Source organism: Cyrtonyx montezumae, unplaced genomic scaffold, assembly GCF_038088225.1.
Source record: "Cyrtonyx montezumae isolate F1298 unplaced genomic scaffold, pur_monq_1.0 scaffold_2, whole genome shotgun sequence".
Lineage (NCBI taxonomy): Eukaryota > Metazoa > Chordata > Aves > Galliformes > Odontophoridae > Cyrtonyx > Cyrtonyx montezumae.
The window spans coordinates 27,783,270-27,922,413 of NW_027071936.1; the positions used below are offsets into that span (position 1 = coordinate 27,783,270).

At 39.9% G+C, this 139,144-nt stretch overlaps 1 protein-coding gene and 1 long non-coding RNA gene across 3 annotated transcripts; one reads left to right on the forward strand and one right to left on the reverse strand.

Moving 5' to 3' along the window:
• Positions 1 to 66,542: 66,542 nt before the first annotated feature.
• Positions 66,543 to 118,105, reverse strand: TECRL (trans-2,3-enoyl-CoA reductase like). Of its 2 annotated transcripts, XM_065736697.1 has the most exons (12): positions 117,797 to 118,104; positions 103,188 to 103,239; positions 88,591 to 88,635; positions 87,907 to 88,010; positions 79,309 to 79,424; positions 76,667 to 76,772; positions 74,897 to 74,969; positions 73,550 to 73,593; positions 69,536 to 69,593; positions 68,201 to 68,286; positions 67,715 to 67,760; positions 66,543 to 66,766 (listed from the first exon to the last, which is right to left on the reverse strand). In XM_065736697.1, the coding sequence occupies exons 1-12, from the start codon at positions 118,043 to 118,045 to the stop codon at positions 66,639 to 66,641; spliced, it is 1,107 nt and encodes a 368-aa protein (XP_065592769.1). In that variant the 5' UTR covers positions 118,046 to 118,104; the 3' UTR covers positions 66,543 to 66,638. The 2 variants fall into 2 exon arrangements, with proteins under 2 accessions (XP_065592769.1, XP_065592770.1); XM_065736698.1 differs by lacking the exon at positions 67,715 to 67,760 and having other exon boundaries at positions 66,661 to 66,766; positions 117,797 to 118,105.
• On the forward strand, positions 76,735 to 114,580 carry LOC136048835 (uncharacterized). Its single transcript, XR_010622230.1, has 3 exons — positions 76,735 to 76,808; positions 109,474 to 109,606; positions 114,462 to 114,580. It is a non-coding gene; the product is annotated as an uncharacterized LOC136048835 (long non-coding RNA).
• Positions 118,106 to 139,144: the final 21,039 nt, after the last annotated feature.

Sequence of the window (139,144 nt, forward strand, 5' to 3'; positions counted from 1 at the left end):
GCTGTGTTAGTCTGGGTATAACATTATTCTATTACTTTTTCATTCTTCAGAAATGGATATGTACTTATGTAACTTGATTTTACATATTTTTCCTACAATGTTTAGTACCCTTTACTCAGATGGATAAGATATTATCTAGGTAATCTAGCTCATTTATCTTCAGCAGTGCAACTTGTGCATGGAATTATTCACCAGCAGGGCCTTTAAGACTGAACTGAGTGTATTTTAGCAGGGCTGTGCATGGGTTTTCAGTTGTGTTGAAAACTGCATTTGCATGCAAGAGTATTTTTGCAGCTCATTGGCAACGAGTAATAAGCAATTGCATTGTGCATCACTCATGTAGCATATTATTTTATTATTATTATTTTCCTTTCCTTTTTTGTCCTATTAGTCTGTTCTTATCTCAACCCAAGAATATTATCTTCTTCAGATACTCTCCACCATCCCACTGTAATGTCTGCTGAATTAACCACAATGAGGTGACTGAGCTGCACAGGAGTTCAGTGGGCAAATTTGGGAGTCCTTGTTGGAGGTTCACATGAAGGGATTCCTCAATGAAAACTGACTATGCAGACTCCTCAGCTCAGCTCTTTTGTACTGGGTCCTTAGGATGCAGCATCTAATGAGGCCTGTCCTGGTTAATCCCTGATAAACATGCTTTCTCCAAAGCTCTTGTTAACAGTACGTTCATGCAAGGCAACCTGGAGGTCATTGGTAAAGACCTTCATGTCACAAGTTGGTATCAGCTCAGCTGAGTCCCTACCTGTGCTTTTTAGTGAGAATGGTGAAGTCATGTCTGTAGATCAAGTGGTAAATGGGGTATCAACAAGGCCCTGTACGCCTTTCTTCGAGTAAACGTGTGTAGACTGGGGACTTGTTTTGCTTGGCAGTTCTATATGGATGGAAGAATGAAAGGTGTATAATTTGAGCCACTTCAGGCTTTTTTATTGATTTATTTTTGCGCCACAGAAAATGGTAATGGAAGATGGAAAGCAGATTTCAGATCTTCCTGATGGTTAAAGTTGTGAGACTGTAAATGCCCACTTTTGTTATTGTTCTCATAATGGCATCCAAGAGTTTTAGAGGACCACGGAGGAATGTTGTTACTTCTTAGCATCATCTTAATCAGTGCTTTATGCCCCATAACCTTAGGAGTACTTGATGTAGATAGGATATTCCCTGCCACCCTTAAGAGAAGGAGGATGTTAGAAACAAGCTGTCTGTCAGCGTAGGAAAGCACACTTTGATGTAAATGTCTCATCAGCACAGGTCCGTCAACTTCTGTTTTGGAAAAAAAAATGGATATTTTCCTCTTTCACCTCTCTAGGCAATGGTGAATCATTAGAAGTACCTTTTGTTTGTTTACAGGGAGGCTGACCCCATGAGATCAGAGATGTCATGTGTGATAGATTCAGTGACAGATGATCCTTTGTTTGGGGCTCTACCTGAAAAATGGTTTCATTTGAGAAGTAACACCTTCAGAAATTATTTAGTGCCTTTTCTCTTTAAATTATGAATCTATTGCAGCAGGGAGAATGCTCAGCAGAATTTGTCTGTAGGAGCAGGAAGCCTTCTCATATATCAATAGCGTTAATGCAGCAAGAAACCTCCCAGAGGGTACATCTACATGGCCCAGCACTGTTCTGCAGAGAGATAACCACGCTGGCCCAGTACGAACTGCAGTAATGCAAAATCATGAGCTGATTTATCTTCCCTTCAACATATGTGTATACCTTATGTAGCTCAGATAAATACAGTACAGAAGTGATTGCAGATCAGATGATGCCTCATGAAACTGGGTTGCCAGTATGGCTTGTGTGTCGCTGTTTAGCCCTGAGTTGAGTCAGGAAGAAAAAAGATGGTATGAAATGTATGCTTTAGTGTTCTCCTCCAAGGGCTTGTACTCAAGGATCTTGCAGTGGGCAGCAGTGTGGGAAAACCTGCAGAATGGCACATAACATAACATAGATGGCTGCAAACATTTACTACTACAAGTAGTAGTACAAATCCACAGTGAAACATCAGTTACCACCATAAGTGGTGCCTGAGAGCAGCACTTTCTTGGCACTGTTGCAGTGAGTGTAGGTTACGTGATGAGATGAGGGAGTTTGAACTTCCAAACCATGGTTTCCTTCGGATGTTGTTTTATGTCCTGCAATACTCAGTTGATTCATTATGAACAGTTCAAAGAAGTTTAATATGCACCATACAGCAGCTGCAGTGCTTGGGACCACTATGTGATTATTGGATATATGCTAAGGATAACAGTGGCAAATATAGGTAAACCTTGAGTAGCTGTGTTTAGATGTACTAAAATAGCTTTATTGCAGCATGTTACCTCAGTACATGTGTTAGAGAGTGTTTTGTTTATCCATCAGGCTTGAACTGTCTTTACAAAAGAGAAACAAGCTAGTCTGTTGGCATTATCTAGAAATCAGGTAATATTAATTATCATGAAAATTGATCCTTAACTGTTCCCTTTTGTTTTTTACAGCACAGGGCAATCTTGTGTCCAAATGATTGTAGATTAATTCAGTTGTGCATGAATTGTGCTGTGCTGTTAAAACAGCGTTGCTTGGAATTTACACTCCATTGTGCATATTGAAAGCATTTAAAAATATGAAAGTCTAGATTACATCCAATGCAGCTAGTATCAGCCTCACATCAGGCACGAGTCACTGGGCAGCAAAGAAGGCAGCACAGCGCAAACATTTCCCTCCCTGTGTTAAAATTCTTGTTTGCCACATAAGTGGGAAAAATATCATCAAATGATGTTTATAGGTCTCTAGAGCTGTATGTGCTTGGAATAGCTCAGAGCTGACTCTTCAAACAAGACTTAAGCCCATTCACACAAAATGTTAAGCGTGGTTCTTATGTTAAGTAAGTTTAATGTAAAATTGAAGCAGAAATTGATCAAATTCTTCCAAATGAAAGTTGTTTGGAAATATGTGCTGAACGTCTTTTTCCTTTTGATAATCCAGCCTAGACAATTAACTTCAATAATTACTATTGATTCAATCTGTGGGATGGAGGATTTCTGCAGGGCTATTGCACAAGCTACTGTGATTCTACTCAGTTGTGCAATGCCCAGACTTTACCCAGATAAGCTACTTACCTCAAGTACACTGTGAGTTAGAATCAGATCGTTAAGGTTGGAAAGACCACTAAGGTTATCAAGTCCAACCATCAGTCCATCCCCACCATGCCCACTAACCATGCCCGAGTGCCACATCAAACCTTTTCCTGAAAGTCTCCAGGGATGCTGACTCCTTGACTTAATTTCTGGTTAATAAGATCTTAATTGCCCTTTCTTGTGACAGGGCTGTAAACGCGCTGCTTGCTAGTTTTTATTTTTGATAGCGGTTTCAGACTTCTCAACCAGTGAGCACAGCAATGAAATGGGTGTTCTGCTTCAACTCTTACTGCCATGAGTAACTTTATTCTCTCAGCTTCTGTACCTGACTACATTAAAAAAAAAAAATAATAATGATTTTGGCCTACTCTTTACATGCTTTGAGAGTGGGCTATTGTTTTTTTCCTAGTCATCTCAGTGTAATTTCTGTAATTAAAGATGATCAACCTTGGATTTTTTTATTTTTTTTTTTACCGTGAGAGAAGCTGTTACGGTAGCCTTTTTTTCTTCAAAACTTAGGATTTAGAAGAAGGGAATGATGAGCTAAGAAGCTATCCCAAAGCTCTGAGCTCATCTCTTCAAGGCATTGGCTAACTTCACATCTGCTAATATTGGGTGGTTTCATAGAATCACAGAACATCATGGGTTGGAAGAGACATTAAAGCCAACCCTATTCCAGCCCCCTGCTGTGGGCAGAGTTGCCACTCACTAGATCAGGCTGCTCAGGGCCTGATCTCTTCACCATACCCTTGTCTCACACAACTGCCTCAGGCTTGCCTTTGTGCCAACGTGCTGAAGGCAGCACTGTTTTATTAGCGTGTGGACAAGCACACACTAGCAGAATGTATGTGAAGAAAATGGTGAAGATTACTGATGCAAATTCATGAATTGTATTATCAATGCTCTATGTATGGAAATAACTATGAATTGCATTACAAGATAAAGAATGACTTTTTACCCCTCTGGTGTTTACAGAAAAGAACTATATAATCTGAAGTCTAGCTTTGATATTTCTCTCTATTGTTCTCTTTTTCAAAGCTTTCTTATAACCAATATAATTCATGGATTTGCCGTATCTTATTCAGCAAGGAGTCAACTTAAATACTAATATGCTGTGTTGGCACCAAGGGAAAGAAATTGATTTAGAAGATGACAGTGAAGGGGCTATGCTGAAATGTGTATAGCCAGGTAGTGTCATACTTCCTTGGAAAGCATTCAAATTGATTTCTCATGGAAGAGGATTCCTGTGGAGCTGCGTTAGACAGAAAAAAAATGCTTCCTTCCAGAAGTGCTGATCTGTCCTACAGACTTCTGCAAGCACGTCACGGCAGTGCCATCCTTTGCTAGGGTCAGTGTGTTTTAACGCGATGCTGCCGTATGTCAGTGCAGCCTGCTAGAGGTGGCCCATGAAGATACCCAGTGCAGCTCTTAGCCTAACTTGTGGTTTGTCTTTTTATCTTGTACGTGCACCCAGGGACAATGGGATGACTGAATCTTTGTCTTTAGGGGTGTGAAGAAGTGCCCAGGGAAGATTAAAACAACTTGCTGCTGCTACACATAACGTTTTAGTTCAAAACGTATCTGATTTAGATAACAGCGTTTAAGATGCAAGTAGACTAGATAATGCATCACTGCTCCTAAACTGATTCATACACATCCCGAGCTTCTGGCTTATACAGGAAAGGTCAAATTTCTGAAGGACGTAGGGGGAAAAAGACCACTACCACTTACCTTCCAACATCAGCTTCAATGACAAGTTGTTTTTCTAAGAGGAGGCAGTGGGTCTGCACTACAAGTGTTTGTGGAAGTCGTTTTGGATGTTTTTTGCAGGAACTTCAGTCTCAACATGCATTTAAATATATATATATATATATATATATATATATATATATATATATATATATATGTATATAATAAAGGGTTTCTGACTCATACGGTGGTCAGTTGTTCAGAGAGCCAGGGGCTTCCCCCTGAAAGCAGAACATGTTGGTAACTACCTTGTTGCCACAAAGCCTGCTGGTCTGATGAGTACAGTAGTAGAGCAGTGAGATTAGGCTCTCTTTAGAAACATGCTTTTTGAGATATACTGGTTGCAGGTTTAATGTTCCCAGGTAACAAGATTGTATGTGTTCTGTAATACAAAGAAGGAATAGTAAAACAGAACAGAAATAGAGCAGGTGAGCATGAAGGTTTCCTGATTGTTGCTCTTCCCTTCTTCCCTTGTCTGTGGAAAAAAGCATTAGAAGCTGTTGCTATATTTTCCCCAACAGCCAGAGATTAGTAAGATGCTAACTTGCAGGCTTTTAAGTCTTCCACAGTTGCTTCAGAAGGATCGTTTCTTCAAGTGGAGGAAATTCTCTGTATCAGTTCCGTGCTGCTGAATTCAGTGTTACTTCAGAGTTCATCATTTGGGAGATTCATTATCCATTTAGTGTAATGCTTTTGCTTGTGTGTGTTTATCTACAGCAAAATACACTTGAAAGTACTCCTGCACTTCCAATTAAACTGCTCAACCCAGGTGCCTGTACCCATTTGGATACATAATTCCCTTTCTCCTTCGCCCTTCATAGGGATGCTTTTTGCCGTTCAGCTTATCAAATAGTAATCCTTCCTCCTCCCCCTGAAAGCTCCCTGTTCTGATTATGTAAGCTCTAAGAACTGTGGATCTGAAGGGTGGTTGATGGTGAACCATCTAGTAGTCCCTCTAGTATCAGCATCAAGCATTTGTTTCTTAGTGAATGTTGTTGTGTCCTCTGACTTCAGAGCTTGTTTTATAGGTGACTGATGTGTGAGCATGTATGGAGCGGCTGCATTCATTCAGTCACGAAAAGGGAAATTACGCTCAATACGATCTGCTGGAAAAGTGAGCTGAGCTGTTCTGGGAAAAAGAATATGAGCACTATGACAAAAGGTTTTGGATTTTCTGTCATGCTTTTTCCTTATTTGTTTGAGGGAGTTACGTGAAAAATGTTTTAGAATGAAATAGAAATGCAACATTGGGTTAGATGGTCTTTGAAGGGGACTTTTTCTTCTCTGTTTTCTTTGTATTTCCCTGAGCTTGTTGCTCCTTATCTCATAGTTTCTCTTATCTTAATCCATAGTGATAATGATAAAAATGAGAGCACGGGTATAGAAAATGTAAAATGCAAACCCTGAAAACCTGAACTATCTTATCTGATGTATACTGGCGTAGAATATTAGTTAGAAATAGTTTGCCAAAATTACATATCCTTAAACTCTAAGAAAACATTTTTAATGAAATACTACCACTGCAAAACTAATGTTGATTCCCAGATGACTTAACTGCAAATCACTGCTGCCAACCCTGCCTATAGGCAAAGTGAATGAGGCAGAAGTGTATCTGGATGCGTTTGTGAAAAGATAACATTGCTTAGACTACAATTTGTTTTATAACAAAGCACTCTGCTTGTGAGCAAATGGGAGTAGTGTGTGAAGATAAACACTTAAGTTTTTGGTCAGGCCATTATTTGGGTGTAACACCTCTGAGAGTTTTTCCCTTAGGGGTCATTTCCCTTAGGGGCATTTTATTGATTTTAGTAGCCTTTTGTTTCTGAGAGGTTATGAGGAGGAAGATTTGTATATTTTCAAATTATTTGGCGGTTGTCATGGGGATTTTCATGTAGGTGTGATATTGACAGGTCAGGACTAAATGGCTGGAGAAGGACTGTAGTCTGTATCTGTGTGGTGCCTGTGCCATTGGGCTTTGGGCTCACCCGTGCAGCACGTAATCATTGCTCCAGAGGCTGACAGGCAGCAGTGGCTCCAAGCCCTGTAGACAATCCACTGTCAAGGATTGGATATTAATTAATTTTAATGAACCTTGGAATGTGCAGTATACATGGAAATGCTGCTTTTGAAAACAGTGTGTTGCAAAGTTAACAATAGAAGCAGATATTTCAGAAAGTGACCTCTATTTGGTAAAATACATTTTTCTGTCTTCATATTTGAAAAAAAAATACTCTTCAAAACAGACTTTTTTTTAAACTGATTTCTATTCAGCAGTTTTGCTTGCACCTTGCACTGGCCTTCCTACAGACACATTTGATCATTTGCAGATCTGATTCTACACACTCGCCAGGCAACAGGCTGTCCTGTCCCTTGGTTTTGCAGAGGCTAACGGTTTAACTGCTATAGCATAAAAAGGCTGAACCAAAATATACAAAAATATGAGGCATCACATACAGTAACTGTACTGGGCTCATGTAAATCATAAAGAAGGTTTTTTTTATCATAAAACCTTAGTTTCATGATAAACCTAAGATCATGAAACTAAGGTTTTATGAGTATCTGCCTGAAAACTAAGCGGTGACTCCTACCTTTCAGTGCAGAATACCAGCATCCCCTCAGCATCCTCTTGTAATTGTAAGGCAGCAGAGCTGAGCTCTGGGCTGTCAGTGCCACTCGGGGTGCTCAGATCTCTTTCCCATATAGCTCTGGTGCTGTGTGATCTATGGTAGTGGAGATGAATGAATTGTATATTTTATTTAACAAAGACTAAAATGAATTAGTTAGCAATGTACTGCTTGGCCCGAACACCCAGGAAGTACTAGTAGTTTTCATTATCCCTCAAGAAATCATTGACTATTTTATGTGGTACAGTAATGTATTATTCATAGATAATTTCATTGGTAACGTTTTTGCAGATTCTCAATGTAACAAGAATGTACATAAAGTCATGAAATCCTTTGGAGGAGAAAGATGAGTGATATCCCATAACAATAAGATACGTGCATATGCATACACACAGAGGACTACGGGTCTTTGAGAAATCAGGGAAATGCCTTTTAATGATGGCAGTGAGTCTTTTTCTTAAAGCATGCCTGCAACTACTCTTTATAATCCACTCGTCCATCTCAGTTTATTAGTGATAAAATGTGGAGCTGAAATGTTGTTCTATGCCTGAAGCTGAATCTTTTCAGTCTCATCATTAGCCTGTATTTATAATATGGAGATTACATGGAGAGTTATCTGGACTTCCAAGCAGAACTTGGGATGTAGGAATATGTACCACAGTAAGAGCCATCTCCACCTATGGTGTGGACTTGTGAACTGAGGCCTTGTGACAGTTATATTGAGCGTAACACATTGTGCTCTTCCTTATTCATTTTGTGCTCTTTTATGGTTGCCCTTTAAACCACAGGCAGTGTTGTTATCCAAGTGAGATGTGTTGCAGTTAAGACTTGCTGTGCAGGGTAGGGTGCTTTGGAAAGCTTCTACCACTTCATAATTTAAATCCACGTTTGTGCCTCTTTAATTGGAAAATTGTATGACACAAACATTTGTGTATGTGTGTTTGTACTGTTTAAAGGCTACTTTTTCTTTTAGTTTCTGAAGAAAACACTGTACGGCAGAATTAGATTTCAGTGCCCTCAAGCTCCGTGTTCTCATAGTGTTTGTGTGTGGTTTGCATTATGGGGACAATTTGAAAGCATTTTAGTCCCATGGCAGGGTCTTGGCATATCCAAGGAGTGCTGCCCAGGCTTGAAAGTCCGGCCAGCCCTGAAGCTTCCAGCCTGGTTCTGTGCTTCCTGTGGATTCAAAGCTGGACCTGACATCAACAGTGACAGCTGACTTTCAAATACGTGCACCTGGTGTGTTATCCTGTACCCTCTTACCAGCAACAAGTATGCACCAGTGACATCGTGGTTTACTGAGTGGTAGTTAGGGGTGATTTGCTGGAGGCTTTGTACTAAAGCATCTATGAAGCTGGGGAAATTGCCTGCTTTGTACGGTATTGAAATCTCGTATGAAGAATTCAAAGATGATGGATCTCTACAGCTCTGTGGTTCTCAGTCATAGAATTTTTCAAGTTGAAAGGGACCCTTAAAGTTCATCTAGTCCAACCCCCTGCAATGAACAGAGGCCCCTGCAGCTAGGTCAGGTTGCTTACAACCCTATCCAGACTGACCTTGAATGTTTCCAGGGGACAGGGCGTCCACCTCTGTGGGCAACCTGTTCATTTCATGGTCAAGGTGATGCAAACTAGTGAAACAGTGTCAGGGAAAACTGTTCAGACTAGGATTCCTGTTAACTCTCCTTTCAGACAGCTGCGCTGTTCCCAAAGTCCTATGGCATTAGTGTATAGTGACTTTACTCCTTAATTAAGAGCTAAGCCAAGTGAGCACAGATCACGGATTTGCTGAGATCCTTAAGAATAACCCGATCCTTGTTTTTCACAAGTGAGCTAATGGCAGGGCTGAGAATGCGGCCTCCACCTTGGCTGCTGATCTCACGGGTCCTGAGGCAGGAAGCCACCTACATTTGCCTGAACTTCACAAGCAGCAGGACATCTCCTCTCAGAAGCTTTCAGAACTGCAGACCTGGTAGCTATTGCAAGAGTAACCTCTGGGGCAGGAAGAGAGTTAAAACTAAGACTGATGCGACTTCATAGCAACTATCAGAAAATTACACAGTAGGCAGGTGTTTCTTGCCCATATTCTCATGTTTAACAGTCTGTGTGGGATAGTGTGGGAAGGCACTTCATGTTCTGTGGTAGTCGAGACATTGGGCTGGGAAAAGGAGGGGAAGATTTCCATCCCAGTAGCTCAGACACCTGACAGTCAGAAAATACTTCAGATATTATAAGCTGCAGAAATACCCTTCTCCAGCAGTTTTCTCCTGAAAGTGAGGAAAAGACAAAACTTATCAGTAGTGATTATGGGGAAAAATAGCTTACATATTTTTTACACACGTATATATTTTCTGTATTTTTTTCTGGAAGCACATCCTCATATCTTTTTTCTTTTTTTTGTTTTGTGGAGCCTGAGTACGTTAGTACTGAGAAATAACTGGCTTCAGTAGCAGGTTCTACTGCACAGCAAAAGGCTGTGGCTGCACGGCAGTGAGCCTCTAGCCCAGAAGGGGAATTGCACATCAGCTTTGGATGCTAATAAGGGCATGACCTTCTTGCCTAAGGAGAGAAAGATTGCCCAGGGGATTCTCTTCCCTGCTGGATGCTTTACATCTTGCTAGTCACTGTGTGCAGTTTCATCCCTCCTTTGCAATCAGCAGCACTTCTGTTGTTTCTCCAGAACCAGCTCCAGGAGCAGCAGGTCTGTCTGGATGTGAAGTTCTGGGTGAATGATGGGGAAAGGCTTTGCAGGCAAAGCATTTAAGAAAAATAGCAGCTACTGCAAAGGAAGTATGGAATAAGAGTGAGATGATCAGAGTGAACTTCACATGTTTGAGAGAAGGGGACGTGGGTGGAAAACCCTGTGCACTTGAATGGTGAATGCTGCATTCACATCAACTGGAGCAATGGAAGTATGTCTGGGCAGGTTTTTTCAGTCTTGTGAAATGTAATTATCGCTGTATTTAATGAGTTATGATGGCTCAGTGGCTGAACTTGGACCATAGGATGAAGTCATCTGGAGAAATACTGGTGGAATCAATGTCTTTATTTTCATTGTTGCAGTCTGAATGCTTCCTGAAAGCAAATTGATTTATAGTCTGGTATTTCTGAAGGAGAGGAAGAAATGCTTAAACAATATCAATCTCGTTTGGATTCTAGAAAATCCCTTATTTAATGGCATCATCTTAAAATTAAAGTGCAATATACAAATACAGTCTGAATAATTTTACAGCACAATGTTTAGATCAGTCCAAACCAATTCTACTTCTATGAAAATGTTCTGTTTAGTTCTACATCTTAATAAATACAGATTTTGAAATCTCGAAGCCTTTGATGAAACTAGAAGTTTGCCATTTTACCAGCAATCCTCATCAGGCACTCTGTTTCTGGCAGTGGCAAAGTTGTACAACATCACATAGACTGCAGTCTTTTGCTCCTACCCCCAAATCTTTCTCTGTTGGGGTAAAAATCCAGAAAAGAACTGCTTTTTCCAATGTAAACTGTGCAGTGGAAAGGAGCAGTAATTGCCGTCAAGTTTTCCCATGTCTACTGTAGTACTAATTCAGGCCATATATCTTGTAGTAGGTGCTAACAACAAGCATATATATAATAAGTCTGACATATTCGTGTTCTAACAACCTTAAACTCCAGGGATTCAAGCCAGCTTCATTAAAACAGTGGGAGAAAATGTTAACAAGTCATTTTAAATTGAGTTGACATATATATGCCTTTTGACTGAATCACTTACTGTTGTCCTGGTAATTTAGTTTGGGTCTTTCTGGCACACGGCATGAATGTGTGGAGGAAGCAGTACAGCATTCTTAGAAGCTGTTTGCTTTGCAGTGAATTTTACTTGCTATATATGTATGTGTGTGTACGTATGAAGGGAAAGGTATGTACCTTCGAATATGCAAAGTACTGTGGAGCAAAAGTTCAGGTTTTGGTGCTTAGGTTACTTAAATATTTCACATCTTAGTCACTAAGGCAGCTGGTAGGGTTTAAATAATTCTTCTGTCTGCACATGAATATATATGTCTATGTAGTCTAACAGCTTTTTACTGGCTAATTTTAATTATATTTGGAAGAAGTGTAAGGCATCAATAGGGCTGCACTCTTAACAGTTTGCGTATTAGTGGCTCATATTGAAGCCACGGTTAAGAAAATCTAATTCATTATACACCAGGAAAATATGCAGAAGAGAAAGTGGTCAACTTGTTTTACTCGTTCCTACAGCTCTTCTCAGTTTCAGCACACCCAGTTAATACTATGTGGTGTGCATCTAGACACGTTGTGTATTATACACATATTGTTCACTGAAACCCTGTCAGAAATTAACTTTTCCCCCCTTTGTGTTAAAGCAGAACCTCAGCTCCATCTGGTGGCTATGTGGATTAATAAGACAAAGATGCTAAGATACATGATGTCTGCAATTTGGCATTTTGTTTAGTGAAAAAAAAAAGATGTATCATGATGTCACCTCCTTCAAAATCATTATGTACATAAGAGAAGCTTACCTTTGGATTGTTGATTTTTATGGTGGGGTTTTGTTTTATTTTTGAATGAGGGGGAGGAGAGATGTATTTTCTGGACTTCATGCCATTAAGAGATTATAGTATTCTTTTTTTCTTCAATTGTAATCATATATAACAATAATTGCAATTGTAATTATATGCCAACTTATACACTATGCAAAATCTCTATCCATCCCACTCTGTTACCTTGAGAGCAATAGGTAGAGCTTTACAAGAAAGACCAAATACTGTCTGAATTTCACTGTTATCATGATTTATAACTCTCCAACTGTGATCCCCAGAATAAAACTTGGAGATCACGCTAGGAACAGAAATGCTCATTAACTCAAATACAAGTGTTTCATCCCTATTTTATCTAAAACTTAAATATGGATATATTCTTGTTTTACTGCTATTTCTCTGCTTACTTCAGGTGTAGATTTTAAGTAGGCTGTTCTGTTGTTTGAAATTGTTCCAAATGGAATAAAAGAATGAAAAGAATTCTGAAATGAATTTTTGATCAAAAATTAATGTTGGAGCTGGCAGAGTTGTTTTGGTTTGGTTGTGTTGTTACTGTTTTTTTAACCACGCTTTTAAAAACAAAAGTGAGGTTGATATCCTTACTAAAGGAATTCTTCTGTTCAGCAAATGCAGCCCTGCCTTCATGTTTTCAGCAAAATGAGTGATGCAAATGAGTAAAACAGTTGTTTGGTGAAAATTGAATTGGTCTGGAGCAGGGAGCTGTGGGCAGTGAGTTGTGCTGTCAGTATTGCATGGGCATGAAGGACTCAAAGCAAGACAGTGAGACTCAGCATGGCCACACGTAAGGTGAGCAGCAATTCTCTGCTGTTTCCTATTGTGAAATGATACAGTAACGCTATAAAACTTGGGTCCATTTCATATCAATTAAATGCATTCTACTCTGAAACTTAATTTTCTTCCAGAACAGGTTAAAATGAAACAATTAGATTACTACACACAGCATTACTCAAGCTTACATATTTGAATAACCACAAAATGACATTTTTGATGATTTTTCATGGTGTGACAGACAAATATATACATATATATATAATTTTTCACACCTGTTTATCAATAATCAGAATACATGTTGGCTCTTTTAGACTTGCAAATCCTGTGTCTTGCATGTATACATGAACTTGGTAAAGCTTTACAGATGAGATGCTGATTGGAGCAGGAAATTGGGAGATAGCCTGATGAGGGGGGAAAACAAGTCCAATTTCTTCAGCAGGTACCTGCTGAGAGAAGAAGCAAAGCCCAAGGTGGTGGCATGGAAGTGATAATCCGAGACTGGAATTCACATATTCCTTGCACCTGCTGTAGTCCTTTGGGGCTTGCTGCCTCTGCTGTACTGTAATATTCATGGCGCTGTTTGTGCTACAAGCAGTGAGCAAACCTGAGCCTACACTGATGATCAGGAATGGGGAAGACTAGGTCAAAACAGTGCAAAGTACAGCAAACTTGGCAAAATAAAGAGTCCCTGCAAAACAAGGAAATCTTGCCGGAAGTTTTAGTTGTTTTTCATATGTTCAAGCTGGCTCTGGAAAGCTGACTTTTTATGGAAGGGTTGTCTCCATGCATGCCTCGTGTCACACCTGCCCATTGTGAGATATCTGGGAATGGAACAGTTGCGTATTCACTTTTTTTTATACCTCACGTGTTCCTTTTTCTAGTGTGATGAAGGATTTTATACAGCCATGTAGAGTTTTATATGTCTTAGTGACATTTAGCCTACATACTCTTCTCTACTCGATTTCCTATTGAACAAACTGTAAGCTGTATATTTGCATACACTAATGCTTTGTCACCTCTAACTTCAGGCAGAAGACAATTTCAGGCAGAAATACCATCTTGTTTCTGTCAAAAGACTTGATACTGGAGAATACTAGAAGAAAAAAAAAGTAACATTTGGAAACTTTTAACCAATTCTTTGCACTACGTGTTTTCCTGCCTCGTGTTTTTATAATAATGCTTTAAGATCTCAATTGAGAACAGTTTTCAACAACCCTCCTTAGGATTCTGCTGATGCATAAGTCACAAGGAGTGCCCAAGATCCCTTAATGCTCTTTTGTCAGAGAGGAGATTTAATCTCTTGTGCCATAATTAAAGCAATTCATTCTCTGCCCCAATATTATCATAGAATGATTGGAGTTGGAAGCGATATTAAAGCACACCCAGTCCCCAACACTCTGTCCTGTGCTAGTTGCCACACACCAGGTCAGGCTGCCCAGGGGCCCCATCCTGACCTTGAACACCTTCAGGGACAGAGCACCCGCAGCCTCTCTGAGCAGCCTGTGCAGTGCCTCACCACCCTCATAGTGAAGAATTTTTTCATTCTATCAAATTAAAACCTAATCTCTTTTAAAGGAATTTATCCTTGTCCTGTCACTACATTCCTCACTAGTATCTGTCCCCAGGTTTTCTGTAGGCTCCTTTTAAGTACTGGAAGGCTACTATGAGGTCTTCTTGGAACTTTCTCTTCTCTAAACCAAACAACTCCAATATTAAGTTACTTATGGCTGAGGCTAACAAAAATGTGTATTCTACTGCTAAGCAATTAACTTCCAAAAAATTCACAAGGCCTTTCTTCTTGCTGGCAGTTATAAGTGATGTGCTTCAGAAAATGCGCAAAAGATAGAAGCGCATGCTACAGAACTGTTCCTCCTTTCTACTGCTTATGTCACTACTCTGGATTCTAAAGGCATGTTGACATCTGCAAGGCAGTATTTTCCTAACAAACCAGTAAGTGTGAGTCAGGGAGCAAAAGAACGCTTCAGTGCTTGGTTATTGGGTTGTTGTTTTTTTTGTTTGCTTGTTTTGTTTATTCCATCTCATGGAATTTGTGTGAACTTTCCATGGAATTTATAAAGCGAAACGCAAATCAACAAGAGAGCAGTTATGTTTGCATGCTTCTGAATGCATATTAAGGGGGTAGGGGAAGTACTGTCTAGCAAAGCCAGATACTGATCTAAGGAGCGGATGCTTTAACTGGAAGAATTCAGAAAGAAACATCACAGCTCACCGTTTTATGTCTGTATGGAGGCTGTGAAACATCAGATTATTAAGGACACGGTAAATTTGTAAAATACCTGCTTTATAGTGGAAATGGTCTTCCCTTGCTGTTCTGTACAAAGCATGGAGAAGATAATGCCTTGACAAATAGATAAAAAGTGTGCACCTGTACCATCCGTTGTAGCTGTTCTCCCTGGTAGAGGAGCCTCTTCATTCTTGGTGGCAGAGGTTATTCCACTTGCACAAATAAGAAAACAGGAATAAAGTCTCACAACTCTCCATAGCATCACATAGTCTTCTGTAGTGACTGCAGTGTTTTGTAGTGTTTCTTTATAGCATCCCATAGAGAAATACTGGCTACAGGTCATGGGGATTATAATAGCAGCGGAAGGAGTATTCATTTTCTGGTGTAGTAGCTAGCTAAAAAGCTAGACTTATCTTACTTCAACCAAAAAGGGCAAAATCAGTCATAAAGAAGAATAGATCCTCCTCAGTCAAAGTGTGTTTGTGTGTTTCTTAATTGGAAACTTCTGCTACAGCAGTCAGCAAACTTGATGTGATTTTGACATACTGCAGTTTGGTCTGTGGAGTTTTAATGATTGTACATGAGGCAATGTTGATTTTTATTGTTGTTGATTTTGCATCGTTCCTGGTTTTCTTAGTCATCTGTTATGGCATTTAACATGCAGAACAAGATGAAGTGTTCAGTCTTGTTGTAGTTGTGGCACTGTCATACCATCATAGAATTGTTTGAGTTGGAAGAGGCCCTAAAAGTTCATGTGATCCAACTCTCCTGCAATGAACAGGGGCACCTGGAGCCAAATCAGGCTTTTTGGAGCCCTGTCCAGACTGACCTTGAATGTCTCCAGGGATGAGGCATTCATCACCTTTCTGGGCAACCTCTTCCTCGCCACTCTTACAGTAAAGAACTTCTTCCTTATATCCAACCTAAATCTTTCATCTTTTAACTTGAAATCATTTTTCTTTCTCTTATCTCGTTTGGTGTTGAGTCCAGGAGCCAGGCTGCTGGCTATAGGTTAAATGTAGGCAGTAGGAGCACCTCTTTGCTACTCTTGGTGATCATTCCTTTTAAGGCTCACTTAAAGTACTTATGTTGACTTAATTGTGGAATTGTAGAGAATCTTTGGTGTGGACTCAGTGGATTTCAGATATGGAGCACCCCTGGGTATTTTAAAGGAGATTTTAGAATCATAGAATGGAATACGGAAGTAGAAATATATTGATTTATGTGCTTGTAGTGGTAAAGGGAGAAGAACAGGTAGTGTGGTAGTTGGGTATGACTTTCACACTGGCTGTCTGCAGCGCTCTCACTAGGGCTGAGCAACCTATCCATCTGAGCTGTGCACCTTTAGCAAGATTTCTTAGACAGAAATATCCAAGGACCTGATTGAAATAAGTGACCACATTACAGCAATAGTGTCTGTGCTTTATAAAGAGACTCACACAGTCACTTCATGGTCCATAGAAAAGTATGGGAGCTCTCATTGAAGACCACAAGGTAAAGTGCTGCTGAGTTCAAGGAAACGTACCCTGCTTAGAGCTAGTGAATTCGGTCACGGCTTAACTGTAATCAAATAGCATGAAAAAAATGCAAGAGGAGACAGAAAAAAAGCTAAAGTACAGCACCGTGTATCAACTGTTCAGCTGAGAATTAACTGTTGATTGTGGAGCATATGTCAAAAACCAAATTTTATTGTGTACTCTACAGTGATTTCTGTGCTCAAAATGAAATCTGAGAAGCAGGCACTTGTTTATCTGTGTATGTCACTGCTGCATGTGTGGCAAGAAAATAAAACAGTCATGAAATATCATTAGTGTTTTACTTTTGTTGATTACTGAGTTTCTTTAGCTGCAGGAAATACTGGAGAGAATTTATGGCTCCAACCTTTAGTTTAAAATTTATGTAATTGTTGAGCTTTGGGATTACAAACAGCTGTTTGCATGTCAAACAGTACCAAGCAGAAAAACTTTACTAAAAGAAAACAAACAAAAAAACACAACATCCAGTAAGTCTGCCTGCACTAGAGGACTTCTGTACAAAAGAGGAAAAACCTGCCCTAAAAGGGGATGTACGTGATTGTAAGTGAGAACAACTGTTGAAATTGCCAGGACAAGACAGACTTGTAATGAAGTTGTTGCTGGAGATTTACAGTAAACACAGTGTTTATTTTATTTAATGTATGGAATTATAGGATGTGTTTGCAAGCTGTTCCACTCAGTTCTGGGGACAATTTTTCTCCTGACTCCAACACAGTAATTCTGCTAGCTTTCATGGTAGTACAGTCTACGTTGCTCCATGCAGTATTGGTTCAGTAATATTGACACGCCTGATGAGAGCTAAGTTTCCTTTCTACAACTAAATCAGGGCACCTACATCATCCTAATCCTCTTTTCCTTGAAAATGTCTTAATGAGTTCTGTTATCATCTTTTGGAAAAGTGAAAAAATGGGACTTGGTTTTACGTTAACTTTTTTTGTTGCTGCCTCTGCTATTCATAACTTCTTGCAGTGATTGCAGTGCCATTGTCTTTGCCTCATCTATGGTGTCCTGCCCTTGCATAAATTCTATCTGTAGAGACTTGGGAGAAATTGCATCATTCAAGAGTGTGGAATCTTTTTTTTTTTTTTTCTGAAGGTTGTTTCTGATTTATTATATTTCTATTCCTACAGCATCTTTCATCTGATGATTAGCATCTTAGCATCAAAGCATTCTGTAAATCTTGATTATTTAGCTTTCTTAGTAGTCTCAGGGTATTTTTGAGAAAAAAAAATTTTGCTTAGCTTGTGGCTGAAAGGCATCTGCTTTTGCAATGATGTACAAAGGGTACTTAACAGTACAAGAAGGTGATACAACAGCTTTGGGCAGAACTAAAAAAAAACCTGGTGGTGTTTGTCTTAAAGCTGCGGCAGAGAGCTGATGTACAGGCAGAGGAGAGCTTTCTGTCCTCTTTCACCTCTTTTATTTTATCTGTAAAACTCCAAATGAAATACTGGAATGGGCTCTGAACAGAAATTGCAGGCAACTGTTGAAATAGAAAAAGAAGTGGCTGGAGTTACCATTGTTAGGTCTGGGGCCATGGCTAGCTTGTACGAAAACCAAGGGGCAATGGGACACTGCCTTCCTCATTGAAAGCAGGTGACTGATCGATATCTGTGGTCCTTGAAAATCTTCTGTGTATTCATACTGAGAACTGAGGAGTCTGATAGCTCACAAGAGGGCTGCTGAGGACCTGGTAAACCAGGCCAAACAGGCAGGGAGAAAGGCAAGGGGTCATCCTTCATCAGCAGTGAAATGTTCCCATGAAACCTTTCAATTCTGGCCATTAGCTGTTTCTAATGGAAAGAGCTCCTCAGTTTTTAGCTATAAGCCTTTAGAGATATTTGCATATGCTTTCTGTTTTACACCAAAGAACTGTCAAAAGACTATCATTGAACCCATTAGTGGCAGGAAAATTGAATGTGTACCTAGACTTTTTAAGCCTGGAGGAGCATGTGACCATGGGATTAACAAATACCTGTTTGGTTAATCACCTTGTAGGCCTGGCTTTCAGACACATTCAGAACCTGTGTCAGGAATGATTGTTTAAAGAGTTCTGCGCTCAAAATAAAGAGGTTTCTGAATGATTCAGTACTCTTTGGGAGCTATCTTTCCCTCAGATATGTATAGGGCCCTCTGGAAGAGTATGCTCTGGTGCACTACAACGTTGGTAGGCATCTCATTCAGCCTTCAATCACTACATCCCACAAGATGATGCTAAAATTGAAAGTGACATGTAGCATGGGAGAATAATGTTCATATTTGTTCGACATCCTTTACAACAGTGGTTATGTCATGTAATTTTAAGTGAATCTTGTTTGTTAGAGGCTGAGCCTCCACACCGAATACTGGAGGAATCACAAAGAATTTGTGTAATTGGCATCATGCATGAAAGTTGCTGAAGTGTTGGGAAAGGTTAGATCTTCTGCACCAGCAATAATCTTATTGCCATAGTTACAGCAGTGATTCTCCTCCTCCCTGCAAGTCAGTAAATCATATTGAGTATTTCTGAAAACCTGGAAGTCTCACCTGGCATGCAAATCACTGAACAGCTGTATTAAAAGCCAACTCTACCTGTAGTCACACCTAATTTTGTTTCATTTCAGGTTGAAGCCTTCACTGGGGGGGTAAAACAAAAACATCTTTATGCTCCTTAATGTTCAGTGCCACCACCCAAGGGACTTCTTAAGCAATTACTGTATGGAGACTTGAAACATACTGAGCACTTCAGATACCTCTGGAGTGAAGCAACCTTTTTTGAATGTACTGTGCTTACTAAAGGAAGGTGCAGGTATGATGCTTGGGCACCTGTGTTGATCAGAAACCCAGATTACTTTTGTACAGGTGACTGGAATCAGGATAACTTCTAGTTGGCTTGTCTTGATTAAGCTGAAATGGCACTTCATGAAATGAGTAGCAGTTCCAGCTGCATCTGAAATATATGCAAATTTGCTGTCAGGAAGCTGCGTTCTACCTCAATCATGTAGACGTACAGTAGTAAAGGCTCTGAGAAACTGAACAAGAGCATTTATCAAATAAGAAATATGCTTTTGAATGAAGATACTCAGCTCTTTTGCTGTCAGCAGAATAATAGTGGGTCTGTAAAGAACAAAGACCCAAGGGAATATCTTTGCTAACCCACTACAGCACTAGAACATGTATAAGTCTTCAAGCTTTCCTCATTTGTACCCCTTTTCTTTTGCATCTTTAAGTCTTCTTTTTCCCATAGTGCAGTTCTGGCCCCCCTTGTCTCAAAACAGGTGGTGAAAAGGGATCTGGCATAGCAAGATATCCAACAGATCTTATGAGGGAATCTTCCTTCCAGGGCACCCTGTCTCGATACTCTGGACTGCATGGACCTGTGTTGGTGGTTTGGATGGTTTCAGCATAATCTGCAATCCCATTGCTGTCTTTCTTCAAGGAAATTTAAAGATATCAGTGTGCATTGCATCCATCAGCCAGACTGATGGGCACGCTTGCATGAATTCACATCTTACTCTGTACCTTGATTTATCAAGTCCAAGTGTTTTCCATGCACACAAATGGACAGAGATGGAAGAGCTCTGTCGACAGGGAGAGGTTGGGACATTTGTAGGCATTTGTCCACATCTTTTTCACAATTAAATCTTGTTATCCAGTAGCATGGAAGGGACGTACTCTGTATCTTCTTGGCATGCTCTGTACTAGCTTCATTATGGAATCATAGAGTATCCGAAGCTGGAAGGAACCCACAAGGATCAGCCTGTCCTTGACCTTATAGATTAAGATTCTGAACTGTCACCTGCAGCAAATTAAACGATGGTCATAACTCTCCAAAAGTAAGTGTGTATTGAAGAGGGAGTAGAGGAAATATTCTATTTAGTCAACTGAAAAGCTATGTTATGTCTGTATCATATTTGAACCAAGTGGTTGTTTTCCCCTTGGACTTGAACTTTTTTGCTTGTTGATCAAATTGGTTAAGGTTGCATCAGGCATGACTTAAAAATTAATACATGAATAGAGTACACGTTTATATGGTATTATGCCTTTCACAAGTTGTTTGAATATTAGGTCAGTAGTTTTTAATAGTTTGCAGTAGAAGAACAAGCTATGGTCTTCAGTTTGATTCTCAAGGTGAAAGCTGCTGATTTAACTGTGAATGGAAAGTATACATCAGTAATCACACCTTTGATTTTAAGTTATAACCAATCTGTAGGAAGCAAAAACTCCATACTGAGTAAATTATAAATAGTTTATTTCAGTTGATCTTGCCTAGCAAGCTAAAATAAACATGCATCCTTAGATGTATCAGAAATTCACGTAACATGTTAATTACTCAGTATGCTGTCATTAGATTTCTAGTAGCACTCATTACTCTGGCAGCTCTCAAGGGTTTTTGCAGCAGCACTTGGCTTATAACGATAATGATACTATTTCACAAGCTTTTGAAGTCTTTTTTTTTTTTTTTTGGCTCTGCCTTGCATTGATTGTTTCATTTATGTTTTCGCTATTGCTATTGTTTATTACCAAGAGCTTATCAATTAGCTCCGTCAAGATCCCAACAAATACTACTGTTTCACTCACTAAAAATCAATAAGGAAACTCAATAACTCCTTCAAAAACCCAATGAAGAAGCAGCAAATTAAAGTGTTCACAGCAGATATGTGTGCAGTGCATCAGCTGAACAGTTTATCTCATGAAAAAGTGTTGGTTTTTTTGTTAACTGTAACTACCAACTGAACTCAGCCTGAATCTGCACATAATTTATTCTTCTCTTGCCCTTTTGTTTTTTGCTTAAAAATGCTGAAATAGAGGTGGCATTTTCAGAGAAGAAATAGTTTGATTGTTTAGAAATCATGTATTGAGATTGTTTAGGAAATGTGCATAGTTTCCATTATTGAAGGTTAAAACTATGCTAAAACCAAACTGAAATGTTGTATGGAGATTTGGGAAGGATGAATTTTATTGCAGAAAGACAATGTTCAGCTTTCCAGCTCAGATCAAAGCAGCTGTCATTTGCTTCCATCTCCTCTGTGATTTTGTAATCATCATTTTGACCTCTTGGGACATGTGTTTTGCATGTTTAAAAAGGAAAGTCCAACTGGACTACATTTTGGGGCACATGGTCTGAAGTCCATTAGTTCTGTTTATGTTGAGGCTAATGAAGCAGCCTTCATGTTGGAAAGCAACAAAATTACTTTGGAATTTGTAATGAACTTTTTAGGAAGAGTATATTGGATGATGAGCTAACTTATTCTAATGAAGAAGCAGTAGGGCCTTTTTTTTTTTTTTTTTTTTTTTTTAGCACTGATACAGCAAAATCAGTTTTCAAAAGTTAAGATCTGGCTGTTAATTCCTTTTCTTTGTACTAGCAGTTTGAGGTCAACAGCTGAGCCAAGGATTTGGTATCTTGTGATGCTGCATTGCTTTGTACTCACAGTGTGAGACATTTCCATCCCAGGTGATGTGCTAACCTGAGCAGATATGATGAAAGTACTGAGAGAATGAGAATATTATTTTGATGTTGCTGGATTGACCGATGGAGACAGGGGAGTCTCTCCCATGGAGTTGCAAATGCAACCCTAAGACAGTGGAATCTTGGTTTCCAGTAGAAGACTTTAATCTTGTGATTACCCTTCATCTGCAGAAAACTCAGAACAGTGTAACTGGGAAACAGCATTTTTCATGTTTTGAAGTGGTCCAGAGCAAGCAGACTTTCTTCCACAGTTTGAGGCTTGTCAACAATTGTATATGTAGATGTGAAAGCATATTTAAAATTTGCTTCACTTTGACCAGATTAGGAAATCCTGTGAAGGCAATTCGAGGAAGATAAAGAAGGATGAAACTGCTCTCAGAGTAATAGAAAAATAAGTGTGCTGGATGCAAGAGGAGAAATACCTATTTCCAAAATATTTTTTGAGCCTCATCCTACATCATGCTCATCTTGCTTGGGTTCCTGTGTGGTGTCAATGCAAACTAGAAGTACCCAGGATCTCAGCACCTGCCCTGAGCGTCTTCCAGGATCAGCCATGCTGTCATTGACAAGAGCAGCTTGTGCACTGACAATGAGAATAACAAAGAGGTATTAAAATGCAATGAGGGAAAATAGAATGTGTTGAAAAACATGGAAACTGAAGAAGGTATTATTTAATTATGATTTATTAGCGTGATTTCTGCTGTGTTTCTAGTGCTTGTTGGCAGTTTTGGAAAAGTGTCTCTTTCAGTGTTCTTAAACATTTGTCCATGTATTGTCAGACAGGAAGCGTGTGCATCTCTGAGAGCTGCGATCCTCTAAGGTTTGGAGAGGAGTGGATGGAGGTTATCATGAAGAGGCTTAGAAACCTTTCCAATCTGCTCACAGTATGAAATTACTAAAAAAGGATCTAAAATACTGAAGTAGGGTTTGTGAGGATGCCTGTCTCTAAGGACTCCTACAGAAAGACTAAAAATTAGTGGATTTATTCACTGAAGTAATATACTCTCGCCCATGTGATGAATGTATCTAGAACCTACATGAGGAAAACTGTTTTCGTCCTAGAAGACAACGACAGCAGGAGGTCTTAAGCCTTTCTCTCCTGGCTGTTGAGCCCTTAGAACCAACAGCCAGGATGGTGGGTCTCTCTTCATCTGCCCCATTGATAACCTAACCAGAAAAATCTTTAGCACGATGTTTATTTTCTTCATCTTTGACCTAAGCTGCTGAGATGAGTATATATTTTATCAATTTGTCAGAATGATTAAGGCAGCTCCTCCGTGTAGCATGATCTTCAGGTAACTGGAGTACTCCTTCCATTTCATACTACCTGCCATGGCATGAGATTCTTGCTGTCTTTTGCGTGTTCTCCTCTGTATTTTTCTAGTGTGATTTTTGTTTTTTTGTTTTCTTTTTTGTTTTGTTTTGTTTTTATTAGAAAATACATAGAACCAAACCAGTTTGGTTTGGAAGAATTTCTGGGGCACAATGAATATCATGAGAGATTCTTGTAGGCTTCTTGAGTTTTCTCAATCCTTTTCTGAAACTGATATGTAAAACTATCCTAGCTTTTAGTATTTCATGCTTTCTTTGCCAAAGCTTATATATATTTGTAAGCTTTGGGGTGTGTGTGTGTCTATATATCTATTTCTCAGCTCGTGCTCCCAGAGGCTCCATTGAAAACTGCTCTTTTTCTTACAGAAGATCCTAAGAGAACCAGTTTAAAAGTGTACCAGAGTGGTGGAGGTTAGCAAGGTTTTAATGAGTCGACATTGATGCCTGAAATGGTATTCTTGCTGTCTTGTATTTTTGTCTTCTTACTTGTGCTGAAATAGTAAAACAAAGGATGACCATAGGTTTTCTTTGTTGTTAGCATTCCTTGATTTGAAAAGTCTCTTTGTTTTTCTTCTTCCAAATCATCTCTTCCAACCTTTCTAGACAGAGAAATCTGGTAGATGCTCCCATCTCTATCTGTGGAGAAAGTCTAGAAGGACTTCTGATGTGGGATCCTAAACTGTAGCAAAACAGAACTGGTAATGTCAGCGTGCCTGAAGCTGTGCTGTCTTCCCTTTGGTGTGCTCTTGAGAAACCTCTTTATTCCCTACTGACTTTTGTTATGATACCACTGTGTGTTAATTCACTGCATTTCAAAGGAAAATGTGCTAATTTAAAATACATTCGCACCTGGTGTTAATACAGTAATTGCATATTCATAGATAACTTCAGAACATTTTGCTACTTGCTGAAGTAGTGAAATTGTGTGCAAAGGTCCTTCTAGTCATGAGATTGCCTTAGAACCTCAGTACTCTAATATGTGTTTGTCTTGGATATTTCTTCAGAGTTTCCATTTTCAGGCATTCTTCTGCCAGCTGAAAAGTGTGTCGCTGATGAATGAAAGGAAAGCTTGGAATTTCTTTCATGTAACAGAGGGCTCCAGAAGCCATAACTTCAGCATGAAGAGCATCTGGGTTTGTAGTGAAATCATGGGAGCTGGCAAGGCTGTTAGCAAGGACCAACTACTGTCCCTTATCTACACCCAAACACCAAATCCATGAAAATGACACTGTTGTTCCTGGAAAATTAAATAATGCCATTCTTTTATACAGGGATTTCATAGAAACATTAAGGTTGGGAAAGACCTCTAAGGTCATCTAGCCCGCCCATCAAACGTATCTTTTAGTCCAATTTCAAAGTTTTGTAGTTTAAAACCAAGCATACTCATTGTCCATACATTTCAGAAGACAGCTGGATTAAAAGCCTTTTGGATAAAGTTTTAATGATTGTTTTTTTCTCACTTAATCAGTTCAGGGACTAAATTTTTAATCACTCATTAACAAAGTTAATAGTTTTGGAAATCATTACAGTGTGATTCCATTATTTTGCTTCTTTTTGCAGTGCAATTAATGCTCCATGCATCATCGTAATGTTTTTCTTTTGGCACTTCTAGCAGAAGTTGTTTTGACTCAGAGCTCCCTCTCGGAAATCTGTTACAGAGATGGCAATTTAGAAATACTCTGCGATTTTCAGGAGTCCTTAATGGATTTAGGAACACTACACGCCTTCTGAAGGGCTGGGCACAACAGTGTGTATGGGTCCCCAGGGAAGCAGATATATATACTTAGTATGATTTTCAAAAAACTAGCACCTTGTTCTCGATACGCATTAAGGGACCGAATTTCTGTTGACACTACATATTACTCTATAAGCTGCCTGGTTTTGTTTTCCTTCCTTTTTTTCACTATTGAAGATGTTTCAGATGGTGATAGGGCTTCACATACAGTGAATCTGACCAGCAGCAATTTCGCTGGCATGACAAGAGCTTTACTGTTCCACCTAGCATTTATACAGTAATATGTATTCCCTTCTCTCTACAAGCAGCATTTTCTATTAACTAATTTTTTTATATACAGACATATCTTTTATAGGGGCCTTTTTCGCTACAGCTGTCGCCATGAAAATCATTCTGTTGCATTCAATTCAGATTGACTACTTCAAGTGGATAAAAAATACCTAAAATTATTTGCTTCAATTTATCTCTCAGTGAAATGTCTGTATAGTCCATTGCCTGCTGAGTGAAGAGTATTCATAATAAATGTTAGATAACAAGCTTCTTCGTTGCTAACTAGAGCATTACATTCACGGCCAAATGTCGTCATGAGTTGGTTTATAAGGAAATAAATGAAGTTGAGAGCTAAGGAGAAGTAATATGAGGTCTCAAAAAAGGGGCATAGAGAAATTTGAACACTTAGGGCTTGTAAAGCTTAGGGGAAGACTTCTGTGCAAACTGAAAGCATACAGAATAGTTTTATAAAGTCATTAACAGTAGTAAAGGTAGATAATTTTCCCTACTCATAATTCCTCCTGTTCTTTATAAGTGTTTTTCCTTGACCTGCATCAGCTTTTTCATATTCATCTGTGTCATGTGAAGACTGTCAGCCAGGAGATCTCTATGGATGATATTTCCATTGTCTGAAGGAGAAAGACCTTGCAATATTTGCAGTTATGTTGTTTTGCAAAGACCTAGAGCCTGTTGTAAATAATAGCAAATGGGATTACTAACAGAAATGAATTTGGAGTGCTTTTCCGGACAGGTCTACAGGGAATCAAGGTATGAAATGTGTAAATAGGAATTTGTAATATACTGTATTCACTTGCTTTTACCTATGGCTGATACAGGTCTTTCTTTGTCTGCAGGCATATTATGTTGCTTGTCAATTATACACGTGCTTCATTGTATTTAGGGTTCCCATTCATTCATAACTTCTGTTCTCTTTTCAATAGATTTTATGAGGATCTTCTTGGTATATGTGTGTAAAACTGTTTTTTGCTAATGGAAAGTGCACGTGGATGTATTAGTGCAAAAAGGAGTCAACACCTGATGCTCCTTTATCTGTGCTCTCCCTGCAAGAACAAGAGACCCCATTTAATTAAAAAAGTGACTTGACTTTGCTTACTATCTCAAGGGAGGGGTTTTTTTATTATTATTTTCTTATTTTCTTATCAGTTTGGTGGCTATAGCTAAAAAGCAGAGCCGACCCAGCACGTGCCAGGAGCTGGGTCTTCGGGTAGTTTGGTTTCAAAGGAACACGTTTATTTTTACATTGATAATGTCCCCTGGTGTTTGGGGATATATGGAGAGATCCATGGAAAAGAGAGGTAGAACTTACTGGAGAAACTGGATGCAGAAGAGAGGGGATTCATATTTTTCAGAACCAGCCCACAACCACTCATCCTGTCTGCTTCTGTGAGCGTGCTGTAGTTGCTTAATGGGTTCTTGTTGTGTTAATGTAGTTTCTGACAGAGGTTATGCTCAACCTGTGCATACAATTGTAAAATTTACTGGACACGTGCACATGTATGTTTAGGTCAATGCAGAGTGAGAGCAAGCAGTGCTGCTTAGCATTGTGCTGCCAGTTACCAGATATTTAATGCAAGGGAAAATTCAGCGTGCTTTGTCGTGAGAAATCAGTGAACTGTGCTGTACGCTATACGTTCTGTGTGAAGCCCTGAAATGCTTCAGAAATAAAAATGGTCTTTTAATATTGGCATATTCAGCATTGCAGTGTTTTTAGAAGTACTTACTGCTAATATATAGATTCTAATTGGTAATTCTCACTTTTAATTATCTTACATTTAGTTACAGCAAATGGCCCCCTTGTTCTTTAAATGTAAATAAATTAGTATGAGCATGTGTTTAATGGCCTCTTTCATATTTTCCTTCTCACCAGTATTAGAGTTTATTCTGCTTGAGCTAAGCACCTCCATATTTTGTGGCTGTTTACTTATCTGTCCTTCTTCGAAAAGTAACACACTCAAGATTAATGGATTGGCACCATTTTCGTACTTGGGCGATTAATGTGAAAGCTCTTTCTAAACCATTAGTTTGTTGTACGTGGTATTTTATCTTACTTTAGGGAAAAAATGCATAATGAGTAGATGCTAACTGTAGATTAAGCAAACTTGATTTATTTTGAAATGTAAATGTAGTAAGAGCGGGCTGCCTCCAAAGGTAATGTTCTCTTTCATAAGTGCTCGGTGCATCAAATGTCTTTATTTTAAACCCTCTTACACTGTGAGGTGTCTCTTCCCAAATAGCAGTGCATTCCATAAATGCTGATTTGTGTTTTAAAATTTAAAAAATCCCACACAGATAAAAACCCCATAATAGACAACAAAAACAACAAAAAAATAAACATTTTGAAACAAACAAAAACAACGCTACTACTTAGAATGGATCTCCTAAGCAATCGTGTTGCTCCTGCACATTGCCAGCAGCTAGGGACACTGGCTTATCGGATAATTCACATTCAAATACAAGTTCTATATACATCTCTTCTGAGCAAAGATATGTCATTTCCAACAGATCTTGTTAACAGCTGCTATGTAACAAAAGCCTAAGCATCTTAATTGCTTTCTTATTTTTTCCTGATTTAAGGCACATACGTGATTTTTATGTTTATATATAGCCCAGGTAGATTTGTATTTTGGATGCTTTCTGTTTTCCTAGGTGTGGTTTCCCCTGAAAGTAGCAACATTCCCAGCCAGTTAGTGAGAAACAAACTTTGATCCTATGTGAAACAGACCATCAAATGTCAAGATGAGCAGCTATGCACATCACACAACTGGGAAAATCTGGAGGAAGAAATGATTCTGCCTGGTCTCATAATATAGTTGCACAGTACTTGCAATATATTTTCTGAAGTTGTAGAGTAATAAAGCTGGATGCTCTGGAAATAGCATGAGCCAGGAAAGATGGTTAGCAGTGTGATATTAATGAGATTCATGGTATAGATTTCATTTTGCAGCTACAGTGCTGCTGATAGATAAGTACCAACTGTGATATCTTTAATGAAGGTTAGATCTTTTAAACCTTGTTTTTGTACTCCATATCTAGGCTTGATAGCTACAAAGTTTTCCAACAGCCCAAAGAGATGGAGATAACTCGAGTACTTGATTAGACAGGAAATTGAACATGCAAAGCTAGTTGCTTTGAGTGATGTTGATAGTAAACCAATGCTGTGATTTGGAATAGCACAATGTGTTTTGGCTTCTGCTCTTAAATATTACTTTTTCCCTTCCATTCTGCACCTAGAAAGTATTTTAAAACTTCACTCTTCGAGGTTTAAAAAGGTAGTGTGATTTTTCAGAAGTGTTTACTTGCTGGCAGCAGCCAGGGAGATGGGAGAAGTATGCCACATAAGTAAATACAGATCACAGGCGATGCTGATCATGGTTCCCCAGGGACAAGTCTCCTTTAGAAGCCTAGCTTTCCAGGAAACTTGATGGAGGTCAGCTTGTGTGTCCTAGAATCTGCAAATCAGGCTTCGTGTTGTCAGTGAGATTTCCCAATGCAAATCTGAAATGCTCACAGTTCTGTGTATTAACTTTCTGCTGTTTACACTTACAAGTTTCCTGTGGGTTTTGGCCATTCAAAGAATTTGCTGACTTCAGAAATATTTCTCTGTGTCACATGGCATCTCAAGTCTCAGTTAACCAGAAAGGTAATTCTTCAGTTGAATAGGAAGTAATTTTGCGAAATGAGAGCTAGTGAGAAAGAAGAAAACTTAATAGCAGAAGAAGATAGAAAACACCATGATTGAATTAATGGATTAATCCATTCATCAATTACTCTTCAAAGTATATATGTCAAGTTTTTCTCTTTTGATTTGTATCCGATGGATCAGAATTACTCCCAGGTATGAAGTCATCGTCTTTACATTTTTTTTTCTCGCCTTCCTTTCCTGCCTAGGACATAGAATCAATATCTATAAATTTCTTTGGTTTTATTGTCCCAGTGTAAAATCTATTTTAAAACTACCTTTAGTTAAGGCTTAAAAACTTCTTCCCACCCTGCCCCCCCAAATGACTATCAAAGGCATATTATTTATCATTCTTGCTCTGCACTTGCAGTTATAACTTCATCTGATAGAAAAGGAAGGAGAAGTCAATGAGTAGGGCGTACTATTATCTTACACCTTCGTGCAGGAGGCTCTGGATTTGTGAGTAGGAATAATCGTTGCAGGATTATTAGCCATTCAGATTTGGTGTTTTGAAAATAGCATGGTAGTTCAGATTTTGACTCTCAGGGACTCAAGTGCAGGGCAGCCTTCTCCTCTTGCTGTACCTTGATTCTCAGGCTGAGTAGGAGTGCCCCCTACTCTCCCAGCCTTCATCTTTGTTTTCCTGTCAGACTATAAACCTTGCATGACTGAGACCGTTTTTCTGTCTCTTTAGATGTTCCTTAGTACTTGGTGTACTTGCAAATGGTTTCCAATGAGTGGAGAAACTGCTGATGGATTTGACTGTACTACAGGAACTATAAAGCTGATTCTCATTTAACTTCTGGTCTTTCCAGTGTGACAGTGAAGGAGTCACAGGGCTAAAGTGTATGAAGGCAATAATTAAGGTTAACAGTGAACGGGCGTGATGTGAGCCTGTTATTTATTCCTATATTCAAGATTTCAAAGCCAAACAATTCTAGTCTGATCATCAGTGTTACTAATAGATCAGAGCTAGTACTGGAGCCTGTAGTTCGGAAAGAGATTCTGTCTCTTAGAATGGAATAAAAGATTCTTATTTAAATGCTTCAAGGAGAGAAAGGTCTGTCCAATCCCTTAATTGCAATGTGACTGTTAATTTTATTCCCTGATAAATAACACCACACAGTGCTCTCCAGTGTGCATTCAGCTCACCTTTCTGCCAAGTAATCCCACTGTGCTGTTATAGACTACGTGAAGAAAACCCCAGCAAGCAGCTGTTTCCTCCATAGGCACACGATTAGGGACTGGAGTGTAATTTATTTCAATGAACATAAGTATTTTGTTTTCACTGCCTGGTGGTTGTTGCTGTCTATCTCAGCATATCACTATGTGAGCAGAGGTAAAATGTGTTGTGTAGGTAGACTCCTTAATTGACATTGCCTCAAGGTTGGAGTTTGAGTAGCTGTTGGAAGAGGTGAGGTATCTTAGTGCTGTGAAGCCTGGAACATGACTGAGTGTGGGAGTTCGTTTGTGATGATCAGAAGGGGAAGCACTGGAGAAGTTAGGACTGGTGAGCTGCAGGTCATTCTTTGACATCAAACCCTGTAATAAAATAGATTGTAATGCTACAGCAGATTTGTCCGGGGAAAGCGCTTTAATAAATGATCGTTTACATAGAAATCTTTTCAATCACACTTTACCAGAGAAATTTCATATGGATGGAAATATTTGAAAAGTTGGGTGGTCCAAAAGATGTTTGTTGCAGGCATAGACTGTCTTGAATGTTACTGGATTTTACAGGTTCTAGATTATCCATACAGGTGGATGGATTCTGTGTGGAAAACTCTTCAGGAAAGAAGGGAAAAAAAAAAGATTAGGAAAAGCTGCAATAAGGATTGGTGTTTGTGCATAGCCTTGTCTGCAGGCAGATCTCTCAGTCTGGCTGTTCATTATTGTGGGGTGTGCTTTATGTAAAGGACACAAAGGGTGTTGTGTGAAGTCTAGTCAATAACAAAACCATTTCTTTTCAGACTGTTCTTCCTCCAAATTGCATAGATAATAACACCTGTATTCTAGTACCTAGTGGTAAGAAAGTAAAGATAGTGTCACGTGTTCCTGGCAGAGTATCATCCATATTAAGAGATCATATAATCATAGAGTCATTTGAGTTTGAAGGGACCTTTAAAGGTCATGTGGTCCAATTCCGCTGCAACAGACAGAGGCCTACAGCTGCAACAGGTTGCTCAGAGCCCCCTGCAGCTTGACCTTAACTGTCTCCAGGGGAAGGGCCTCCACCACCTCTCTGAGCAACCGGTTCCAGTGCTTCACCACTCTTACTGTAAAAATCTTCCTTATACAGTCTAAATGTCCCCTCTTCCAGTTCAGAACCATTTTTCCTGGACCTATCACAACAGACCCTGCTAAAGAGTCTGTCCCTTCCTTCTTACAGCCCCCCTTTAGATACTTGAAAGGTTGCTCTCAGGTCTCCTTGGAGCATTCTCTTCTCCAGGATGAACAGCCCCAGCTCTCTCAACCTTTCCTCGCAGGGGAGGTGTTCATCCCTGGAATCACTTTTGTGGCCCTCTTCTGGATGTGCTCTGTGTCACTGAATGGACCAGTGTTACTGAGCAGAAAAAAGTTTTCTTATTTATATTACTACTTTGTCTGTTCAACAGGTTGGTTAGTTAGCTTCTGTGTAGAAAGGAAAAGAACTGGAAAACTCAACCAAAGAAGTTGTCTTGTGATGAAGCAGCACATTTCGATGACCAATGATGGCATGGAGAACTAAAAAGTCTCGTAAGTCCATTACTCTATAACAGACAGAACTGCATCTAAGTCACACTCGTGCATAGTCAGATACCTTTCTACACTATAACTAGATATGGAAATATTTTTTGAGTGTAAATGTGGATTGGCAGGGAATATGTTACTAAGTAGACATAAGTACTGAATTCTCTACCTGGAAGAGTTGAAATGCTTGCAGATCTTGAAAATGCTGATAAATTTAGTATGAATTACCTGCATGTTTAGTGTCCACTTTCTCTTAGCTGTTCTTTAAAGTCTGGACTTATACTTCACAAAGGGCTGCATGAAATACTTTTGAAGAGAGAGAATGCGTTCTGAAGGACACAACAAGCAGTAGAAAAAGAAACAAATATTCCCATTTTTCTATAGTCTTATAAGGCTGTCTTTATTGAGATGACTGAGTTTCAAGTTTCTGAGTCACTTGTCCTTACGGTGGTTGTGCAGGACAGGAGACTTATTATCAGGCATATGGGAGGTGGGCTCCAGTAACAAAGCCATGCAAGGGCATGTGGCAGGAAGAAAGCTTGCTGGCTACAGTTTCTGTGTTTTGTGCTCCGTGACCCCAAACAGTGCTTCGTGTGTTTGTTCTACTAATGTATTTTTGCTACAGCCCATGATGGCATGAAGCAGGTAGGGGTAAGTCTGGCTGTTTTCACAGTGTGCAATTTCAGTGCCTTTGACTGAGTCACGTTCTCTGCAGTAGCAGAAACGTTACTGTTTTACAGCATACTTACCCAAATTGCAGATCATGCACCTATCGCAGGTCTCTTTTTATGTTGTCTTAAAGAGAAGGTACTTTTCTTTCAACCTGAGAAGATGGTATGCTCGTTATAGACAAAAGATTATTACAGTAGATCAATTACTCACACAAGCAAATCCATTGACTTCAAGGCTTAAATTCTTCCTGCTAATGTTGCTCATTACCTTTTGAATTGGTACAGTTTTAGCATATTTTAATCAAAGCTGCTTAAGAAATTATTTAACTCTAAAAAATCATGTATGTTTTCACGGATTTGTTTTTCTGTTAAACGTTTTCTGTAAAACAAACGATCAAAAATTATTTTCCTCCCTGTAGGAAGTCCAGAAATTCTTAAACCTTCAGTTTTGCATTGCAAACTGAGCACATTTAATGAAAATCAAAACAAAACCATATTGGTGTTTCCAGTTAAGCAGAGTATTGTTTCTTTAAAACCCTTGCTGATCAATTTTGAGCAGCTGCCATTTCCATGAGATGCTGCTGTAAATTTGTTGTCTGAAGCACAGTGCCTAACTAAGTCACTGTTGCAGGAATGTGGTAGGTGAGAGCTGTAGCACAGATTATTGTTTGGCCCAGTGAACGAAACCCAAGTCCTATACATTTGCCTTCATTTGTTTCAGCCAGTTAATTGCTCTTCTGATTTTCCTCTGATTTTGACTTAGCAGAAGGGAAGATACTCATGCAATTCACTCTCCTATTCATGTTTACCTTTGTCTCAAGAGCCCAAAATAACCTTACTGTAGACATTCACAATATTAAAATAATGAGAAGCAGTGGTATGCTGTCCCCCACAGGTGAACAATTGGCTAGCAGCCTACCACTTTACAAATGTCTGGTCCAGGGAGAAGTATTAAAGGCCAGCTACTGAAGAAAATGCTGATAAAAACAGTACCTGAACCGCACCAAGGTATTGAGTTTACATACATACAAGAATGCTTTCTCAAATATGGATGTTGTCATGACTTAAAGCCTTTACGTGTAGACCTATTCTCTGAGGGGAGATGTGTGGATAGTTACAACAAAACAGAAGGGACAACACTGTTGATAGAATATTCTGCCAGGAAGGAGGAGATTGAAAAGTTGAAAAGTGTGCATTTATTGCATGGTGTCTGCATGTATATACTGTCATTACTCCAGAACTACTGTACTCTGTACTCAGGATTTGGATGTTCAGAGGATCTAGGAAATGTCATCCATGTCCCAGCTATGAGCTGGGCTGTTGTCTGGCCAAACATGTGACTTACCAACTTTTAGATTGAGTTGCTTTTTCCTCACCATCTTAATTACATACACTTTGAATGGGCTGGCACATCAGGTCATTCCCAACTGATGCCATTAAGAACAGCTGAGGAGTTTTCTTGAAACGGGACTGCAACCACATGTGGATTGTCTTTACTACTGCATTCTTTACTGTGTGACTGTTTTGGTTACTGTCTTGTGTTGCGTCAGTATTTGAAGTTTTTATTGGTCTTAATTTCTGCTCAGGATTTTCCTCAGCGTAAAGAAAGCAGGAGTTATTGCAAAATTGTATTGTTTCTGGTTGAGATCTGCTTCTTGCAGGTGCAACTGCTTAAGTGTGAATTACCTGGAAAAAGCAAGATTGTGACAGTACACTCAAGGGCTCAAGACTGGAGTATATGAGTGACTGCATATATGCATTTGGGATGTAAAATATGAAAGGCTTTTAGTATGTGCTTGAACACTTTTAGAAGAGCCTCAGCAGCCTTGCCTGGATAATGAAAGGTCTGAGTTTCTCTGTCTGCACTGACAGCTGACTCTGGAGGCGTACTGTGGTTTCCTTGCTCTCTCTTCAGGAAATTCCATGTATTGCCTCATCCTATATCAGAGCTGTGATACCACAAGGGCAGTAAATGCAAATAGAAATGAAAGGGGTGGGAGGAACAGCTCTGTACCATCACTTGCTGGTATGTTTGCTGCAGCGTTTGGTGTCACATCGGCATGAGAGTGATCCTTTCCTCTCTCCACTATTCATGTCCAAAGGAGGTCCTTGCCAGTAGCTGCCTAGTAGCCCTTCTTTAGTAGGAGATCATTTCATCACTGCCAGTCCTACTACAGGGACTCTGAAGATGGTATTTCTTGGCAGTATCTTCTAGGATCTGTGGAGAGGTCAGATGCCTCAGGAATGTTTAAGCAGAAAAAAAAATAGAAGAGATTGTAAAAGGCAGCAAATGATCCATATTCTTTTTGTTTTCAATTTCATGGTGTAACTCTTGCCTGCAGATACATCACATATGATGATGGATGAGTTTGGGTCTGGAGAATGGACTCATTGTATGTCTGTGTATATGAGTCCCTTAGGAGCCAGCTGTATCACAGAGTGGACTTGGTTTGGTCCTAGCTGGTGCTCCAGAAAGCCTCGAAACAGCTTTATATGTGGTACTAGGCTGAGAAAAATGAGGCTCTTGAAGCAGTGTTCATTTGGAATTTGATCAGGCTTTTTTGATGTTTATGGAAATATGACATAATATGCATTATTTTCTGAGTGGGCTGGTCACAGCAGTGATACATCTCACTCTTCCTTTCATGGCACAGTTTCAGCATGCAACCCAATTATGTGTCAGCTGGCTGCTGTGGGGGAGGAGGTATTGGATGGGAATCAAACTGTCATTTTGATTTCCCCATCCTTAGGCATCAGTTCAAAGAGAAAGGAGCTGCTAGAATGAGAAGTTGCACAGACTGTGTGGCTACTGAATTGAAAAGTCCAGAGGGAAAACTAGTCAGAACAGAGTGACTCTGAGTTACATTTCGACATGTTTTTCAAAGGGGTTAGAGTGATTTAGAAATACATGATCTGGATGGTGAAATATACATGGAACGGAATTTTCTTTCTTGGTTTGCAAAGACTGATGAGATCATTTCAGTGTGACTGGCTGTGAAACAGGCAGGAGAATGAAAACAAAAGTCAAGTTTACAAGAGAGAAATGATTTCAGAAGTAACTATAAGGACTAGTACTAAGAGCACCCTAAACAATGTCACTGAATTATCAAAGGAGGTATGTATAAAAACTCCTGACAAGAGTAATTAATACCAAATTCAGTTGTTGAATAATCCCACAAAGGCTAAATAAATAAATAAATAAAAAGGAAAGGTTCTTCAGTGATTAAACCAGTTTTAAATCTGAAAGATCTTGTAAAAAATAAACAACAGGAAAGGAGATTAGAAAGAATAGAAATGGAGGTGTCAAAACTCCTTTCTGCCATCAAGATCAGAGTGGCACATTGGATAAAAGGGCTTGTGTCTCAGAAGAAGGGGTAGCTGCCAGGACTGGTGAGATTCATGTTTCCATCATCATTGCTGCAGAGTCATGTTGAGCAAACATGTAGCTGCAAGGTTCCCACGCTTTGTATTTTTTTCTTCTTCAAATCATGCTATTTACAACTTCATGTGCATAAGGTATATGCACAAACAGGTCACCATGTAGGTATCCAATATCTTCACACAATTGCTTAGCTATAATTATTTATGGGACAGAATATTTGATCTAATAAGGGCATTAACTCAACAGACTTACTACTGGTATTATTAAAATGTGCTCTGCTTTAAAAGATTGACATTTAACCAATGCATGTGATTAAATGATAACCTTCTGATAACTAAGAGACTTGGAGTGATCTAGATATTAAAATTCCACGTGGTGGCCACTTTGATTTTCATTCAGCTTAGCAGACACTCACCCGCCCCAGCTGATAAATACAATCTTTTTCCAAATAAGAGGACACAACTGGTGTTAAAGTATCTGGAAGCTCTACGGGAAGAAAACAGCCTGAGAATGTTGGTGAGGTGCTACATTGTGCTTAATTCTTTTTTGTATTAGGGAAGACCACAGTCTGGTGTGTTTTTTTAGTAATATGTACTGGCATATCTCTGACAAAATCTCTGTCAATACATCTAAGTTGTATCTGGTCCCATCAAACAGGATTTTTCAGCATGTTACACACTGAGCTGAAAGAGGAACCATTTCCAAAAGTTTGCGTATACGTGGATAGAGTAGTGGAGCTTTTTTTCAGCAGCTGGCTCCCATATATATCTGTAAAAATAAGAATAAACAAAATTGTGGCAAAGCAGCGTTTTCAACTGGAACAATTCAGTTTCAGCAAAATAAATTTTATGGGCACATTTTGATGCTGTTTCCAGTGGAAAGTTGTAGAAGCAAATAGCTTACTCATGTCACTTACATAATGCTGATTTGCTTGTCTCAATTAGTTAACTGAAAGATCATGAAAATTGTTTTAATATCATTGAGACTTCTATATTCCACCATCCATTTTATGCTAAAATGCTTTGTCTTTCATGTTACTTCAGTGTTGATATAAGGCATTCTCATTTCTCTTTAAACAAAATAGTTTGACATTATCAAAACACAGCCCTGTGATACCTCATGAGGAATCTCAACTCTCATAACTATTTTACAGTACACCTTCATTTCAAAGTGTCAGAAGGTTCCACTGAACACTAGTATTTTCTTCCTGGTTCTAGAGGAGAAATTGATTTTAGGCTGTCACTGCTACTGACAGGATGCATAATTATTTTTGCTGCATGGCATTTCTTCATTATGTCCTCAGTCTGAGTTCTGTCTAGAACATGTTTAAGGAGTTTGTATTGGTTTTGTATCACAGGCTTTTCCTGGAAATGGAGAGGAATCCATTCCTCGGTGCTTCAGTGGTTGTGACTTTGCACTGTATTTAAAGGAGGCGATTGCGACTTAGCACCATATATAAAGGAGTCAGTCTGTGACCATCAAAAAAGGAATTTCGTATAATTCCCATTCAGGTTTTCCTACCATAGCACTTATTGCTGTGTTTTTTTTTGTTTTTAAATGGATCGCCAACTGTTTTTCTATTCACAAATGACGCTTCTATTCCCATTAACTAGCCAGCTGGCTTTCTGTTTGCTCCTTGTTGTTAGGTATAATCCCTTTCCTTGGCATTATTACTGATCTAAATGATGTCTTAGGATATCTGGGATAAACACAATGAATTCAGAGCTAGTTTAGGCAGGATAGCCAACAACTGTGGAGTTTAACCACGGGTGGTCTTCGGGGCATCTACTGGCCTTTGAGAGCATTCTGGAGCCTGTGGTGAGCTGAGTCTTAATGGGCAATCTATGATCAGCAACCCTAGTAGCTTCTTGATGACAAACTTGATGAGGCATATTCACAAAGTCTTAAGTCATTTTAATGTCAGGACAAATTATGATGATAGTGACCGTGATTTTATTATTTCTGCTCTGAAATTTTCTTAGGCTGTATGGTCTGGAGTTGTGTATAGATTTGATTTGCAGACGATATCTGCCCTGTCTCTAAGGGCATGACTCTTAATTCCAGTTCGGTTATATTGCACACGTCTTTTCTTTGTGAATCACACCTTTGCTGTAACTTCAATAAACCCATTGAAATGTCTTTAGCTTCCCACCACGAGGCAGGTGATTTACATTCTGACCCCTCAGTAGTAACACTGCTCTGTGCTCTCTCAGGTCAAAGATAATGAGAAAAGCATGGGCATGGAGTGGAGGTGCAGTGCTTTATGTGATGCAGCTGTGCAGAAGCAAATGTGTTCGTAGGCTTCGAGGACTGGCATGACCAGGGCTAGAACTGGGACTTCTCATACAGCACTTTTGAGGACGAGGGCTATGTGTATTAGCAGTTTCAGAGCAGCTTGATGTCTTAGAATATTGATTTGAAGTTTACTCTTCATGTAGTACTTCTTACTGATGATTTCTGTAGTGATTTGGATTTATGAGATACAAGAGCATAACCTTCTTTTCCCCACTGGTTGATGAGAAGTATGGCATGAAGTATGTTCCAACTGTGCTTTCTCCTTTTAATTTTCCAATCCTTGCAATTCATGAACACTTTTTGATTTTGAGTGAGATCTGAGGATTATCAAGAAAGGATTTGCCTTCCCATATTATCTCTAGAGTGGGGAGAAAAGGGTCTCAGAAATGTTGCAGCTTTGTTTTCAGTAAGCTTACTTCGATCGGTACAACCAGGCTTTGGTGAGGTATCTTAACTAAATGTCCAAGCTTCATCAGATAGCCCTTTCCCTGTTGTGAACTCATCCCTGAGCTTGTACTGCTCAATGATGGGACGTACTAGAGGGAAGAAGTATATGAGAATGCAACTGTGCTATCCCTGCAAAAACACAGAATTAGCAACCTCTCCCTTTTGTTGAAGGCGGAGTACCAGGAGTATAAGGCTCCACTGTGAGGAAATTACTTCCATTTACTCAATGACTTAAGAGTTCTTAGGACTCTTAACAACCCTCTGTGTGAAAAAATGGAAGAGTATAGATGGCAGGTTATTATGGCAGAGGTAGGGACAGCCAGGGCAACAAAAATATTTTGCTGTCCCCCAAGTTACAATTTCCAGGGCTACCAAAATAAAAAGTACAGTCAAAGGCATGACTGTCATTTGGTGACAATGACAATGTTTTGCTAAGTATTCCAGTAAAGATGATACAGTAGTGGTGTCACACTGTGCATTTATATGTCACAATGCTTTTTACAGTAGCTATAGACTTGCAGATGCACTCCCTGATAATCCTGCAATTTTATCATCAGGGAGTGATAAGCTCTCAGATATGAAAGCTGATGTCAGCGTCTTCTGCCACTTTGATCTGCGTGAGTTGATGCCGTGAAAATTAATGAGAATGCTACATGTGAAATCAGAATCAATCTGCAGTAGGTTTTATCCCCACTCTGCCTTTCCAGGAGCAGTGGCAGAGGGGAGGAGGTGGGTGGGGGATATGCGTTATCAAATTTGAAGCGTGGCAGAGTATAAAGGCTGTAATCTCATCTCAGGATTCTTATGGCTTTAATAAACTCTTCATGCTTCATTCTTGCAGTTTACTGCATCAGAGGGACCCTTTTGCAAAATTGCAGCCATAAATTTTCCCTTCTGCTGGACAGATTTTACTCCCTTGCTTTGGTATATGTCATCCTGCTTTCAACAGAGTCAGGACATGACAAAACTGATTAAACATTTGTATTACCTCTTCAAGATGTATAGAGAACTGCAGTTCTTAGGTAGAGGGGAAGAAGGTTAAAGCTTTGTTGAGCTTATGGGTGTTTCTTGGTGCTTACAAACACAGAAAGAAAAGCAAAACTCAACTCCTGCCACTGTTGGACTGAGAACTCTGTCATTTGTTCTAAGATGAGCAAAATCTCTTTATTTCCACTGGCAAAAGGTATTAGTCAATCATCCAAAAAAGCATTATTGTCTTGCCATCTGCTCCCACATCTGCTTAAGTCCTGATGGCCCCTAAGAAACTGTCTGCTGTTAGCAGTGATCCCTAAAAATAAAGAACCTTTTACTATTCTAAGTGAGCTAAGTAGACCATGTTCTCCCTTAAGATGGCCTTCTGGCTGTGACTGCACGTTAATTATGTTTTGGGCTGGCAGCTGTAAACTGCAGTAATTGTTTGCCAACTCCTCCTGGAGGAATGTGTGGGGTGGAGCCTGTTGCAGTCCCATCATATCTCCATCTCCATTCTTTGTTTCCAGGGCCCAGGCACAGTTTCAGCTCACACTGCTGCTAGCGAAGCTTTTTCAGTGCTGTCCATATCACTTGCTGCAGTTGGCATATGTAGCATGGGACTGGCAGTGGCAACTGCTGCTGCCATGAATGGCAGAGGAGCCACCAGCCAGGCACGCCACCTCTGTGTCACTGCTTCTGTCACCCAGGCTGAGCAGGCCATCCCAGTGCACCCTTTCCACTGAGGGAGGCAAGCACCCACATTACACCTCCCTGGTCCAGGGCAATTTCTGTGGTCTGCATGGGTATGTTTTGGAGGCCATTGTTTTCAAGAACAAGTCAGCTGTAGGAAAGGTAAAATATATTTCCATTATGTAAAAAAAAAATCTTGCTTAGTGCTATTGCTTCAGACTAGGATTACTCTTTTTTTCCCTTCTGCTCCAGGGACTTGTGTTGAAATTAATCACGACATGAAATATTGAAGACTTTTTTTTACTGATAATGAAAAATAAGTTCAAATAATCCTGGTGCCTTGGTATAAATGTCACAGAGTTTGAAAATGTAAGTGTCTCAAAACTCAAAGGTCTTCAGATTAAGAACCAATTTTAAATGTGTAGCTATCATGCTGATTTCAGCAGGGAGCACATCTGATGGGATGCAGTACATGAATTGAAAAAACAGTTAAGATTTATGTGTCTGCATTATCGTTGTCAAAAGAATCTTACATGGTTTCTTTTTTTCTTTTTTTCTTTTTTTCTCTTATGTGTTTCATATTAAGTCGTTAGATTCCTAAGTAAGGGAAGTAGAGATACTAAGCCTTAAGTATGAAGACAAGAATAAGATGCAAACATTTCATAGTTGAGGTGGTTGTTAGATGGATGGGAGAGAAGTGGGATAAACAATTTCTTGGATATTCTTCTGGCTTTATTTCCTGTAGTCCTATAAATCTAAAGCTCACTGTGATCATCTACACTCAAATTGGGAACCAATGAAAATGCTCCTCTGAATTAATGAGTTCCTGACCAGATCCAGTCATATACATGCGTGGACATGATTTGAAGATTTGTCTTCTCTTCTGTAGATGATGACCAGTAATTAAACCCTTTTGTTTTAGCTAGATTTAACCCACTATGGAATAGGCAGCTCAACAATTAGCTGGGTTGCATCAAAAGAAACATGACCATCAGGGTAAGAAGGGGGAAGGGTTTAATTCTCCCCCTCCACTATAGCAAGACCTCTTCAGCGTAGAATATGGACAATTGGAGTGGGTCAAGACAAGAGCCATATGGAAGACCAGAGGGCTGGAGAGACACTCCTATGAAGACAAGCTGAAAAAGCTGAGATTATTTAGCCTAGAGAAGGTTTCTTGGAGACATTATAGCAGCCTTCCAGTACCTTAAGGAGGCCTACAAGAAAGCTGAAGGGGGCACTTTTTACAAAAGAATATAGCTATAGGACAAGAGGTAACAGTTTTAAAGTGAAAGAAGAGTAGGTTTACATTAGATATAATAAAATTATTCTCTGTTAGAGTGGTGAGGCTGTGGAACAAATGTCCCAGAGAAGTTGTTGGTGCCCATCCCTGGAAGTGTTCAAGGTCAGATAGGATAGGACTTGAAGCAACCTGATCTAGTGGGATCTTTCCCTGCCCATGGCAGTGATTGGAGCCTGATCATCTTCAAGATCCCTTCCAACTTTAACCATGCTGTGCTTCTATGATATATAGATATATAAACAGGCATAAATATACCTATATTGGTATTGGGTCCGGTCCCGTTCAACATCTTCATCACTGACCTTGATGAGGGGATAGAGTCCACCCTCAGCAAGTCTGCTGATGATACAAAGCTGGGAGGAAAGGCTGACATACTGGAAGGCTGTGCTGCCATTCAGCAAGACCTGGACAGGCTGAAATGTTGGGCAGAAAGGAACCAAATGAGGTTTAACAAGAGCCAGTGTAGAGTCTTGCACCTCTTGAGGAATAACTGCATGCACTGGTATAGGCTGGGGGATGACTGCTGGAGAGGAGATTTGAGGAGAGGGACCTGGTTGTCCTGAAGGATGACAGCTTAGCCATGAGCCAGCAGTGTGCCCCAATGGCCAAGAAGGCCAATGGGATTCTGGGGTGCATGAAAAAGAGCGTGGCCAGCAGGTCAAGGGAGGTGATCATCCCCCTCTACTCTGCCCTCGTGAGGTATTGTATCCAGTTCTGAGCTCCCCGGTACAAAAAAAAGACAGGGATCTCCTCAAAAATGTCCAGCAGAGGTCTACAGAGATGATAAAGGGTGTGGAACGCCTCTTTTATAAGGAAGGACTGAGAGACCTGCATCTCTTCAGCCTTGAAAAAAGAAGACAAAGGGGATTGATCCAAATCTATAAATATCTAAGGAGTGGGAGGCAAAGGGATGAGGCTAGACTCTTCTCTGCAGTGTATAGTGATAGGACAAGGGGAAAACTGATGCCTAGGAAGTTACAAATGTGTGTGGGAACTTGTTCAGAGTGAGTGTGACGGAGCACTGGCACAGCTGCACAGAGAGGTGGTGGAGTTTCCTTCTCTGGAGATATTCAAGATCCACCTAGACGCCTATCTGTGCAACCTGGGCTAGGGAGCTGCTTTGGCAGGGGGTGTTGGACCCAATGATCTCTAGAGGTCCCTGCCTACCCCTACAATACTGTGATTCTATTTCCAGTATTCCTAGAACTTTTGTCCTTCTGTAGAGGAATCTGAGTTAATTCAACTAAGATAATGTAAAAAATATTTCCCAGTTTATTGTTTTCATGCCTTTAGACTATGGGAGGGTTTGAGGCATACCATTTTCTACAGTTACTTTGCTCAGCTCCTTACATACGTACCCACGAGGAGTACTTCTGCAGGCTGTTGCACTCATGGCCTGTAGGACTCGCTACCGCTTTTAATCCTAAGTATTGAATGTGGAGAATACAATCCTCAGCAGCCTGTGTGCTACCTCCATTAAAGTTCCTGTCAGAGATCTGTGAGCTGAAAAGCCTTTGAGGATCTTTATCACATCTCACTGATGTTGTGCCTAACAGGTCAGAGAAAAAAAATGGTTGAAGTGTAGAACACCAGATTTTCATTCTAGGCATTAAAAAACAAAATGAAGCTTTCCAAGATGGTTACAGGATTTAGGAGTAGTGGTTTCTTAGGCATTCATTAGGAATTCAAAGAGCAGGTCAGTAGAAAATATAATTTGTTAAATTGCTAAAGGTATTCATTTAAACAAGAGAAGCTGAGAAATCCATTTAAGGTCATTTGAAATTTTAGGAAGCTATAGAGTTGCATTGCAAGCTAATTCAGTAAGAGGTTAGAGTGTGCCTTCTTCTGGCAGCTTGAATGTCCAGTCCTTTTCATCTCCTCTAGACCGGACTCTCTGAGGAATTGATGTATGCAGAGAGACACTGTGCTAAAAGATACATAACTGAGCTGTAGAGCACAGACTGCCACCAACATAGCTCTAATACTTAAGGGAAGATGTAGATCTCTTGGAGTCTGGGATACAAGCTACTTCCACAGACCTCTTTAGGAATCTTAAAGGAGGAAGCAGTCCCTGTAACTTTCTTTCTGCCAGTTTTAGCCAGACAAGGAGACTATGCTCATTGACCTCTGCATCACATTGCAAGCTCTATTTGCTCTTGACTTTACTTCAAGTAGAGAGGTTATGTGCTGAACTGATTTGAAAAGAAAAGCATCCATCTCAGTTCCGCATTCCTTTTGAACTCATAATGTTTAAAATTGAAATACGTTTGTTCAGACTTCCATGGGTGTACATGCATCAGAAAGGAGAAATAAAGTATCACACTATTTCTGATTCACCGGCATTTGTACCACCAGAGGCTACTGATCTATGTCAAATGTACTACTTAATCAGGAGGAGCAGGGAAAGCAGAAGTTTTCACAGCCTTGTCCTTCTTCCATTGTCCCGCTGTGCTGTTTGCTGTGTTTCTGAGGCACTGGATTCCTAGCTGAAACTTGTCTGATCGCTGGAAGTCATCAAAGACATCAAGGACAGCTCATTTCCCAGCTTCCACTCCAGATTTGCCTGTGCTCCTTAACTGTGTGTTTCAAGAGCCAAAGGCAGACTGCAGATTTGGTGGTAGCTTAAACTACCTTCTTTCATTGTCCCACGTTATTGCTGTCATTTGGCTTTTGCTGGATGTTTTTGTCTGTTATATGTCTGTTCAGTTGCTTAATCGGTTCTCATAGCTATGCTACAAGGAACAGGTTAACCTAGATACTAATGTTTCAGTGCAACACTGCAATTTTATAACAATAAACAGAAGCTTTTATGAGGCTGTAAATGTCTCTTCCATTTATAAATATTGTACTATAACTGCAGGCTCTGGGGTTATCATGCAGTCAAACCCTTTATCAAAGCCAAATAGTTCCTAAAGTACCACTCTTAAAAATCTTTTTCAGGCATTAATGTTTCATTAGTTCTCTCAAACAAGTCTCCATGGGAATCTGTAAAGCAAGTAAAATCTAGCTCTAAAACATGGGAAAAATTAACTGCATTTTTAATTCATTTCTTCAGGATTTACACATGGCATTGGGTGGAACGTACTTGGTATTCTAAGTGTACTATGCAACTCTTCCATTTTCAGGGTGGCAGTGAAATCAGTAGCATTAAATGTATGTATACACATACACTGTACAAATGCTACTCGCCCTCTAGCCAGATTTCTCGTCTGTGTGCCCATCCAGCTCTCCACCTATTCCTTGCTTTTCCAGGGAGAGCATTTGTGCCTTCCCCAAGCATGCACATACTCAACAGAATGCATTGCAGTGCCCACTGAAGCTCTGAGTATGCTTACCCTGCTTTGCAGCACCTACAGAGATCGTTCATTTCATCTTGAGAGGTGTATCCTTCAGCCTTGAAGTTTGCAAATCCCTCAGCTCTGCTGCTAGTTCCAGATTCACCTCATTTTGCGTGATCTGGGGAATGCCTGCACTGTGTGGAGCCAGCCTGTGCATAGGCATTTCCTTGTGTGCATCTCTCTAACCTATCACCTCTTAGCTCTGCTTAACCAGCACAGATTGCCAGAAAGAGGTGACTAAACTGAAGTGGAGCAACAATTAAAGAATCACTGTCCAGACATTTGAACAAATAGATGATTTTTAGTCAGCTAGCACTGTTACTGCCATAAAAACATCCCTTACCTGTCTAAGTCAAAACTCAAAGCAAATTCTGCCAGCAGCACACGTGGTCTGTGCATTCAACATTCTGCTTTTTTACCTCTAGGCTTGTAAAATATGTATCCCCAGTTTCTGCTCAGTGTTTGACTTTTAGTAATTGGCAACCTGTTGTTGCTGCACAGTGGTCTTGGACATTGTAATTCATGTGAAAGAAACTGATTCTGGAGTCCATGATATCTTTCATGAAGTGCTTAGTTTTGCTTATGTAGTTTATTCAGCAGACAGTTTGTATGAAGTTCAACAAAAGCATGGGTGGATGAACTGAGCCTGCACGATGCAATTCAGATGCAACCAGCTGTAAATCCTCTCTCTGCGTAGGCTTTTTAGGACAATTGTGACCTGAGCTTACTCACAGATGTGCAGTGTGAGCATCCGTGGTCTTTACTTCTTCTAAGAGGCCTTCAAGGCAAGCACCCGCTTTAGAGAGATTTGGTGTGATTTTTTGCTAAAATGAGTTCTTAGCATTGGGAAGAAAAGCAAGTCTGTCTTTGATAGTAAGGTTGAACATCAGTACACTTGATGTCAGCATGACTGTAGATTTCTGCAAAATGCTGATATTCACCTAATTTCTCTCTCATCTCTGTTACTGAACTAATTGCAAATTTGTTTATTGAGAGCTACCCAAAAGCATTAGTAAACAGGGAGTCAGTAACAAAACGGTTGTATGCCAATTAGGCTATGCTATCTGTTCCTGTGGTCTGGTAGAAACCGTCCAGCCTTTACTGAAGGAAAAAAATAAGTAATAGGGTTGCTAGAATGGAAATTGGCAAAAGGAGAAATGAAGATATATGGAGAAAGTGAGACGGTGTGGTGCCATTGCTTCATTTGAACTATGTGCAGTCTTTAGCACGTAGATAACACAAGGTTGTGTATCTGGGATTGTGTGGCATGGTTGACACTCGATCAGTGGTGCTGAGTGTCTTAGCAGGAGTTGAGATTCTTGAAAAGGTTTCAGTGGAGCATGAGTTTCTGGGGAGCTGCTGAAGTCAAATGCAAGGACCTGTCTTCTGAAAGAGTTAGGGCATAATCACAATGTGAGGGAACTTCTATTGTCTCTACATAAAGAATTAGTGAAGCCATTAAATAAATGGTGTGTATCCAAGACACCGGGCAACTATGAGGAGAGCATCAATAAGGATTAATTGTCTAAAGGCATGCTTTTAAGGCACATCTGTGCTTACTGCAGGCTACCTTACCTTTGTAGTTTGAATACCCACCCTCCAAAAACTTACCTGTGCCAAGTCATTAGAATTAGCCCACGGGGGTGCTTTACGAATGCATGTACTGAAAGCACTTCTCCTGAGTTACCACATGGCTGTTTGCAGAGAGCACAGAGGCCCAGTTTGTGAAATCACTTCCTAAGTTTTTCTTCTTTCTCTGTCTCATATTTTATAAAATTGCTGTCTGTGGCAGTGACAAGACAATGTGTAAATACCTTGCAATAGAGTTGCTCATCATTAATGCTGACAGTTTGAAGACATAAGCAAGCAGCATTTGACAGGAAAAACTTTTTAATGAGAATGGCATTAAGGAATGTGAAAGCCATGAAGAGATTCTTTGCACATGCCTCTAGCTTCTCTGTCTTCCAGTTTTTTTCCTGTCCGTGTAAGATTTAATAATAGTAATAATAATGGCGAAGAGGTTCATTTTCACAAATTCTGGGCTTCACTGATTTCACATGAGGGCTTTGCCACTCAGTCTCTCATCAATATGAACTATAGAAAGACTTTAGTGTTACAGGAACTGCAACTGGGGCTTTTAATTTAAGAATCAACCAAAAAGAAGGCATCATGAAAATAATTGGCTGGAAAATGTAGTTGGCCAGAGTGAGTCCATCAATAAAAGGGGAAGTGTTAAACAGGGAGGGAACAACTAACCTCTAGCTGGGGTGATGATCCATCTCTTCCTCTAAAGCAACTGCCTGTGCTCCTTCAGGAATTGCAGGGTCGATGCAGAGATTATTTGATATTGATCTTCGGCCTGGCTTTATGCAGATCATAAGTCTGTAAAATTAGAGTGGGCCTCACAAATTTATTAAAATGGCTTAGAAAGCCTATTAATCACTTTGGAAATGCAGGTCAGGGACTCTGAACTAGAGTAATAAAGCTCTAAGCTGCTACCAATTAATGGAGGAGTTTGCAATGCAGGGTGGTTTGATTCCCTGGTGTGCTAAGTGGCAATGAGGCCATGCTTGCTGTCAGTCCATTCCTAACTAAACAGGACTTCCAGTGTTCCCACATTATCACCATGCTCCACCATCAACAATTAATTGTCATTAAGCAGGAACTTGATTTCAAGTGATCATGAGGATATTTCTGTGAATTCTTAATATTGGCTGCATAATACACCAGATGAGTGAAATCAGAGATATGAGAAAAAGCTCCAGGCCTGCATCACTGTTGAGGGAGAAACCTTCTGATGAATCATGGAAACAATGGCTGTGCTGTCATCTTCCATTGTTCCTGGTCAAGGAGTAGATCACTACTGTGCATATTTCCTGACAGAATGAGGTTGTCACCATTGTCCCTGATTAGCCAAATAATGTTTGTGACTGTTTCTTCATTGCCTCACCTTAGAAATGATGGTTTAGTTTCTATCCCAGCTGACCGTTTCTCCTAAAAGGGAACAATATCTGCAAAAGAGTTGCAGAAGCTAAGATCTGGTGGGCTGAGCTTTTTCCTTCTCTTTTTTGCAAAATGAGCAGTGGGAAGAAGGAGGAGGAGAAACTTTAGTGGGTAATATGGTGGAAAGCACTCTTGCTGTATGTCCTCTCTGTGGCTGTGGAAATGGTGGGAGAAGCTCTCCCACCTCAGTCATGGTAGACTACTGCTCCTCAGTTGAGGCAGGAATGCTCCTTGCAGGGTTGCACCATCAAAAGGACCATAGAAAAGGACTGAGTTAAAAGCAGTGCTATCTGGATAGAGAAGGGCATGGTGTGGGAGAAGTACGCTTGCCTCATCAGCTCTGCTGTCAGAACTGGTGGATCTGTGTCCTCTGCAGTCTGGGGTTTCATAGGTGTGCAGATGCTGCTCCTCCCACCTCTGCCAGGGTTATGTCCTCATGCCAGTTACCACCAGACACTTGTCCTCATCTGGTTGGAAATGAGATAGCTGTGACACACCCCTGGGTGTACAGCAGGTTGTGATGGCTTGCAGGGCTGTGGTGAGGGGGTACCCTAGTGCATGTGCTGGAATACTTAACTGGGTAAACCTGGAGACATACAGCCTGGTAGTTCACTGCAGCAGAGACCCTGAGCTATGAAAACAACTGTTTAAAGAAAAATTCAACTGGTTTGCTTATGTGAGGAGTTTCTTGGTTTTGTCTTGCTAAGGCATGGTTAAATGACTGCACTAGGACTTCTTTTTTTATGATAAGTTTAGCAATGCTTCCTCACAACTTGATTCAAACTGAAGAAGGCACTTTTATACCAAAATGAGAGTTTAAATTCAAGCTTTATTCATTTTCATAAATTTAAAGGCTAGGAGGATGCATTAGATCATTCGCTTTGCCCTCCGTAGCATCTCACCCCTGTGCCCCAGTACTGAGCACAATAACGTGACTAAAGCTCCTCTTAACATTTAACAGCCCCATTAATTTTCAATTGATGCACCGCTCAGACTAAGGGGTTTGCTCCCTTGACCTTGGGCATCTGACACATAAACTATCAGATTATGTTTTTGCAACTCTTGTACACATTCAGTCTTTCAGTGTTAGGAGTACAGACAGCTATAACCAGCTCAGTCAGCCAACATAAAAACCACTTAAACTTTTCTGGCACAGACGAGGCTGGAGACGTGGAAGAAATCAGAACGTCCTTGTCTAGTTTAATAAGTCTGCAAGTTTGAAAGTGTTATTAAACATTCAGAAAACGGAATGTGGCACACCTAGAGGAAGTTTGTGGAGAGTAACTTTTTTTTTTCTTTTTCTATTCCTATTGAAGTCTCCTTGAAAAATAAGAACTGGGAAAAGATTTCTCATTTTGCTGCCTTGTAGTAGTTTGAATTGAATGTGAACTGTTGTTTTGTTTGTTTGCTTGTTTTCTATTACTTTAGCCAGCAAATGGAAAACGTAGTTTGCTCCAGAACCTTCAGGGGGTGCATGGTGAATGATTCTAACTAACCACATCATTGGAGAAATGGTGCAACATAGATTCAGTTTTCCTGTGAAACATCTCTTGAATTTGAACTGAAATTCAGTGGAATAACTAGATCACACAGACACATGCTAGTAGGATTAGTTAAGTTATAGGGAACAGACAGGAGTAATGAAATATCCTGAGTTGGAAGGGACCCGTGAGGATCAAGTCCAGCTCCCAGAGTTGGTGAATTGCTAAGTGTTATTTTTTGCTGAAGGAGTTGGGCAATAGTCTTTGACTGCTTTTTGTCCATCTCTCATGCATACAGATTATAAAGAATAAATTACTCTACAGTATGATGGCTGTGTGTCAGAGTTCCATAAAGCTTGCAGAAACCTGCTAGTCTGAAAGAGAGCCAGGGACCCTGAAATGCCTCAGTCTTCAGAAGCAAGTTTTCTACCTGCCTTCAAGGCAGTCAGGATTGCCTTCAGTGTGAGATGCTTGCAGAGTGCCAAGATCATGGCACTTGGATTCAGGCACGTGAGATGGAGATGGCATTAACATGAGAGATGGGACCTTAGAGACAGAGTGGTGCAGGGCATATTGTAAGCAGCAACATCACTGTTTCTTAGGATCAAAATGACTTGTAATTCTGAGACCTGTTAAGAGTCTAATTCACAGAGCTGTGGTGTTTGGTTTGTGATTCGGTGTCATCCATGAGACATTGTGAGGATGATGATGAAGCCCCTCATAGAAAAAAAGTGAAGGGGCAGTCTGTCTTGGAGAGCCACAATCTAAAGTTATAATCATATAAACAAAGACAAAATAATGTTTTCCAAGGTTGTTATCAATGAAAGTTAATAGAGTTCTAATGAATATTAATTTATACCTTGATAGATTACTGACTTCAGTACTTCTGCTGATGTGGAGAGCAATCAGTATTTAAATGTCTAGAATTTCCTTTGATTTGCCACAATTAATGTTCCATGGCATGTATGTAAGTTTATAGATTAAAAAAATTAATTAAAAGTTGCTGCTTTTGGTTTTTTGTTTGACTGAATGGCAAACAGAGCCATTAAGCCATGTCATGCTCAAAATCGTGATGCTGATGTAAATACGGGTAGATGATGCTAAAGACTCTGACTTATTTCTTTTTAATCTTCTCATATTTTGAATGGAAACATGGCTTTAAATGAAAATGCTCATTATACAAATTAGATGGATGTTATTACTAAGCACATTAATCATTTTTTTCTCCAAATGTTCACTTTGCAAATGTAATTATTTTTAATCATACTGGTTCCACTAAATTAGAGATTTGGTTTCCTTATTTAAATACTCAAATTCAAGGCCTTTGTATTTTAAAGCACATTAGTTTTAAAGATTATTTCCTGCCATTTTACTTCAAAAGCACCTCAAAAAAAAAAATCAGTAAATGTGATTAAATAGCACAGAAAAGTTGCAATGGTATTTGTCTTCCTTTTAGCATAAAAAAAAATCAGTTGGTTTCTCTATTACAGACTTGCGTTTTTGCAAAGGTGTGGGTGGATAATTAATTTGATTCCTTAATGTGTATATCAAAAATATACACTTATTTTCTTGCAGTTTAGTGATTGATCCTAAACTATTAAATGTGTACCTCTGGCAGAAGTGCAGGACAAGGCCTATGTGGCAGTCAGATAACATCTGCAGCTTATCTGGAAGTCTCACAAGGTACTTATTAGACCATGTTGTTACTCAAAAGCAGATATGAATTGTATCCCCTGCTTCAAGAAACGTAAATATCCCAAATCCTCACTCCCATGAGAGACTTTGCGCTGCTTTTCCCCTGGCAGTTTGCAGCAGAAAAAGCAGTACAACATCTTGTGTTACCATCTGGCAAAATTTCTTTGTCTCAGCTTTTCACTTGCTTTATGAGGAACAGCTATTAAACTCCGCGTTGAGGATGGTTCAGCCTCGCTACTGGATCCAGTAGTTTTCAGTACTGCCCCTCTGCGAGTGTGTATAATCAATATGGACTTTGAGACATTAAGCAACAAATTCTGTAATTGAAAGATATGTCATGTACAGATTAGGAAGCAACCATCTGCCACATTCTTTGTGCGCTACTGTGTTTTGTTTTAGAAAGAGAAGAAAAATCCCTAACATGTTCGCTGTTCTGCAGAGACCAAATGTACTCCCAAGGGAACCCAGCTTTGCCTTTGCTGGAAAGGTACTGCAATTACAAGTGTCCATTCACATTCTGGGTGTGCTGTTTCTTCAGCAGTTTTGCAAATGCGTTAAGGAATATCTCATTTGTGAGATTCTACTTAACCACAAGCTTAGATGAAGGAAAAAAATAAATCTGTGTATTGAAGGAAATATCACAGAGTCACAGAATTGTAGGGGTTGGGAGGGTGTAGAACTCATCACCTCCAGAGATGATGAGTTCAACCACCCTAGCATGCATGTCTCCCAAATTTCTCAGTGTTGTGAAAGGTTTTAGAAATGTACTGAGTTTGAGATGTCTGCCTTTTTGTCATATTTAATAGAAATTTGCAAATCTTTGAATGTACTGGGAAGGATGAAGGGGTAGATGTACTCAAACATTCAGTGCAACTACTTAGGCTTGGTTTCCTTAGGGAAGCTAGGTGAAAATGTCCATGGCATCCTCAGTCCTCATCAGTGTGTAGAATGGTGAAGCTGTGTTATAAAAGATATTTAATTATGACACGGTTTCAAAAGCAAAAGAGTGACAAATGAGTTCTATTTAGCTTGCGTTGAATTGGCTGGGATTTTTTTCACCCCCCAGAATCCTTGACATCTAACCTTTTGCTTATATAAAACACTTCATCTGTTCATTCATAGGTTTAACTATGCTGAAGACCATCCAGTGGAAAGAAATCTTATTATCTTCAGCTTAATGTTTCATTATCTGGCACAATACGAGGATATTAGACTTTGATTGCTGGTTCTCTTTTGAGATTGCTTCATTTAAGTACTTATTTCTATCTTCATTTTAAATTTTATCCTTTTTTAATCTTTTTTTTTTTTTAAATGGTAGCATTTACATCACATTTAAATTTTGTCTTTCAAGGTTTCAGGGTAAAAAGTTTAGGCAAGAGATTACATATTCTATTTAAATTTGCCTTCTATTTCCCACATGATTCTGACATTCATCGGTCCCTTTTATATCCTAACAATATGTACACAAAACAGTGGGCATTGAACAACTGCAGTGGCCATTCACTACTTACTAACATCACACATCTGACAGAAAAATCCCTTCGAGAACAGTATGATGACCTGGTGCACCTATAGGTTTTATGAAACCATTAATCTGTGGCAATGTCACACAGAGTTGCAGTAAATAAGTTATCAAAGTAGTTCTATGGGTGACAGTAATGTATTTGTTTGGAATCTGCTATGCTCTGAAAGGCATATACATTTGCTATAAATGGATCTTTAATCTCTCAGAATCATTTCATTCTTTTTTTGCACACTATAAAATTGCCATTTTTATGGCCAAGCTTGATGTACGATGTGGCTGACAAAATGTATGAGTTAATTAAAGAATAAAGGGCTGTCCCTCCTGCTGTATATTTTTGTTTGTGACATTAGCATCCTATGACCACTGGTTTGAACTCTGCACAGATTTGGCTGTGAGTGAATCACACGGGCTGCAGGAGCTTACCACCAGTGTGGAAGGTGTACTCGCACTGTGCGGGAGCATGTGATATGATCCTAAATCCAGGGGCTTTGTATCTCCTAGGCTAGCATCTGCACTCCCAGGACACATTTACACTTCTCTGAAATTGTCAGCAAGATCCCAGACCACAAAACAGAGTTATTTCTCTAAAAGATAATGCCACCAAGAAAACTAACATAAAAAAATAGGGTGGGAAAGGACCACTTAAATTCTGTCTGTTGCTATCACAGGTGCTATGCAGTTTCATCCCAGGCAGACATGTATCAGCCTGCATCTTAAATCTCCTTGATATTTGCTTTCTGTTGCTTTTTTTGTTTTGTTTTTCTGCCCCTGATCAGGAGGCCATTCCAGGAATACATTCTCAAATAGCTAGAAATCACACTCAGCCTTCCAGCCAAAATTTATTCATGCCAATTAATGCTCATTTGTTCTTGTGCCAACATTGTTCTTTAGCTTAAATTGCTCTTCTGGCTCCCTGATGCTTACTCTGCTGTATTTATAGAGCCCCATCAAATCTCTCTTGGCCTCTGCTGAGCTGAGTAAGACAAACATCTACCCTTAGTTCACTAACTCCTTGTTCCTTTGATCATCCTGCACCTATGCCCTGCTGGATTTATATTTTTGCACAGAGCTGGCCAGAATAATCTTCTGAACTATAGTTGAGGTCTCCTCATGTTGTCCTGTATTGGAATTAATGCTGTCCTCTTACCGAATAAACTCTTTTTTTTTGCATAATCCTTCAGAACTGAATGTGTATAACCCAAATACCTGCCTCTGAGCTTGATACAAGCCATGTATTTTCAAGCTACCATCTCTCATCTCATATGAGAGGTGAGCAAAAATGGTATAATCAGAGAGCACCTTCAATTTCTTGTTTTCCCTTTGAATCCTGGCTGTTGTGAATTCAATAAGATAGTGTATTCCTCTGTCTCATGAGCACTTTTCATCAAGAGAATATTATTTAGGTGAAACTAAGGCAATTATAGCATAGGATGACCACTGGAAAGGAAAGAAAAACCTTTAAGTTTTAGGAAAATCGGAAATTCTGTTTAGCTTGTGTATCATTATTCAGTATGATAAGATACAAAATAGCAGGAAAATGTCAGGAACTGTTATTTTTTGCTTTCCCACATTATTTAGTCATGAGCAGTAATTTCAAATCCTACATCCAGTAATGTGAACTCTCTTTAAACAGTATCATTAATGAATCATCCTCCCTCTACATAGCTTTTATTATCACTGAATCCTTTCTGTCTTTATTCTTCATGTAAGTACTGTTATAGACATACATTTTCAATATCCTGTGGGTATTTATTTTCTTCTTGAGAGTATTTTGTTCTGAGGAACGATGTGTAATGACCTCAGTTTTTTACAGATACAGTAACGTCTCATTCTTGCTGGGCGAAAGTAGATCCTCATGTGGTCACTTTCTGATCTCACGCTTTTATCACAGACAGGCTAGAAAAACTAAAAAGTACAGTTAGAGAAATGAACACGAGAGATAGAAAATCACCATAAGAAAGATTTCTAAAACTGTGAAAGTTACAGTTTTGAAAACTATATTACTCTATTGTATTCCTTCCTTGAACCCAGCTTTGCCTTCTCAAACATGCCACGCAGCTATCATTCTTTTCACATACTAGACTTATCTTCTCCCTGCCCTATAATGCCTTTTTTATGTCTTCTGTCTTAGTTCTAATAAATCTTAAACCGTAAGTAAAAACTCAATGGACCAAAAGCTGACCAAGCTCTGTTAGCTCTTTGATTACCGTCAACTAGACTAGACCTTCAGCTGGAAGGAGTGGCACTTGAGGTGGCAGCATAGAGCCCACTCAGCATGCATTTCAGCATGACTTATATGTTTCATAACATAAAGCATTTGTTCTTATTTCCATAATACCTTTTTCTACTTCACCTGCACACAAGCCAGCTGGCAGGATGCTCTCAGTCTCTGTGTATTTGGTTGCATATGGACTTCAGCAAATGAGGGTGCCAGTCCCTGCTTCTCAGTACAAGCTGCTTTTAGGACCTGTAAATACTACTTGGCCTGAGTGCTGAGTATTTGGGAAGGAAAACTGTAGTTCCTAATCACTTCTCATTGTATTCCTACACTGTCATACTTTTTGATGCTTTTGTAGGTGAGAAACTGGAGTAGATGGGCCTTTGCTGTGCTGCAGTGTGGTCATGTGCATTGCTCAACAACCTGCCCACAGCTATGCTCATTAGCCTTTCCTTGGCACCAGCATCTTTCTATTTGAAAAGTTTTTATGTCATTATTTAAATTAGGCTATTTGTACGTGTGGCATAGTGTGCAGTTGATGGGGTTTCCCATATGTGTTTCTACACTGAGACATCTGCATGTTCAAGATACTGAAAGATATTTGGAGGTCAATAGACAGGAATAATTTTTTTAGTAGTTCTGGAAACAGATCAGTTCTCAGAAGTTTCATTCTACAATCAAATACTCAAAAAATGCTCTCACAATAAATGTATGTCTGTGGTACTCAGTAGCTTGATATGGGAGACTGTCCTGTATTTTCAGCAGGTACGTTCTCACTGAAGAAATAGCCCCATAAAAGGTAGTGAGCAATCGATATCATCATAAATTTATCGCTGGCAGAATTCTGCTCATGTTTTCTTTTGGGATCGCGGAAGTTAAGTTTTATACTTCCTGGTAAAAAGGCCAATCTTTCTTTTTTGAGTATTTTTATTTCAAAGCTTACGTGCAAAAGCAAATACATTCACTTCTACAGTCTTGTATAATTCTTTTCTGAATTTCATTTCTCCCTTTACTGCAAGCAAAGGAAGATCTGAAACATCCTCAAAGTTTAACAAGATGCTAAAGTGCTAGAAAGAGGTTTTGAACAAGCTTGTTTTAGTCAAAATATTGAGTGTGTTAATTCTGAGACTTTCAGTGATACTAAACATTTTTATTGAAAAATGCCTCATTTTTTCTTAGCAACACTTGCTTCGATGTTGCAGTAAATTACATCAAATTTACCCTAACGATACAGCATTAACAGATAAAATAAACATTCAGTGGTTACTTGCATTTTAAATTTGCATTTTCATTTGATCCTATAAGGTTTTGACAACGCTGTATTGAATTAAAGCAGGATCTTAGGTACATATAAAGGTGAGAGCAGCTAGATTCTAGGCAAAACCCGAGTCTCTTTTCTGAGTGATAGTCGGGCAGTTTGCAGTGCCAGCAACTATGGTTAAATCAAATTGACTTTTAGTGTTTGGCCCATACTGCTAATGAGCTGGGCTGTTTATGAATGGATATGGAAAGACAAATACATTAAAAGCAGAGGTCATTCTTATCTTTTGTTTTTGGCAGCACACACTTAACTGTGTGAAGTTCGTTTCCCCTCCAAGAAATTATCGTTCCTCCTGTTTATCTCAAATGAGTTTGGTAATGAAAATCTAGAAGGGGTTTTTTTCAACATCACCCTCCATAACTCAAGACTTATCACCCTCATACCTCACAGTATTTGCTGCGTCCCCTCATGCTCACATGGGAGTAGGGATTATTTTTGTTTTTGCATACAGCACTTAGTACAATGATGTCTTGCCCTTTGCCTTTGGTGCTAGCTTGAACAACTAGTAAGGAGCAAGGTGTCCCAGCATAGGAAGTGTAGGGAGGCCATGAACTGGCTGGGGAAAATATCTGGTTGGAAATGTGGATTATTGCTTCCTTCAGCAGCTGACAGAAAGAGCGATAGGCACTCTGGTGAACCTTGAATGATATTCACCTGCTGAGTTCATGAACTTCTTGCTAGTGCTAGAAGAATGGCCTTTTTGCACAGCTGAGTACAGTGGTGGAGGAATAGTTTTAGTAGTGCTTTCAGTGTTGGATGTCAGGTGCTGAGGGCTGCAGAAGTCTCGGTCCATCGATTTTTACAGGGCTTGGTAAGTGTGCCTCTATCATGGCACAGGTTAGTGACCTGAGATCTCTGAGGTTGTGTGTCAGGCAGATTAACAGCAATTCTGATGGTAGTTTGCCTGGGTACAGGGTAACCAGCAAAAGCATACTGCTAGAAATAACAGCACAGTAAAAAAAAAAACAGTGTGCCAACAGCAGAAGGCTTATGCTGTAGGATGAGACAGGATGAAGAGATGCATTTCAGGAAGGGCTACAGCAAAAGGTTGCAACTCCTTCTTGGGCCAAGAAGTAGGAAAATTGTTTTGCCTGTAAATACCAAGATCCTCTGCCTGTCAGTCATAGAATCATGGAATAGAATCATAGAATTATTGAAGTTAGAAAAGATCTCTAAGAGCATCATATCCAACTGCCAGCCCATCCTCACCATGCCTGCTGATAATGTCCCTTAATGCCACATCTCTTGCTCTTGAACACTTCCAGGGAAAGTGACTGTACCACTTCCCTGAGCAGTCTGTTCCAGTAATGCCTGAGAGTCCTCCCAGCTAAGAAGCAAAACTATAATGTGTATGCTTTGCTGCTACAGCCACGTCCTGGTGACTGCACATCAACCATGTCATGCTGCCTGTCGACATGTCTTTGGAAAGCACAAGAATAAGAGGATTGGGAAGTAAAAATGCAGTGCTTGAGAGCAGGCAGGGCCAGAGCTTTGAGGTCTTTGTACTTCTAGTTATTTGGCATGTACTTTGGAGCTGGCCAAAAGCATTTTCTGGAATTATTTTTCTTGGAAATTGCTTGTTTGTTGACATTTGAAAGTTCTGTAGCATCATAGACAAAAGTTAAACTCTGACAGAGATCTTTGTTTTGAAGAGTTTCATTTTACCATCAGCAGTACTGACTATTGATGTTAGTTCAGATGATAACAGACATTTTTAAATACAACTGCTATACCCTGTGCTGTGAATTGGGATTATTTCTACCATGTTGCAAGGAAACGTTCTAACACTGTGAAAATCAAACATTTCAATATCCGGAATTTAAAATTTTGGTATGGTCATTTTATGGTTTTAGTATAGACTAAACTTAAAATTCTGTTCCACAGAACTTTCTGAATATGAAACTTTTTTTTTTTTCAATTTGATTTAGGGAAGGCAGAATAACGAGCAAACTGTATATTAGAAATCCGGAGCTTCTTGCAGCTTGAGAATTCCATGTCTTGTTTCCCTCTAATACCAAGCAAGAAAAGGTTAATCTGAAAGTGCACTGAATTTCACGTTTACCAAATCTAGTCTTCACAAGGCCATGAAATCCTTAATTTGTTTATTTCTCCCAGAAGAATATTAATCATTGTTGCATCCCCCAAATGTTTGTGAGTTTATCAAAAGGAGCATTTATTCAGCATTCATTCTACTCCGTCATTAAATCCTCTGGATTATATGGCTGTTGCTGTCTTTTAAATTCCTAGTAAATATGTTGCTGACAACCAGCTGTTCTTTTCAGTGCATCATAACCAAGCATCCTAGAGCAGATCATTAGTCTGCGTGGATCCATCTATTTTATTTATGTCAGGGGGTTACTATGGCCATCTGTGACTGCAGGCAGCTTTTGTTTTGGAGGAATGTGTGGCAGCACCATCAGGGCAGGGAGATGTGAGGGACAGGGCAGAGTATCAAGGATAGTTGTAGTGAAGAGGGGATCAGCATCTCCTCCTAGGCAACAATGATAGGATGAGAGGTGGCAGACTTAAGTTGTGCCTAGGGAGGTTCAGGTTTGGTATTAGGAAGAATTTCTTCTCAGAAAGAGTGGTGATGCATTGGCACAGGCTGCCCAGGGAGTTGGTGCAGTCACCATCCCTGGATATGTTCAAGAAACGTGGAGATGTGGCACTGAGGGATGTGGTCAGTGGGCATGGTGAGGATGGATTGATGGTTGGACATAATGGTCTCAGATGCCTTTTCCAGCCTCAATGATTCTATGATAATGGCTCACCAAGGCTTGCAGGGAGCCTGGGGAAGGGATGTTTTGGTTTCTGGTGACTGTCCCTTGTTGGCTAGACAGGCTGGTAATGCTGTGGGGAAGCATTTTGGGGGCACACAACTCATCACACTGTGGTCAGAGGATTTTTCTGCTGAGGAAATCAAACACTATGCTTCACAGTTTACAAGATTCAGCCTAGCCGATTTCCTCACTGTCCCTCACTGTCCCTCACATCTGTAATCTGCAGTAACTAGTAACAAACTGTTTTGAGGGAAATAAGTGCTCTGAGCAGCTAGTTCTTAAAAGCGAGATTTGGAAGGGTGGTATCCCTAGTGGGAAACAATAAATTTTGGTTCCTGATGAAGACATAAATATTCAATGCTTTATATATATATATGTATATTAAAAAAACAGTTATTTTGGATTGATTAAACTATTTCTCTTTCAGCTTATGTATGAAATGCAAGCAGGCTGATATATTAGTTGTAATGATTAATTAGAAAAAATACTAAACAAACAAAAAAACCTTGCTGAAACACTTTGCTTTCAAAGAACAGATGGCCTTCACTTCTTGTGGCTGTAGAATGTTTTGCTGCAACATAAAAGCATACAACATCTCCTGTGGGGATGAAGGAAATTGAAATCATAGAATCATGGAGAAAAAATATTGCAGGGAAATTCATGAGCAGTTCTGGGTAAGCATCAGAAATAGCAGACGAGATCTTTGGTGCTACAGACCTCGGTTGGCTTTGTTGCCTGTTGCAGGCTCATAGGGCCTGCAGCACTCTGCTTTGAAGCAGAGTGAGGATCTGAACTCAGGGTTGCAACAGGCTGGTGGCTGCTTCTTTGGCTTGGATGCTCACTTGCCTTCCCCAGGGCAACCTGCTTTTTACATAGCAAGGATGACAGTGGACACAGCCTGCCAGAAAGTGCCTGAAGAGCAGCCTGACCATGCATACAACCTTTAAGTGGGACATTGCAAATCACTGCCCGAGATCAAGACACCAGGACACACTACTTGCCCCCAGTTCCCTCCTCTTCTCCACTGCAGGACAGCAGCGGCAGTAGCCCATCTGTATAAATTTATTGTGGCAGATGATGCTTTTGTCTGTTCTCTCCACCAGCTTGCTTGGATTAACCTTTTGGCCATCCTTCAGCCTGCCTCTTAATGTCACCATTTTATCAACAACTGCAGTTGAAATTGAAGTCAGTTTAGTCAGTCCTGGTTGCTGCTGCTTAAAATTTTTGAGTCATGACCTTGTTTGTGTCCTTAATTCCTGCTGGAGATGCTAATCTCCTTGCACTGTAACCAATGAATCAATTTTATTTTCTCTGTTGAAAGGGGGGGTGGGAGTTTCTCCTTCCACCCTTATCTCCAATAAGAAAACTGCAGTTTTTCTCTTTGTAACTGCCTATTGATTGTGTACGTCAACTGTGAGTTTGTGAGTGCTGAAGGATTTAATTTTATTTCTGTTTGCTCGATGATATCCGAAAAATGACTGCTTAAAGGGCTGCTGAGAAGTTAGGGGTCTTGTCAACATATTTTATAATTCATTATTCCCATATACTTGCAACACAGCATGGTGATTGCACAAAGTATTTCCTTTTGCTTGTTTGAATATGCCCTTTGGATATGTGCATCTGCAGTTACAAGGCTACAGGGCTGCTCTGAGAAGGAGCAGCCATGGCTGAGGTGGGATTTGCTCCATCATGAGCTCAGGCCCATCAGCACAGAAGTAGGGCAGTTGTGGAGAACTGTTTTCTCCTAGCTATAAATGGCTCCTGAAATCCCAATTTCAAGCTCCTGCTCTCTGACACAGAGTTGTGTGTCTGCCCTCAGGGTTTGCTGTTGCAGTTCATAAGGGCAAGAAATTTGGTCACCTTCTGTAGTGGGGAAGGATCGCTTAATTTCCCTATGAAAAAATATAGACCATAGAATTATTTGAGTTGGAAGGGACCCTTAAAGGTCATCTAGTCCAATTCCCCTGCAGTTAACAGGAACACCTACAGCTATGTCAGGCTGCTCACAGCACCATCCAGCCTGACCTTGAATGCATCCACCACCTCTCTGGGCAGCCTGTGCTACTGCCTCACCACCCTGACTGTAAAAAGCTTATTCCCTATATCCAATCTAAATCTTCTTTATTTTAGTTTGAAACCATTTCCCTTTGACCAGTCCCAACAGATTCTGCTAAAGTGACATGCAAGAATGTTTGAGATGCCGTTTCCTGCAAATATTTGCATGTGATCAAAATGTTTGTTTGTTTAGGAGTTTTCAAGGTGCTTATATCTTCTAAAGTTAATTTCAGGTCTATAAGCAGGATCAGCACTGCCTTTATTAGATTGCAGTGAATGTTCATTGTACATGCAGTACCCTCTCCTGGGGCAGATGTCCGAGGCACTTAGCCCCTGGTGAGACTGCAGCTCACAGGTTACTACAGCCCCATTTGCATTGTCCTTGTATCCATCTAATTGCAACGTCTCTTCCTCCTACCTTCTGTGATCCTCTATGTAAGAGAACATGTCAAACTTGTATGTGAGAATGTATTCCAGCTTCCGTGGTTACAGATTTATGGTTTAATAGTAAGATAACTGTTGAAAACATGCTTAGTTAGACCTGGAAGAATTGTTCCTTTGTTTTGCAGACAGAAGCTCCTCAGTAGCTTCAAAAGTTAAGAGCAAAGGAAAGGTGTTAGGAGTGTCATTTTGAAGTCAGAACTCAGGTAGTCTCAAGGATTGGAATCCACTGTGTCATTATCTGTGCTGTGCAACTGAATTAAGATTTGACAAGTCTATAAACACAGCATGATGCTTCACATGGCTACTGGGAGGATACCTGAAATGACAGCAAAATAATCGCATATGTGTGGGACTGAAATACGTAACAAATTTTTTGTCTTTAGTGTTTTGAAGTCAACAGTTGGTTTTCCTGTGACATTACTGCATATCTAAAGCTGTAATAAGTGAATATTAAAATTGAGAACAAAAACTGTACAAGTCCAAATGCAGAGCACATTCTGCCAAGAGATGATATAAAACAGAGGGTGGAAGAATACAGTGTTCATATGTGAGAAATATCCTCTGTTCATTTAAAAATAGGTACTTTGTTTTTCATTAGATGCAACATTGGAGATGTGTCATCTTTAATCCATTTCTGTCAAGCTCTGTTGTCAAAAAGAGTGAAATTTCTTTCCAAAAAGACATATCTGCTAATCCATAAAAGCACACTGCAGCCACATTCTGGTTCTTCCAAGTCTCTAATCAATGTTTCCTTCTGCAAGGATGACCTTGAACTTAGGAAATGGCTTTACATTATGTCTTTGACCAAAAAAAAATCTTTTTCTATTCTCCTCTCGAGGAGAGGAATGCTTTTTAAAGTATTTGTGTTGTGACTCGGTTTCATGATGTTCCACCAGTCGGCTGAAAACTCATCAACTTTTCAGTATAACTAAGAGTAACACTTCTCATGGTCAGTATTCTTTGGAGCCTACCCTATAGTGCTTTAAGAATCCCCATATGGTAAGAACTGTAATTTTAAAACAGAAACTGAGTAAGGCAGAATATTCAAAACAAAAGTGAACCAAAGGGATCACTGGTAGAGCTATATTACTTTTTCACAGTTAGAAGGAAGCTGGCTAACAATCAGAATTCTTTGACAAAAGATGTGAAGTTTGCTTTTTTAAATAAGGAGTTCATTATTAATACTGAATACTCTTATCATATTTCTTTTAACTACAAATGATTTCCTGTTACTTGGTACCTCAGTCTTCAAAGGCTTCCGAAGTTAGATAAAAGCAGATACATGTTAGAAGCTAAGGTATTATGGAGGTGGTAATATGTGGTAGATTTTTAAAACTTAAATGCACATTCTTCAGAACTCATTAACGTGTTTTTTCAATTGACAAAAGACATTCAGGTTTTACCTTTAAATTGCAAGGGCATTTAAATTCCAGGGCATGATTATTTCAGTCACATGGTGACTGCTGCTCCTCACCCAGCCACTTCTTGTTCAGACGGGCAAGGAAATGTTTTCTCAGAAACATCTTTACGTGGCATAGTCAGGGTGTGAGCCGGTCTCTGATGTGCATGGCGATTAAACAACCAAGCACCTTTATCAAGGCCCAGGGCAGTTTTACTCTCGGATCTGATGCCAGCAGAAAAAGTTGCATGTTTGAGATCCATATGGCTGAACATCACGTGTGCAGAGGCCGTTAGAATAAATTTTCGATTATGCTAAGCCTGTGTGATGTGAAAATTGCCTTTAATTGTTCTACACAGCAGCCTTTACACACTCACCCATGATAAACCAGGCTTTTCGTAGTAAAATATTATTCATGTTGACACTCATTTCTGTGTGATGACAGCACACCACTTCATTTACATTCATCTGCGGAATGCTGAAAGTAGCATACAGTACATTTCTCTAAAAGCTTTCATGAATGTTAATGGCAGGGAATATAGCTTGGAGACAAAACTTGTGCCTGGGAAAATACAGAAAAGGGAAGCTAATAAAGCATCATGTGGAAAATATTAGCTTGCTGAAAAACGCTTTATGGTTTGAGTTAATTTTTAGTTCAGCAGCACTTGTTAAAACTATAAATAGATAAATAGCCTCTTGCTTTCCTTTAGCATTCTCCTTCTTATAATGTGCTTTAGAAGTCTTCGCATTCAGTGATTTTTATTTTATTATACTTAGCTATCACTGCAGGCTCTCTTTCAGAGAACTACTTTGCTATCAGACTGCTTTATCTCAGTTCCTGGTGTGATAAAACTCAATTTAAAGTCACTTTATACAAAACAATGGAAAGCACGAGATATTTTGATGATAATAGCATCTTTATAAAAGGATGACCATCTGCCTATTCACTTCTGCTTTCAGTGTCCTATGAAACGATGAAATCACTGAGATAATTTTCAGTCCTGTCAACTGAGAAGATGTGGTAACTCCCTTATAAGACAAGCATATGGCTGGGTCTTAAGGGCTTTTTCAAACAGGGCATCCACATGCAGGCTGCCAGGCTGTGTACAGGAGCATCTGCCACAGAATCATAGTGTTTCCATGCACCACCACAGATCCTGAACTGGTGCCTGCTCTTTTCTGTGTTGGCTTTTCGTGCCAAAAGCAGGCCACAAAAGAGTGAAAAAAAGTGAAACTGAAGGCCCAGCTTTAGGGTACCTCGTTAGGAAGTCTTGGAATTAGACTTTGTGAAAGATAAGGTTCACTGCCATGCCAGCCTGACAGCTTTCCAGGTGCAGAAACTGAGGGTGATGGAATAAGGGAGCTACCTCAAAAGGATAAAGTTGGATCTTTGTTGCAAGTGGTAGATTTCATGGCCCCCACTGAGAAGCAAGTTTGCAAAGTGATGATTTTCCTGTGTATACCAGTGCATGCAGTGTGCTGTGATGGTGAAATCCTAAGTAGTGGCTGTAAAGTAACTTTCATATTAAGTGTCCAAAGTGAGGGGTAACTGGGTTACACGTGATGTTGAATGTTGGCTCCTTCCCTTTGACCTTGAAAGATGTTGGTGTTCTGGTAGTCACGTGACCTTGCCCATGCCTACCTCTTACTCATGTTGAAGGAAACCTAACTGAGAACATTAGATTCGGTACTGAATAGAAAATACTGCCAAAAGTATTTGTAGTTAATCGTGTATTTCCTTCCATAGTACAAGAAATATCAGCATATTTAGATCTTGAGAAGAAATCTTTTCTCCCCCCCCCCCCCCCCCCCCCCCCGGAAATTAGCAGTCTAGACATATTTTCTCAAGTATATGTTTGTGTGAGGACAACAGTTTCGATTCAAGAAGGTGAATGATGCTTGTGGATGAGATTACTGGTAAATGTAGAAAGATAAGTTATCTGTGATCAGAACTAGCCCTGAAAATCCCAGAAGGCAAAGTAACACAGAAGGATCCAAGAATGTGCAGAAAGTTGGATTTATTGCTATTCGCAAAGCAACTTAACACAATTTAGACCAGTTTTAACAAGTCAAGACCACATCAGAAAATATCAGCCACGCTTATTTTTTTCAGTCAGTTGTAGTATATCATCATTTGTTCATATCTAATCTTTGCTCTTAACTTGATTTTAAAACTTCAGTCATTTGCTGCAGGACTCAGTACCCTCAGTACCCAGTATCCTCAGATACTGAATGAACAAAAAATAACGCAGAAGGTAAACAACTCCTGAAGGTGCTTATGTGGTGTAAGCTAGTTGTGCTTGTACTTTGTGTCACTCTGGTAGCATGCCTTGGATAGACTTAGATCAAAAGCCTATTAGGTAAGTAGGCATTTTGTCAAGTTAATGCTCCTTGTCAACTGTTTAGACTTTAAAATTGCTAAATTGAGACATTAATTAAACTGATATTAAAACAACCGCAGTAACTGGAGTAAAAAGTAGACATTCTTATGACTTGTGTATCTACCACTGTCTGGAAAAAAAAAAAAAAGGTTTCAAAGTATTGCTGTTAGGTATAAGTAACTGAAGAGTACAGAAAGTACTTTTTTCTGAAACAGATCTTTAGTAGCACTCTAAGTTAGCAAACTGGGTCTCCACCGTAACTGATTTTCCACTGAGAGAAAGAAAAAAATTCGATATTAACAGTTTGAAAATTAAAACAAAAAAATCTGGAAAGTGATTTATTTAGGAGGACATTACCAAGTTAAAACTGAGTTATAGTGGACAGTAGGTAAGTTGTGAGACTTCAGACATTGGAAAAGGACTGTGAGCGTGAGCAGAAGCCATGTAGTGTCCATCTGAGCAGGTCAGAGAGGGACTGAAAGACATTGTGTCAGAATCCCTTTCTTTTCCAATAACAAACTGTACTCTGGTTCACCTCATGCTGAGGAATTTCACAGAGCTTGACACAAGTTAGAGTGGTGTCCAGATGTAGCTGTGCACTGAATGAGAGACTTAACATGCTTGTTAGTCCAGAAAGTCTACTGCTGTTTCCAGAACTGTTTAACATGAGAAAGAAGGATGGACTTGAGTGATATACCCAAGGTCGAGCGATAAGTTAGTAGCAGGTTGAGATGTACCTCACAAGCTGTCTCCCCCTGGGACTATGGAACTGATCTACCTGAAAATAAATGAAAAACAGACTTCTCTGCAGTGATCATTTGAAGCCAATTTGCATTGAACAATTTGCTATCAGATTCAATTAAAAAAAAGAGAGAAGGTAAAACCCTGTAAAACTAAACTGTTTTAACAGCATAGCAGTCATTCTTTGTTGTGATGCTTTAGAGGATTTAAGGCAGAACAGGCAGTTTCTGCGCAGTTTAATAGAAATCTAAGTCTGAGAAACAACTTCTGATGCAAAAATCTGAGAATCTGGTCTATGTCTAACACCAAACTTTAAAATCACCAGAGCTGAACACATGCAGTTTAGATGTATGTATTTCATTAATTTTAACAGCATCCGTGCTCATTTAAACCAGCGAAGTACTAGCCTAAAATCGAATCTAAAAATTTTTCTCATCCTTTCCCAATTAGGTCCATTGCAGAAAATCTAATTAAATATCATTTCACGGGAATCAAGAAAGGAAGAGCTGATTTTTTATTTTCACTTAATTGAAAGCTTTTTGATCTGCTAATTTTCTGAAAGGATATCCAGTAGTGCTTCCTCAGACCCACTTTGGTTGCTGAATTAAATGTCACATTTACTCTGAGCTAGCTATTGAACTATATACTTAGGCTTCAGCTTTTGCCAATAGCTCAGAAGATGATAGGAATCATAGCTGCTTTTCTCCGCGCCTCTGGGTAAAATTTCTTCAGGTACAGCTTGTGTTTCTTTTGGGCCCAGAGCGACATCTGGATGACCATCAGGAAAGCAAAGATGCCAACTAACAAGGAAAAAAAAAGCAGGGGGGGTGGGGGTGGGGGAGAAAGGATTATGTGTTTTCTTTTAGTGTTTGTTTCTGTGAGTACAAGAGAGTTTACAAAAAGTCTGCAGTCTCTTCTGCACTTGCCTACTTTCTAACCTGGAAATACAGCCTGGCAGCATCCCATTTTTAGGTCATTTCCATGCCTGGACCTACATCACCAATGTTTTATCTTTTCAAACAGAATGTCATTATATCTTTATTCTGTCAGAATGCAATTTAGTCTGCTTCTGAAGTTCCTTTTTTTTGTTTGTTTGTTTGTAAGCAAAGCAGGGCTACTTTTGCGAGTCACTTTTATTGGTTTCTATTTTGGAATGGAGAGAGAATTAAAAAGTGAATGTTCTGGAAAGCTCAGTCCCAGGGACCATTTTTGTATGAGTATTTAAGTCTCTAAGGATGCCAGAAAATACTAAGCATGATTTGCAGATACTGCTAATCAAGTTGCTGTTATGAGCTGGTTGCTTGATATAAGCAAATGGGGAAATGTTATTAGAAACTTGTGTGCATCTTTACTCATTGGTGTTTTCCTGTCCCTATTAGAAACATCATTTCAGGCTTACAGTGAAAAGAATGTTCCCTATATTAAAAATGTTTGACTGTAAATGAAAATGCAATTTTTTAAATTAAATTTCAAAGTTTTTCACTGTGAAAACTGAAGAAGTAACAGTACTTCACAAAAAGCAGAGAACAGGTTTTGAGCAAGGGAGTCTGATGGGGGTGTTTCAGTAGTAGTTGTGCTCCCCACAGCTTTCTCAGGGGGAGCTCTTTGAAGGTCCGTACAGAAATGTCACAGGAGAGATTTGATGGCAGTATTTCACACGATGTAAGTTTGGGGCACATTTTAGATTTATAGAAATCATCTCCACAAATAATAATTTTGGAGCTGTCTTTGTTCTGTTTCAAACCTACCTGGCAGTGTTTGTGTCATTACTGTGAAACTAATCCAAGACCCAACCTGTTGCAGAGGAAAAGGCATTGTTAATTGTGTATTTTATATAAAGCAAAAGGGCAAGCTTCTGAAAGTAAACACTTCCCTAAGAGCTTCCCCTGGAAGGAGAGCCTGACACTTGGACTGGAAAGGGGAGGGGAAAATTAACTGGAAAGGGATGGTCCACTGTGCTAGTTGAGGGTGAAAGGGTGGGCGGTAAATTGTTCGTTTGTGGAGAGTCTGGAGTGGAGGTGAATATACATGGAAGTTGTGATAGTGGCATGAGGAAAGGAATCTGGTGGAGAAGCATTTGTGGGAACAAGGAGACACTGAAACAGAGAACATAATGGTTAGTGTACAGGGAAATGCATGGAGAGTGGCAGATGTGCTGAGGGCAAAGGCTGAATCATGGTGTTATGCAATATAATAGCTCACTTTTTGCAAATAAGCAGGAGAAAGTCATGTACCTCATAAGTATAGTTGGGACAGGATACCAGGAAGAAGAGCCATGTGAAGGGGTTGTAGGTTGGACTTGGAAAACAGTCTTTGCTTCCTTTACAAAAGAAGGGAAAACAACACCAAATAAAAAATAAAAGAAAAAATGGTTTTATTACAGGGAGAAAAACATGGCCTTCTAATAGTTTGCCTGGGTAACAGGCATCACTTTGGCCAGCGTTTCCAGAGTACAACTATAGTCAGAAAATGGTGTGAAATAATTTGAGACAGAAAAAGGTGCATTTATCCCAGTGAGAGCACTGCTTAGTGAGCCATGTATTGGTTTTTACGGGAAAGGTTTGGCATGTCCAAAGGATAAGACCTTTGTTCAGAGAAAGAGAGAAACAAGTAGTTTAACATGGAGTAGCCGGAAGGAGAGGGCTAAGGGCACTCTTCTGGGATATAAAGGACACAGCTATGTCTTATTTAGTCTGACTCAGGAACGTGAACCTGTCCCCTCATGCATGCTCATCCTTCATTCTTGAGTAGAACAGGAAAACAATTCCAGAGCTAGGAGCATGGCTTTCTACAGACAGTGATAAAAAATCACTGTCTGTAGAACAGTGAAGTGTTTCACTTTCAAGTTATGGCAACAATGCTATTATTAATGCCATTAGACACTGAGAATGATAAAATAAAAAAAAATATTTTGCTCTTCCTTCTCTTAAACTGCTTTAGACTTCAGTGCATGAAGTTGATTTATACTATGGTAAGGTATTTTCATTAATGCTATTGTCAGTAATTACACTGTTATTATCTGAAGATATATTTTACTTTCTAGTATAATGTTCTATGTATCCAGTCTATATAGCTTTTATTCTCAAAGTACAAAAGATCCTGAAAAAGTCATGGTTGTAGCAGTGTTTAAGAGTCTGCACATGCACGCTTAGATGCCCATCTGTGAGTTTCTCTTTGTGTATTTGTACATACCTGTATGTGTATCTGTGCATGAGATGTGTGTCTCAATAGAAATTCAGCAATATAGTTTTTAAACTTCTGAAACTGATTTCAAATTGAATTCTCTGTTGCCACTTAACAGGATGCTGTAGAGAAATTCCACGCTTAAATCCATATTTAAATTGTAGTCGTGTATAACCAAGATAAATTAACTACAAGTTTTGGAACAACAACAGTGTTGCTAATGTTTCCATATCACCACATTTATTTTGAACACGCTGCAGTGATGGCAAGGCATCTACTTAATCTTTCTTTATTCTGTGCTTGTAGATACATGAATTACTGTATACCAGTAGAAGACGGATGGGTTAAGCACACTTCAGTCTTTAATAGACAAAAATGAAACATACCTGAATGATTTTGGTGAGCTAATGCTACGTTGATAAAGTGATTTCCAGCTTCACACATCTGCAAAACATTAAAAACATATTTTCAGCTCAGACAAAAATGATAGCTATGTTACAGTGCATAACCAAAATCTCCACTCCACAACTTAGTCTTTGCTTCCAGGACCACAGAATCATAGAACTGTAGAACAACCTAGGTTGGAAAGGGACCTTAACACCCACCCAGCTCCAATCCCCTGCTGTGGGCAGGTTTGCCAACCACAATATCAGTCTGCCCAGGGTCCCTTCCAACAAAGATGTGTGCTCTGTAAGGACTTCCACACTCACCCCATGGGAAATGCATTCTGTGCATTGTGTTTCAGTGGTGACAGTCTGAGGACCAGTGCAGTTCCTATGCCCAGCACACGCAACACGCTTCAGTTTTGGGATGTCAGGTCTCCCTGAGACCTAAGGGATTTTGCAGGACACTTTTCTAAAATGAATACCATCTTCTAGATTAGGATTTAACACAGTTCTAAAGAAGGAGGTGAAAAGTTGACCGTTGGTTTTGTAAAGACATAATGAATTCACTTTCCTCCCAATGAGTAGTAGCTCTACCCTCTTCCTACTTTTTTTTTTTCTTTTTTCCCTTGTTTTGTGAAGAAAATCAAAATGCTGATTTACATTTCAGTCTTGAAGTGGACATTCTTATGTAGTTCTGGGTTTGAAGACTGATTTCTCCTCTCACACTGAAAATAACAGTGTTTTCTTGTGTCATTTATCATTCTAAACTTTGCTAATCTGGCAAAAATCAAGAAATAAAAAGTAGAATGCTAAAACCTAGAGTTATCGAAAGTGCTAAAGTCATAAAATTAATACAGAAAACAAGAAAAATATGATTGCCATTTTTAAAGCCAATTCTGAAAAAATCAACCGTAAACTTAAATTAAAACTAATTGGAAGGAATATGTAATTTCATTTTGTATAGAAAGGTGCCATTCTCAGAAAGAAGACTGTAGATAGCATTTCTGAAAAACATTCTTCTCCTTTCTGGAAGAGAGACTTCTGTGGTTTTTATTTGAAGTTTAAATCAGTTCTTCTATTAGAAAGCTGTTATTCTGCGTGCATAGGTAGTCATGGGTCAAATCCTGTGGTCCTTTTATGTGTTGTTGTTTTTTTTAATTACAACTAACTGGTTATCATCTGTCATAAACACCTGATGTAAAATGTTAAACAGGCAGAAAAGGAAATTCTGATATAAAATGTTGTATCACAAGCTATAATTCTAGCCACAGCATTAGATACTTCTGCTTATGAGCTAGGAACATAACTGCTTTGTTTATTACTTCAAAGATAAAGGTTTCAAAGTTTGAAGAGTTCATACTGACATGTGTTGCCTATATTGTAGAATCACAGAATATCCCAAGTAGGAAGGGACACACAGGGTGACCCCTGGCTGTGACCCCTGGCTCCTCACAACACTAATGCAAAATCAGACTCTATGTCTGAGAGCATTTTCCAAATGGTTGCTGAACTTCAGCAGCTCAGGGCTGTGCCCACTGCCCCTGGGCAGCCTGTTCCTTGTCCACCTCCCTCTAGAGAAGAATCTTTTCCTTAAACCCAATTTGATCCTCTTCCAGCACATCTCCATGCCGTTCCTTGTGTTCTGTCACTGCTTGTTGTAGAGCAAAACAGATTCATACACTACAGATAACACCTAATCAATTAAACAACTAATAATGAATTAAAAGTTAAAAAAGCAACAGGCATTTTTGTAGGGATTCCTATTGTCTTACCTGTGACTTTGTGGCTGGATTCTGCTCATAAGTAGCTCTTATGTCCTTGTTGAGAAATGCTGTATATCAAGAAGAACTGCTAAACATCACCTACTCCTTAGTGTCTCAGAAGTGTAAAATATGGGGGAATGGAGAACTGCTGAAAGAAGCCTTACCATCTTTATGATGCTGAACTGTTGATGTCTGCATACTGCTTCCCATCTTTATAACCCTGTGAGATAGCCATCCCTGCTTTGAGTAATTTCTCTAAATAGGAGAATCTTTCAGAAGGGCCTGCTGACACTCTTCCAATTACTGTGTACTGTTGTTTACAGCTGCTGCAGATGTATGCACTTAAATCAGGATATGTTCTAAAGACTTGTATTAAAGGCCTTAAAAGAGGAAAAATAAATCTTTCAGACATTTTATTCATATGTTTTAGAATCCTGTGAAAACAGCTTCAAATCGTTTTCTTTTGTATGTTGCTGTTTTAAACTGTTGGGGAATCTGCCAGCTTGAGGTCTGAAAAGGAAAGTTTTGCGTTTCCATGGTTATGAATTTCTCAAAAGAGCTGTAAGTATTGAGACAACAGACAATTGCTGGTGCAGATCTGAAGGGGATGGCCCTATTTTATAGCAAACACCCTTAACCAGGATCTTCTCTGGGCTTAACCAGACACTTTTCCATAAAAGTTTCAATAGAAAAGGATGACTTTTCCTGGGCAGAGATTTTGTTCAGAGCTAGTTTTACTGGTAGCATTGGATATTCAGTTTTCTTGGCTACAAGTAATCCCTGAGCCTGGGAAGGGTGTGGGTTTTAGGGCTTTGGGCATACTGCTGCCCAGCACAGCCTCCTGGCCCCATGGTGCGGGATTATTGCAGCAGCTGCACAGCACCACCGGGTGTGCAAACTCCTTTCTCAGTGTATCTTGCACATCTTTGCTATACCTTATTTGGGCAGGAATAGCAGAGGATTGCATGGTCAAACCCCACAGGCGAGTACTGCCAAAACCGTGATCTTTAAGGGTTCTGATTTAGGAAAGCATTCAAATTTTAATAAGCAGTTGTTTGACTGTGTTTGTGAATAGTGTTTGCCTGAAGGACGGAGATGCATTACTGTGTCCTCTTGCTGTTTTATTTCTCTAAGTTGATCTGCAGCTGATTTTCAAAGAGGCTGACTGCTTCAGTTACTCATGCTTGCTTGGGTAGTTAATAGCTTATTTCCAACTGCAATGCCAGTAGAGGACAGAAGAGAATACACGTGTGAGAATTACTCAGCCTGTGTCTCAGGACAGTAGGTTCATTGAGACATCAGGTTCAGCAGGTGCTGCACTCTGAGTTATCTGTAGGTGAAGCTATCCTCCCATCAGTATCCCATCAAATTTACAGGCATTAATTATCTCAGGTGGCAGTTTCTTTCAACTTGTGTTGAACAGCCTGAATGTGGGCACCTTAGAAAAGTTTTCTCATAAATGAACCAGGTGAATTATTTCTTACAAAGACCTCCAAGAAGGACATCAGCCTTCTAAAGCCATCCTGACTGCCCATGGCATCACTCTGTTCTCATGAGACCAAAATGCTCACAGGCAGCATTTCTGGCCAACATGGAAAGCTGTCCAAATGCCAGCAGTACCCTCATGTGAGGGATGTGGGCATGGTGGTGGTGGGATGATGATTGGACTAGATGATCTTAGTGGCCTTATCCAGCCTTAATGGTTCTATGATCTTCTAATCTGTCGAAAAACATAATCACAACACTTGAAAAGGGCTTTATCTAATTATAGCTAATTATACACAAAGGCAAGCTTTAAACTTCTGAAAAACAAATTCTGCCAAAAAATCCTTCATCTCCTGCACTTTCCTTGGCTTCACCCATTCTGGGAGGGAGGAGTAAATTTTGCAGTGTATGCAGTACTACTGCTAAATCTGCACAGGATAGCTTCCCCTGTTTTAGAACTTTCAACTTCCAATCTGTCTAAATATTAGTGTTTTGCATGATTATGAGTAGTAATAATGCTGACATAGTTTGCATGGCTCTCACATACAGTGCATTACATTAAGGTAGATAATGCTAGGAGACTTGCTGGACAAGAAACCTTAATATCCTTCGCTGTCCTAGCACTAAATCCAATCAAATGACACAGGACTGCAGAAGTGGACCTGTATATATTATATACACATGCATAGCAGCATTACTGCATTTTGCTAAACCACCAGTTGTTCCTATTGCAGAATAATTCATAAAACTTTTACTTTGTACTTACCAGAAAAGCAAGGGCAGCAAGAGAAACTTGTCTGTGGCCAAATGCTAGAAAATAGAATGAAATTATAAATTGAATTTTACAGTATGCACATGGTTTGCTATGGGTGAAATTAATCTAGTGCTGAGGAGCAGAAATACGTCTTTCCTGACAGACTCTGCATAAAGAGTGGATATTATCACACAATATGAAGACAATGCAAATAGTAAAGTCACTCCAGAAATGCCAATCTCTTCACCACTGATCTCAAGGTAATTTTCACCTAGCTTTTTCTAATATTCACCAGCTTTCTGTATTCAATTGCTTTCTTAAAGCAGATGGTGGTGTTATATTCCTTGGAAAGGTAGAGGAAGGAAAAAAGTGAACATCGGTGGAAGAACAAGGATGAGAATGACAGCTCTGTCCATATGACTTCCTATACTTACCCTTTTATCTCTGTGAGCAGTATGATTCAATAATAAGTAGTAGTAAGGCTTTCCTTGTGTATCCACTATCTACTTCACAGTCTTACCATACAAGTTGTATATTTATCATATACTTATTTAGCCTTTGCAATTTTTACCTGCCCTTCACTTGCCATCTTTTTTTTTTTTTCTGTTGTTTGCAGACCACTGTAATACTATAGGGCTTTCATCTCCAAGGATTACAGTTTTCCTACAAACCTTGGTCATGGCTGTGGGCCACAGAATACGTACATGTCCCTCGCTTTACTGAACAGACCTTTACTTTTATAATCTTTTTACTCTGGCTGGTACTCGACTCCTCTGTGGTGTCAAGGGCGTATGCTAAAAGTCCTCTTCAGGACAGGCAGCACACAACAGCAGCTGAGCATGTAGCTGCTAAGCAGATGTCCTTCATGGGCCCTTTGTCAGCCTGGTTAAATGTACAGCTTCTCATTGCCTTTCCGTACCTGTCCACAAAATAACCATCTGTGGATATGGCTGTAGAGCTTACCAGCTCCTGCATCCAGAATAACTCTTACTTTTTTTTTTTTTTTTTTTTACTAATACTTGTCAGAGAGGTGGTGATCCAGCATTGACCCATTTACATATAATTGTCATTTTAAAGCAGTGGCAAACAATTGGAAGTTAAAGGTATAAACCTGGTGCCTCGCTTCAAGCTGCACCTGCTGAACTGATGGCCCAGACTGGTAAAAAGTTTCAACCTTGTTTGCAGCATTACTGTTAAAGCCACACCAAATTCAAATACCTTCTGATGAATCACAGCAGTTGAAAATAGAATTGATGTTCTATTTTGAAATGATCTGAAGGCCAGAACGTCTAATGATTTTGTAGGATTTGAGGTTGCCCTTCTTAAAACCAAGGTCAGTTTTGTGCTCTGCTTACATACATGGTGGCGTATATCGGGGATGGTTGATGTAGTATGCGATCCAAGAAGTGAATCCCCAGTAAAAGACACAGCCCTGGAATGGACAAAAAGTATATATATATATTTTTTCTGTTAGAAAGGGTGATAAACAAGTATGAACTGTAACTGTAAATTCTACTAAGTGCAAAACCCAGACGACTACTGAAAAGCTTTGCAGCTGCTTCTTGAGCTACAGAATATAGATCTCCTAAGATGTTATGAAACCACTAGAAATAAAAAATAAAAAAAAAAGGATGCACTGTGCAGATTTTTCACTGCCTGTTGAATGTTTTTCATCCCTGTTGTAGGCACTGACATTTGTTTTCTTCTCCTTATTTGATTCTTGCAGTGAAGGGCATATTTCTCTGAGTAGAACTATTAAAAGCCTAGGGCTGGTTAAAATAGTTGAGCTGTGACAATACCGTAAACTCAGCGTTTCCAGGCGAGATAGAGCTAGCCAAACAGAACAGTAAACCAGCTGAGATAATAAAGAGCAAAATCAAATAAGCCAATTTTAACCCTGTTGAAAAAAGGCATGCAGTGCCTTTGAGCCACGTCATCTACCAGTGCGGATTCGGTTCTGCTTCATCTACTTGTGAAAAAGCAGCACCCCAACTTTTCCTGGTGACCAAAGGCTTGAGAAGGCCCAAGCAGAGATAACCTGACTGAGTTCTTGTCCTTTTTAAGGGTCACTGCTCCCATCCTTTGTACAAGGGCAAACTCCAAACTCACCAGCCAACCGAGACAGTCATGGAGGCTGGATAAAGCTTTTCTGTGTGTCCACACCCAGTACCATCTCAGGGAGAGCAGTATGCTGGGACTGGCTACAGCTCCATCCCAAAGTATGGGAGCAGGACCAGCCTTCTCTTTTTAATTTTTCTGTGCAAAAAAAAAAAAAAAAAAGCATAAAAAGTGCATGAATCACAGATACATGGGAACAACAGTTACTGTGGATCTTTAACTACTACATGCATGAATCACTTTAGATGTGGCACTCTGGCTCCAAAGCCATGTAGGTGCTGTAGCTCATATTCTTCTTTTTTGTTTATTGTGCTGCACCACAGCATCCCTAGCTGGGAATCTCATTAGCACCTTTCTGAGTCTGAAATGGAGATATCTCGAGTCACCTATCCTGGTTGCATGTTTATCTCCTTCACTGAAATGAAGGATGTATTGCAGAATTTTTCAAGGAAGGCTCTTTCAGCATGTGAGAGCGGGGTGATGCAAAATGAGATTTGAATACATGAAATAAAAAGAAGGAGAGCTTATGCGATAATGACACATGGCTGAAGTTCAGGAGACAAAAGACTTCCTTCCTGGGGCTTCCATCTATAGAATAAGGAATATATTTATAATTTATTTGTAACTTGATTTTAACTTCCTTATGCAAAGGCTGTCTCTTACTCTGTTGCACCAAAGAAGTGGAATGTGATTCTGTCAGCATTGCTCGTTGTTGCAGCACTGTATCTAATAATAAAATAGCATTCGGTCTGAAAAATATCCTGACATGACAACCAGCCCCTTGGGTGGATGAGTCAAAGTGGACACTGACATGCAGGAGCTAAAATGGACATTGATTTCAGTTCATGCTCTTGGGGACATGGCCCTGAAATTTTTTCTGTATTTATATTTTGACTAATCATAATTTATTGAGCTAGAAAATAAATTATTTTTTTTATTTTCCTATCTTATTCCAAGGTCTGCCTCAATGTGAGGATATTCTCTCTTATCCAAAATGATATACACAGTCACCTTTATCATATTTTTCAGAGGAGTGTGCCCTTCAGAAAACTTGTGAACAAATAACGTCTCCAGAAGATGTCTGATGTAGTGCAAACAATGGCAGAAGCAAGCCAAGCTGGAAGAAAAAAAAGAAGAAATAAAGGAAATGAAGGTAAGTGAAAGATTGATTTTTATTATTTCACAGTTTAATGTCACAAAAAGAGTAAGGACTAATATTCTTAACAGCGAAATCATGAGATTTAAGATTCTGTCTTAATTGAAGCATCTGGAATCAGAGATTAATGGAATAATTTTCAGTGCTATACAAAGTTGCCTTCATTTTGCAGGGGAACAGCTTCTTTTTACTAGCCTTGAATTAAAAAGAGCTTCTCGAGCTCTCAATGTGATGCATAGTCCTGACAGGACATTAAAGCAGGACAGCTGTGTATACAAGCAGACATCTGCCATGGTTTTTCCAAAAGAAGTCTCCCATGTTTTAAGGCTACCTTAATGTTCCTGCAGGATGTGTCTGACATTTAAAAACGTTCTGAATAGCTTCTGAATGGTTTCCTTGTCCTTTGCCAACTCGAGTAGCTGCATAACGGTAGTTTGTATTTCATTTCCTTGCGGACACAAAATGAGATTTTGTTGCAAAGTTAATCCATTTTGGTGACTTTTTTGTTCCCCATTACAAAGAACTGAGGTAATGGTTGTAGAAATTATTATACTGATTCTTTTTTGAGGAAGATTATGAACCAATATCAGGTGCTGCTTATTTGCTTCAGAGAATGAGTTGAAACTCTTAGAGATTGAGTTTCAAAAACAAATGTCAAGAGTGATTTCTTGTGGCATTTTATCTTGGTTACATTTACCATACTACCAAAGTCTTTCTCAGTGCAAACCAATTATAAAACATAAATGAAAAGTGGTTTTCTGCGTGTGAAATCACAAATACTTTTATTATGCATCTTGTATGGCATCCAGAGTCAAAGATTAAACAATTTCCAAGTAATTAAACCAGAGAGATTTGAGCTAAGAAAATTTCAAACGATTAACGACTTAACCAAAGGCCAGAGCAAACTTCCAGCTTCACTGGGAATTTTAAAATTAATTTGGCTTAAGATGTGGACCTCAAATTTGCACCCATTAAGGAACAGTCACTTTAAGGATTCTGAACACCTCTTGCCCACTTATAAGAAGGTTAAATTATTTGTCTGTTCTGAGCCACTGCAAACTCTCTCTTCTAAGTAAATGAGCAAAAGAAAGAAGGCTCTGGCTTGGAATTCAGCTATTCTGTATTCTCATTCCCAGCTCCACTAAGTACCTTAACTTTTCTCCAAGCCTCTGTTTCTCCATCTGTGAATGGTGGCATCAATCAGTGTGTTTCTCTGCTATATACCAGCTCCCTTGATCCTGCAATCAGTATAGAAAAAGACCACTAGAGGAAAGCTGCACTGTTCCTTTAGGCTCCATATGTGCCCTTCCACTTCCAGTGCTTCTGGTTTTCCTTGACCATCTTTCATCCTCCCTTCCGCTAGTGCCCCGAGAATGAGGAGAATCAAATTCAACAGAATTCCTTAGTGTGAGAATTCCCAGTGCGGTGCGGAGCCTGGAGCCTTCCTAGCAGTTACCATGCTTTACTGCTTGTCAGTTTCTCATCTGTAGAAGTTTTTGATCTCCCTCATCCAGCAGGTCTCTTTGAGAGTCCTACAAAATGCTTGAGACTGTCCAGGGTCCTAAAAGGTTATCTTGGTTGACTGATCTCTTCATTTCTTTTTGGTTCTAGCAGACTAACCATGTTGCATTTTGTAGAATAGAATCATAGAATCATTAAGATGGAAAAGACCACTAGATGATCTAGTCCAACCATCAACCCATTTTCTTGTTGTCAGCAACTGTTGTATCATACCTGAGTTGTTTTGTTTTTCTTTTTAGCATTACAGTGATGGAAAGAAGCAAAGCTAATTGCTTCTGGATTTACACTTTTTTTTTTCTCTACAGCTGGGTACAATATGCACTTTTCACTCTTCTGTAATACTAGCTGAGTTTTTATTTGTGTTTGTCACTTCAGTGTTTTATTTCTTAAAACTCTCAGAACTCACATTCGTAGCCTGTGACCCTGAAGAACAATTACATTTTGAAGAACTTAGTTTCAAAAAACAGAATCTGGTTCTGAGTTCCTGTGGTGCTTCTCTGGAGTTTCTTAGTTGTTCATGACCTGGCTACTGGCATGTAGACCTCTTCAAACTCATTCTCACTCTTACCTAGGTGAGGGCTGAGCTGTATGACACTACCCAGCGTGGAGTGGTAAGGCACTGGTAAAAGACTGAGAGTGAAACACCTGAAGTCTTGTCCTTTGCTCTCTGTCAAGTATGACTTCAGGTGTACTGCCCAGTGATTATTATTTAACCTTCTACTCAAGGTGTGTGTCTGGAGTGTGAACAATTAGGGCCATATACTCCATCTCCCATTGCAAGCAGATGCAGTAACCATTGCAATTGTAATCCTATTATTAGTCAGGCATGATGAGAACAATCTGGTATCCGAATACTACTCTGGAACCAGTCTAGCTGGAAAGATGTGCTGCCTCCTGCCCTGTCCTGGACACCTAGCTGCCATCCATCCCTCCAGCTCCCTGTCCCCAGGACATGATTCACATGAGTGTCACTTACTGAACCACTGGGTGGCGGAAGTTCTTCGTACTTTCCACTTGATCATAAATAGTTGAGAGACGAATGTAAAAGAGCAGGTATATTAGTAGAGGCCCAGTGTATTCTGTTAGAAAAAACTAGAAATGAAAAAGAAAATGGCTGGATCAGAGTAGAAAAGTGCATCAGTAAAGACATGAGAAAAAGAAAAACTCTGTCCACAACACCCGTTCATCCTTCAAATGTTATTTCAGCTTCATTTTGAGGACTTAAACAACATGTAGGTGTTTTTTTTTTTTTTGCTGTCTCTTCAGCAAAGGAGTAAAATCTATCTAGCAAATGAGTGAGGTTTCTGTGCAGAATATTAACCCAATCACAAAGGCTTTGTGGAAGATTGTCAAAATCACAGTTATCTTGTCTTTATACTTTTGGCTGTACCATCAAATGCCAATTTTGAACCTAAGTGACGCTGCAAATCAAGGCTCAGAAGCTGAAAGCAGCTTGAGTTGTGTCAGTGTTTTTTTGTAGCTACATGATACATCAGTGTAAAGCCAACCATGTATAACAGAAGGAAATATAACTCTGAGTCTTGGTTGCTTACAGAGTCCTCTGGAAGTGAGAGATCATATCAGCCTCAATATTTGTAAGTGGGAGGAAGAGTGGGGACAATCTGCCCAATGTAGGGTGCTTGAAGTCTCTGTTCAGAGATGGAGGGGAGCTCCCCTGTGCAGACATCCACAGAAACAACCTTCATGGATTACAAAGTCCTACGTGTTTATGAGGGCCAGTAACTAACAAATCGTAACTTAAGTGCATAGTATTGCTTATGGGCTAAAGATGTTTAACTAACAGGCTGGGGGAACTGTTTACTCTGCTGTAGAATTGTAACCGGTAAATACCCATGGCTTAAGGGAGTAACACTGCATTTAGACTAACCTTCTCAAAAATAGTATTTGGCAGGCACTCTGACCCTCAGTGCACTGTTTCATTTATCTCTCTTCTTAAGAGCTTTGAAAGAAAATGTTCTCAGCTACATTATTCTGCAAGTAGATTTTGTGACTTTGGGATCCCTAGCATAGTTTTATTTTCCCCTATTACAAGGGGAAGCTTTGGAAACGTTGGCCTTTAATAGCTGGACTGTCTCCAGAAGTAAGAGAATTGAGTATTCTCTAGAGGAGAAATGTCAGATTCTTTTTTCCATGGGATACCATGACTTTTGTGCTACATTTAGCCTGTGTAATTCCAAGAGCAGTAACACGTGTGTCTGTGTGAATGGAAACATTTCATCAAGGCTAGTCTGGGAGTGCACATCATTGTGGAACACACCACAACCAAGGGATTATTGGATTTTTGTGCTATTAGCAGTTGCACTGGTCTGTTCCCAACAGTCTGGGAACTCACTGCACTAGGCATTCTACAAACACCGTAGGAAACAGACTCTGCTGTTAGAACCTAATACACAAAATATAGGCATTGATGGATTCAACATGTTAATTGCCCTGGCGGAGATAATGTGGTCCGGGATTAGCTGTGAGATTTGCAATCAAAGTAGGTATTGTCCAGCCAGCAAGGCTGTGTTTGCGTTTGTCATGACTGCATCACATTGCTGGAATTTAATTGAGATAAGTAGCATTCACTTTTTAGAATATGAGGTTCCATTTTCTTTTTGACAGATTAGATGAGTTCCGCTGTGTTTCCCTCTGCTACATCTCCCATGCTGCAACTTCTGCTCTTCTTTTCTGTCCCATTGATTTTAAATTCATGAGAAGTGAGTTCCAGAGAAACTCTGCTACCAATACCAAAAGTTCAAGCAAGTGGAAGGGTCTTAAATTAGCACCAAAATGCAATCAGTTCTAACCACTGACAATCAAAGACAAGCACCATCCTTTTACTATTGATTTTCAGTGAATATTTATCTTCTGCAGAAATGCTGAAACAGCCAATATTCAGAAGAAAATTACTTTTTCTTTACCATCCCATGGGCCTGCCTAGATTATTTCAGGTGCAGCCAAATGTGGTGGTCCATAATAAACACAAAGGTCTTTTTCTGAAGGAGTACTACATCTCTATTACAATGTCCATAGCTCAAAATAATCAATTCATCATTAACCCCCTGAAGAAACCATCCCTTTTTTTTTCCACATCTGTACACTGTATGTTTATTTCATATCACAGACATTGTCCTTTTATCTTCTCCTTATCTTTTCAAGTTTCTGTCATTATGTCCTCCAGTTACCTCTCACAGGTAGGCTAATCTTCTCATCTCCATTTCCAACATTCAAGAAACGATTGGAGAATTGGGAAAATAATTGCCAAACAGTAATGTATATCATTCTGCCTGAGCAGAATGGTACATGCTTCCCTGGAGTTTACAAAAGCCCATCTCTTTTTTAACCCTTTGTTCAGGTTGTCGTGCCCGTAACACTCTGCTAAACTAAGTAACAACCAGGTCAGAAGTTATAGGCAGAAGGTATATATAGGGAGAGATAAATACAATAGAGGTGGAAGGAGATGTTTAAAGGGTTTTGTTCTCTGTAGCACAGAGGGAATATGAGGTGAATTTTCTGGCTGGTGGGCACAGCTGGCATAGTGCCTGGTGCTGTCCCAGCAGAATGACTGCAGGGGGTGGAAGGATTTCTGATGTGAGTTAATAGCATACTGTGTACTGATTGGAAAAAGGCAGGAAAGGACCAAAGGAAGCTATAAATAGAGGGGATGGAGTGGAAAAAGCCTGAAAAGTGTCCAAGAGACCCTTTACAAACAAACAGCCCACGGATTAGCAATCTTCAGATGAAGGCATCAACTAATTCTTTCTGTAGTGTTTACGACATGCCCTTTCTGTAATCCTGCACAATGCACCCAAGCTTGTATCACGTTGCCTTTTGGTATAGTTTTATATTATCTCATGTATGAGAAGCAGCAGAGTGGAGCTGAGAAAAGGCCACACAACATTTGCCATGATGTTCCATTCCCATAGTTTGTTCCACATAATGTAGGGGCAGTTTCCCAGTTTATTGGCGCTGGTGGTGATAGTTTCTTGTCTCCTGCCAACAGGGCAGCTTGTTTCAAGCAGGGGAAGTGTTGTCTGTGGTGTGGGGGCAACGCCTGAAGCAGGACAAGGACCTGCCTGAAGCTCTTGGTACAGCAAGAGAAAAACTTAAGCATGTCCTGGGAAGCTTGGATGGAAAAACAGCTGCAGGACATAAATTGTCAAACAGATGGAACCTAGTGAGACAAAGGCATTGGTCACAGGTCTGAGCTTGGGTCAAAATGAGATAGTATGTGTACAAAAGGAAGAGGATCTGCTGGTACTGGACAGACAGTTGCTGTGTGCAAGTATTCAGAAGGCAGCTGGGACTTCTAAGAAATCTGAAAGAAAGAGGCAATTCAATGCCCCAAGTTCCCAAATCACATTAAACGTTGCATCTAACTCCCTTAGACTTGTTGTACAATTCAAGCCCTATGTATTCTTGAGCTAATAAGCATTAAGAAACTTTGTTATTTCTACTTTGTATGCTGTGGTATCTCATTAAAGGTCATATTACCTGGGGATGATAATGGTATCATTTTAAGTTCATCTTTAAATCTTTGACTTTTAAAATTTCTTGTATTTTCATGTCTGAAAAAAAAAAAATTCTCAGCAGTAGTTAAATCAGGTAGTAAAATCCTTAAAGGCTTCTCCAATATTCAGTGATTTTTGATTCAGTTATGTTGGAGCTGGCTGATCCCTTCTACAAAACTTAGTGCACACAGGGGCATCTAAAGCTTCCCTCATCTGGGCAGATTTTGCATTGACTCAGTATTTAAGAGTATTTAAGACTGCATTGCAATATTTGTTGCAAATATCAGAGAATAGGAATGGATTTGCTGTAGGGTTTTACAGGCAAATTGCAGCTGACTTGGGAGCTGGAGAGTAAACAGTGATAGATGGTGCAGCTACCTGAGCCTATGCTTCCTCCAAGGGAAAAGGCAGAGGAAATTACTGCTTCCTCCCATCTTTTCTCCCAGGTCTGAGCTATCTGCACTAAAATGCATATTCATCATCTGCTATGTAAACATCTGAATGAAATGGTGCTTTTAAACACCTGGCTCTTACTAATGACCTCAACTAGCTCTCCACAGCTCTTTTCACCTAGAAGCCTCAAAGAGCTTTGTAAAAGAGGGACATACTATTATTTTCTTGTCACAGAGTTGGAATATGAAATACAGAGAAATTCAGTCAAGGTCATCGCACAAGTTAGGCTAAGAACCTCACTCTCCCAAGCCGTGGGAGAGCATTTGTGCTCACCTTACCCACAGTGTAGGGTTGGAAAAACTTCTCCATGCAAAATAATTTTGACAGACAGTGCACTTTAGAGGGAGTAAAGCTTCTCTCAATTTTGTGTAAAGGTTGACAAATTGTTTATGTCCCTTGTTTCTCTGAATGTACACAGGTCAGGGTCTAGACTTATCAGCACCGTACACAGAGTCGCCCTTGTCTCCTTTAGCAGCAGAATTGGTTTAAGCATCAAGCTGTATAGTAACAGCTTGCTCCTTGCATGCTTAACGAATCCCCTCTACCTTCTCTTTGCACTTTAAGCAGTAAAAACTTATGGATATTAGTATAAGTGCCTAACCATGGGTGATGCAGCCTGTGCTCTGCTCAGCAGCAACTAAAGCATTCACCTCTCTTACAATTAGTTTTCCTAGTAGCTCTCTAACTCCCTTTGGTGGCTGAAGGACAGATGTCCTGTCATGTTTCACCACAAGCTGGTGACATTTGTTGCCGAGACCAGGAGATAGAATTGCAGTACTGTTTGCTTTATTAGAAACAGCATCTAAGCAATCCTGATGGACTAGTTGCACAGCCTAGCAAACAAAAGGTCTCCTTTTCCTTTATCAGTTCACTTCATGCTGCCACTGGGCAGTAAAATAAAGCCACAAATACATGTGGCACAAGGAAAGGCACAAAGAAAAAACATAATAAAAGGTAAGAAATGCAAATGCAAGCTGTTCTCTCTTGATAACCCTGGAGGTTGAAAGCTATTAGACTTAATTAAATGAAAAATAAAAACAATCTTGCGTGGGTAGTTTGCCTTTGTGAGAAGTTACAGTGTGATGTGAGTTCACAGAATTTGACTCCAAAAAGCTCAAGACTCGGCCATCTGTACCAAGGTAGAGCAACACTCTCTGCGAAGGATATATTGTGTTAAGGCAGGAAGTTCTGCCAAGTATAGACTGCAAGCTGTACTGTATTTGTGTTACAAATAATTGTCGTCGGAAAAGTAGCTGTAGAGGAAATAGTGACTTTTGTTTTTCCTAGAGATCTTCTATGATTAAATTCTCTATCGATCCAAGAGGTTAAGTAATCAGAAGAGGTTTGAGAAGTTCTTTCTCTTTGACAGTCTGTGTTGTAGCCATTCTTAAGCTGCTCACGGATTTACATGGACCCACCTGTTCTGTTTCCTTGGCACTCACAGTTCAATGGAACCATTACTCAGTTAGTAGGATCCTGTCCCACATCTGTATTTGAATTGGCCGCAAAATATGCAAGGTCTATTAAATGTTCAGTGAGAAATACATTCTATATATATATTTATATATCAAATCCTAAACCTCCTAAATACATTACAATTTATTTTCAGCCTGCTTTATCATAGAAAGAAGGAAAAGACCACTAAAATAATCTAGTCCAACCATTGTAGCATCATTAGCGTTTACAGAAACAGAAATTTATTGAAGTGGTAACTCAGAATTAAAATTTTTGTCTCTGATTATTTGTGTGTGCCACAGAACTGTGTGGAATCAGTCATACAAGGAGGGTTTATAGTGTGTATGCAAGAGGGGTGCTGTGCAAACATAGAGGAAAAATATGTACAAACTGAGCTACAGTCTAAGCAAATGGAGCAGTTCTGCTGCCAGCCTCAGTATTTTAAGACTCCCAGGAGTCAAAGTATTTAAGCAATCCTTAATTTTAACTCAGTTAAAAAAAATATTTACTGAAGTACTGTGTTTCGGGGTTAATCTTTCTTACAAAATTCACAGATTTGGAGGTAAAATATATTTTTCACAGTTCTGTGCTGTTTTCTCAGTTCTTTTTCAATCCTTCTGGTAGCTTGCCCAGGCAGCAACTAGAAAACAGAAGCTGATAAATCAGAAACTGCAATTGCTGCTCAAATGAGGAACACTTTAGCACGAGCTGTTTCAACAGGAAGAATGGCTTTCTTTTTTTCTTTTGACTGAAGCAGTAGTATGCATTTCTAGCAGCAAAATGCCAATAATGTTTCAAAAAGTCACATGCTGCATTGCAATTTATAAAAAGAGGTCTCTGTGAAACATGCTTAGGTCCCAAATTGGACAAAGATTAAAAACAAAAACCCATCACTCCAGTGGTGGGAATTTCCAGCACCTGTGGGAGTGAAATCTCTGCAGGAGACACACAGAAGAGCTCTGTAAACTCAGCTTTTGCTTGTGACTCTGCACCATCAGTTAGCACACCTCAGGTATGCCCCCCAGGTGTAATAAGGGAATTGATAACACTTGCACAGAAGAAAACTGTGTGCTTCAGCTAATACTCATTTTACAAAAATGAGTCAGGGGCACGTTTTTGCCTGAGAGAATGGTGAGGAGCTAGAATAGAGAGATTGTGGATGCCCTATCCCTGGAGGTGTTCAAGGTCAGGTTGGATGGGGCCCTGGGCAGCCTGAGCTAGTGGGGAGCAGCCCTGTCAATAGCAGGGGGGTTGAACCAGATGCTTTAAGATCCCTTCCAACCCAAACCATTCTATGATTATATGACTTAGGGACTTGGTGCTCTCGATTCTCAAGTGACAACCCCATGCGTGATCTCCAGTGAGATGAGAAGCCCCAGAAGATCCATCACCGTGCTTATTTTTCCCCCAGCCAGATCCATGCCCGATGCATCATCCTTTGGAGCAGCAGCACATCTCCATATGCTTCTCTGTCTATTTTTAAACTGCAGACCTGAACGTGGCCCTTTGTACTTGAGCTATCATTTTGCTGATGAGGAAGAAGTATTTTTATTCTATGCCTTGTTTATTTAAATGTCAGCCCTTTAAATCAAACCCTTCTCTATGTGCATAAATCTGATGGAACAGCAAGGGGGTTTGAATAGGAGCTCTAAGCACAGTAATAGTAGCAGTAAAACTATACATCCTGTGTACAAATACATTTTAATTGCTACTGTTAAAATACAGTCTTTTATGAACTCTTTCTGTATTGCTATAGACTAGCTACAATATAAAATCTCTCCACTATTTAAGCTAAATGACATGGCTAGGAAGAAGATTGCTCCTGATGAATGAAGGCAGTTTAGAACGTGGAACAGAACAGATGAGTATTCAGAAAGCCACAGAGTCAACTTTTTGCACACACAGAACGAGTCATTAAAAAAAATGCCACTGCCTATAGTATCAGTGCGTAGTCATAACTGCTCTATTTATAACACAGTATTAAGCTGTAGTTATGTTACTGCCTACTGCTACATAAACCATCAGGAAAGGAGAGAATAAATAAGGTCCATGCAGATTCCTTAGTCTCAGCAAACTGGAGACCAAGCTACTTGCACTTTTTGCTCTGCAAGGAAAATGCAAGTTGTTTTCCCGTATTTTAAAACACTGTAACAGAGGTGGGGTGGTTTAGGGTCTCAACTGGCATTAATCAATATGGCCCCGTGGAAATCAGTGGGACAAAGCTTCAGCCTTGGTAAATGCACAGATCTCTACTAAAATGGATAGAGATCTCAAAGTATAAACTACTCCAGTTCCAATGCATAAATTGATTGTCACCACTTGGAGATTTCAGTCCTCTCAGAGCTGGGAAAGATAAATATATGTCATGTTCTTATTCTTGGGGGTTAAAACATCTTGAGAGATTGTGTCGCTAGGAGCTATGTGCTAACCTGATGAGTGAGAAACATACGTGACCTTCAGCAGGACAGATGGATATGTGGTCTCATAACGATGATCAAGAAGCTTTTTCTCCTCAAAGTCAGGAGCTGTTCTGGGAGTGACAACCACCTTGAGTGTACCAGTTAATTGATAAGGAGCATATCCACTTTTTAAGTGACTTATAGTAATACCTATTAACCCATAGTGAGAGGAAAAAGGTGCTATCATTTGCAAACTAGTTAAAGTCATAACACTCCTGAGCATATTCTGCCTGGGATCCGTGGCCTTGCTACTCCCTCATAGCTATTCTTTGGGTAAGCAAAGAATACGATGGGCCCATGCAATAATTTTCCTTCTTTAGTAAGAGGATTACCAGAAATCCGTATTTTATTTGTTTTTTAATAACCTCCACAGGAGCTTTGAAGCAAATTAATGTATTTGGCAACAGGTCCTACACAGGCATATAAACCCTAGATAAGCTAAAATGTTTTTTAAAATTGATTTTTTTTCCCTCAGCTATATTGGTATGTCCATTTTCTAATCTTTAATTGAATGTTAGAGTTAGCATGTTGATAACTTGGTTTAATATCAGTTTAATTCTATTCAGACTGTGGTTAAAGTAATTACACTATTTGACTTAGGGAGGGACAGGCTGAGGAAGCTGGAGCAATTTGATGCTACAAAACATTGTACATTAAGATATGTCATGCTGATTTTTACAAGGACATACTTACTGTGGTCCAACCGACTTGCTGACCCAAGTCTGTAAAATACAGTGTAATGATGGAGGACACGGCAAGGCTTTGAATGTTAACAGAATCCTTCAAATAGGGCCCATCTGGAAAGACAGAAAGGGAAGAGAAAATGGTACAAGCAGCACACATCCATTTAGTGGCTTAGCATAACACATAGGCTGCCCTTGTAATGGTTAAAAAGTTGAACCCTTTAATTTCTGTAGAAATTAGTTCTGTAGAACTCTACTGACTGCCTCAAATGTAAAAACCACAGCTTGTTTTCTGATTTATTTTGATTGCTTGATGCTTATTTTCCTAGTTAGTAGCTTAGAGTATTTCTATGAGAGCTGCTCTTCCCTCTTTTTAACAAAAGAATGAGGCTGGCATGACACTGGGTGGCAGTGCTCGGCATCTGTTTTGATGCTATCTCTGTTCATCTAGACCATTAGAGAAACACAGTTCCATAGATTACTTTTAACTCTGTCTTGTAAGACTACTGGGAAAGTCAGTGTTTTACAGCCTCTTGGCCACTGATGTCTTTTTATAGTTTTTGCCTGAGCATTTGTATTTTAAGGGTATTTTACAATAGGTGGTATTATCATCATGATGAATGCAAGTTCTTGGGCAGAGTTGCCAAAGGCTTAGTAATATGTTAGGCGTCTTTAACATCTTATGAATACTTACTGCGTTCCAGTTGCAGGCCAACACGGGAAGGGTACCACTGGGGACCTGTTCAAATCACAAAGCATGGCTGTTAATTTCATGGTGTGTGGTCTAAATTTCTCTCCTTGCTAGTATACTTTTTAGCTGATGGCTACAAATATGAGGTAAAAAAATCTTCTCTTTGGGTATTAGTTATACAAGGAGAATGCAGGAGAGCTAGGAGAAATGCACAGTACATACAGAGGGCAGAAATCTGTTTTCCCCAGTCAAGTGCTGGATGGACCAATCTCAAAGTTGAATGCTCCATTAGCACATGAAAAATGCAGTGTGTGTGCAGTATAAAGAGGACCATGTTTCTTAAAATATCTGCCAAAAATCCATTTTGAATGGAGTCAGTGGAGTCAGTCTAGCTTCTACCCCCAACATGATGCTTTTTGTACAGTCCAGTCCATACTGTTGGTTTAAGAATGTAAGATCTGACTAGGAATACACAACTATTTCTATTTGTTAACCATAGATGCTCAGTCAGTAATCCCATTAGGAAGGTAGTGACACAGAAAGCAGAGGCATCTGTGTATCTAATACTGACATACGTATATGATTTGCATGATACTCATCGACAGAAGGACATTCTCTAGAAGCTGCTTTTTGAAAGATCTAAGTTTAGAGGCTGCTCTTAAATGTACAACATTTGGAGGTTGCTATGAGGTGCCCTTTGATATTGGATGGAAACCAATCAGTTTGTTCAAAGAGGTATTGATCTCCAGCTGCATTTGTGTTTCTCAGTGCCAGAGCAAGTAAGTGCCAGAAAAAGAAAGATTGACAAAAAAGGTGGTGGCCATCCAAACTGTTAACTTTTCCCACTCTATGTGGTACCTGTATTCAAGAGGCTCAGAGCCTACAGCTGTGCAGAATGGAGGGGCTTAGCCTGGACCAGATAAAGACCAGTGTATCCAGCACGCTCTCATTTCAAAAGCACTTGAGCTAAGTATGAGTTTTGTAGGCAAGAACAGGTATTAGATGAACCCATGAACTGGCACTAATAGCAGGAGGTGAGACACATCCATCAAGTAAGGCACAAACATTTTCTTTCAAAGTTCCAGAACAATCCATGGTTATTTAAGATAGAAGAAGGAAGATAGAGAAAAAGCAGCTGTCTAGCTTGTCAAGGAAGATATGATTTGCTCCAGGACAAAAAATATCAGTAATTATTTGGGATCCTGAAATGCAGTGTACCTTTGTTAAACTGGAATCCTCCCCTCAGCACCCCCAACTGATACTGTAGTATGCTTCAATAAAAGGCAATTTACCTAATCCTGTGGCAACATGCTTTTAGGTATGACTCAAACTGCACAAGGGCAAACAAAGGTTGCGTTTAGGCATGTCATCCCACATTTCCAGTCCTTTAGCCCAAGTGCGTCATTATTCTCTAACATACTCAAAGATTTAGTCAGATGGGACAGTGCCTTTGCTGCTGCTTTTCTGCAGTACCATTGTTATCACACTGCCGTGTCTGCGATTTCCAGGCCATCCATGGGATGCTGTGTGTATTTTACTGGAAGGACTTTGAATTAATTGTAGTGATGAAGCTAAATTCGGTGTCAGAAGCAGCTAAATTCAGTGTCTAATCAACACACCAATTAATTCTTGCTACTGCCTGCCAGAACAGGAGCTAGATGGCTCTCTCCAGTACCTGGAACCAGCAGGAGGTGACTGGTGGATTAGCTTCACCTACTGTCAGCAAGAGTTCACAAGTGCCTGTGCTCCAGACAGAGTAACCAAGCACTCATTAAAGACAAAGACATAGCTGCAGCTGTGTGCAATGCTTGACAGCCTCTCTGCATTCTCACATCTGGCAAAGCTTCTTTTACTTCCAGCTGAAGCTGAAGCGAATTTACTTTTAATAGTGTCTACTTTCCTGTTTATTCTTATCAAAACATTCATAGAATCACTGAATGACTTCAGTTGGAAGGGACCTAAAAGCCCACCCAGTTCAAACTCCTTGCTGTGGGCTGCTTGCCCCCCCACCAGATCAGGCTGTCCAGGGTGCCCCATCCAACCTGGCACTCTGAACACCTTTCCTTGGTGCCTTATGTAGAGATTAATGGCAATTCAAGCACGCAGGTGACTGAAGTTTATCTTGCAACTTCTACTGAGTATAAGAATAGTCATGAATTATTATCTACTCACTGCTACAGTGAGAGTACGTGAGAGCTCAGCCATGAACTCCGTGTGATCCTTGAGAGGTCATGTTCCCTGCGTGTTCCTTGGGGTCAGCAGAGCTGCTCTGTTCCTGTATGTGGAGTTTATAATTTTGGCTAAGCATTTCACACTTGGACAAAAGCTGTAAAAACAATTTTGTTTGCAGCCCATTTGTATATTCCAGACTGTTTTTAACTTTCAAAAAAAGACAAACTGACCAGAACATAAGAAAGACCATTACGGTTCAAATCACAGGCCTGTTTATCCAATATTAAATCCTTCAGCATTTAGCCAGTACTGTGGTTCCTCCAATTTATTTTCTAGATTTCTGGCATTTGTCCAGAATAACTCTCATTGCATTCCTTGCAGTGTGCTCTAATAGCTATTGAAATAGCTTCCTGGTTTTCCATCTCCTATTTGATTCTTTATATTCTCTTGACCTTGAGGAGTCAGAATGTGTGTTTCTGTCTTTAAAACCATCATCCCCAAATACACGCACATGAGCACTTGAAGGCTTTTCCCATTCCTTATCTGAAAGAATATTCACAAGCCACTTGATTTTTTTCACTGTTACGATGTAGACAGTGTTTCTTCTATGTGTACGTGCTTCCTTTATTCTGGAAATGTAAGTAATTCATGGTGACTGTTAATCCATTTGCCTTATTCTGACTTCTCTGTCACAAATCTCTTCTGACTTTGTGGAATATTTTAGTTCAAAATAGAAAAAGCCATATATTTGTTTTGAAAATTAAAAATCTTTCAATGCTATCACCTTAAGACATTTTAAGTTTTCCTACACAAAAACAGAGTATGGTATTTTCTTGGAAAGTGACAGTGGGGTAAAGAAAATAAATAGTGAGTTCGCTTTTTATGTTCTGTTTTTAAACATGAATGTGAGGAAATCTGTTTGAGTTTAGACAAGTTATTTGTTGTACCATTTAAAGCAAAAATGTAAACCTAAGCCAGCTGACGCATTAGGAGGAAGGATATGTGAAAAATGACAGCCACCTTTAGTTTGAACAAATCCAATGAATGTAACCACCTGCTAATACTGCAGATAAAAAGATGTGCTATTGAACAACCATCCGTATAGTTACTAAAAAGAGAGCTTCTGTATCACACACAGTTGCCAGTGCTTCAGTTCATTGCCTGTTCTGTAGTTAATTGCATGATCAAATGCCTATTTATCACAGAGTATTTATGAAGTTCCATGAACCCATGTGAGAGCAAAGGTTGAAAAAATTACATGATGAGGATCTCTCCTGCTGGGAAATTAAATGCATTCTTTAGGATTCAGCCCTGCAAAAGCTGTTCCTCTGGGGAACGAGGAGTCAAAGAAATGCTAACAGGAGTTGACGGACATAGTTCTGAGATAATTAGCAGATTGACTTTCTGTGAACAGCTAATTTTATTATTTGTTGAATTGTTTACTTCTCATTGTTTTTCGCTACCCAAGCGTCTTTTATAACAAATAGGGTTAATAATTACAAGCAATACCTGCTGTGATATGAATAGGATGATGTGAACAACAAAATTACTGTAATCAGTCAGCAGCAGCATGTTGCTTAGATTTGCAGAAGTATAGGAAATTCTGGGGAACACTGTGGCACCGGTAGCTCTTACGTGGTCACCAAAGGTTGTGGGGGTTGTCTGAGAAGTGTAACAGCCCTTGCTTGTATGAACTCAGTGTGGCTGAAATGCACTCATCACCTTCACCAGGCTGTCCTATTGATATGTCTTGCAGGAATAAGAGGTTGCTAAGAAATACTCACATACTGCTGTGGAGGAGGTGTTTTTGTATGCAATATACAGAGGCAGATATACCAACACACAATTTATCTGAAAACTAACTTACTGAGGTCTTTCCTTGACAAGTAAATGCTGAACAAATAGAGTCATTCTATGTCCATGACCTTAAACAGTGCTGGTCACAAATGTTCTTTCTCTGGGTTGGAGCAGTCGTGTTTGAGCGCTCTCGAGAACAGAGAGAGATATCACCGTGCTGACAGTCGCAGCCTTGCTGGACTGCAGTTTGCCTGCCCTTGCTTCATGGAGCTGACAGCAGGATGCTGAATGCTGAAATGACTTGAAGCTGTTGTTTTCTGCTTTGGTTTGGAAGAAAAGGCTGTGGGATTTGTTGTGCTAGCATTGCATGTGAGTGATTCTTGAGCATGAAGGCAGTAAGCAAGGCACACCTAAGAAAGCACGGTGAAACTGAACTGGGCTACAAGACTCAGAAAGAAAGTATCTGAAGGTATTACTGTTCATACCTTCACTGTAATAAATTACAATTGCTGAGTATTGTACTGGAACAGAATTGGGCTATTGGGCCAAGTGAAAACCAGGTGCTGCTTCCACCCCTTGCTAGGTTCCTGACAGCATGGAGCTGGCTTTCCAAAGGCACCTGCTGAAGCCAGGGTCTTTGGCTGTTTTTCACTGTAGCTGGACCTTTGATGCACTGCATCAGAATATTCTAGGAGGGGGCAAGATCTTGAACTAGATCTGTGTTTCTATGGGAGGTTTGTGGGAAGAGCAGGCCCAGCATGTCCCATTCAGTATATCTCAGCAGGGGACTGAAACGTGGTTGGTTTTAATGGCTCCATACCCAGGAATAAATCCCTTTTCTTTCTCAGCTTCCATTTCCTCTGATCTGTTTCATTTGTATGCTTTCTGGTTAAGATCTTTGGCCAGGTATTTTCCAAAGGCACCTTGACTTGCTGCTATGGCAACACAAATAACCACTTCCTTAAGGTTGTGAAATTTGGAAAAGGAGTATTTTGATCATTTGTTTCTTCTGTTTTTTATAATACATCAGTGCACCTAGCTGTGAACACAGTGCTTGCATTGGGAGAGCGAGCCATGAGCAGACCAAATGGGTGCCTCCAGACCTTGGCTAAACAAACAGTGCTGAGAATAAATGGATGAGGTCATGGATGAGTCTGGCCAAGGGCCAACAAGACTCTTCTCAAACCTGTGAATAATTAAGCCTCATCTTGACAAAGCTCCTACTTTTGCAATTCCCTTTCAGTTGTTTATTTCATCATTGCGTTGGTTCTAGATGCTTTAAATCTAAGAGTATCCATCTTTCCTGTGCACCACCAGCCCTCACAGCTCTGTACTGCACCCTAGGGTACAAACTAATCAACCCACATTTTCATTGACTTTTAACGTTTACAAATGGCTGAACGCTTTGAGGAACAGATCCCTGCACCCCACCACCCTGTGCATTTCTTTTTCCTAAAAAATTCCTCAGACTTTAGCTATATTTTGATCGGGTAGTAACAGACAAATTTCTTAAGAGTCAGCATAGTTTGTAGTAATGAAGATCAATCGTTGTTAGTAGCAAACAGAATATTGTTTGTCATTTAGAGGTCGATTTCTGTCACTAGCAGATTAAGCTTTCAATTTTCCTTCTCAAACAGCTTGACACTGAAACTAACTGAAAATTTAGACAAGCAAAAAACATCAAGAAACCAAAAGCAAGCAAGCATCCAAATAATATTAGTATGCATATTCAAATAATTTAAAAAAAGGAAAAATTTGCAACGTGCCTGTCAATTTTCTTTGTAGCCTTCTACAGAAGTTATAATTAATTTTGATCTTTGTGTTTGGAATTGCATTTAAATTAATGTGCATGGGCAAGGGAAGGGAGTGAGGCTCACCTTTTATTTCATTAATAACAACCATAGAGCAGAATACAATGAAGCAAGAAAACAGATAAGGAAATGCCCCTAATTCATGCAAGGAGGTGAGGAGATGCCAGATGCACAGTGCTCCAGTTGTGCATCCTAAATAAAGTCTTATGACTTCCTAAAGATCTAAGTCTTCCTATAATAAGACTTATGAGGAGAGGCAGAGGGAACTAGGATTGTTCAGTCTGGAGGAGGTTCAGGGGAGACCTTATGGCTCTATACATCTCTCAGAAAGGATTGGGTGTGTGGCGCGGTTGGGGTTGGCCTCTACTCCCAGGTAACAGCAATAGGATGAGAGGGAATGGCCTTAAGCTGTGCCAGGGAAGGTTCACATTGAGTATTAAGAAAAATTTCCTCTTAGAAAGATACTTGAGGCATTGGAGCAGGCTGCCCAGGGAGGTGGCAGTGTCAGCATCCCTGGAAGTGTTCAAGAACTGTGGATATGTGGTACTGAGGGGCACAGTTAGTGGGCATGGTGTGGATGGGCTGCGGTTGAACTGGATGATCTTAGTGGGTTTTGCTAGCCTTATGATTCTGTGATTCTATATAAACTTTCTCAATTAAATTGCTGTGCAAGGAATGATCCAAATGTGAGAAACTGCACATTAAGAGACATGCAATTGACAAACTGTGTTTCAGGGAGTAGAAGAGAACGTTCCTTCTTTGTCTTTCCTGCTCATATAATAAGGTGGGATTTCCAAAAAAGCAGCTTGATGTTTGTTGGTTTAGGCCTAAGCAACTTAAATCTCCTCACTTTAGGAAGTACTTGCTGGTCCAGCAAGCTCAGCTTCTATAGCAAAGCGAGCTCAAAAACTAATCTATGCCTCTACCTCAGATGTAATGGGCAGAGGAGAGTACTACCCCAAGCCCTAGCTGTGCTTCTTTAAAAGCAATTCTTAGCCAATTAGCTAATAAAATATGCTATAGAATTATCATTTTCTTTCAGTATATGCCTGTACAGCTCTCTCCCCAGACTAATCTAATTACGATGCCTTCCCTCACTAACCCCTAATAGCAGCATTTTATTTTTTCTCTAATGGCTGCACCAATGCCGTCAACAATCAAGTGAACACATTTGAGCTGCCATGATTTCTTCCTCAGTGCAAATTAAATTCTCATAAATTCATTGCTAGATTCATCACACTGAAAATGAATCCCCACTAATAAGAGGGCTGAATTGTAGCTTCTCCACAAGCCATGAGGAGGAAGCAGCCCTGCTTCTGCAACAGATCAAATGGATGAGTCAGAGGCTCTGTGATGCCCCCATGCCCTCCCTAGGAGAAGTTTATTTGGGCTGGTTTAATTCTTCCATCTGACCTCTTTAATTGGGTCGAGTGGAGGCTTTTGTGCCTCAGAAGCACAGCTATGAGGCTTGGGAAACTGCTTTTCCCCCTTCTGCATGCTGAAGATAACTAAATGCAAGAGCAGGATACAGGGGTAGATGTACAAATTGCAACTAGCAGTAGGCACCTAGCTAACACTGTAACAGTGGGAGTCAGGCAGAGAGAGAGGCTGGTCCGTACTTTACATCAGCACAGCCTGCAAGTGAACTGCAAACATTTGCAGAATAACTTGCACATTGATTATTTCAATGGTGAATTATTTCCAGCAGCAAATATATTCAAGATCATTGCAGTTTGGGGACAATTTAGAAAGAGGCAAAACTCCCCACTACTACATTCCTTTTATTGTAAATCATTTGTTTAGCTTCTTGTCTTTGATGAATTGCATTCATTAACTTGAAATAATGGCAAATATCAAGTTTTATTTGAAAGATTCCTTATTTTGATAGTCCTTAGACACTCTCCTTGTGCTCAAATAGAAAAATAAATAAACAGGGTATGAACAAAAGAGAGCAAACAAATGCAGACACACCTCTCCCACTGTTCAGGTCCAGTCAGGGTTTCCTTCTTTTCTCCTGCTCAGCTGGGGTTCCTCTCATTCTAGCATGGGAAATTTGCTTCCTCTTCTGTTATCTCAGCATGTTGGCTTACTTCTGTAAGAAGTCCCACCACTTTCATGCAAACTTATTCACCTATGTAGCTCCTCCTAAGAGAAACTACTGCCTCTTTTTGTAGAGACATCTGCCCAGCTCTGGTGTCCAAAGGCACAGGGACCCTTGCCAAAAAAAAAACACCTGATGGCACAGAGCACATTTAAAGCCCTGAAGTGATTGAAACTCTGACATCATCATCAGGCATCTCATTAATGACTGTAAGATACTTTTCCCAGTCATGAAGAACCACCAGGGGTTTTCTCATCTTGAATTCTTTAAATGAACATTTAGCCCACGTGAATGTGGTGGTGAACAGCAGGTTGAATTTGTAAGTCTGTTACTTGGATAAAATCGTAATACCAGAGTTTAAATTGAGGTAGGAGCTCTTTTAAAACAAAAACAACCTTGGCATCTTCAATTTACAGTTCAGTAGGCTATAATTCTTCATTTTATCTGCAAATTGCACATTCGCTAGGGCCTGGATTACTTCTATAGTTCCTTGTACTGTCCTTTTCTCAGTTGAGCCATAGGCACTGTAATAAGACACGTTGTAAGTAATAGCAGGCAATTCTGATAAACAATTTTTGTTGTTTCTCATCTAGATCTGTCAATTGCATCTCCTGCAAAGGAAACGAAAGCGAAGAATCTAGCTATGAAATTTCCTCTTCTTAATGAGGCATTTAAATAGCATCTCACATTTGTTCTCCAGTTGTTTACATAGGATGTCATTTGTGATGCATTGTTAGAGCCCTGTAAATCTCAGTTGGGAACAATATCCCAGAGAGCAGAGAGGACCAGTTCTGTTTCAAGCTATATCTGCATAGATTCACTGCCTTTTCTTTCATTATATTATTCATCTGAAATGATATCTGTAATCCCACTAATGAAATGCAATAGCATAGCATCAGATGAAGCATCTGACAAAAAGAGAAAAAAATGTAAGTTTCCATTAAAGTTTTTGAGATGATCTTAGCTTTTCTATTCCTGGTTTGAAATATCACTGTTTTGTTGGGTTCATTTTTTTCTTTTTTCTTTTTTTTCCTAAAGATGAGCTTATTTCGCAAGCATTTAATGGATGGCCTAGCTTTTGTGTTCTAGACATCTTGCTGATTCCAGTTCAATAGGTCATTAGATATATATTTAAGTTATCGATTGTCCCAAACAGTTCCTAAGGCTCACAATCAAAGTAGACAAAAGAGTGCAAGGTAGATGAAAGGCGGGTTAATTTTTCTTAATTTATAGATAAGAAAATGAAGCTTGAAAGGGAAAAAGTGTCTAGCACAGAATTCACCCAGGTCAAATGTCTGACTCCCATTGGTTTCAAACTAGACATTAAAGACCTGTATTCCCAATACCAAATTCATTTCAGTGCAAATTAGGAAAGTTTAAACACCCCAGCCATCACTCTGACAGTTATTATTATCTCTGAAGATCAAAATAGTTGAAATATCTGACCCTAGAAGTACTGCTTGAGGTCGCATGTGGCTAAGTGAATTGCTTTGGCACCAGCTGCATAAGCCAAAACTCAAGCATAGTATTAGTTACTGTATTGGTTTCTAATACAGTACAACTGAAATCTGTATTTGTTTTTTGTTTGTTTTGTAATTCCCTTTGATTGAAAGGGAGAAAGTGTCTTAGCACAAAATCCACCCAACTCAATAGTGTGACTCACATGGTGCTGTGTAGGGAGATTGCAATTTGAGGTGTAAGTGTAAGCTCTAAATTTTTAGTCAGTTTAAAGATGAGAATAACTTAGTTTACTCAGTTAGGCTTCTTCTTTCTTTTAACTATGTTACGTCAGTGATGTCACTCTCATTTCCTGGGAAAGAAAATATTCCCAGGTCTTACAGATATGCTGCCATTGCTTTGACAAATAAGCCATAAATTAATGCCACACAAATCTGTGCCAACAGATGGGCACTTGCATTTTGTATAGAGAAATTTGCACAGATGATGTGCCACAAATAAGCTGATTCAGAGGTCATCCCCCTGAAACTTCTTGCTGGGGAGATCAGAACTGAAGCTGACTGGACAGCCTGGCCTCCTGGCTACATCAGCATGCTAAAGGCAAGAATTCAGGCTTCTGTTCTGACCCACACACTCTGCAGAGACAGGATGCAATTTACTCATGGGTCAGATCATACTGGAAGCTGGGGAGAAAGATGGTAGTGATTGTTTGACTTTTGTGGCAAGAGCTGTTGCTCACGTTGTGCTTAGCTTTGCAGAGGAAAAAATAGAGATTAAATATTTATGAAGCTCACTGTACCAGTAACAGTAAATTCAAGGAGTTCCTAGTCAAGTGAGTGATGTCAACAGGCATAGAGAAGTAAAAAGACCTTAGAATGATGTCATCTGAGGGATACTTACTTATTTTCACTGTAACCTGTCTCCCATTAGTATCTGCTGTGTGGCTAAGGCAAGAGACAAATCAATTATAAAATGAAATAAATCTCATCATGTTTCCTCCTCCTAATCTAGTCATTTTCATTTAGGAGTTCAGTTCAGATGAATGAGTAATTTACCCAGATGAAATAACTGTACTTCACACTGCCCATCAGCAGTAACTTCCCATCCCTCGTGTTTCACCTTCAGTGTTAATTTCTAGTTGAGTTATGAATGCAGAGAGAGGAAAAATTACTGAAAACAATTGGTGGATGTGGTTGCCAACCCTGTGTGTCCTGTGAATCTGCACTGTGGATGCAGTGCTTGGCCCATGAGCTCTGCAGTAAGACAGCCTACACGGGAGGATATTGAAAACTCATTCTTCTATGGATGAATATGGAGCTGCCTTCCTGCCCATAGAGTGCAACTGGCTCAAGGCACTTCAGGCCAGTACCAGATCATGGCCTCGTTTCCAGAATGTTGGCTTTTTCAAAGCCTGATGCCCCAGTATAGATCAGAAGGATCCCTCTGGAGGGTGCTGTGTCCTAGACATAACTTACTTGGGTCTCTTCAGTTGGTGAGACACATGAAGGGCTCATGGTTGATTGACAGGCCAGGACTAGGAAGTCAGCTTGGGAGAGCCATAAATAGCGTAATTCAGCTTCTCCAAGCAGGTGTATTCATTGAGCACATGAATCTCTCCAGGCATTAAAATTGACAGATTTCATTAACTTGCTTCAGCGTGAGAATCCAGCTGTAACAAACAGTGTGGAGAAATCAGAGGAACCGCAGGTTCTCAGCAAGACTGTATTATCAGGCAGTCCTGATTGTACAGAGCCTGTAGGCAGTGCAGTGGCTTAGCAGCCACTGTTCTTGCTGATACTGCTCTTAATGACTAATCCCCACAGCATCCTTCTCCACCTCTTTGAGCCTTGCAGTATAACACTGCAGACAGCCTCTAGAAGGAAATTACATGATGCAGAAAGAACAGCCATTCTTTCAATCAGCAGTACTGCATCCAGCTCTTGCATTTTAGCACAGGGCTGGCAAAATGGAGTATTTTTCCATAAGCCCTTTCACTTGGAATCATGCTACCAGTTCTCAGATATCATTAATACTATAGAAAATATAAAATACAGTGTTCAGGAAACATCTGCTGTCAGTCATATGGTCTGATTTTGGGGTGATCCTGTGTGGAGCTAGGTATTGGGCTCAGTGATCCTTACAGGTCCTTTCCAACTCATTTATGATTCTGTGAAATGTGCAGGATGAGAGCAGCAGCTGAAATCTGGCAAATGAATGCATGCTAACACACCGCCATGCAGTTTGCATGGAAGAGACTAAACTAGAAATTGGTTCCCAGCATGAAGTAGGAATTGTTTCTCTCCTTGTCTTTTCAGTGGTTTTCCAGGGGATGTAGCTCTCAGGTTCTCTGTAGAAATACCAGCAGTCGTAAGACTGTACAGCAGACCACTGAAGTTTTGTAATGTCCAGAAATTATGCTGTTTATTCTTGAGTGCCACCTACTGACAATTTCTTTCATAATTATTTACTTTCACTAACGCTACTTATTTAACATACTTTATGTAACATTTGTTAGCTTAGAAAGGGAGACCTGCAGATTTGGATCTCAGTGATTAGAAGTTAGCATCTTACTGAGACAACTAACAGCTTACAGTGTTCCTTATTTCATGAATGCTTCCAGCTCATCTGCAGGCTGGAATATTCTGCATGCATCAGTCCTTGCTTCTCATTTGCTTTTTCCTTCTGTCCATAGCCAGGCTTCCTCCCATCTGCCCTTCCTTACCTGCCTGGCACCTACCTGGTGCTGATCCAAAATTGTGCTCTTTAGTCTGGAGAAAGCCTTTGAATTAGTATGGAAAGGGCCAATTGTCTTAATTACCTCCACTAAATAAATGCTCACAGATCCCAGAATCTCCAGTGATACAACTGGGATTGCCCTGTTGAACTCAGTGCCACAGAAAACAGGGTTAGCTTTGGCTGGGATTGTTTCTGTGGAGAGAGTTTTGCTGAAATGAGACACGAAGAATAATTCCATATTCGTTCCTGGATTTCTGAGTCTGTATTTTTTCATATAAATACAGATCCAAACTAATGTTAGACTGACTCAGGAACTACTGAGCAGTAACATGTTACGTGTCACTTGCTTTCCGTTTCTTTTATTTAATGATTAACACTCCCCTGCTGCAATTCGTAATTCAGTCTTTTCCCTCTTTTCTTCAATCAGGCAGCAAAACCTGATCAGTGACGGAGACAGTGCTTGTGAAATTGCTGCACAGGGGTTCCTCTCACTCACTGAAGGGCTGACAAGACATCAGCTGAGGAGAAAGCTTAATTGCATGGGTGATCAAAGGATAATGCACAAGGACAGGGAGACTGTAAGGGTGTCCGTGTAGGAGTGTTTTAGCGAAGATTATAGGGAAGATGTGAGTCTGGCACACATGAAATGACAGAAATGAATGCATGAGCTAGTACAAATAGACAGTAACCAAAGGCATCCACAGATCAGCTTCAGCCGCTTCGCGGCTCTTGCTTGAAAGAACTGTATTCTGTAAGCTGTCATCCCCCAAACTATACAAAGAGAAAAAAGGGAAGGTTTGTTCTTTGCCAGTGGAAAAGGAGAAGGGGGTAACCTCATGAAACAATAATATCCAGGCTGAGCTGGGGAAGAAAGATCAAAGCAATGAGCTGGAATGGGAAGAAATGACACAGTACACTGTGACACAGTATATTCATGAGAACAGTGGGAACTGAACATAGAAACTGGGGACTGAAAAAGCATTGAAGGCACTTGCCAGCCCTTCTATGTGCTGTAAAGGGCCATGCTGTCAGAGATTCAGTTCATGGTTTATATTATTCTTTGTTGTACCACTTATTGTCTTCCTTATACACAGCTCCACTTACATTACTGGAAGCATTTGAGAAGTAAGCTATCACTATATATGAAAACAGGTGCCATTAAAATGGCTTATATGCAAACTTGTTCCATTTTACCCCAAATCCATTAAAAACCTCATTATAGTTAAATTGGGATAAGTCTCTGTGCCAGTGATCAACCAATTTAAGCTGAATCAATATAAACCCAGTTTCAATTGATTTAAGAGAGCATAAGCAGAAAAGCCCACCATTTCACAGTGATGGGAGGGAATATTTCTTACGGAAACATTAAATCTTATGCACTCATTTGGTGCTTCATTTCTAGCCTGTGTTTGTGTGGCCTTCATTTCCAGCCCTCAATTCTTTTGCATCTTTTTCTAATCAACGACAGGCCTTGTATAGACCTGCTTATCCCACATAAGTGACCTTCTAGGCTCATCACAAGGAACACCCTACTTTCCCACAGACAGAGAAGGAGAAATGTGCTCCCATTCTAGGAGCAAGGCAGCAAAATTGAGCTCTCTACAAACATACACACAGTATATAGAATTCAAGGCCCACCATACATACATTTACATCTGGTACCTTTCAGGTGTATTTGGCCTCTCTCACCAAAATACTAACCCCTCAATTCAGAAAGGGTAAAGGCCATCAGACTTTGGCACCCAGCTGCCTGCCTTTATGTTTCTCCCACTTGTCCTCCCAGTGCCTCTAGGGACAGCTAGATATGTGTGACTAGAGGGTTGCAGAAAGAAAGCATCCAAAAGAACTGTTCTGTTCCCCAACAGCAAGAAAAGAGTGAAATGTGATTGCTCATTAAAATGTGATTGCTCATTTCATCCTCATGTACAAGGTCCGTATCTGCAGTCTGTGTGTGCCAAAAATTATGCCTTCCTGTGCTGTTTTCTCTCCTACCCATGGACCTCAAAGAAAAAAAGTGAGGCTAGAAAAACGGGAGTTTGCCCAGATGATTAAGGAACTGGACAACATTGAGTTAGTTGAGAACCTTGCCATATTGCCTCCATGATCCCAGAAAAATCATTCAGTCACTCTGTGCTTGAGCTCCCTGCTACGGTAGCTGTTTGGTCCACATGGTCTTTTTACAACTGGCTTGAAGCAGTCTAATGTTATCTAAGTTTATCTAATATAACCCTGGGAGAGCAAATGCAGCTGAGATCTTGAATTGGCACTGTAATGTTAGAATTGGGATAGAGAAGTATTGCCCCTCTTGGGCTAGCAGTGTTAAATAATGCAGTCCTCTCCTTCCAGCGTCTCATGTCAGTGATAGTTACAATAAGACCTTACTCCAGACACTGCTCTAATTTAGCACTGTAGCTGTCAAGCCAGCCTCAACTTTTGTGTGAGATTTCATGAAAAATAAATTTGACTGCTGCTCCAAGTTGAAAGGCCTCTAACCATGCCTCCAGCTTGCTAGCCACAGTACTTACAGGCTTTGTGAAATTTGTGTTTCACATCTAGGAGGGTAGATGATGGAGGTACCTAAAAAAGAAAAAAAAATGTAAGCAGGTTAATTTTTCCATCTTTTTTAGTCTGAGATGAGTGACATTTCAATTTGTCTGTGAGTTCTTTAGGCAACAGTAAATCAAATTAATAAATTTCCATCTCACGTTTGATTTGCATCTTACCTGGGCCATCTTTGCATGACTAGTTGAGTAGTAAAATCCCAAGGGTAAGAGGAGAAGATGCTGGCCCTGCTGAGGCAGTGACTGCCCTAGGACCAAACCAGTGGGACATCTTCAAGCTTTAAGTTTAGGTTCAAGTATGCTAGGACCTGGCTTTTAGAGACATGAAGAGGTTTTCCTCAGGAGCCAGTAGTAAAGGTGGGAATCTTTGTCCTATCTGCTTGAAATCAGTTTCTTTCTGCTAGCTGTTGTTCGTGTACAATGAAGTAATTCAGGTGTCTCAGTGTTAGGTGGCAGTCTGGAGGCCATTTAGTCTCTATTTTATTATGTTCATTGATGTCTTAACACGCTTTGTACAAAGTGTCCGAGAAACACAGTAAGAATTTACTAGACTGAAAGACTTAGAAGTAACCTGAATTTACAAGGGAAAGGAATGAAACACTTCAAAAAAAAATACATTAAGCTTGAGATTGAGGTGGCAGTGGCAAGGGCCTGGTCTTAACAAGACCATCCCTTTGCAGTTGACACTGATTTAATACTCTGTGTTGTTGATTTAAGCTCAAAGACTAAGTAAATTAAAGTGTATCTTCACTGTGGGGGCCCGCTTTGTCTCTAGTGAGAGACCTCATGGCTATGACCAGACAACAGAAGGCAGAAAGCTTCCTTCCCAAAGGACTTCAGGCACCTGTGCTATGTAAAACTGCTAGCTCAAAATCTACCAATCAGTACAACTAAATAAACTTACATCATTGTGGTGATAGGATGAGAGGAAATGGTCACAAACTGATGCATAGGAGGTTCCGCACAAATGTGCATGAGAACTTCTTCACAGTGTGGGTGACAGAGCACTGGAACCAGAGCCAGAGAGGTGGTAGAGTCTCCTCTGGAAATGTTCAGGACCCACCTGGATGCCTACCTGTGCAACCTGGGTGAGGGAGCTGCTTTGGCTGGGGGGTTGGACTCACTATCTCTTGAGGTCTCTTCCATCCCCTACAATTCTGTGATTCTGTGATTTGACACCCGATATAGATATCCAATATACTTGTTGTTAGTGCATAGAAGTAAGCCAACATTTTTCTAGTGATAATATGAATGGGCAGATAAAGGGTGTAAAGTTAAGATTTTTTGTTAGCTCTGTCTTTGGGTTTAGATGAGAATACTTTCTTTTCCACAGTTAGAGAGGGATTTTCTGGGCACTGGTAAAGTCCAGATTTGCAGTCATTCCATGCAGCTTCCAGTAGAACAACACATCTTCACATGCCTTCTTTTTGTGATGGGTACAACTGATGTGGATTTAAATGGGTGAGGAAGGTTTTGGTTTTGTTTGTTTTTTGTTTGATTTAATTATTATTATTTGTTTTCAAAGCCTCTAAAAATACCTGAAATTGCCTTCTTACACCTCATAATTCTACACGAGTGAAATCTGTAGCCCAGTCATGGATTCAAGTGGTGTTAGGTGGCAACAACCATAGAGTATCCAAGACCGCAGACCAGAACCTATCAGGTGTCCTAGTGCAGGGCAGGTTTGGAGGTTTTCTGAGCTCAAAGAAAGGAAGCCAAAGACCTTGCTTAGGACTGATAACAATCAGGGTATTGCCAAGAGCGATAACAACCACAATAATGTCTCAAACTGGGTGCTTAATCAATTGATACTTAATACTGACGGCTGAGTACTATGAGTCAATCGTCTTACTCCATAAACACTGTTAACCTGTTAACTCATAGCACAGAGCAGCCCAAGAGCCTATTATCTCCCTTTGAGCAGGGGTGCCTCTCATGGTTATACCTGCACAGATATCTCTTACACCTTGATGACAAGATACCTTGCTGATAGAGATCCTTGGTAAGTGATGAATAGTTTTAAGCTTTGTTAGCTTGACTAAAATGACATCTTATATTGATTGTGCATACATAAACTCTCAGACATAAACCATTGACCAAATCTAGGAGTGGATCCAGTCACACCTGGATTCCGTACCTCCATGGTTCGAGGAGTTTAGAAAGCTACTCTGGGTCTACTCTGAACCGCAGGATTCAGTGAGAGGTCTCCTGGATGAGTGTGTTTAACCCTGTCCTCTGTGCAGTAAATAATCAAGTGTACCTCACCATCTCAAACCTTGCTAAGCCTATGTTTTATTTATGATTAAGCTTTGGTAAATCACTATATGATATCAGTGTATTCCTGCTTCCTTCTTATGAGTGAAATCTTTAAGTTCTCAGCTGTGACACACTCACAAACAGGTCTGGTGTTTGAACTACATAGCTGGACTGCGTTCCCTTGCAACGTTTACGAGTGATGCAGTGCTCATTAGCGAGGGCACTGCTAGGCATGAGTATGTCCAAGCTGCTTGAGGCTAGAGCTGCTTTTAATCATGTCAGCTCAGGATGGTTGGTTGGTTGGCTAGTCATGGTCTGGCAGCTATGTGTGGCACCACACTGTATGGGCTGCATGTGCCCAGGGAAGGCCTGGAGGACGTGTTCTTAGCCAAGAGGGCAGGAAGACATTTGCTTTGTGGGCCAGCAGGCTTGGAAAAGGGCCATTCTCTTCTCTTGAGGCAAACTGCACAGATCACAAGTTGAAAAATAACACAAATGCCTTCCTGTTGAGAATGGGCTGTGACACTGAGGAATCACAGTGTCCTTTCCCAGGCAGAATAATGAGGCTATAGCTTCAAAAGAATGAAATACATTTTTTTATGATCTTGATAATTCTGTGTCCTTTTTCTTGAAGGCGTCATAAAACAACCAGTGAGGCTATAGATTCTAATATTGATCAGCATGAAGATGGATGCTGAGACATCAGCTTACTACTAAGAGCGTTCTCTTCATAAACCATTAATTATCTTTTGTTCTTTTCATCCTACATCAATACAAGCTAAAGAATTGTGAGGACTGGAACATCGTCTCCTCTTATTACCCATTGTGCTAGCTGAATAAAAACCCTGAAACATTTCACTGTAATTATTAGTTCTATTCTTCTTTTATTCTTTTAAATTATTTATGAGAGGACTGTAACCTTTCTTTTCTTCTAATTCAGCACTTTTCAAATATTCAAAGGGAAAACAGAAAGACCACCCATGGTTTATTTAAAAGATCAGTTTCATTTAGAAGATGAATTTCGTTGTCAAAGCACCTTAGTTGTCACATATTTTCTGCATCTGATGGTCAAGCCGTTTTCTCCAGTTTCTTAATTTGTATAGCCTAACACCAGATTTCAAATGTAGCTGACTTTCTAAGAAGTTGCCATTGTAATTAAGGTTCAAAAGTAATTTTCTTCACACACACACAAAAAAAAAAAGCATAAAAATTTGCAGATTTTACAGATATGGATGGCATTCATTACCTTTTCTCAGGAAAGAATGAGTTAAAAAGCTCAGATCCTCTTTTCCTTATATCTTCACAGCAAAAATACTTCAACTTAGCCATTCAAGGCAACTTTCAGTTTTTCAGAAATCGAAGAATGAAAGGATCTTCTGGGTCATCTGTTCTGTTTCTGTCCTTCATTTATGCAGCAGTGCACAAAGCATTACATTTCTTTTAAGATTTAAAATATAGCCTTAGTAACTTGGGCTGTGACTCAAGGAAAAGCCATAAGTGGAAGATGTTATGAGAATCTGAAACTGCCTTTTGTAAGTGCAGGCTAATCAGATAGTTTTCCATTTTCATACCTCTTTCACATTGGTAAGTCAAAAAATTATAAGTAATACAGTTATCTGTATGTAATTGCATCACAGTCCTTATACGGAGGAATTAATTCAGCGGTTACAGGTCAGAAAGATATCAATAAGAATTTGAATAAAATAAGCATAAAAGCGGCCATTCATTCAGCATTTCTCTTTGACTGTTCTTTCCCGTCTGGCATGTCAGCAGTGCTGAGTCACCTTCTTTCTAGCAGGCCATTATTTTCCATGATTGCAGAAATTCAGATATTCTGCCATTGCAGCTGCTTGTTAACTTCAGACAGCCTCATTCTTTAGGCAGGTACCTTTGTTCAGAAGGGTGACATCAGCTTGCTGAAGCACTGATCCCAAAACAGAAGATGAGGGCTAGTGGAAGAGCCAGGTAATTTTCAAATTCAGTGCACAACAAATACTTCATAATTACTGCTTTGACACTACGTCCTTGCTTGGGGAACAGTCTGTGTTATTATAAATCAGCAGCAATCCACAGACAGTGAATCAGGGAAACACCCATTCTAATTGATGTCCGCATTTTGTGAATTTGGCATCTACATCCAATTCCTTTTTCTTATTGTTAATTTTCAAGGGCAGTGTTGAAAATGGGTGCCATGAAAACCTCCCTCTGCATGTCCCCCAACGGTCTCTTTGTTAGCCCGGTGTGCTGGTCACGCCCAAAGAGATATAAATATCTTCCACATTTAGACAAGTAACTCCATTTATACAAGTGTTGTCAGCAGCTACACAAAGGGTTTATATGAAGTGCAGCATTTTACTCAGTAGATCGCAGCACAATCTCTGTACTAAAAAAACAGCTCTAGTCTCATGCCAATCCTTCCAGAAAGTGAGAGATTAAGTATTGTGGTTTTGGCTCTATTACAGCCTCATTGCTTTGTCTCCTAGAGGTTATTTATGTGGTCACCTGAACTCTGGCAAATGAGATAATCCAAGTGACTGACGTTCCCAGTAACAATGGGACAAAATATCTGTAAATGCACATAACTGCATGCTTACTGGGTGCGGGCATGTCAGTTTAAACTATCCAAGACTGTCTCTGAAGATGTTGTGTTGTTTTTGTACTGCAAGCTGGATGTTTCTAATGAATACTCTCCCTTTACAGAAAAACAGGAGAAAAAAAAAACCCCGAAAAAACACTGGAAAGAGCTTTTTCTCCCCCTGCTAAAATGCGTGAGGAAGTAAAGAGAGAGTGATCTATTAGCCAATAGAGGGCTTGCAGGCCATCCTCGATTTACAGAGTTCACCATGTCACCAGCACTGGCGCGTCTCTGTGCCTTCTAACCTTTAGCTGAAGAGAAATGAGTAAGGTTCTCATCTTGAGAGCAGAGAAAGTTCTGTCACATCATTTTTCTAATATGAAAATTGAATGGTTCTGGAAAAACCTTGGATGTGTAAATTTATGTTGACTTCGAATTTAAAAATGAAATAGAAAATGTTTGTGGTGTTTGTGTTTGCCTGTTTGGTTTTTAAACTTGTTTTCATGAAATGCTGAAAATTCATTTTGCTGTGTTATTTTCATTTCCTTTATTTCTCATGCTTATGGAACTTTCATTACTTTCGCATTATTTTCTGACACATCAATCATGATAGTGTAAAATAATATAACACCCTCTCAAGCAATGAAAAATCACCTGATAGGAAATAACATTCAAATAAATGTATGCACTATTACATTGTAAAACAAATTGCACCTGAAATATTTATTGTGTCATGAGATTGAAGTGTTCCAGAATTAATATGTAATATTGTCTTCCTCTCCCAAATTCCATGTCATTGAAAAGCCAAGATTCATTTGATTTCACTGTAATTTGAAAAGAAAACAACATTTGAGGGGAAAAAAACCAAAAACTAATTTCAACCAATTCTTCTCGGGAAAAAAAGCGGGGTTTGTTTTATTTTATTTGCCATATTAAATATGTGGCTCTCTGTATTGTCTTCTCTTTTCTACCAAATGGGTGTAGATGTTTGTGCTTGTTTTTTTTAATGCCTATGCATATTGCTAATGTTTATAATCATAAAATTTAAAATCAGTACACTCAAGAAACTCAACCGGTATATGTCTGGGGGACTGTATGGAGAAGAAAAAAAAATAGCAACAGTATTAGCCAGCTCAGAGGAAAATTATCAGAACACATCAGCAGGATAAGTGGTTCTATGTGTAGTAGGGCTAATGAAGCCTTACTTTCTGCTAACAGATTTTGAAGTATTTCCATATCTATCCCAGCAGCTCTCTCTACACCTTCTTTATCTCCTATAATGTTTCTAGTAGGCAAGATGGTTGGTGATGGTTGAGTTCTGCCTGTCCTCCCTGCTCTGAAGCACGAAGCTACCGTGCCAGCATCTTTCATTAGACAAGCAGAAGCTGAGACCTTTTGAACTCTTTTCTTCTCTTACAGGTATATTTATGTTTGGCCAATACGTCCAAAATTATGTTGGTGAGATCAGACAGAAAGATGGAGTGACAGCCAGCCTCCTGTGACCCATGAGGTTAAGGATGGAGCTGAAAGCAAAAGGGAACAGGAAACTGAGGTGATGTATGAGAACAATTAGATATCATGTGGGTGATCAGAAATTAAATGCTTTTCACAATGCCAAGTGCTAGGAGGAGATATTTGCTGTACCTCTGGTACAGATTCTCTGCCACAATTTGTTCTCCTATTGAAAAGGAGAGCTAGCATATTAAGAACTTCTAAAAATCCCAAATTGTTTAAATGTAGACAGTTACATTATAATTAAAGCATTAATATATACCATCAGGTATTTATAGCTCTGTTGCAGCTTAACCTGGCGGGCAGCTAAGCACCACACAGCCATTTGCTCACTCCCCCTGCTCCAAGTGAGATCAGGAAAAAGAAAAAGAGCTTGTAGGTTGAGATGAAAATTATTTACTAAGAAGAAAGAAATAATAGTAATGATAATATTATACAGATTTATATGTATATACTAGACAACTGATGCATAACACAATTGCTCACCACCCAAAAACCAATGCCCAGGCAGTGGCAGCCCCCTCTAGCCAACTCCCCTCAGTTTTACAGTTTTCACATGATGTCATACGGAATATCCCTGTGGCCAGCTTAAGTCAGCTGTTCTGGTTCTGTCCGCTACCAGTTCCTGGTGCCCAATTCCTCTTGCTGGCAGGGCACTAGAAGAAGCTGAGAGTGAAATGTCCTTGGCTCTGTACAGCACTGCTCAACAACAACTGGAAACATCCGTGTGTTATCAACATTGTTTTTTCTCCTAAAGCCAGTGCATAGCATCGTACCACACACTATGGAAAAAAAATGTCCCAAGTGGAACCAGGACAAAGATCCACTACTATATGGCTCAGGTATTTTGTCACGAATCACGGGACTAAGATTTCAGGAAGAACCTGAAGCATGCTGTAATGGACCAATAAATCATGGGCAGGAGTATTTTAACGCTATAATAATGCCTATATGAAATGCTGCTATAACCTAAATTTCCATCATGGGTTGTGCTGATTAACTATTAGACTAATAAAACACCTACAGCTCCCTGTGGTCTTGTATTGCTCCAGTACATTCGTAATTTGCAATTATCTGCGAATTACCTTTGATGCAATAAAGCAAATGTGCAACTGGGGTAAAATGTCATCACTTTGTGGGGAATTAGAACATTTTCACAGCAGTTGAGGGTCTGTCTCTACAGATACACTTTTGGCACTCTTCATTGCTCTTCTAGAATAGCTGGCCTTTACCGCTGACTGGAATCACAAAATCGTAGTACGAGTTGGGTTGGAAGGGACCTTAAAGACCATGGAGCTCCAGCCCTCTGCCAAGGGCAAGTAAACGAAGAGCTGGAGCACCACTGATGCCCCATGAATTACATCTCTTGTTTTCTCCGAGCTTTGAATTAAACCTTTTATTTTATTTTACTTTATTTTATTATTTTATTTTATTTTATTTTATTTTATTTTATTTTATTTTATTTTATTTTATTTTATTTTATTTTATTTTATTTTATTTTATTTTATTTTATTTTATTTTATTTTATTTTATTTTACTTTATTTTTTGCATTTCACTTTATCTTCCCCCCTGCTGAAGCTTCGACCTTTATAGCTAAGATAAGAGCTGCATAAAAATAGTCATTTAAAGGCATTTCTGGCATTTCTAAGCTTTGAAAATTATTATCAGCTGAAGCATCAGTCTTTGGTAGTGGCTTCTCTGGTTCTTTGAACTATCCCTTTACAAATGCTAAATGCCCTTAAGTTAAGTTCTCCCTTCCTCAGTGTCTCTCTTCTAGATAAACCAAAAGCCATTTCTCCAGGTTTTTCATCTAAAAAGCTTTACTGAAATACAAATGGTAACTGCAAAGAGCAGATATTAGTATGTCCAGTGGCTTGCTAGCTGTAGCTATACTGACATTAAAATAATGTGAATTTCTAGTACAGCAGGAAGAATTGAATGTAATGCATTGCTTTAATGGAATTTGAATATGTTTACCTACTTTGAGACGTGTAACTAATAACTGAGGGGGAAAATACTTCTGACATCACCTCCAGCACTAGGAGTAGGCATAAGATGCACTTCTTGTGGGCAAGAAAATGCATAGACATTATAACAGTTGTAAATGTAATGTATTTTCTTGCAGTGTCTCCCAGCAGGGACCAGCTCCCTGTTGATCTGGATGTGGGGTAAACTTGCAGCAAAAGCAACGACACCACAAAATCCTTCTTTCAAAAGGAAGTAAAACAGTGGATTAGCACAGGAATGAGTTCAGATAGTTTAGAGTCTGTGTTCCTTCACCTGTATTGCTGCGGGAATCCCTAGTTTGGGGACTTACTATCAACAAGTGTTCTTCTCAAAGAAACCTCCTCCATTGACTATAAAATTCCTTTGGGTATCCTTTGGGTATATCAAACAGAGGCAGATGTACTTAAAAGAGAGACTACGTGAATGAGGAAGATGATGATCTCAAAAATCCTTCACATAAAACGAAGCAGCTGTGGAAATGCAGAGGTTCCGCTCATTCTCCACGAAGAAGAATAAAGACCTGTAAAGTTAAATATTAAAACTGCAAGATTAAAAAAAAAAAAAAGGCTATGCAAGGGAATTGAATATCTCTTTTCAGGAAAAAGACTTCAATATTATAATGGCTTTACTTCCTTACTGAAGTAAGTAAACAAGGAAAGTCTGACATAAAAAGCAGTGCATGGGGTTTCTTTGCTGAGTTCATTGCCTACTTGCAATGAACAATTGCATTTGCTCACCTAAAATGAATGTGGTATTTACAGAATAGACTCCAAGTTGTGATATAAGAAGTTATTTTTATTTGCTAGATAAAACCATGGAAAAGAGAGCTGGTTATGACTGCTCTTTTTGGCTGCCCACTTTCTGTGACAGAGCTACAACCCACTGGCATGAAAAAGATTTACGATACTGCACCTGCATGCATCTGCTTTTGTTGTCATGCCAGCGTAAATCAGAAGTAACTCCGTTTATTGTTAAACCACAGTGTGCAGATACTAGGGCACTATTCTTTTAGGTGCTTTAGAAAGAAAAATGATTGTGAACTCCTTCAGACACAAACAAGGCAACTCTTTCAAATAAATCAGAAGGAGTCCTATTTTATCTTTGTGGCCAAAGGTGTAGTAACGCATACTGAGTGCACCCTCAGCGAGTTTGCAGATGACCCCAAGCTGAGTGGTGCAGGTGATAGAACAGAAGGAAAGGATGCCAGGTCCTAAAGGACCTCAGCAGTCTTGAGAAGTAGGCCCATGCGAACCTAATAAGGTTCAAGGAGGGCAAGTCCAAAGTACTGCATTTGGTTTGGGACAATCTCAAGCATCCAGTATAGAATGGGATATAAATGAATAAAGAGCAGCCATGGAGAGAAATATCTGAGAATGCTGATGGATGAAAAATTGTATATCAGCCAACTGTATTCTGGGATGCATCAGAAGAAGCATGTCCAGTAAGTCAAGAAAGGTGATTGTCCCCTTCTACTTCGCTCTTATGAGACTCCGTCTGGATTGCAGCATCCAGATCTGAGGACTCCTGGCATAAGAAAGATGTAGGCCTGTTAAAGCAAGCTCAGAGGGGGACCATGAAGATGGTCAGAGGACTGGAGCATTGCTATGAAGACAGGCTGAGGGAGCTGGGCTTGTTCAGTATGGAGAAGACAAGGCTCTGGGGATACCTTGTAGCAGCCTTTCAGGACTAAAAGGGGGATTATAAGCAAGATGGAGACAGACTTTTTACTTGTGCATGTATTGATTGTAGAGTGGTGAGGCTCTGGCGCAGGCTGCCCAGAGAAGCTGTGGATGGTCCATCCCTGAAATTCTTCAAGATTGGGTTGGATGCATCCCCAGGCAGCCTGAAATAGCTGAAATAGTCCCTGTCCACAGTAGGGTGGTTGGAACAGTCTTTAAAGCACCCTCCCAACCCAAAATATTCTATGATTCTTTATGTTGTGTTATATTTAACAGCAAGAACATTTGTGTTTGTAAGTGCCTGGAATGATGTTGTCTTAGGCTAGGTGTGACAAAAATGTGTAATGAGAGGATAGGCCCTACACAGAGATCCTTTAAGAAAAATAGTGATGTTCACATTGCTTTCACTGTAGGCATTGCATGGCATGCCTATGCTCACAATCACAATTAAATGTTCCTACAGTACGTATTGTTAACCGTGAGCATTTAATTACTATAACTTAGCTTTTTAAGTTCTCTTCTGCAGGCTTTAAGCTTTGGTTTTTTTGTTTTGTTTTGTTTTTAAAGAAGTGCCACTGTGCAGCTGGCAAAACCTGAATCTGCACCTCTGCTTATAGCTTAGTTAGCAAAATCTTGAAGCACAAAACCACCAAGCTTCAAGACTTTCTCTGCTGGTTTCCCCAGAGGTGATTTATTCTGTAAAACAACTTTGTGCAATACTTTATGCCTTCAAAGCAACTAGCGCAAAATTAATTACAGTGCACTACTTTTGTAGGAAAATACATTTTACAACAAGTTAATTTGGAGAATAAGATAGTAGGCAATGAATGCTGTAACAGAAACAGTTATGAGTTACTTCAGCAGCATTTCTAAATCAAATCACAGCACACTGATAACCTTAAAGCTAACCTATTTCAGGCTTTTGCAATAATGTAGAAGTAAAACAGTTTTTGAACAGCTATTTCTCTTCCATAAGTTGTGGCTGGCAGTGGAAAATGTAGGTTACTTATTTAAAAATACAAAACCTATTTTCTTTCATTCTTAGGACTCCATGAATTTTGCACATTCTTTTTTTTGTTTTTTTTTGTTTTTTTTTGAAGTAAACACTGGAGCCAAAATCCGTACACATTTTGAGACTGTTTTTCAGTGAAAATATTTAAAACAAAAATATTCATCAGTGCTAATTACATGTCCTCTGTTCTTCACAGGCAGTTGGGAGTTCCACCAATAGAAAGCCTCAAGCCAAGAAGCAGGGGGGAAAGGAAGAGCTGCAGCTCAGGTACTCAGACAGACCCACGTGCCCAGATCATTGCCCTTAAAACCTCACTGCCTGTCATGCCACTGCTGAGATCACGTAAGTCTGTGTACCTTTGCTCACCTCAGAATTCATTTTTGTACCAGGAGCTAACCAGGGGAGAAACACCTTGCACTGTTTTTGTTTCTCTTTTAAATGACGTAGTTGCCAGGAAAGCTCAACTGCACCAAACTAATTGCATAATGTCATATCCATAGCAGAAGTCCCCACAGCAGGTTGATGCTATTAAAGTAATGATACTTTAATAACAAGTGCACATGTGCAGAAAGAACTGTCGGTGCTAATGACTTGGGAATTTACTTCAAGTTTTGCAAGATGAAGTTTTTTTCTTAAATCCCCAGCTCCTGGACAGGATGACTGTGATTAAATACCTGAGGTTTTCCTCTTCTACTGTGTTCTTTCAGTATTCTTTTTGGTTTTCCTTACTCTGGAAAAGCCATGCACTATGAAGTGAATATATCTTACAGTCTTAAACACCAAGCAAATATGTATTTATTCTGTGCCTTTAAGCCTATCTGACAGATGATCAGGACTGTAGACTAACCACTCAGCTCGGTGATATTAAGTGACTAATCCCTCCCCAAAGTGTAAGATGGGTGAGAAAGCCAAGAGATAGTGTTATTTTTCATTTTACAGCTGGGGAATTAATTCACAGTTACTTATGCCTGATCCAAAGCCTCCTGATGTCAGTTGATTGCTTGAGGTCACAGAGCTAAGCACACCTTTTCTAAATCCCTGACACTGCATTGAGCCCAGGACATCTTTTCTCACTAAATAGCGAAACTAGGTAGATGTATCATCACTTTGCAGAATTTACAGAATTTCTACTAATCTGAACAGGACTTGTATGCATATGCAATCATGTCATAGAGGCTAACTCTGTAAAAGCATTGCCTGGCATTTAACCATTTCTTTAATCATCTAATCTCTCTGCCTGAGTTTCTATTAGGTGGAGAAAGAAAGGGAGAAGAAAGCTTTCTCTCTGTTGTTACAAGTGGTTCCCTTCAGATTTATCATATCATTAAGGTTGGAAAAGACCACTAAGATCATCCAGTCCAAACCCCAACTTATCCCCACCATGCCCACTCCTACATCCTCAGCACAACATCTCCACAGTTCTTGAACACCTCAGGGACAGTGACACCACCACCTTCCTGGGCAGCCTGTGCCAATGCACTACTACTCTTTCAAAGAGGAAATGTTTCCTAATACCCAACCTGAATCTCCCCTGGTGCAACTTAAAGCCATTAAGCCATAGAAGCATTATGAGTCTGAGAATACTACAAATATATTTGCTAAATCATAATACTCAAAACTACTAACAAAATGCAGTAAGAATGTAAATACATACAAAATACATACATTTTTAAATATATGGTTCCTGTTCTTTTGTATTATAAATGCTGAGGAGAATCAATTATGTGCAACCTCAAGAAATGAAGCTAATCATAATTATCTTACAAACAGAACATAGGTGTTAGAAGCGTCATGTTAAGTCTGTATCAATGTTATATTTAATTAAGCAGAAGATTAAGCATCATCCAGCAGTATTGTCTCTTGATTGCTCTGATAACCAGCTGAAATGAGGTTCACCAATACTAATAAGTGTTCACTGAAGTAAGGAACTCAGCTTCTGTGCTTTCAAGGTTGCCTCAGAAAGGATTTATTAAAGCAAATTAATGGACTTAGTTGTGCAGGTGAATCAGCGTTTGAAATGCAAATTCATTAGGCAGTCTTAGAAATCTCTGCCTTGCAGTGTATTTGTACCAACCCCCTGGTGCTGTGCCTAAGTAAATAAATAAGGTCCATGCCCAGAAGAATGGCTATGTAAATTGAACGTAGCTTCTAGAGCATATGCTTTCAGATAGTGGTTGCTCTTGCTCCTTGGTGAGCATTTTACCTCTACATAGAGAGCAATTCACAATCAGCACTTGTAACTCTTTTGCCACTGCTATAGAAACAGGGTCTGTGATTTGGAAAAGTTGTAGAAAACATCTGAAGAAATTACAACTAAAAATTAAAACTGTGCCTGTATATTGTCCCAGAAGACTGCAGTTCTTCTATGCATCATGGAAGGGTTCCAGAAATGTCACTCTTGTCTCTGTTAATATATGTCTTTTAATAAGCCTGTAGGAAAGCTTAAGATAAGACATATGCTCAGACTTTTGTTGAAGTCTTATTAGATAGCCCTTTTTTAATAACTGCATAATATTACTCAGTAAATTAAACAATACAAATGTACCATTAGAAACATGTATCAATAGTCATCACATCTGTTTGATCATTTTGTACACGTTTCCCCTTTAGTGAGATTCAAAAAGTGTCAAAAAACACTTGGCATTTTAAGAATGTACAAAGGACAGATTTAACTAGGCACACACTGCAAAAACATCCCTTAGATCAGAAACACTGGAAATGTGGTAGCATTCCTCCTTGCACGTTTCACTGGCGTTAATTAAACATTAGAAGCAAACTTTTCCACCAGTTTCAGCTGTTGCCAGTGAGGATACGGGATTTATTTTTTCTTTTAGCGAAACAGTAAGTCTCAAAACTCTACTGTGTTACTGAAAATTCCTACAATCTGAGTAGCTTAGAATTCCCAATTTCACAGCACGCAAGAGGCCAGCTCATATACTGAGGCACAGTGAATCATGAAAACTGTGGTATAAATATACAATGTTCTCAGTCTCTGTTTACCATGTTGTGAAGTTCCTTCCCACCCAGTTCTCTCATTCTACTTACACAATTTAACTGTTGTTCATATCTTTTGATTCATGTCATTAATTGAACACATTTCTACCCCTTAGATAAGTCCTTTTGTTTACAAACAAAAAATTAACAAAATGCCAGGCTCCTGTCCAGTTCAGTATGTAGTACACAGCTGAGTATGTTTAGTTACCAACAAGAAATGCTTAGCTTTGAAAATGTATTAAAACTGAATGTCTATTCTGAAATCATCATTGTATCCTAAGCATCAAAAGACAGAGGACCTATTTTGAGTCCAAATTGCAGTCAGGAGATCTAAAAGAAATCCATATTGATTCATTTGTAGAGATCTCGGAAGAAAACAAGCGAGGATTGTGAATGAGCAGAAGTTTTGAGTATCTCTCCAGGAGACAAATGAAAGCTATTGTATTGCAGAAGATCACAACAGAGCCTAAAGAGAAACCTGGAATTGGCACCGTGTGTACTACGCAAGTCCCCAGCATACTGGAATAATACACTCACCTTGTCCACAATGCAGATCTGCTTCTTGCTTTGCACATCAAGGATTTCCACTTCAAAGTAAGTAATTTTTGAATGTTTGAGCACTGGTGGTGGTCTGAGATGGCCAGCAGAAAGCACCAGCTGAGAGAAGTTGAAAAAAGAGCGTGTGTTGTTTTGTGACATGGACAGAGCTCCTCCATGAGCTGAAAGATCCCTCTTGAGTTCTGAGGCACTGGTCTTCCTCCTTCTGAGCATTGTATGACCCAGCATCAGCAACCGTCATGTCAAAGGGGGACAGTTCCAGGGGGAAACCTTCCTTCCCTGCATCAGTTAAATACAATCACGGACTGATGAGACATGAAAGGTCAAGTGGCGTTCCATTTTAAGAGTACTGTCTTATTTAGCAGGAGTGAAAACAATGGCTCTGTAATCCAAGACTATATTTAACCAGCTATTGTGATGTGCCGTATGGCTGGTTTTTTCTCCCTTTTAATTTAAACTAGCATTTGAAACAACACATTGTATGTTTTCCCTAACACATTAAGTCAGATATCAGAATTGCAGAGCCCCAAAGAAATCAGAAATGATTGAACTGAATTCCATTGTTATCTACTGAGACAAATGTTTAAAAGTGCCTACAGATGTGCATATGTATAGGTATGTGTCTGTATATATAGTGCTTGTGTGTGCTCTTAATATGTAGCTGTAAAATGATATCAGAAATCATTTATCTAAAAATATTGGCAGTCACTCTTGGAGGCCTGAAGCACTTGAAACAACAAAACACTGGGAGTTAATCAGCAAAATGTAGGGGCTGTCTGCAAATGCCAAGGATTGTAGTGCTAGAAGGGCCCCACAGATTTCTGCAGACAGATTTAGTAAGTTCTGAGTATACTTCTACATGGCAAAGCCTCAGGGAAACGACAATCACTATTATAAAAATCATGCCATCAAGGAATTTTAATTAAGCGAAAAAAATCCTTTAATAAGATAAAAGGGTCAACACAGCTATACCCACCCCCTCCCCTGGGAGGTGACAGTGGAGACTGAACAGGTCTCTTTGATTCTGCTGTTGCAGAAAATTTAGTGCTTGCCACATCTAGCTCCACATGACAAGAAGCTCTGCAAAATAACTGAAAAACAAATTGATAAGTTTTTGCAGGAATGAATAATGAGAGTGAGAGGATCCTCCCCAGGAAAGACCATCTTCAAACTAAATTTCCTCTCCTGGCAATATTGTCACATATGCTCATTTTCACAAGTATGAGTCTAGGTGTTACTGGTGCAATAATCAAATTTTAAGTGTGCTTAAGTTCTGGAGGATCAAGACCCCGTATGTGAAATCTGTGTGCTTCTTATAGACGTACAGAAAGGACATATGAGGAAAAAACAGCAAATCAGTGAGGACTGAACTCTTGAGCAGGTTTGAGTGTAGTGATGACAAGACTGGGCATTTGAAATGATGAAATACTTGTAACGTGGAGCAGTAGTCTAATTGATTTTATAAACTGTAGAATGGTTGGGTTGGCAGGCACCTTCAAAGCCCACCCAGCCCCAACCCCCTGATGTGGGCTAGCTGCCACTCACCAGCTCAGGCTGCCCAGGACCCCATCCAGCCTGGCCTTGGGCACCTCCAGGAATGGGGCATCCACTGCCTCTTTGGGCAGCTGAAAGAAAAACATCGTTAGACTTGACCAAGATTATATTGTGATCAAAGAGGTACACTTGTCTGTGAGTCTAAATGAAAAGTTTGTAAGAACTTCTGGTGGAGACAATACAGCAAGCAGAGCAGATGTGAAGAAATTGTGATACAAAATGGTCAGAATGGGGAGAGTGACAAATTATAGGCTGACTGTAAGGACCTCAATAAAAATAGACAGGTGAAGACCATGCAACACATAGGTCCTAAATTCTAAGTGTAAGATACACTTAGTTGGACAGATTACTATAAGGAAGTTGTATAAATTGCTGAATGAGTGATTAAACAAACTGATATAATACCCCCTCTTAACCTTAAAATCTATTAATAAGTTAGCAGTAACAGTGCATATTAGTATATTTCTTAATTTATTTCAATTCAAAAGCAATGCAAGGGTGCAGTGCCACCCCTTTGCTCCACACACACTTCTAAGTCAGATGCCATTCTGTCAGACTGCCCCTCTGCTGCCATCTGTCACAAAGCAACAACACATAATGGAATATTGGTGGGAAGGTTCAACCTCTGCTGCTGTACCACCAACATCCACCTCTGGCATTGTGGGCCAACATTATAAAATAAGAGGCGCTAATTTCAGAGCAGCCCTCTGTTTTTTTTAAATTTTTTTACCTAAGCTAATGATATACAATTTCAGTATTTTGTTAAAAATAATCTTTGCAGAGCCAAGTCCTTAGCTGACAGTAACAACAGTGTAGTAGGTTTTCCCTGAAGATGACTGGCCCCTTCCTCCTGGTGTTAAATGATGGGTCTAGGATTAGACTGTAGCACCATTTCTATACAGTGAGTGGGGATAAGACTGAAGATAAATGTAACACTTGCATATAAAAAGGGTGAAAGCTACTCTTCCAAAAATAAGCAGGGATAGAGTTATCACTGATAACTTAAGCTCTAAAAGAGGGGTGCATAAAAGCAGTGCAGACTTTCCATTAACACGCCAAGTGTTGCATTTGTCTGAAATATCATTAATGGTTTTGGTTCTCCTAGATAACTGTAAGGTAATTCAGCCTGCTCTATGTAAAACTGCACAAAAAAAAAAAAAACATTAACACTGATAACTGGACAAAAGGTATATTTTCTCTTTCACTGTAGTATTTATACCTTGTCTCAGTCCCCAGCATTGGAGATGGGGAGTCCCAGTGCACCGATGCTGGTGATCAGCCCTATGGTGAGATTTGCTGACCTACTTCACAGGGGTATGAGCTGTTGGCACAGCAGCTTCTGAGAGCTGTGGCAAGGCAGGTAGCCAACAGTCCCTGACCTCAGCTTCACTCTGGGACTCTGAGAGGAATCAAAGAGCACTCAGCAAGAATTAAATCATCTCTGACAGCTTCAACTTGCACACAATTTCCTGCCATATAAGGGGCCGATATTTTTGTGGGGCCATGTAACTGGGCATAACTCTTAAACTGTGGCTCTACCTCCTCTCCTCACTTGGCACTTGCCTGACATGAGCTGCTTTGCAGATAAGCAGGCACTTTGTTAAGCCATCCATCTGAAAGGCACATTTTTTTTCCCAGATGCCACGCAGCCATTGTGTCTGGTTTACTAAACTGCTGGTATTTTCACTACAAAAGCAACAGCTGTTGTTGACTTTTTTGCAGTACTTCAAATACAATACCTGAAAGCATCAAATTGTGCAGGCCATGACCAAATAGGTGTCTAAGTGTTGGACAGGGACTAGGATGTAGTATTAAGTTTACAGTTCAGACACTAATTTCCTGTGTGATGTTAGGAAATTGCTGTTTCTCCTGCTTTTCCCTTCCCATTCCACGTTCCTTTTCTGTGTGATTGCAGACCTCTTGGCACAAAGGGATTTCACGAGATCTCAACTGGATCCCAAAAGTGCTTTTGAAATACCTTTTCGTTTTTGGTCATTTTGTACTCTTCCTTTCCCAGAGAACTAGTCATCTCCTTTCATTCTGCAGAATGTCACCAGTTAAGTCAACAGCACAGGGTAATCTCTGTCATGCCAGATGCTTGTCAGCAGCCCCTCACACAATGCTTTTTTATTGCTATCTAGAGTTATCACTCTAGATGCTTGGTGGAAGCAGGGTATCCCTTCCCACTGGCTTCATGTTGCCCAAGAACTGAGCAGTGCTCCCAAGACAGAGACCTCCCAGCCCCAAGTATTTGGTGCTATAGAAGGAAGGGATGCTATCCGGAATGACCTGGACAGGCTTGAAAAGTAGGTCCATGAGAATCCAGTGAGGTTCAACAAGGAGAAGCGCAAGATGTTGCAGCTGGGTCAAGGCAATTCCAGATATTGTATACAGATTGGGAGAAGAAAGCAGCACTGTGGAGAAGGACTTGGGAGTCCTGGTTGACAAAAGGCTGGTCATGAGCCAGCAATGTGCACTTGCAGCCTGAAAGGCCAACTGTATCCTGAGCTGCATCAACAGAAGCTGGCAGCATGGTGAGGGAGGTGATTGTTTTCCTCTACTCTGTCTTTGTGACGCCCCATCTGGAGTACTGCATCCAGGCCTGGGGCCCCAGCACAGGAGGGATGTGGAGCTGTTGGAGCAGGTCCAGAGAATGAAGCAAGGCTGGGAGAGCTGGGCTTGTTTAACCTGGAGAAGACTATAGAGACTTCAGTGCAGCCTAACAGATCTTAAAGGGAGCTCAAAAACAGAAGGGAAAGCAGCTTTTTACCTAGTCTGATAGTGACAGGCCAAGGGGAGTGGCTTTAAAGTAGAAGGAGAGATTTAGGTTAGATGTTAGGAATGAATTCTTTACTCAGAGGGCGGTGATGCACTGGCATAGGCTGCCCAGAGCAGCTGTGGATGCTCTATCCCTCAAGGTGCTCAAGGTCAGGCTGGATGGGGTCCTGGGCAGCCTGATTTAGTGGGGGGCAACCAGCCTATGATGGGGAGTTGAAACTGTGTGGGCTTTTAAGGTCCCTTTCAGCCCAAGCCATTCTGTGACTATATGACTCTATGGGTGCGTGTGTCCTAAAGAAAGGTGTATTCCAAAGGTCATGCATACTCTATTCCGTTCCTAATTTTGGAGTTTCTGCCATTCATTTTGCTAGGGAAGGAATTGCTATGAACAAGTGCTCAACTGTGTCAGAAACAAGCAGCAAGATCCCCTTGTTAAAGATCTGGGCCAATATGTTCACATGATATGCAGCATGGCCTCACCATCATCATTTGGTATCTGTGCAGCCCATATGCCTGATACTGTGCTTGATATAATTAGAGCTTCTCCACGTCTCCCCATTTCCATCTTGAGTTTCATGCGTTCAGAGCCAGGTAGGAGTGTAGCTGAGCGTTCAGTCTGTTTTTACTGAGCTGCCCAATGAGGGATTTAAGAACCTGATACAGTGTGCTCATTTGCAAAAATAGTAACCATAATTTGTTTGGCATGTTCCTGGCTTCATCTGCATGAGTTTAGGAATAGGTTTACTGGATTATACTGGGGGATGTTGCTTTTAAATGTTGTTTCAGTTCTGTTATCCATATTGTATTAATAACAACTAGAACGCACTTTTGAAACAGATAGGGAATTTACACATTTAAGCCTGGCTGTCAGGAACAAAGAATGCACCCACATTCCTCCCCTTTTACTGGCAGGACAGCAGCAGATGCCAATCTTTTTGGCCCTGTGACCTACCCAACACAAAGATCACCCAACCAAAAGCCACACAACTCACAGCATGTCCTTCGGTGGCTGTGTGAGTGGAGAGCACAGGAACCACGCTGCCAGCAGGGCTGGGGATCCCTGTTGCTGCCTGCCTTGTCCCTGCAGCAGGAGGAGGTTTCACCACTGATTGTGGAGCTTTGACAGCTGTTTTGTATCTCACTCTAGGGGCTTGGCTTTTCTTTTCTGGCTTTGCAAACTAACTTCAAACTTTGTTGTGGGTAGTGTCAATGGCAAGTAAATCCGTAGTACAAATCAAGTCCAAACCAAGCCCTCTTTCCATCCCCCACAGGCATCCACAAGAGAAACAAGAAGAGCCAGCAAATGGGTATGGCAGTTCTATCTGCAAGATGTAGGAAGGGGATCCACCACCCACCGCACACAAACACACACATCCCTACCAAAATACCTAAGTATGATACAGAGCTCACATCTGTTTGCAGGCAGGATGTAGTGCAAAAGGCAGCTGTTGGACTGCAGTGATGAAGAAGTCTGAGGAGATGCTCCTGGTGATGAAGAGCCCCAAAGAAATCCTTGCAGGTGACTCAATAGATCAATCTCAGTGTTACTGACAATGAATAATGTACCTACAGCTGTGCAGTTGGAAATTGTCAGCTCTTATTTAAGTATATCAGTGCAAATTGTGCTACTCCTGATGTTACAGTCATCATCATTTGAAATGTCATAGGATTTTTTTCCCCCAAATGCCCAGTGTTTGGAAGTCTGAGACTATGTGAAATACTCGATTGTCTGTTTTTTATTATTATTTTTAACTGGAATATTTTGTTATTTTTTTCCCCCTTAGGTCAGCGCATAGCCCTTAGAAACAGTGATGAATGTTTTGAAAACTTGACCTCTAATGTTCTAAAAACAGAGATGGTTTTTAAAACAAGATATGATTTTTAAGGTGGTCTTGGCATTTAGCAGGCAGTCAGAGACAGGGATCAACAGTGTTTCATGTTTCAGTGTTATGCTGACAATATGCTTTTGTCTCCATAGGTCCTTTGAGGCAAAGAGAGAAGTTTAGGGAGACAAGGAAATGTCACCTAAACTTGTTCAAGAAATACTTCAAAGAAAGTTTTCCCTACAGCACTACACTATAGCTTTTAGCATCTCCTTTACCTTTTTGGTGACAAGAAGTGCATCTTTCTATACACTGGCCTTAATACTGGTGTGATGTCCCCTTCCTCCATTGTCAATCTGCATAATAACTTGGTGTATCAGTTAGCAGAGCTTACAAACTTGCTTCCAATTGTTTGGCTTCATTTCAGTGTCTTACGACAGGCTTTATGCACTCCAATTAGCAGTAGCTCACTGAAAGAAAGCCACTGCCTTCTGTAACTCAGTGGCAAGATGAGCTCCCTGCCAATCTCAGCACCCATACTCATGCCCAGGCAGCAAAACAAGTGACAAAGCAGCATCCAAGTTAATGAGAGTCCTTGGGCATGGACAGACAGCAAGTTTCTGTGTGTTTTGTTGTGGCTTTAAGCTATTGTGCCACTTCATGGACAAAATAGAGAACAGGGAGTGGATGAATGAAGGACAGGTGTTGATACTCTGTACTTTGCAGCAGTGTAAGCTTACTCCATGTCCTCACCGAATTTCAACCGAGTACATTACTGACAGCATTTTTTAAATCCCCCTCTGAGAACACATCCCGACTAGATAATGGGTTGTAATTTCACAGAGTAAGATTAAGTAACCACATTATCAGAAGCTGATCAGCCAGTAAATAGTGATGAAAAGAAATACTATAAAGCACAACCATTTTCCACAAATGGCAGCAGTATAATCTGGCAAATTCAGGCTTACAGCCGAGATAGAATGCATCTGTCTTTTCTGCAAAACCAGTATGTGCAATATGAAGTTGAAGTTACTTGGAACAGTTTCAAGAAAACAATGTTGTTCAAATATGCAGTTTGCATTGGTGCTGAAGCGCTCAGAAGGGTTTATTCATTTGGATAGAAAGATTCTGAGGTTCTGAACAATTAACTCCTGCTTTGTAATCCTACTGAAGATCTTGAAGTGATTGGTGTTTTATTACTTTTGAAATGTTACTTGTTATTTCTTCTCATACAGGAAGCCTAACCTTTCATAGTATTTTTCATTTCAGGGCTTCATGAATTAGGTTTCAGAAATGCCTGTCAGCATAACCTCCTTCTTTCACAAACTTTCATGCTTTCAGAAAAGTTGCAATTTAGTTTGACGTTTTTAATATTCAGTCTCAACCTGAAGATTAATCTTGAGCTAAAAGAAAAATGATCGGTCCTTTACTTTCACATTCATTTTTTCTGTCTGAAAAAAGTATTTTTGTGACATTTTTCTATCAAAGCAGAATGATTTCAAGAAACAGAAGAATTCCTGAAAACTTGGAGTCAGGCAAGTGAACAAAAGATGATTCTATTTATTTCATTCAAACTACTGTTCCCTGCCACTTTTTTTCAGGCTTCAAATGTTTGGGAAAACGTTTCCACGCAGCAACACTAAAAAGCAAGGGAAAGCATGCTCATCAAATTGAAATACTGATTCTTTTTTGTTTGTTTTTCCATTTCTTTCCCTTGTTTAGCCTCTTCTTCCTGCACGACTAAAACATCTGCCCCAAGCCTGGTACCATTCTCAGCAGGACCCTGATGAAGGGTTGGACATTAGGAAATGTTTCTTCTCCAAAAGAGCATTGATGCAGTGGCACAGGCTGCCGTGGGAGGTGGTGCAGTCACCATCCCTGGAGGTGTTGCGGAACCATGAAGATGTGTCACTGAGGGACATGGTCAGTGGGCACGGTGGAGATGAGCTGGGGGTTGGACTGGATGATCTTAGAGGTCTTTTTCAACTGTAATGATTCTGTGATTCTAAGGAGTTTCCCTGCCCAAACTTTGATAATATTAATGCCTTCTATTTCATGGTTTTGATATTATTTCTGCCAAAGCTGCACCGGAGACAAAGATCTCACTTCATTCATCTTGTTTAAAACAATACAGGAAATCTATCATATTTAAGGGACTAAAAGAAACCTGCTCACCTGCAGAAAGATGTTTCACCTGGGATCAGATCATTTTTCAGCTAGGACTGGTTCTATCCTGCTGGCAGCAGAAAATGTCATTGACATTACCCACAATTTGGCAGCATCTCCCACTCAAGATTACCACCTCATCAGACCTCTTGGCACACACAAGAGGGTGGAGCCTGTGTAAGCTCCAGACATCCCCTCACTGCCATTGTTAATGACAAACAGATACAAACAAGTGTGTGTTATGGTCTTACACCACACAGCAACCTGGAACATGCTGAGGAGAACAGGGTTTTAGGAATCATAGAATGGCTTAGCTTGGAAGGGACCTGAAAGCCCATCTAGTACCCAGCCCCCTGCCTTTGGCAGGGTTGCTTACCACTACTAGATCAGGCTGCCCAGGGCCCCATCCAACTTGGCTCGGCACATCTCCAGAGATGGTGCATGCCCAAGTTTTTAACATGTTCCCCATAGAACCTGTTTTAATCTTTAGCTCCATGAAAAAAAAAATGTTACAGTGAGCTCCCAAAATGTTTTTGTGGCTTCTTGCAGAACACTATTCCCAATGAGGAAAGTGCTATTGCTGAGCCATCCCTGATTGTCCATCTCTTGTTTTATCACAACCAACATTTACATAGAAGGATAAAAAATTTTCTTCTGTTCAGAAAAGTTGGTAGGGAGGACTGAGCTAATTTGTGTTATGTTAACAATGAACAGATTTTCCTTATCCTATAGCAAATCTGGAAGGAGAGAGGCTTGCTGTTGGCATTAGTTAGCATGTGACAACTCAGCAGTAAGCAGTTTGGCTCTGAGGACGAGCATGCAGTTGCCATAGTGGACTTCCAAATCTTGACAGGAGCCAATATGTAAGCTAAGACTGCCAAAAGCCAGCACTTGTCATTTGACACATTAGGACAACAGCATGTCAGTCAACACCTCTGGAGTCAGAGTTTCAGTTTAGCAGCTCCTGGTCAGGAATGGCTGCGACCAGCTTGCAGTTTCCGGACAGCTACCATGAGGTTACACTGAGCTGTCAGAATTATCTTTGCTTTAACAACAGCAACAAAAATTGCCAATGCTGCTGTTAACTGCTGTCTCTACAAAGCATTCTTGCAATTTCTGTAGCCATTCTGGGGTCAGGATCACATAGACAGAGGTGACAGGGAGAATTGTGGCATCTAACAGCCTAGGAAATGGCGTGAGTAGATTACAGGTAAGCTATCAGCACACTTTGACAGGACAGAAAAGCAAGTGAGATCCAGCAGCACCTTTGAAAATGGTATAAGACAGCCCCTGGGTAGAAACAAAGTCCTTCCTCATTGTATGAAGTACTCTAAATGGCTGAGGGTGCTGGCTGTATGTAAGCATGAAATGAAGGAAGATTGAGGATCACGTGCCTGCATTTGACATACTCCACAGCTTGGCTGCAAGACATTCTATATGTGCTCATTAAATAATTAGCCCTGTGTGTTGTCTGTAAAGCAGTGAGATACAGCTTTGTTGTTTCTTTCCAGACCACCAGCTATTTTTCCATATGCCCAGCACCGCAAGCTGTCAGGTGTCTGGCAAATTATGCATTGCTGCAGATGCGTGAGACACAGGCATTGTGTGAGGCTCCATCATCCTGACCAGCAGGGATAAGTTGATGAGGGTTATGTGTTGTCCATGCTGCACCTTCATATTCCCTGTCTCTCTTTTTCTGTCCCCAGAGCTGCAGAAAACCGTGGGCATCACTGTCATGCAAAAGACCCTGCTCCAGTTTACTTTCTGCTGTGACTTTCCACTGAGAGCAAATCACATACGAACACTGCAGATGCTGTATGAGAGTTCATCAAGCTTAGAAGTCTTTGTGCTAGAGCCCTTGGCACAGTGCTGTGCCCAAGAGGAACTGGCAGTGCCTGTAAGTCTCTTTAGAGATAAAGAACCTGCTTTGCTATTGCTGCTGTCAATACAAAGGAATCAGGAGTTTCATTCTGTTCTCAAAAGGCTGATGTGCAAAAGCACAACAGCTAAGAACAGACACAGAAAATAACTAGTAAAGACACATGAGCGCTGTCTGCTGCAGTTTTTCTTTGCAGATTCAGCTAGTACCGAGTTCCCAGCAGCAGTGTAAACCGTTGGTGTACGCTGTTCGGTAATTAAAAGATGGACATATCACAAAGCCTCAGGTTGCACAGAATCATAGGGGTTGGAAGGGACCTCTGGAGGTCTTCAGGCCCAATCCCCCTGTTAATGCAGGTTTCCTAAGAGCATTTGAATTCACAGCATTTGCATCAAAGCATACTGAGACTAGCATATGAATTCGTTGCAGGCTAAGCATGGGGCTGCCCAAGTAGGAGGAACCACAAGTTCAACCTTAGAATATTTCATTCAGAGCCCTTCCTTAGCAGGCTAACACCCACTTACAATTAAATTACAAGGAATCCTACAGACAAGCCTGGCATGTCCCCTGTGGCATGAATTCGTGCCAGGCTGGATTCAGAGGGCTGCTGCACAGACCTGTGAGCCTCTTGAATTAGGAGACGAGCTGGGCTCCTCAGGCCCATGCCTTAAGCTAGTACTGCTGAGATACTGATGAAGGAGTCAAGTGTCTTTACTTAAGATAAATACTTAATGGGTGTTTCAATAATGTGGTGTATAGCACCAAAGGGAAAGTTCTGAGCCAAAAGTTAATTGTTTCCTACTTGGTGCTCTTTAGAGTTTGTGAGACAAGATTTTCAACATCGATAGATTCTTACCTGGAAGCCCTTTTATAGCTCTCTACTGAGAGCTACTCAAGAAGGCAAAATCTTCAGCAGCACCATGTCCCTCATTTTCAATAGCTCCATCAGCTTGGTCCTAAAGAAGCTGTAATAAGGTTTACTTGTCTCCCTCCTGAAATCCAATGACTGATAGCAACAGCATTGGACAATATAAAAGTGCCATTGAAGCATCTGTAACTACTTAAAACAGTAGAACAAGCAGAAAGTCATTAGTAAGACTACTAAAAAACACAAATTAGATTATGTATTTCTCCCCTGAGGAAAATGGGAGATTGAGTACCACTATTCCATAGGCAGAGACCATCTGGGCAGAATTCTGAAAATCATAGCAAGTGTGTTAGTGTGGACCAGGCATTTGTCCAGAGGGTGCTTACTGAAAACTGAAGCCCTCAGGGGACTCAGCAGCATCTGACCTGCAGGCTGAGCTCAGAAACAATACAAACCAACAGGAAACTATGCAGCAGCGGTCAGCAGAAGCTTGGTTTGGGTTGAATGACACCAGCATGTTTATGTCCTTGAGTGAAAATGTTGGAATAAAACACTAAAAACTAAATCCTCTAAAATCTAAAAATGATAGTAACATTTTATGGTATAAAAGGGTTAGAGTGATTTTAATTCAGTTATTTTTAAATGCCTTGTTCAGACATTTTTAGCCTAGGAATTAGTAAAAATGGCTCTTCAGACCATCCAGCCCAGGAGGCTGTGCTCTGTACCCTTACTACATAGATGCTGGATAGAAAGCAAATCAAAGCATCTAAACAAGTCATCTTCTCTGAATTAGTCTGGGAAAGAAACATACTTTTCCTTTAAAGTAGAAGCATTAAGGTTGGAAAACACCACTAAGACCATCCAGTCCAACCACCAACCCAATACCATGCCCGCTAACCATGTCTCTCAGTGCCACATCTACCCTTTAACACAGAGTTGCATGCTTAAGATTCAGCTTTGTGAGTATCCCTCTAAATGCCTGACATCAGAAATCCATAGGGAATGAAAGTCCTGCTTCAGTCAGTGCGTGGTATAAATCAGGGGATTAGCAGACTTCTCAGAAAACGTATGCAGGATCTCAAGCTGGAGGTAAGCAGAAACTCCACCTGAGGTTTCAGCTCCTAAAAACCCTTCCAGTAGCAGAGAACTCACACGAGACTTAAGACAAGTTATTGTGCTGTTCTCAGTGCAGTCAGTGTATATATACCTGCCACAGAGCAAAGGATTAGGCTGCCCTTCAAAGTTAACAGTCACACAGGGTTTTTGGTGGTATTTTTTAATCATGAAAACACATGCATACATTTATTTTACCTCCAGCACATTTATGTCACTCCATAGTGGGCAGCCAGGATCAAAGTCTGGTCTTTCATTTTCAGCACACAGTCCAATTAACGATAAATAAATATATAAAATAAAAGCCTATTTTGAGAGCTCATTTTTAAAGATGAATACTTACAGGGTTTTTTTTTTTTCCAAAGTAAATGATTGGATTAGGTTTAATTCATCTACATCAAAGTCCACAACAGTTGCTATATGAGAGACAAACACAATTATCTTTACAAGAATAAATGTATAATGAAATCCTAGCTTTCCCTCTTAAAGTAACATACTCCACAATAAGCACAGATTTTGGCAAAGCAATGTTCCCCTGCCACACAGCACATGTTTAATGAAGTTACTCCTCAGCTGTTTGTTGCTTAACTGTGCCAAAATGAGATGAGCTAACGGAATGGCTAAGCACTCCTCGTCCATTAAAGTGGAAGCCTCTTCTGAAAGAGAGCACTGTAGCTCCAATCTAAAAAGTTTGTCCGCTTGTGGAAAGGATGACCGTTTGTCTTTTCACTAAGCAATGAGAGCAGGAGGTGATCACCGTAATGAATTAAAAGGGATTTGTGGTCAGCTCTCCCCTCGGGATCACTCAGACCAGGTGGATTTGTACAGCCTCAGGATCTCTCCCTTTGCCTTCCTGCATCCCAGCAATCACCAGCTTTGGCATGGGTGCCCTGAAAGAAAGCCAATGGCACTTGTGTACCCTGCAATTTATAAGCAAGGTTTTAATTTACCTATTAAAAAATTACAATCTAGAAAGCGGATAAAAAGCCATTTTATTAACTAAATGGAGTATTTACTCAGAGTAGGGTTGAATAAATGACCCCAAAATTACACAGTCCATCTGAACTCAGAATTTAAGCCTTTTAGTTTGAGGGGAAAAAAAAAATCCTTTTTGCATGGAAAATCATGTCATTGGAACAGTATGCACTGCAAAATGGAACTTTAATAGTCAATAAAGCCAGAAAAAAGCAGCGCTTGATACCTCATAGCTAGCAGGTTTTCAAATTATGGAATTCATCTGTCACACTCCACTTAGCATATCTGTATCACTTCACCAAGTAATGCTACCATCAGATAGTTATTTTAATAGTAAAAGAGTAAATGAATAGTGTAAAGGGTAATAGAATGGGGGGAAAAAAAAGAGACAAGAATTAAATGAAGAGTTTATCTCTTTTTGGTTTTTTTTTCTCTGACACTGAAGGCTGAAGATTCTTCTTCAGCTTGTCTCTATATGGGGAGGAACGTAAAAAAGGAGAGGTGTATTTAACAAGGCAATTTACTCAGTACAAGAGAAATCCTCAAGGTTATTTTGGTGGCAGGTGTCCAGAGGTCCTTGCACTGCAAAAGAATAGGTGAGCATGGAAGAGTTTACTGCACGAGTACATGATTTGCAGAAGACAAACCAACCATGGTCTGATCTTCAGAACAACCTGGGACATGTCCCTACAAGTCAGACTGCATTTTTACAGCCCTAACTCCCTCTGATATACACAGCCTGCTCTTAAAATCTGTCCCCTTAAATACTGCTGCTGTGTACACAGTGCCATATTTACTAACCCTGGTCTACTGGATAAGACTCCCATGTGTTCTTCTCATCTTCCCCTGCCTTTTCATAAAGGGTACCTTTTGCATAAGACATCATCTAAATTTTTCAGATCTTCTGTTCATTATTTAATAGAACAAGAGAGTGTACATTCAGGGAATATAAAAATGTTTTATTCACTATCTTCAGCTGACTCTTATTTTTCCTCTATCCTAGTTATAGAGTTAATACATTTGTACATTTATGTTCAATATAGTATTCTGCACTCCACCTGCAGATGTATCTTTTTGTCTTTGAAGTATCTATGAAATGCATTAAATAATCACCATAAGCCATCTTTTGTTGATCACTTTTTCATTTTACTGCCCTGAATTATTCATACAAATCCAACATCATATCACTGTATTATTACAGGAAAGCAATTAAGGTGGACTGTGTGATTTGGAGAAAATGGAATTTCTTCTGTTGCATACAGTAGGTGGTTTCCATTCCCTATTTAGGCTGCAGTGAGAATACATTGGCCAGAAGCTTGCAATCTAGTTTGAGAGTGGAATAAAGGGGTTGATATTTTAGTAAGGATGGGCAAACAGCGACATAGAGATATGCTCTTGCCTTCAGCTTTAAAGCAGTTATGCATTAAAACCTTATCTAACTGGGATGCAGCCACTTCAAAATGAAGAGATTTGTCAAGGCATCATCAACAGCCTCCTACAACACCTATTTTAATTAAGCTATGTTGAACCAACTGTGCCTTGAGATTCTTAAAACTTTGTTTGCTAAGTATGAATTGTCTTTGTAATTTGTGATTTCATTCTTTCACAGATGGAAGACAGCACAGAAAGATTCTGCTGTGTTGGTTAACAAAGTTCTCACCCTACTGCCTTTGGTAAGTTTAAAAAGGGCATCAACTTTTAATACTGAACATTGTACAGCCACGCATGCTTCCATCCTTCACTTTATCACATCACAGCTGAGCACTTTAAGGAGTATTACAGGGCAAACTGGAAAAGAGACCACCCTGATTTCTCAGAAATAGCCACTGGACTTAGGCACAGCTCTGAGCACAAAAGCTAGTTCAGTTCAACCACAACACACCTGAAGATGAACATAATTAAAACATTCAGAACAAGTAAAACTCCTTTAACGGAGGAAATACAGACAGAATTTCAGGAACCAAATGGCACATGGAGAGCCAATGGTAATGTAATATACTTGACTCAAATCAGCCTGAGAATGAGAGCCAGCTGGCAGGCATGAGGGCACTAATTAGGCTCTGATTGCCCTAATCAGCCCCTCCTGGGGCAGCCTCCACCCATGGTCCATGGCTCTATAGAAGCCCAAGTTTGAACCCTCCCTTTCTTTTCAAGCTGAGGTGTAGAGGGATTGAGGTTAGCTCTATTCTTGGTTGCACCTGAGGTGCTTGTCTTGGGAGTTGCTTCGTTCTTATATATCCACCTGAAAAACTCTGTGCTGTTATTTACTCTTTTGTGTTTCTCGGCAGTGTGATCGCTATGGAGAAACTGCAGGAACCTGTTGCCCTCCTTGTTCTTCTGATTGGAGCAGCTCTGTTTTTACTGCACCCTGTTGTTGGACTTCTGTCTCCAAAGTAAGTACCCTGTACTAAGATACTTTTTTTTTTTTTTTCTGGTGGGTATGACTTATTGCCTCTTGTGGGGTGTGTTTGTGTGCGTGTGTCAGAACAGTATGGTCTCTGCGTTGTTTGATAGAGAGACTTAGGTTGCTTTGTGAGAGTTTCTAGCCCTGGATTGCAAGATGGCAGAGAAGGGCTTTAAGAGTAGTCACCAGTGCTGAGAAAGTCTTGTGTAAATGTATATCTCTAGAGAAGAGGAAGACACTGAAATGGCGGTCTCGTTCTGTTTATGTGTTGATGTTTCTCTCTAGGGAAGGCAAGTGATGGGAAAAGATTCTTTGGGAAGTGTAAAGATCTCTGGTTTTGGATTCTTCCTTGTGTTTACTTTGCTGTAGGGGTATAAAACAGTCTGACAGATCAGATGGAGCAATGATTCCATCTTCTGGTCTCAGAAAGGAAAGTCAGAATTTAAGTTAGATCGTATGATCTCACTGGTGCTCACTAAGTGTCTGTCTCCTTCTAAACATCAAAGTAGAGCCAAAAGGATTTATAAGGAAAAAATATATCATCTGTGTTTCTTCCCAGAGTTTAAATGTGAAGTTTTACAAAGATCAGAAACTAATTAAACTGGTTGTGTGAATTTAGTTTAGGGCATTGGGTCTTAGGAGAAAATTTGACTTCTGTTGCACTGAATTCAATTACACTTTCACACTGATTGACACAAGCAGACATTGCTACTTATTGCCTTGCTGAAGTAACCATTTTCTACTTAAGTTCTTAAAACTAAGCTGCTGCACTTCTACGTTGATGCAGCAAATAACTTATTGAGTAGGTGTGTGTCTGAAGGGTCTTATATGAATATCACATCACTTATTAAACTAACTGGAGAATCAGAAAGATGTCATTTTTATTTTTATTTTAAGCAGGAGAGCTATTTTAACATTTAATTAATATGCTGTAGGAGGTATCCAGCTGATGGTTGGTCTTAGTTGCTGAGCTGCAGTTGAGTCCTAGATGTGCCCTGCTGCTTTGCAGAAAGATCACATGCAAAGTTCTTTGCTCGCTCAGTTTAGAAATTTGAGGTGCTGTTAAAGAATGGGATGTCTCACTGTAAGTGTTGCTAGGTTTTTCAGACTACTTTAAAAGCTACCTCCCACCAACACTAAGGGAGGAGATGCTTTTATCTGTAGATGAAGTTATCAGTATCAGGCCAAGAAAAAGAGGATGGAGTGCACTGTTTTTAAGTGAACTGAGAAGGTGGTCCTCGCTAACTGGAAAAGCACTAGAATATTTTTGTATGACACTGAAACTGCTTTTGTACTGTGAGAGAGGTAGTTTATTGTATTTTTGACTCGAGGGGGGTGAAATATGGGGAAGGTGATCTGAAAATGTTATCTTGCTATATTGATGTGTTTTGTAATTGATTATTTTTGTCTTGGTCTTGTAAGATGACTTTGAGAATACCCTTTATTCCTATGGAATGCGGGTATAGCTGGAAGAGCACTTGAAATTATCCAAGGTTTCTGATAGTCAGACATGCAGAAAGTTATTCCTATCTCCACTCCTTCATATTTCTTAGGAATTCCTGGAGACTCCTGTAATGGAAATTGCATGTGGCACGTCTTTCACACTCATGGGTTTATCAAGGTCAAGCTGACTAGTTCTCTTTTCCCAGCCTTTGACTTCATGTGACAACCTGTAGTAAGTCTTAGCCACTTCAGGCAGATGACTAGACACATCCCACAAGACCAGGGATGCTTTGTTACAGTGATAGTAACTGGTGTTAAGTCTGCCGGTGTTAAGAGTCTGCTGGTGTTAAAAGCTGCTTAAAATACACAAAAAATAATATGGAACTGACATACAAACTGTGATGAAAAGAGGAAAGGAAACTTCAGGCTGGACTCAAGCAGTACTAAGAGCTTGTTCACCTTTTAGGGTGAACTGTACAAATTCAATCTGTTTGACTCAACATCCAAATGGAGATCAGTACTGGGATTGATGCTTTTCAGTATCTTCATTATTGAGAGTGGGATTGAGTGCAGCAAGTTTGCAGATGACACCAAGCTGTGTGGTGTGGTTGGGTTACCTGAGGGACTTTATGCCATCCAGAGAGACAGGCTCAGGCAGTGGGCCCAGGTGAACCTCATGAGGTTCAACGAAGCCAAGTGTAAGGTCTTGCACCTGGGTTGTAGCAACCCCTGCTATCAGTACAAGCTGGGTAAGGATGGAGCACAGCCTTGCTGTAAAAGACTTGGGGGTACTTAGTTTCCTGTTCCATAGCAGTGCAGAAAGTCATTAAAAGGCTTTATCGACTTGCAGGCTGTTCTCTCCGAAATAAGTAATAATAAATAACTTCCTATTCAGTCTTTATCTTAAATCTTTATTAAGACTGTTCCCTTTCATTTATGAAAGCTCAAGTAAATGCTCTCTTAGGAGTTTTTATTGAAATGTATCTGTTTTGACTATTATGATGAAGACTTCAGAGTTTCTTGTTTGCCTCGTTCTTTCCCCTTTGGGGTAGTTCAGATCAAATCAGTGTAAAGATATTTCCTTTGTTACTGGAAATTTGTTCAGTTTGCCTTTACACTGAAATGTTCAGCAACAAAAAACCCCTGTACTTTGAAATACTAAAGCTTTTAAGACTCCATTTGTAAATGTCAGGTATTTGCAGACAATGCTGATGAACACAGCTACACAAGAATAAGCAGAAAGAAGGGAGGCAAGGAGAACAGGCTAACAATACCAAAATAGCCTTCAAAGATCAAGAGGTTGAAGCTGAGACAGATGAATAACAGTGGAAGTATAAGCTGCTAGTGCAAAACCAGAAGAGAAATGATGGCTACAAAGATGACAGCGACCCTCTTCTAAATTCCCATGCTTACATGTCCTCTCAGAGTAGATTCTATTTGTGGTGTGTAGCTTTTATTCCCATGCCAGTATTAGATACAGAGCAGAGGTGGCTACTGAGTTTTCAGATGGTGTACAGGGAGGATAGTCACAGAGCAAAGCAATCTGTTTCTCCTGTCCTAAACTATCCTCCAAACCACCACAGAAATTGCTTTTACTCTGCTCAGGCAGTTTCAGAAATAGTACTCAAGGACTAAATTCTCACTTAATTGAGGAAGGCTGTAGGGCTTTACTGCTGTAATTGTTTAGCAGCTATTTTTCCTGAAGCTGCAATTATCACTGTCAATGCAATTCACTGGTTAATGGAGGAAGTCAGAAAAGTATATGCTTCAAAAACTCTCAGGTGCTCCTTATTAATGGCATTTATGGTGTTCCTACTCTGTTCCTCTGTTGTTCCAGGCAGAATTCAGAGTTTACCTTGGTTTAGACCACTAGCCCATCTTTTGTCTGCACATTTGAAAGAGTGGGTATTGGTGGATGAGGAAACAAATGCAAAGTTAAATAAGTGTAATTACAAAACAGAAGTAATAAGTTTTCATTTCTTGGATTGGACACTGATAGACACTGTTAGCAAGTGCATTTTGGATTAGTTAAAGCCAAACCAGAGATGCCTGTGGGATTTAGGTCTTACCAAATCCAAGAGTCATCTGGCACTCTGTGATTTATATTGTTTTCATTTTTTTCCCCCCTTTATTTTCATCTGGAACATCAATCCAAGGCCTTGACTAGCAGCTGCTCCTATGACAGGCACTCTGCACACTTCACCACAGTCCCCAAAGCCTTTTAATTTCATAATCTAGTCAGTTATACTTTCCATTAAAATTGTATATGTAAAGAGCTAATACATGTTTCAATACATTCTTCATAAAGTCATAAAATCAAACAGACCAGCAAGTTGTTTCTGTCTGTGGCCATCTGCAACAACATTTCCTCATGTATTTCCAACCACCTATAGATAAGTGGCATATGTGGTATCCCCTCACATCATATTAACCTCCTACAGCCCCTTGCAGCCCGTGATAAAGTTTCAGTAAAGCAAAGGTAAATTTGTTATTTGCTGAAAGAAAGAAAAAAAAGTAGTGATTTATCCAAGTAATTTCTGGGATTAAACCTGTAAAATACAGTGCTTTCCTGGTATAATTATTTTGTATGCCCTCCTAATGCCCACTTAATACTGCAGTGTTAGATTCATGTAACAAACAGCTACATTCATGATGTAAAACAACTCTGTACAGGACTTGCTTGCTTATTTGTGTTGATTGGAGGCTACCTCATGCTTATGCAAGGGTGCCACCAAGTGGTACAGGAGAAAATCTTGGTAAAGAACTGATTCTCTGGCTTAGTTCTATTAAATGCAAGAGACAGTGTCTTCTTTAAGTGCCATTTTTCTTTAAACTGTAAATAACAAGGGACAAATACCAATATATACTGTAACACTGTGTGAGATCTTCCATACTTTTTCCACTGCTTCTGGCCATGCTGAAGCTTATAAGTTAACCTTAGAAATGTCTAATTGGGGATTAATTTTGGGCGTTTAGTGAAGAATGTAGCTTCCACTCAAACTTTAATACATTAATCCATAAGCTAATATGGGAAACCACCAAACAACAGTGAAGCATTTCGTTTTTGTAGTTTTTGTTTTGTAATACCAAGGTAGCTCTATGCTTTTTGTGTGCTCAGATTGTTAAGGTTCTTTTACATACAGTAAAATTACTAGAAGTTGCCTGCCCTTATGTGTCATTACAGATATGATTCTAAATAGCTAGAGCATATGGGAAGTCTGCACCAGTGCACAACATCCGTTTCTCTAGCTCTAGATGAGTGGATGGTAAGACCAAGAGCAGCATAAAGCAGATCTGTTAGTCCTCAGGCTAGTCTGGCTTACATAAACTTTTAGCTTTTATATATACATATATAAGTATGTATACAAATATGCAGATGCAGTGCTTATGAATGGCCACTGCGTTCTCAATTCTGGTAGAGCTGAGTAGCAGATATTACCCTATGCAGTTATTTGCTTACTGCTGGTAGTTGCATTTGCTTCAGGTTTTTACAGCATTTGTGTGATACAGCTGTGATGACCACAGCACAGTTTTGATTTCTTTTTGCCCTATCTTAATTGGAACTTTCTGGTATTTGCTGAATGAAACACTAAAACTCTTGAGAGCAAGCTTTCAGCATTTTAATACAAACCTGCACCATGAATAGCAAGACTGCTTTGCTGACATTCAGGAGTCCTTAAAAAGACTGAGACAGATACCTTTCAGACACAAGGTGTGTTTCTGTTTGGTGAACTTCAACTCTTCTCTCAAGTTTTTCCCTATGCTATACCTGTTGCAAAATTTGTCAACCCAGCCTGCTTCCTTTGATGGCAAAAACCTAATGTAATTGTGTTATGTGGTGAGACAATGCGGTCATTGGGTAATTCCAGCTGGATTTGAGCAGATGTTTGGCATTTCCCTATTCTGTTATGTCAAGGAAAGAGAACAGTAAGAACAGTAACTGACAGACTCGAAAAGAGTGGTGATGCAGTGGCACAGGCTGCCCAGGGAAGTAATGCAGGCACCATCCCTGGGGGTGTTCAAGAAAAGTGGAGATGTGGCACTGAGGGACATGGTTAGTGGGCAGTATTGGTGGTAGATGGACAGTTGAACTATATCATGGTTGTCCAGCCTTCTGGCTTGCCTGAGGCACATTGAGCAAGCAGGAGTTACCTTGGGCCACATATAAAATATTTAATAAATCTAAGGTATGTAAGTAACAGAACTTAATGTATTTTTATTAAAATAAACAGCAACAAAAATATAGAACTAGTGGGATGACTGAGCTTGCTTTTGTGAAACAAATGAATCAGGCTGGTTCAATGGCGCTGGTTGTCATTCTTAG

Excerpts from the sequence above, each read along its gene's own strand:
- TECRL (XM_065736697.1), bottom strand. The coding sequence starts at position 118,045 with ATGCTGGGTCATACAATGCTCAGAAGGAGGAAGACCAGTGCCTCAGAA. Across the intron at positions 69,594-73,549 it reads TTGCTGCCCTTGCTTTTCTG|ATGTGTGAAGCTGGAAATCA; the intron begins GTAAGTACAAAG and ends AATGTTTTGCAG. Across the intron at positions 67,761-68,200 it reads GTCCCAACTATACTTATGAG|GTTGGGTCTTGGATTAGTTT; the intron begins GTACATGACTTT and ends CCTCTGCAACAG.